At 44.9% G+C, this 117,886-nt stretch overlaps 2 protein-coding genes across 4 annotated transcripts; one reads left to right on the top strand and one right to left on the bottom strand.

Annotated features, from left to right (window-relative positions):
- Nucleotides 1-59,754: 59,754 nt before the first annotated feature.
- Nucleotides 59,755-93,629, bottom strand: RNF2 (ring finger protein 2). 3 transcript variants are annotated; one of them, XM_056523661.1, is made up of 8 exons: nt 84,936-85,342; nt 84,794-84,826; nt 83,244-83,335; nt 82,997-83,157; nt 78,719-78,934; nt 71,457-71,729; nt 63,114-63,285; nt 59,755-61,290 (listed from the first exon to the last, which is right to left on the bottom strand). In XM_056523661.1, exons 3-8 carry the CDS (start codon nt 83,328-83,330, stop codon nt 61,189-61,191), a joined length of 1,011 nt encoding a protein of 336 aa, XP_056379636.1. In that variant the 5' UTR covers nt 83,331-83,335; nt 84,794-84,826; nt 84,936-85,342; the 3' UTR covers nt 59,755-61,188. The 3 variants fall into 3 exon arrangements, with proteins under 3 accessions (XP_056379636.1, XP_056379637.1, XP_056379635.1); XM_056523662.1 differs by lacking the exons at nt 84,794-84,826; nt 84,936-85,342 and adding an exon at nt 93,448-93,629; XM_056523660.1 differs by lacking the exons at nt 84,794-84,826; nt 84,936-85,342 and adding an exon at nt 93,155-93,386.
- Nucleotides 93,260-107,838, top strand: LOC130277430 (uncharacterized). The gene is made up of 3 exons (XM_056528099.1): nt 93,260-93,683; nt 105,996-106,122; nt 106,785-107,838. The coding sequence occupies exons 1-3, from the start codon at nt 93,260-93,262 to the stop codon at nt 107,677-107,679; spliced, it is 1,446 nt and encodes a 481-aa protein (XP_056384074.1). The 3' UTR covers nt 107,680-107,838.
- The last annotated feature ends 10,048 nt before the right edge of the window (nt 107,839-117,886 follow it).

Here is a 117,886-nt window from a genome sequence, read left to right as displayed (position 1 = left end):
AGGGCCACTGCGCCGCTGATTGGCGCAGTGGTTCTAATTAGTGTGTTCACCTGTGCACTCCCTATTTATCCTCACTTCCCCTTCACTCCCTCACCGGATCTTGTTGCCATTGTGCCAGTGAAAGCGTTTCCTTGTGTGTTCCTAGCCTGTGTTCCAGACCTCCTGCCGTTGCCCCTGACTACGATCCTTGCTGCCTGCCCCGACCTTCTGCTACGTCCGACCTTGCTTCTGTCTACTCCCTTGTACCGCACCTATCTTCAGCAGTCAGAGAGGTTGAGCCGTTGCTAGTGGATACGACCTGGTCACTACCGCCGCAGCAAGACCATCCCGCTTTGCGGCGGGCTCTGGTGAAAACCAGTAGTGACTTAGAACCGATCCACTAGCACGGTCCACGCCAATCCCTCTCTGGCACAGAGGATCCACCTCCTGCCAGCCGGCATCGTGACAGTAGATCCGGCCATGGATCCCGCTGAAGTTCCTCTGCCAGTTGTCGCCGACCTCACCACGGTGGTCGCCCAGCAGTCACAACAGATAGCGCAACAAGGCCAACAGCTGTCTCAACTGACCGTGATGCTACAGCAGCTACTACCACAGCTTCAGCAATCATCTCCTCCGCCAGCTCCTGCACCTCCTCCGCAGCGAGTGGCCGCTTCTGGCCTACGACTATCCTTGCCGGATAAATTTGATGGGGACTCTAAATTTTGCCGTGGTTTTCTTTCCCAATGTTCCCTGCACTTGGAGATGATGTCGGACCAGTTTCCTACTGAAAGGTCTAAGGTGGCTTTCGTAGTCAGCCTTCTGTCTGGAAAAGCTCTGTCATGGGCCACACCGCTCTGGGACCGCAATGACCCCGTCACTGCCTCTATACACTCCTTCTTCTCGGAAATTCGAAGTGTCTTTGAGGAACCTGCCCGAGCCTCTTCTGCTGAGACTGCCCTGTTGAACCTGGTCCAGGGTAATTCTTCCGTTGGCGAGTACGCCGTACAATTCCGTACTCTTGCTTCAGAACTATCCTGGAATAATGAGGCACTCTGCGCGACCTTTAAAAAAGGCCTATCCAGCAACATTAAAGATGTTCTGGCCGCACAAGAAATCCCTGCTAACCTACATGAACTCATTCATCTAGCCACTCGCATTGACATGCGTTTTTCCGAAAGGCGTCAGGAGCTCCGCCAGGATATGGACTTTGTTCGCACGAGGCGTTTTTTCTCCCCGGCTCCTCTCTCCTCTGGTCCCCTGCAATCCGTTCCTGTGCCTCCCGCCGTGGAGGCTATGCAGGTCGACCGGTCTCGCCTGACACCTCAAGAGAGGACAAGACGCCGTATGGAGAATCTCTGCCTGTACTGTGCCGGTACCGAACACTTCCTGAAGGATTGTCCTATCCGTCCTCCCCGCCTGGAAAGACGTACGCTGACTCCGCACAAAGGTGAGACAGTCCTTGATGTCAACTCTGCTTCTCCACGTCTTACTGTGCCTGTGCGGATATCTGCCTCTACCTTCTCCTTCTCTACTATGGCCTTCTTGGATTCCGGATCTGCAGGAAATTTTATTTTGGCCTCTCTCGTCAACAGGTTCAACATCCCGGTGACCAGTCTCGCCAGACCCCTCTACATCAATTGTGTTAACAATGAAAGATTGGACTGTACCATACGTGTCCGCACGGAGCCCCTTCTAATGTGCATCGGACCTCATCACGAGAAAATTGAATTTTTGGTCCTCCCCAATTGCACTTCCGAAATTCTCCTTGGACTACCCTGGCTTCAACACCATTCCCCAACCCTGGATTGGTCCACTGGGGAGATCAAGAGTTGGGGCTCCTCTTGTTTCAAGGACTGCCTTAAACCGGTTCCCAGTACCCCTTGCCGTGACTCTGTGGTTCCCCCTGTAACCGGTCTCCCTAAGGCCTATATGGACTTTGCGGATGTTTTTTGCAAAAAACAAGCTGAGACTCTACCTCCTCACAGGCCTTATGATTGTCCTATTGACCTCCTCCCGGGTACTACTCCACCCCGGGGCAGAATTTATCCCCTCTCTGCCCCAGAGACTCTTGCTATGTCGGAGTACATCCAGGAAAATTTAAAAAAGGGCTTTATCCGCAAATCCTCCTCTCCTGCCGGAGCCGGATTTTTCTTTGTGTCCAAAAAAGATGGCTCCCTACGTCCTTGCATTGACTACCGCGGTCTTAATAAAATCACGGTAAAGAACCGCTACCCCCTACCTCTCATCTCTGAACTCTTTGATCGCCTCCAAGGTGCCCACATCTTTACCAAACTGGACTTAAGAGGTGCTTATAATCTCATCCGCATCAGAGAGGGGGATGAATGGAAAACGGCATTTAACACTAGAGATGGACAGTTTGAGTATCTGGTCATGCCCTTTGGCCTGTGCAACGCCCCTGCCGTCTTCCAAGACTTTGTTAATGAAATTTTTCGTGACCTCTTATACTCCTGTGTTGTTGTATATTTGGACGATATCCTGATTTTTTCTGCCAATCTAGAAGAACACCGCCAGCATGTCCGTATGGTTCTTCAGAGACTTCGTGACAATCAACTTTATGCCAAGTTGGAGAAATGTCTGTTTGAATGCCAATCTCTTCCTTTCCTAGGATACTTGGTCTCTGGCCAGGGACTACAAATGGATCCAGACAAACTCTCTGCCGTCTTAGATTGGCCACGCCCCTACGGACTCCGTGCTATCCAACGTTTTTTGGGGTTCGCCAATTATTACAGACAATTTATTCCACATTTTTCTACCATTGTGGCTCCTATCGTGGCTTTAACCAAAAAAAATGCCAATCCTAAGTCATGGCCTCCTCAAGCGGAAGACGCCTTTAAACGGCTCAAGTCTGCCTTTTCTTCGGCTCCCGTGCTCTCCAGACCTGACCCATCTAAACCCTTCCTATTGGAGGTTGATGCCTCCTCAGTAGGAGCTGGAGCGGTCCTTCTACAAAAAAATTCTTCTGGGCATGCTGTTACTTGTGGTTTTTTTTCTAGGACCTTCTCTCCGGCGGAGAGGAACTACTCCATCGGGGATCGAGAGCTTCTAGCCATTAAATTAGCACTTGAGGAATGGAGGCATCTGCTGGAGGGATCAAGATTTCCAGTTATTATTTACACCGATCACAAGAACCTCTCCTATCTCCAGTCTGCCCAACGGCTGAATCCTCGCCAGGCCAGGTGGTCTCTGTTCTTTGCCCGATTTAATTTTGAAATTCATTTTCGGCCTGCCGATAAGAACATTAGGGCCGATGCTCTCTCTCGTTCCTCGGATGCCTCGGAAGTAGAACTCTCTCCGCAACACATCATTCCTCCTGACTGCCTGATCTCCTCTTCTCCAGCCTCCATCAGGCAAACTCCTCCAGGGAAGACCTTCGTCTCTCCACGCCAACGCCTCGGAATCCTCAAATGGGGTCACTCCTCCCATCTCGCAGGTCATGCGGGCATCAAGAAATCCGTGCAACTCATCTCTCGCTTCTATTGGTGGCCGACTCTGGAGACGGATGTCGTGGACTTTGTGCGAGCCTGCACTGTCTGTGCCCGGGATAAGACTCCTCGCCAGAAGCCCGCTGGTCTTCTTCATCCTCTGCCTGTCCCCGAACAGCCTTGGTCTCTGATTGGTATGGACTTTATTACAGACCTACCCCCATCCCGTGGCAACACTGTTGTTTGGGTAGTCGTTGATCGATTCTCCAAAATGGCACATTTCATCCCTCTTCCTGGTCTCCCTTCAGCGCCTCAGTTGGCAAAACAATTTTTTGTACACATTTTTCGTCTTCACGGGTTGCCCACGCAGATCGTCTCGGATCGAGGCGTCCAATTTGTGTCAAAATTTTGGAGGGCTCTCTGTAAACAACTCAAGATTAAATTAAACTTTTCTTCTGCATATCATCCTCAATCCAATGGGCAAGTAGAAAGAATTAACCAGGTCTTAGGTGATTATTTACGACATTTTGTTTCCTCCCGCCAGGATGACTGGGCAGATCTTCTACCATGGGCCGAATTCTCGTATAACTTCAGAGTCTCTGAATCTTCCTCCAAATCCCCATTTTTCGTGGTGTACGGCCGTCACCCTCTTCCCCCCCTCCCTACCCCCTTGCCCTCTGGTTTGCCCGCTGTGGATGAAATATCTCGTGATCTTTCCACCATATGGAAAGAGACCCAAAATTCTCTCTTACAGGCTTCATCACGCATGAAGAAGTTTGCTGATAAGAAAAGAAGAGCTCCCCCCATTTTTTCTCCTGGAGACAAGGTATGGCTCTCCGCTAAATATGTCCGCTTCCGTGTCCCTAGCTACAAGTTGGGACCACGCTATCTTGGTCCTTTCAAAATTTTGTGCCAGATTAATCCTGTCTCTTACAAACTTCTTCTTCCTCCTTCTCTTCGTATTCCTAATGTCTTTCACGTTTCTCTTCTTAAACCACTCATTATCAACCGTTTCTCTCCCAAACTTGTTTCCCCCACTCCTGTTTCCGGCTCCTCGGACATCTTCTCCGTTAAAGAGATACTGGCATCCAAAAAGGTCAGGGGTAAAACTTTTTTTTTAGTTGATTGGGAGGGTTGTGGTCCAGAAGAGAAATCCTGGGAACCTGAGGAGAATATCCTAGACAAAAGTCTGCTCCTCAGGTTCTCAGGCTCTAAGAAGAGGGGGAGACCCAAGGGGGGGGGGGGTACTGTTACGCCGAGCGCTCCGGGTCCCCGCTCCTCCCCGGAGCGCTCGCTACACTCTCGCTACTGCAGCGCTCCGGTCAGATCCACTGACCCGGGGCGCTGCGATACCACCTCCAGCCGGGATGCGATTCGCGATGCGGGTGGCGCCCGCTCGCGATGCGCACCCCGGCTCCCGTACCTGACTCGCTCTCCGTCGGTCCTGTCCCGGCGCGCGCGGCCCCGCTCCCTAGGGCGCGCGCGCGCCGGGTCTCTGCGATTTAAAGGGCCACTGCGCCGCTGATTGGCGCAGTGGTTCTAATTAGTGTGTTCACCTGTGCACTCCCTATTTATCCTCACTTCCCCTTCACTCCCTCGCCGGATCTTGTTGCCATTGTGCCAGTGAAAGCGTTTCCTTGTGTGTTCCTAGCCTGTGTTCCAGACCTCCTGCCGTTGCCCCTCACTACGATCCTTGCTGCCTGCCCCGACCTTCTGCTACGTCCGACCTTGCTTCTGTCTACTCCCTTGTACCGCGCCTATCTTCAGCAGTCAGAGAGGTTGAGCCGTTGCTAGTGGATACGACCTGGTCACTACCGCCGCAGCAAGACCATCCCGCTTTGCGGCGGGCTCTGGTGAAAACCAGTAGTGACTTAGAACCGATCCACTAGCACGGTCCACGCCAATCCCTCTCTGGCACAGAGGATCCACCTCCTGCCAGCCGGCATCGTGACAGTAACCTGAATATCTCAAGTGTTGTGCTGCTGATATGTAACCTTTGTGCGGCCAAGCAATTAAGATTTATGGTTACATAAAATGTCTATGAAACCACAGAATTAATTCATAGGCGATATATATAAGAATAAAAGATACAAATATAAAATATAGGGTGGATACTGGGGTGAGAGAGCCTGTATACCAATGAGAGTAGAAAAAAGTCACAATGCTGTTAGTGGGCTGCAATTCATACAAATAAATTAATAAATAAAGAAGGGGGGTTGCATGCACAAAAGCAGGGGGGGGGAATGATGGGGGGAGGGGAACAGAATAAGTGTTGGGTGTCTATGCACAAACAAAGTGTGCAATACGTGTAGGAATTACACACCACACAGTGGCTAGTGATAACAAAAAAATAAATACACAAGTAATAAAATAAGGACAAGTAAAGCACAGCAATAAAGTGAATAATATAAAAAATAGTGCAAAAAAATACCGTGCAACTGTGACAAACAAGGATGTGAACATGCAACCAAAGAAACGGATGGATACTGCCTGGGTAAACCAGTATAGAGCTAGCAGCAAGTAATAACAAGCAGCAGGCAGGTAGCAGCAATGATGTAGATAGCAGCAAGTAAGTAGCAACAGAATTAAAGTAGTGACTAGCAGCAAACAATAGTATAGAGCTTGGTATAAGTTGGACAGGACTCACCCCAGTCCACCTCCACAACTCCGACGGGTTTCGCCGGAAGCGGCTTTGTCCACAACTCCGGCGAAATGCGTCGGAGTTGTGGAGGTGGACTGGGGTGATTCCTGTGCCAACTTATACCAAGCTCTATACTATTGTTTGCTGCCAGTGACTACTTTAATTCTGCTGCTACTTACTTGCTGCTATCTACATCATTGCTGCTACCTGCCTGCTGCTTGTTATTACTTGCTGCTAGCTCTATACTGGTTTACCCAGGCAGTATCCATCCTTTTCTTTGGTTACATGTTCACATCCTTGTTTGTCACAATTGCACATTATTTTTTTTGCACTATTTTTTATATTATTCACTTTAGTGCTGTGCTTTACTTGTCCTTATTTTATTACTTGTGTATTCATTTTTTTGTTATCACTTGCCACTGTGTGGTGTGTAATTCCTACACGTATTGCACACTTTGTTTGTGCATAGACACCCAACACTTATTCTGTTCCCCTCCCCCCATCTCTCCCCCCCTGCTTTCGTGCATGCAACCCCCTTCTTTATTTACTGTATATACTCGAGTATAAGCCGACCTGAGTATAAGTCGAGACCCCTAATTTCAACCCAAAATCCCAGGAAAAGTTATTGACTCGAGTATAAGCCTAGGGTGGGAAATACATCATCCCCCCCTGTCATCATCCAGACCCCCGTCATTAACATCCTCATCATCATCACCGCCTGTCATCATCCAGACCCTCATCATTATCACCTGTCATCATCCCCTTGTCATCATCCCACACATCCCCCTTCATCATCCCCTTGTCATCATCCCCACCCCCCTTCATCATCCCCTTGTCATCATCCCCACCCCCCTTCATCATCCCCTTGTAATCATCCCACACCCCCCCTTCATCATCCCCTTGTCATCATCCCCACCCCCCTTCATCATCCCACACCCCCCCCCTTCATCATCCTCTTGTCATCATCCCACACCCCCCCTTCATCATCCTCTTCTCATCATCCGCCCTCAGTGGTCTTCAACCTGCGGACCTCCAGAGGTTTCAAAACTACAACTCCCAGCAAGACCACTGCGGCCTTCGACATCATCCAGCCCCCTCTCACCCCCCTTTAGTTCTGTACAGTACTCACCTCCGCTCGGCGCTGGTCCGGTGCTGCAGGGCTGTCCGGAGAGGAGGTCGTCCGGTGGGATAGTGGTTCCGGGCTGCTATCTTCACTGGGGGCGCCTCTTCTCCGCGCTTCCGGCCCGGAATAAAGGCGTTGCCTTGACAATGACGCAGAAGTACGTTGGCAATGAACGTACCTCTGCGTCGTTGTCAAGGCAACGTGACTATTCTGGGGCCGGGCCTGAAGCGCTTAGAAGAGGCCTCCCCGGTGAAGATAGCAGCCCGGAACCACTATCCCACCGGACCACCTCCTCTCCGGACAGTCCTGCAGCACCGGACCAGCGCCGAGCGGAGGTGAGTACTGTACAGAACTAAAGGGGGGTGAGAGGGGGCTGGATGATGTCGAAGGCCGCAGTGGTCTTCAACCTGCGGACCTCCGGAGGTTTCAAAACTACAACTCCCAGCAAGCCCGGACAGCCGATGGCTGCCCGGGCTTGCTGGGAGTTGTAGTTTTGAAACCTCTGGAGGTCCGCAGGTTGAAGACCACTGCGGGTCGAGAGTTCACTCGAGTATAAGCCGAGGGGGGTGTTTTCAGCACGAAAAATCGCGCTGAAAAACTCGGCTTATACTCGAGTATATACGGTATTCATTTATTTGTATGAATTGCAGCCCAATAACAGCATTGTGACTTTTTTCTACTCTCATTGGTATACAGGCTCTCTCACCCCAGAATCCACTCTTTATTTTATATTTTATATTTGTATCTTTTATTCTTATATATATCTCCTATAAATTGATTCTGTGGTTATATATATATATATATATATATATATATATATATATATATATATGCATTTTTTACTATATATTCCAATAAAATAATTTTTATATGTGATTACGCTTGTCACAAGTTATTTTTAATTGGGGTACCTTCACAATTTGTCGTGTGGTTTCACACACCTGTACAGGGGCGGACACCGACAACAGAGGTCCCCTGTGCAAAGAATGTGCCTGAAAGCACTGTGCCCCCTCATGTACCTAGACCCCACCGGAGTGCCTCCACTTACCCCGCGTGTGTAGTGTCGCCACTTGCCTTGTCCACCACAGGTGGATGGAACGGCTCCTAAGGTGGGCTCTGGGTGACCCCTGTCCCTCTCAGTGTGCGGTGAAGGCCCAGTGAGTACTCCCCCGGGTCAGCCTGACCCGTATCTAGCTGGGAGGCAGAGGGCAGTGCTCCCCTTTACACTCGCACCCCTGGACTTAGCACGACACCCCTTGGCACCCCCTGGTTCCTTGGCTCCTAAGTCATAGAAGTGACTTACAGGCAGGGCCAGACTGGGACCAAAAATAGGCCCAGGCATTTTAAAATAAACAGCCCATTTTTATGGTGGGGGTCTGACTCATGGGACCCCCACCAATCACCTTGGTTCAAGTGGCTCCCCAGATATTGGAAAGCTGCAACTCCCATCATGTCTGAAGTGACTACAGCTGATGGGACAGTCAGGAGACTACACAATGATATCAGTGACTACAGCTCTGATGGGACAGTTAGGAAAATACACAATGATATCAATGACCTGAGTGACATCTTCTCTGTTGTCTTTACTTTTCTTCATCTGATCCAGACACCAGGATTTCTTCCATCTTCTCTGCAGAGTTTGACACCTGGACATCATTGGTTCCTTAATTTGTCAGTAGATCCTCATCCTCTGTATGATGACAATAATCATTATAACCTTGCCAAATACTGTACCCCCTGAATATAATACTGTCAACCACTGTACCCCCTGAATACTGCCAACCACTGTACCCCTGAATATAATACTGCCAACCACTGTACCCCTGAATATAATACTGCCAAATACTGTACCCCTGAACATAATACTGTCAACCACTGCACCCTGAATATAATACTGCCAACCACTGTACCCTGAATATAATACTGCCAACCACTGTACTCCATGAATTTAATACTGCCAAATACTGTGCCAATGAATATAATACTGCCAACCAATGTACCCCTGAATATAATACTTCCAAATACTGTACCCCTGAATATAATACTGCCAACCGCTGTACTCCATGAATATAATACTGCCACACACTGTACCCCTGAATATAATACTGCCAACCACTGTACTCCATGAATATAATACTGCCAACCACTGTACCCCTGAATATAATACTGCCAATCACTGTACCCCTGAATATAATACTGCCAAATACTGTACCCCTGAATATAATACTGCCAACCACTGTACTCCATGAATATAATACTGCCAAATACTGTACCCCTGAATATAATACTGCCAACCACTGTACTCCATGAATATAATACTGCCAACCACTGTACTCCATGAATATAATACTGCCAAATACTATACCCATGATTATAATACTGCCAAATACTGTACCCCTAAATATAATACTGCCAAATACTGTACCCCTGAATATAATACTGCCAAATACTGTACCCCTGAATATAATACTGCCAACCACTGTACTCCATGAATGTAATACTGCCAACCACTGTACTCCATGAATGTAATACTGCCAAATACTGTACCAACCACTGAATCACCCCATACACCCCACGCACTCCATCCTCAGTCTCCTCATCACCTTATACACCCCATGCAACCCATCCTCAGTCTCCTCATCATCCCATACACCCCACGCACCCCATCCTCAGTCTCCTCATCACCCCATACACCCAATGCACTCCATCCTCAGTCTCCTCATCACCCCATGCACTCCATCCTCAGTCTCCTCATCACCCCCATACACCCCATGCACTCCATCCTCAGTCTCCTCATCACCCCATGCACTCCATCCTCAGTCTCCTCATCACCCCATACACCCCATGTACTCCATCCTCAGTCTCCTCATCACCCCATGCACTCCATCCTCAGTCTCCTCATCACCCCATACACCCCATGCACTCCATCCTCAGTCTCCTCATCACCCCATGCACTCCATCCTCAGTCTCCTTATCACCCCATACACCCCATGCACTCCATCCTCACTCTCCTCATCACCCCATGCACTCCATCCTCAGTCTCCTTATCACCCCATGCACTCCATCCTCAGTCTCCTCATCACCCCATACACCCCATGCACTCCATCCTCAGTCTCCACATCACCCCATACACCCCATCCTCAGTCTCCTCATTACCCCATACACCCCATGCACTCCATCCTCAGTCTCCTCATCACTCCATACACCCCATGCACTCCATCCTCAGTCTCCCCATCACCCCATGCACTCCATCCTCAGTCTCCTTATCACCCCATACACCCCATGCACTCCATCCTCAGTCTCCTCATCAGCCCACACACCCCATGCACTCCATCCTCAGTCTCCTCATCACCCCATACACCCCATGCACTCCATCCTCAGTCTCCTCATCACCCCATGCACCCCATGCACTCCATCCTCAGTCTCCTCATCACCCCATGCACTCCATCCTCAGTCTCCTCATCACCCCATGTACTCCTTCCTCAGTCTCCTCATCACCCCATGCACTCCACCCTCAGTCTCCTCATCACCCCATGCACTCCATCCTCAGTCTCCTCATCACCCCATATACCTTAAGCACCTCATCATTATTACACAGCTGACACCCCCCCCCCCCGTCCTTCTCATCAGCATTAAACCCCCTAATCACTACACCCCTGACCCCCTTTCTGGTCCTCCTATGCTCTCCCAGACCCCCAATCCTCCTTATCATTACACCAACAAAATCTTCAACACCCCTCCTGTCCTCTTCATCATCATTACAATTCAAGCTATGTCTGAGTACATACAAGAAAACCTCAAAAGAGGTTTTATCCGGAAATCTTCTTCTCCGGCTGGAGCTGGATTTTTCTTTGACGCTAAAAAAGATGGATCTCTCCACCCTTGTATTGATTACCGCGGTCCCAATAAAATTACCGTAAAAAATCGCTATCCTCTGCCTCTCATCTCCGAACTCTTCGACCGACTGCGAGGTGCTAAGATTTTCACCAAACTAGATCTAAGGGGCTCATATAACCTCATCCGTATTCGAGCAGGTGATGAATGGAAGAACGCCTTCAATATCAGAGATGGTCACTTTGAATACCTTGTTATGCCATTTGGTCTATGCAATGCCCCAGCAGTCTTTCAGGACTTTGTTAATGAAATTTTTTGGGATATGCTGTACTCTTGTGTGGTAGTCTATCTTGACGACATCCTCATTTTTTCCTCCAACTTAGAGGAACATCGCCTTCATGTTTGTCAAGTGCTCCAGCGACTACACCAAAATCAACTTTACGCCAAAATTGAGAAGTGTCTTTTCGAACGCAGCAGTCTTCCCTTCTTGGGTTACATTGTGTCCGGACAAGGTCTTCAAATGGACCCTGTTAAACTTTCTGCGGTAATGGATTGGCCTCGTCCCACTGGCCTGCGAGCAATCCAAAGATTTCTCGGATTTGCAAATTACTACCGCCAATTAATTCCCCTCTTCTCCACCATCATTGCTCCTATTGTAGCACTGACTAAGAAAAATGCTCATCCGAAATCCTGGCCGCCACATGTGGAGGAAGCCTTTAACCACCTCAAAGCCGCCTTCTCCTCTGCTCCAGTCTTGTCCAGACCTGATCCTCAGAAGCCCTTCTTCCTCGAGGTTGACGCCTCCTCTGTTGGAGCCGGAGCTGTTCTCCTACAAAAATCTGCTAAAGGAAAAAATGTCACTTGCGGATTTTTCTCCAAAACCTTTTCACCTCCAGAAAAAAATTATTCCATCGGAGACCGTGAACTGTTGGCGATTAAGTTGGCCCTTGAGGAATGGAGACATCTTTTGGAAGGATCCCTTCACCCCATCACCATTTTTACAGATCACAAAAATTTGTCTTATCTCCAATCCGCCCAGCGGCTAAATCCTCGCCAGGCTAGGTGGTCGTTGTTTTTTGCCCATTTCAACTTTCAGATCCATTTTCGTCCCGCTGACAAGAATGTCAGAGCTGATGCTCTATCTCGTACCACCGATGCCTCTGAAGCCGAGACCCTTCCTCAGCACATCATTCCCCCTGAGTGCCTGATCTCTTCTGCTCCTGCTTCTCTGGTACCTGTCCCTCCAGGAAAGACTTATGTTCCTCCTCGTCTTCGCCTCCGGATTCTCAAATGGGGCCATTCCTCCCTTCTGGCTGGTCACGCTGGAATCAAAAAGACTTTACAGTTGATTGCCAGACACTATTGGTGGTCCTCCTTGGAAAAGAATGTGACCGATTTCGTACGAGCCTGTACAATATGTGCACGTGACAAGACCCCTCGTCAGAAACCTTCAGGTCTTCTCCATCCGCTGCCGGTGCCTGAACAGCCTTGGTCCCACATTGCCATGGACTTAATCACTGATCTTCCTGTATCCCATGGCAACACTGTCATCTGAGTGGTGGTTGATCGTTTTTTCAAAATGGCTCACTTTATTCCGCTTCCAGGCCTTCCTTCTAAGCCACAGTTGGCGAAGCTATTTTTTCTGCAGATTTTTCGTCTTCACGGGCTTCCCACACATATCGTCTCGGATAGAGGCGTTCAATTTGTGTCTAAATTTTGGAGAGCTCTCTGTAATCAATTAAAGATCAAATAAAATTTTTCTTCCTCCTACCACCCACAGTCCAATGGACAAGTGGAGAGAGTGAACCAGATCCTTGGTCACTACCTGCGACATTTTGTCTCCTCCCGCCAAGATGATTGGATCGACCTGTTACCCTGGGCTGAATTCTCGTACAATTTCAAAAACTCTGAGTCATCCGCCAAGTCTCCGTTCTTTGTGGTGTACGGCCGTCACCCACTTAACCCCCTCCCCATCCCCACTTCTTCTGGAGTTCCTTCTGTAGTTGAATTGACCCGGGACTTCTCCTCTATCTGAAAGGAGACTCAAAAGTCGCTCTCACTGGCCTCTTCTCGCATGAAGAAACATGCGGATAAGAAGAGAAGAACTCCTCCTGTCCTTGCCCCTGGTGACAAAGTGTGGCTCTCTGCCAAATATATTCGGTCCCGCTGCTTCCCCGGAGTGCTCGTGGCGTGCTTCTGGATGCAGCGCTCCGGTCAGCACCGCTGACCGCGAGCGCTGCTTCCATGTTCCCTGAGGGGACGCGATCCGAGGTGCGGGACGTGCCCGCTCTCAGATCGCGTCCCGTGTCTCTCACCCACCACATCCTCCTTCACTGCCCTCCCGGCGCGCGGGCCCGCTCTCCAGGGCGCGCGCGCGTCAGCTCTTTGAAATATAAAGGGCCAGTGCACCACTAATTGGTTCCTGGCCCAATCAGTTCAATACATATAAAAACCCACTTCCCCTTCCTGTCCTTGCCGGATCTTGTTGCCCTAGTGCCCTGAGAAAGCGTTTTGTGTATCCCAAGCCTGTGTATCCAGACCCTTGCCGTTGCCCCTGACTACGAACCATTGCTGCCTGCCCAGACCTTCTGCTACGTCCGACCTTGCTCTTGCCTTGTACTTGTGTACTGCGCCTGACTCAGCTGTCAGTGAGGTTGAGTCGCTATCGGGTGGAACGACCTGGGGGTAACCTGCCGCTGCAAGTCCATCCCGCTTTGCGGCGGGCTCTGGTGAAAACCAGTAACCCCTTAGATTCCGTTCCCCTGGTACTGCCCACGCCATCACCTCACTGACACAGAGGATCCACCTCCAGTGTCCTCTCTGCATACCAGTCCGGATCCTGACAACTGACTTCACATATATTCACAAAATACAGTGTACACATAATTCAGTACATAAACGTCAGTCCAAATAGTGTACATTCACAAAGTCTAGAACACATAACTCACTAAAATTCCAAATACCTATCTTACAGAGAAAAAAAACTTAGTCTTAGGGACTGTAACCTGTTTTTTACCAGTCCATTCCACTGTTATGCACAAATGTTATGTTTTAATATGTTCTTTCTTATCACTACGTGTTCAGGATGCTTTTGTGGCCAGAAGGTATTTCTGTAGCTAACTAAAAAAATACACGTATACAAAAAGGTAACAGTAAGTGAAATTGTTATCTAGATTCAGAGTTCTAGGGGTAAGTGTGTAGTACCGATAGACCCTAGTAGCTAAGTCATTGGGCAGAAAGCCTCAGGCAACCCAATTCGCAACCAGTGTATAACAAGGGAAATAATATGTGGTATTATATCAAATATATGTCAATAAAAAAGGTAACAGTGAGATTCATTTCAGTATGTAGAAGTATGACAGTCATTATACATACTTCATGTCAAGTGTCAGTCAGAGATTTCATAGTCAAATATCTACATGTCAGTCAAATGTCAGACATAAATCAAATATCCAATGTCATATGTCAATAAAGTTTCAGCTATAGACGGATGTTATAGCTAGGATATAACTAATTGTATTTCATGTATAGTCATTAGAGATGCATAATCTAATAAACTAAAGTATTATGGAGATACCAAAGGTATGAAGATGTAATATTACACGATTGTCATGTTATTTGTGTTATTGCTAGTATTATTTAGAAAGTTCTAAAAAGAAAAAAAAATTTTATCTATCCCATCCTGTTCATGAATAAGTTCCAGAGCATGTATGGACATTATTTAAATGCACAGCGACTCTATATGTTTTTTCATCATTTTGGTTATCATCAGCCTGAACTGGGACATTTGGATTAATGCTTCAGGACTGCAACCGGCCCTCTGGCCATTCCGTTCCTCTCCCTAAGGGGACATACGTCGGGGACTTGTATCCCGGTACAGGAAGAGTCGGGTACATGTGTCCCGGTACAGTCCATAAGGCTCTCCTGCAGGGCTTCCCCCCTTGCTCATCAGTTACTGCTTCATATAAATGCATTGTAAATGTATTGTGCAGACTGTTCAGTGTATATAAAGTTGTACAAATGTATAAGACCTTCCTGGGTCATGTGATCTACTGTTATGTGATGTACCCAGTGTTCCCTGGGTACAGGACCCACAGGCTTTGCAACCAATGGGCTTTAGTCCAGTCCCCTAGTATATAAGGGGCTGTAGTCTCTAAATTCACTCTCTTGATTCCAGGATTTCAGCCAAGCACAATACCTGTACTGTCTAATTTCATCTCATCCAGGCCAAAGCCTAAAGAACCTGCAGCCACTTCAAAACGTGAGTTATCAAGCTCTATCTACAATTCTAGTGACTACTACTCAACTCAAGTATACAATTAGTAGCACAGTGGCCTGCATAAATCGCAATACTACAAGTCCCAGCAAGCCTGTGAGGTATCCTGCATCCCGGTTGCCTCTAGAGAAACTTCATAATTGTAAAGACTGTTTCATAAGAAGTTTAAGTAAAAGTTCCAGTTATCTCACAATTCCTGCTGTGGACATTCCTTTATTGCCTGCCGTTTCTGGGTATGTTGTCGCCAGGGTCTTATACAGAAAACAACCCCATCCTGGCGTCATGACAAATCAGGGGTTAATAACACCTTACCCCACAGGGTTAATACCACCAGACCCTGCTACACCGTTGCAACACCCCAGACACCACACAGCAATTTGATTCCTCACGAACCTCGCAGCTCGGCGGTTGCTGACTTTATCCTGCATAAATTAATTCAGCTTTCTGGTGCTCCGGTGGGTTGGAAAAGGTGGATACAGTCCTAGGAGAGTCTTCTAGGACTGTATCCACATTTTCCAGCCCACCGAAGCACCTGAAAGCTGAACTCATTTATGCAGGCTAAAGTCAGCAACTGCCGAGCCGCGAGGTTCTTGACGAATTGAATTACTGTAACTTCGCTCATCTCTACCCGTAACGTAGCCTGGATCCAACGACACGCCCACTTTTCAAAAAGTGGATTTCATCATGTAAACTTTTTTTTTTTATGTGAACACTGTTATAAAAAGATTTGCCGTAAAAGTTTTAAATATGTCCCCCAATATTTTTGTCAGGATTGAACTTGGGACTTTAAACCAAAACCAAGAGTGGAACCAACACAGAAAAAAGTGCAAATCTTTCCATTAGAGTTGGTCTCAACATCTTTACATCCATTAGGCTAAGTTTCCACTTGATTTTTTTCTGGCAGTTTTGCCAAAAAGTGCGTGAAAAAAAATCAAGTGAAAACTTAGGCTAATACTACTATACTGTGTTTATACTACACATTTTTTTTTTTACTGCTGTGAATACAAGGTTTATATGGTTAAACAAATATTACTTGTTCCCTTTTTCATATCTATATTTGGTTAATATGATTTACTTTTTACTACATAACTGAGCCAAAAGAATGTCCTAAAAGTCTACATTGGAACGTGCAATACAACAGTCCAGATAAAGGTCAGAGGTGTGCCGAGGATTTCTTTGACCTGAAGCAGGTTCTATTTTCTGCCTTAAGGCGTAAAGGTAAATAAGAAGTAATATACTTGTTACTTCCTTAGCAACAGTACAAAGACACAATAGTCCCCTAATCCCCCCTCCCCTCTAGTTAAGCGTGTAATGCAAACTTTTGGTACAGAGAATAGTTCTTAGTACAATAAAAAGTTGTAGTTCAGGTTCAAAATGCATTAGTTACCCCAGTGGATAAAGTCAGGGCGAAAAAAATAACATAGACAGAGCATGCTGTATTTTATTCACTGACCCACAAACGCCAAGGAAGGGAGAAAAAGCAGCACAAAGCTATGCCTAGGCAGACTCTATCAGTAGATCGCCGATAGCAATAGCATAGCATTATTCAGTGTTAGCAGTTTACTGACTGCATATAAAAGTCCTCTATGGGATTGCATATAATGGCCCTGATTTATCAAAAATGTAGGGTTGGGTTTGTTTTTTTGGTTTCAACCCGACCATCTTTTTCTCTATCAATTTATTATTGTGTCGCACGTTTTATCGCAATCGGGTTTTTTTTTTGTCGCAGGCAGTTTTTTTTTGTCTCAGCTTTCTAATTCTCGCGTTTTTAGCAAATTTCCTGTCAGAAGAAATAACTAATATTTTTGTTTAGTTTCGAAAACAATGCATAATGACTATTGACATAAGAGCATGTATCGGGGAGTTTAGAAGCCCAAAAAGGGGCGTTTCCCTAACAAAACCAAGGTTTCCAACTGATTTATTAAGAAACCGACCAGACTTTTAGGGTTTCAGTGTACTTTTTTTCCCACTGCTGGAAGCAGTGGGAAAAAAAGGACACTGAAACCCTAAAAGTCTGGTTGGGTTTCTTAATAAATCAGTTGGAAACCTTGGTTTTGGTCGGGAAACGCCCCTTTTCCGGCTTGAAAAATTCCCGAGTCGGGTTCGTAGGAGAGGCTTGTCGCAGTTTGTTGCTCGATATCTGCGCCTTGTCGCAGACATCTTGCGCCAAAAAAATAAATTAAAAAACCCGACAAAAACTGTAGGGTTTCCAATGATAAATGAGGGCCAATGTTGGCAATGTTGAACTGAGAGTTTGACGCCTTAGATTTGTTTCTGGCCCATGCCCTTTGTTAGGTCTGGGCCCAAAAGGCCCTATTAATATGGGGAAATTTATATTTCTATGAATAGAACATCACTCATTCTATTCACATCACTGGCCGGAGTATAGTGCAGAGATGTGAGCGCTGTATAGAGCCGCTCCACATCTCTGCTATATTATGGACGATCGCTTCGCGCGATATGTCTATTAGTACATGTACTACTACTCCCATCATGGAACAGTCTGCTCCATGCTGGGAGTAGTAGTACTACTACCTAAAAAAAATTTAAGATAGAGAAAAAAAAAGTGAAACACACACATTTTATAAAAAATTTATTTTAAATACATTTTCTCCAATCCCTACTGCATCCTTTCTATTTCCTCTTTTTTTTTTTTGGTACCCAACAAAAACCCCAGAAAAAATGGCAGCAAAAAACTTCAGACTCAGGAAATTGCACTTGCGTTTTTTTCAGGCATTTCTTTCTGTCAAAAAAACGCAGGGAAAAAAAAAACTATTGGAATCCTAGCCTGAGGCAAATAAAATCCCAGCAATTTTGAAAAAATTTTTTTTTGTATGCTTGACTACGTAGCCTCTCCTTGTAGTCCTGTAGGAAAAAAGAAGTGTGGGAACTCTACCACTCAAGGACTGGCCCTCAGAACTCCTGTTAATGGGAATGGTGTTCCGGCTGTGAAAAAAGTCCAGGAACTCAGTTCCCGCGTGTTCCTGCAGGACTTGAGCCCTGCCGCTAGTAATTTTGGCCCTCATTTACAATTGCAAACCTGACATGTTTTGTTGGGTTGTGCGCCCGACTCTGTCGCATTGCGCCAGAAATTCTGTCTGCCCCAGAATTGAAAAAACCCCGACTAACTCTCCATTTTGCTAAGAAAACCCGAAAAAGGCCATGGGCCACCGGGAAAAGGGGGCGTAGTCTCCAAAAGGGGCGTGTTCCCGACATTTTCACAAAAACCCAACATATTTACTAAGGTTTCCACATAAAATGTGGTGGATTTGAGCTGAGGAAAACCCGGAAATCGGAGCAGGTGTAAAAAAAAAAAAGCAAAATGTAGGGAAAGTGGAAAATGTAGGGAAACCTTAGTAAATACCGTGGAAAATAAAATGTAGGGAATAAAAACCTTAGTAAACTCTTAGTAAATAATGGTCCTTGTGCGTTATAAGTATTGGATGCATTACTCTCATGCATTAGTTAGTTATTAGATGCATTCACTCCTTGTGCGTTATGTTAGTTGCCGTTAGTAACCTGATGCCTTATATCTCCAGCAGCTGCTCACAATGATTAACACCAGTCTTATTGTACATAGAATCTTAACCCCTTAAGGACTAAGGGTTTTTCCATTTTTGCACTTTCGTTTTTTCCTCCTCACCTTTTAAAAATCATAACCTTTCAATTTTGCACCTACAGACTCATATGATGGCTTTTTTTTATTGCGCCATCAATTCTACTTTGTAATGACATCAGTCATTTTACCCACAAATATACGGCAAAACAAAAACAAATCATTGTGCGACAAAATTGGAAAAAAAAAACGCCATTTTGTAACTTCTGGGGGCTTCCGTTTCTACGCAGTGCATTTTTTTGGGGGTAAAAATGACACCTTATCTTTATTCTGTAGGTTCATACAATTAGAATGGTACCCTACCTATATAGGTTTGATTTTGTCGCACTTCTGGAAAAAATCATAACTACATGCACGAAAATTAATACGTTAAAAATGTCCTCTTCTGACCCCTATAACTTTTATATTTTTCTGCATATGGGGATGTATGCAAGCTCATTTTTTGCGCCATGATCTGAAGGTTTTATCGGTACCATTTTGTTTTGATCGGACTTTTTGAACGCTTTTTATAAAAAAAAATTATGATATAAAAAGTGACCAAAAAATACACAATTTTTGATTTTTGAATTTTTTTACATGTACGCTATTGACCGTGGGGTTTAATTAACAATATATTTTTATAACTTGGACATTTACATACGCGGCGATACCACACATGTTTATATTTTTATTTACACAGCGTTTTTTTTTATGGGAAAAGGGGGGTGATTCAAACTTTTATTAGGGAAGGGGTTAAATCATCTATATATAAAAAAAAAAAAGGACTTTTTTTTTAAATGTTATAGCTCCCATAGAGGACTATAACATACACTACACTGATTGCCCACACTGATCAATGCTATGCCATGACATAGCATTGATCAGTGTTTTCGGCGCTCGACTGCTTGTGCCTGGATCTCAGGCACGGAGCAGTCAATTACCAACCGGACAACAAGGATGCAGGTAGGGACCCTACTCATGTATGTACAGCTAACACGAGTTTCATCTTAGTGGTCCCGATCAGCCCGACTGGGCTGCCGGGAATGCTTTTTTTTTTTACTTTAGACGCGGCGATCACCTTTGATCGTCGCGTCTAAAGGGTTAATACCGGACATCACTGCGATCGGTGATGTCCGGTATTAGCCACGGGTCCCAGCTACCGTGACATTGTGTGACCCCGCGTTATATCGCGGGAGCGGGCGCAGGGCATACAGGTGCGCCCTGCGTCCTTAAGAGGTTAATACTTAATATTAAATACATGTGATCTCATATAACAATGGCAACAAGATTTTCCTTAATTCATTTCTTGCACATATCCCAGATAGTGTACTATTGCAACAGTCCCAGTCACTGTATATTTTATAGTTCATTATAATACTTGGCTTCAGCTTATATAGACATCACTTACAGTATATTGCACTTAGCTGTATCCAGAGCTTGGTTAGTGATTTTTATTAGAGATGAGCGAATCGAATCCGAATTCATTATGAGTTTCAGGAAAAATTCGATTCGCAACTAATGCGAATATCACCGCGATTTTATTGCATTAAACGCTTCATTAAACTCCATTTAGTGCGGTCCAGGCTCCAGGGCATCTAAAATGGCGGATCCACATGTGAGGACATGGGGCAAGGAATCCTGGGAAGGTGGGAACAAGGTTAGGCGGGATGACCCTGAATCACATGCAGCATGCAGCCTATCATCAGCCAGCCACCCCTGTGATGTCCAGGCAAAAGTACTCACCGGCTAGTGTTGTACTCAAATACTTTTTTAAGTGTACTTTAGCGCATTTTTCTACCCTCATAAGTACATACCACATACCTACATCTAAGTAGTGTACTATTTTGTACCTGTTAAACTCTCAAGGGCCTAGATACTGTGAAAGTCCAGGCAAAAGTAATCACTGGCTGGTGTTTTACTGAAATACTTTTTTAAGCGTACTCTATTGCATTTTTCTGCCCTCATAAGTGCATACTACATACCTACATTTAAGTGGTGTACTATTTTGTACCCGTTAAACTCTCAAGGGCCTAGATACTGTGAAAATACAGCCAAAAGTACACACCTGCTGCTGTTCTAGACAACTATTGTAAGCGTAGTGGAGAGCATTCTACTGCCTGCATAAGTGCATACCACATACGTACATCTAAGTATTGTACCATTTTGTTCTTGATAAAGTCTTAAGGGCCTAGTTACTGTAAAAGGACAGCCAAAAGTACACACCTGCTGCTGTTCTAGACAAAAACATTTTTAAGCGTAGTGAAGCGTATAGTACTCCCCATATATATATGCAAGTGTGTCAGGCAGAGAAGTGCCAGGACGTGCACAGAGGAGTGGCAGAAGCCTAAATTCATCAGGCCCAGGCAGAGGTCGCAGAAGAGTAGCGGCGCGTGGCAGCAGGAGTCGCAGCGAGAGGTCTGAGCTCCTTGTGTCAGCTAGCAGTCGTGTCTCAGCAACCCAGTAGATGTCATCCACTTCATCCCAAGTGACATCTGACACCCCCAGTCAACAGTCGGTGGGTTCCTCAGACTCAACCCTTAGTTGGCATGGCCCTCATGCTGCTGCTGCCACCTCCAGGCTCTGTCATTGTGCAGCCACATGGTCTTCTCATGCTGATGCTGCCACCTCCAGGCTCTCTCATTGTGCTACTATATGGTCTCCTCATTCTGAGGCTGCCACCTCCAGTATCTGTCACTGTGCTGCCATATGGTCTCCTCATGCTGATGCTCCCACCTCCAGGCTCTGTCATTGTGCTGCCATATGGTCTCCTTATGCTGATGCTACCAACTGCAGGCTCTGTCATTGTGCCACCATATGGTCTCCTCATGCTGATGCTACCATCTCCAGGCTCTGTCATATGGTCTCTTCATGCTGATACTACCACCTCCAGGCTCTCTCATTGTGCTGCCATGGAAAAAACATAATTAAGGAGCTAGTCCCCAGTAAAAGAAATTCCTCCGCATCAGATCACAAGTCAGTATTGAGGATATGCATTAGTTAAAACTTAACTGTTGCGTCAAGGAAACCCGATCCATGCGCCCTGCATGGCACTCATTTTCAATCTGGTTGCCAAGCGGTTCCTGAAGTATTCCCCCCATCTGCAAGACATCCTAAAAATAGCCAGAAACTTTTCATGCACTTCAGCCACTCGTCCACCGCAAAGCACACCCTCCTTGAGCTGCAGCGTCAGAATGGTATCCCTCAACGTAGTCTGATTTGTGACGTTGCCACACTTTGGAGTTCCACCCTCGATATGTTGGACCGACTATACGAACAAAGAAAAGCCCTCACCGATTTCTTGATGATCCAAGCGGATAGGGGGAGTCCCCTGTGTAACTTCAATGTCAACCAGTGGCAGCTCATATGCTGAGCAGTTTTCCTCAACCCCTATACTATACAAGATGTATACATTGATTCTCTATTACAATCCTAGGGGTATATGTACCATTTCCTGGGGGCGATAACCCATGTATGGGAATCATTGTAGGTATCCCTGTCTAAATAGACACAGGTGTGGATTATTCTTCCTGTTTTTTTGTGTGTCCTCCAGGCTGTGCACTCCATTCCAGGCTTTACATGTAACTATTTTTACTGTGATGATGTCACTTAACACGTGACCATGCATTTTCTTATTTAACTCCTTGGGGACGGAGGGCGTATGCATACGCCCTCGCGTCCCGTCACTTAAGGACAGAGGGCGTATCCGTACGCCCTCGGCATTTCCGATCACTGCCGCTCGCTGGGCGGTGATCTGACCGGGATGACTGCTGATATCTATCAGCAGGCATCCCGTGGCAATGCCTAGGGGGGTCCTGAGACCCCCCCATGTTGGCGATCGCAGCAAATCGCAGGTCAATTCAGACCTGCGATTTGCCGCGATCCGGGCAAATCGGGTCACTGGTGGCCCGATCTCCCGGAAAATAAGCTGTCTCTGACCAGCCTAAAGGATAGGAGCGAGGTGGCAGTGTTGCCACCCCCTCCTATCCCCTGCCATTGGTCGGTCAGGCTGACCACCAATGGCAGGAGGGGGGCGGGGGGTTCGAGCTCATTTCCCCTCGCTCTGCCCACCGATCGAAGTCGGTACAGAGCGGGGGGAACACGGGCGGCAAGGGGGGGGGGGCATGGCCGGGCTTACCCGGACCTGCGGCGGTGGAGGCGGCGGCATCCCGGAGCAGCGGCATCATCATCTGACCGGTGGCCGGAAAGTGCATCGGAGAAGGCTGCAGTGAAGATCGCGATAAGTGATCTTCACTGTGGCCTTCTAAAAGCTGCAAAACTACAACTCCCAGCATGCCCACACAGCCAAAGGCTGGGCATGCTGGGAGTTGTAGTCTTGCAACATTTGGAGGGTCACAGTTTGGAGACCACTGTGTAGTGGTCTCTAAACTGTGATCCTCCAGATGTTGCAAAACTACAACTTTCAGCATGCACTGACTGTCTGGGCATGCTGGGAGTTGTAGTTTTGCAACATCTTAAGTGGCACAGTTTGGAGACCACTATATGGTGGTCTCCAAACTGTAGCCCTCCAGATGTTGCAAAACTACAACTTCCAGCATGGCCAGACAGTCAGGGATGCTGGGCATGTAGTTCTGCAATATCTGGCCCTTCAGATGTTGCAGAACTACAACTCCCAGCATGCCTGGACAGTCTAGGCATGCTTGGAGTTGTAGTTTTGCAACATCTGGAGGGTTACAGTTTGGAGGCCACTACTTAGCGGTCTCCAAACTGTTCTTCCCCAGTTGTTGCATAACTACAACTCCTAGCATGCCCAGACTGTCCAGGCATGCTGGGAATTGTAGTTCTGCAACATCTGAAGGGCCAGATATTGCAGAACTACATGCCCAGCATCCCTGACTGTCTGGCCGTGCTGGGAATTGTAGTTTTGCAACAGCTCTAGGCACACTGGTTGGGAAACACTGAGCTAGAGTCTGTTTCCTAACTCAGTGATTCCAACCCGTGTGCCTCCAGCTGTTGCAAAAGTACAACTCCCAGAGTGATCTGACTGACCGTACATGCTGGGAGTTGTAGTCTTGCAACAGCTGGAGGCACATGGGTTGTAATCACTGAGCTAGAGTCTGTTTTACTAACTCAGTGGTTATCCACCAATGTGCCTACACTGTTGTAAAACTACAACTCCCAGCATGTACGGTCTGTCAGTGCATTCTGGGAGTTGTCATTTTGCCACAGCTAAAGGTTTGGGTTGTCCCCCCTCCCCCTTGGGGCGCCCCCCCCCCCCCCCCCATGTGAATGTACAGGGTACATTCACACGGGCGGGTTTACAGTGGGTTTCCTTCAAGGAAACTTACTGTGAACCCCTGCCTGTGTGAATGTACCCTAAAAACACTACACTACACTAACAAATAATAAAAAGTTAAACACTACACATACACCCCCTTACACGTCGCCCCCCCCCCCCCCCCCCCCAATAAAAATGAAAAACATCTCATACGGCAGTGTTTCCTAAACGGCACCTCCAGCTGTTGCAAAACCACAACTCCCAGTGTTGCCGGACAGCCATAGACTGTCCTGGGAGGCTGGGAGGCTTGCAACAGCTGGTGGCACCCTGTTTGAGAAACACTGCTGTAGGGTTTTGGAGGAGACAAGCCCCATCCTTGTAACCGGGTCCACCCCTACTGCAAATTCCTAATTTAGGCCTCAAATGCGCATGGCACTCTCTCACTTCAGAGCCCTGTCGTATTTCAAGGCAACAGTTTAGGGCCACATATGGGGTATCTCCGTACTTGGGAGAAATTGCGTTACAAATTTTGGGGGGATTTTTCTCCCATTACCCTTTGTAGAAATGGTAAATTTTGGAAAAAAACTGCACTTTAGTGAAAAATTTTTCTTTTCATTTACACATCCGAATTTAACGAAAATTCGTCAAACACCTGTGGGGTGTTAAGGCTCACCGGACCCCTTGTTAAGTGCCTTGAGGGGTGTAGTTTCTAAAATAGTATGCCATGGCGTTTTTTTTTTTGCTGTTCTGGCACCATAGGGGCTTCCTAAATGTGACATGCCCCCAAAAACCATTTCAGCAAAATTCACTCTCCAAAATCCCGTTGTCGCTCCTTCCCTTCCCTTCAGTCACACACACAGAGTCACACACAGTCACACACACAGAGTCACACACAGACACACAGAGTCACACACACACACACACAGAGAGTCACACAGTCACACACACACAGACAGAGACACACAAACAGAGAGAGTGAGACAGACACACACTCACTCACCCATCCAGCGCAGCGCTCCTTTTCTCCGGGCTCTCTGCGAGTGACGTCACATCCTCCTGCGCGGCCCTGCAGAGGGACGTCGGGCCAGCGCAACAGAAGACGTGGGGGCGCAGGCCGATTCACTGTGGAGGTGATGGTGGGTGGGGGGGATGGTGCCACTAGTACGGAGACAGCGCAAGTGAGGGGGGGGCTGCTAGTACAGAGACAGCGCAAGTGAGGACCGGGGGCGTACCTGGTGTCACCCCATCAGAATGGTGTCACCTGGTGCGGGCCGCACCCCGGTCGCAACGCCACTGCTCCCCACCTTCCTCACAGCCCCCTCCCCCCATGCTTTTCCCTATTACCTCCTCCTCTTTGTACACTGTATGGTAAAGGACCTGCGATGACATAGATATTAATCGAAAAGATAAAGCCAGGTTGGTGTTTCAAAATGTTTCTACTGCTAATACCCCAGTACCTTCACCGGAATTAACTGCACTTATGAGACGTCTGGAGAACGCTCAGATCAAAGAGCTCCGTAATTTGCGGGACTTCCCCATGCTATCCAACTATCTTACCAGTGAAATGATCCCTAGAGGACTACATTTAAAAAAACGACCGGTTAAAGTTTTCTCCCCTCGTTCTGAGGAAAAATGGGACAAAGCTTTGTCAGAATGCTCCAACAAGCTCTTATCGAAGAGGAGGAAATGGAGCTATCCTCTTTGAATAAGGAAATCAAGGAAATTGAAATGGAGCTAAAAATGTTTGAACAGCAATCGGACTATGCGGTTCTTAGAACAAAAATTACAGAACACATCAATGCTCTGGGAAAACACCATAATGGAAAATAAAAAAGGAAAATTCCAAAGAGACTCTATGGACTATAAAAGTGATATGGTGTACACATGGGCAACACAAAACCGCACACCATCTGGAGCTACCCCCCGTTCTATTCTTAAAACAGACAAAAAAATCTTATAATAAGAACTTTAACAAGAAACGCAAACCAGTGAACAGTAGAGTGTAATTTTCAGATGGTGAGAACATGACCCAAGAACAATGACGGGGCTCACTGCAATCAGAGAATTCAGCTGTTCCAAGAGCCAACCCAGACAACCCACGCTACCCAAACGACTGAGGAGAAGAGCAGGGAGAAAGCATAGAAGAAAAACGCTACAATCTGAGATCACAGCTTCTAACCAAGTAAGTTCATCAGTTGAAAATCTTTCCAGCTACATCATCTCTCCTGCTCAAACATCTTTACTTAGCCGTGGCATCGGGTTTGTGACCACCTGTGACTTTAACCTTTTCTCTACAATTTTGGATATCAACAAGTGGGCCCGTGATTTGACAGTCAAAAGACATTTGTCTCTTTGCGAGGACTCAGAATGGGATACTGTTAATGGGGATACTCCATGTAATACTGGGGATTTAAAATGTACGGATTTTCTAGATCAATACAATTCATTATTGTTGCATTCATTACGTGTGGATTCAGGTAATTGTGTTAGTTCCATTCCTTCCTTCCGAACATCTAACAGCAGGTTTTATCCACTTACATCTCGTACACCAGCTTTAGATAGATACCAGGAATTTGTTGAGAGGGATTTGGTTCAACTACACTCCTCACTTAAACAACAACACTCTCACAGTAACCTGAGCTCAGCAGAACAAACTGCCTTAAAGGAGTAGTCCAGTGGTGATTCAGTGGTGAGCAACTTATCCCCTATCCTAAGGATAGGGGATAAGTTGCAGATCGCGGGGGGTCCGACCGCTGGGGCCCCCTGCGATCTCCTGTACGGAGCCCCGACAGCCCGCGGGAAGGGGGCGTGTCGACCTCCGCACGAGGCGGCGGCCGACACGCCCCCTCAATACAACTCTATGGCAGAGCCGAAGCGCTGCCTTCGGCAATCTCCGGCTCTGCCATAGAGATGTATTGAGGGGGCGTGTCGGCCGCCGCCTCGTGCGGGGGTCGACACCCGCTATCTCGGCGGAGAGCCGGGGCCCCGTACAGAGAGATCGCAGGGGGCCCCAGCGGTCGGACCCCCCGCGATCTCAAACTTATCCCCTATCCTCAGGATAGGGGATAAGTTTTTCACCACTGGACTACCCCTTTAAAAGAAATTATGAATAACAAGGATTTAGTAGTTAAAAATGCTGATAAAGGAGGTGCGGTTGTTCTGCTGAACTCAGGGTTATATCTGAAATTAAACATGGATCTCCTCAGGGACACGTCAACGTACAGAAAACTATCAGGTAATCCCACCAAGTCATGTCAGATTGCTCTGAAAAAATTATTAGAGGAAGGTCTGACCATGGGGGTGATTAATACACATGTTAGGAATATTTGTACATAGAGACCCCAGTCACGCCAGTCTTCCACTGCCTCCCCAAGCTGCATAAGGGGTCTTTTCCAACGCCCCTCCGCCCCACCGTGGCTGGAATAGGATCACTTGGGGAGAGACTGGGAGACTGGCTTGACTCATATCTACAACCCCTAACACGAGTCACCCCTACATTCTTAAGAGATACTAAGCATATTTTAGAAGTAGTGGACCAAATCGCATGGTCTGAACATAACTCATGGGCTACCTGTGATGTCACTGCGTTATATCCCTCCATCCCAAGACAACGTCATCCCATCATCTTAACACACATAGCAGTTACTCCCCTGATCTGAAGGAGTTTATTATTTTAGCCACAGATTTTCTATTATCTAATAATTTTTTCATTTTTATTGGCGAATATTACCTTCAGATCAGGGGAGCCTCGATGGGGGCGAAATTTTCGCCCTCGTTTGCCAATATATATATGACATATTGGGAGGAACATTATATCTTTAACTCAAGCAATCCGTTTTTTTCATCTATTAAGTATTTGGGACGCTATATAGACGACCTTGTCTTGGTGTGGAGGGACAGTGAAACCAGATTTCACGAATTTGTGCAATATATAAATGCCAACGATTTAACCCCTTAAGGATGCAGGACGTAAATGTACGTCCTGGTGAGGTGGTACTTAGCGCACCAGGACGTACATTTACGTCCTAAGCATAACCGCGGGCATCGGAGCGATGCCCGTGTCATGCGCGGCTGATCCCGGCTGCTGATCGCAGCCAGGGACCCGCCAGCAATGGCCGACGCCCGCGATTTCGCGGGCGTCTGCCATTAACCCCTCAGGTGCCGGGATCAATACAGATCCCGGCATCTGCGGCTGTTCGTTATTTGAATGAATGATCGGATCGCCCGCAGCGCTGCTGCAGGGATCCGATCATTCATTACGCCGCACGGAGGTCCCCTCTCCTTCCTCTGTGCGGCTCCCGGCGTCTCCTGCTCTGGTCTGTGATCGAGCAGACCAGAACAGAAGATAGCCGATAACACTGATCTGTTCTATGTCCTATACATAGAACAGATCAGTATTAGCAATCATGGTATTGCTATGAATAGTCCCCTATGCATTTCCTATTTTACCCCCAAAAAGCGTAAAAAATTTTTTTATAGACATATTTGGTATCGCCGCGTGCGTAAATGTCCGAACTATTAAAATAAAATGTTAATGATCCCGTACGGTGAACGGCGTAAACGGAAAAAAAAAAGTCCAAAATTCCTACTTTTTTAATACATTTTATTTTAAAAAAATTATAAAAAATGTATTAAAAGTTTTTTATATGCAAATGTGGTATCAAAAAAAAGTACAGATCATGGCGCAAAAAATGAGCCCCCATACCGCTGCTTATACGGAAAAATAAAAAAGTTAGAGCTCATCAAAATAAAGGGATTATAAACGTACTAATTTGGTTAAAAAGTTTGTGATTTTTTTTAAGCGCAACAATAATATAAAAGTATGTAATAATGGGTATCATTTTAATCGTATTGACCCTCAGAATAAAGAACACACGTCATTTTTACCATAAATTGTACGGCGTGAAAACGAAACCTTCCACAATTAGCAAAATTGCGTTTTTCGTTTTAATTTCCCCACAAAAATAGTGTTTTTTGGTTGCGCCATACATTTTATGATATAATGAGTTATGTCATTACAAAGGACAACTAGTTGCGCAAAAAACAAGCCCTCATACTAGTCTGTGGATGAAAATATAAAAGAGTTATGATTTTTAGAAGGCGAGGAGGAAAAAATGAAAACGTAAAAATTAAATTGTCTGAGTCCTTAAGGCCAAAATGGGCTGAGTCCTTAAGGGGTTAAACCTTCGGTTCACATCACAATTTTCTACAGTTTGCATCCCATTCTTCGACATTATACTTTGTGCTCCTCAGGACCAGCCAGAAAATAAAATTATTGTAAAACCTTATAGAAAGGAGACTGCGGGCAACACCATCCTGCGGGCAACTTCATGCCATCCTCGGCACGTAACCCGTAATATACCCTATGGGGAATGGGTACGTTTAAGAAGAAATTGCCTGCAGGATGAAGTCTGTTGCTCCATAACAGACTTAAAGCTAGAGGTTACGATGATACCACTCTCAAAAATGCATACGAAAAAGCTAAAAAAAAATGGACCGCGGGGATCTCATATCCTCTAGTTTTAAAAATACCAACAAAAAGAATGTACAAACTAAGAATAAATTGCCTATGTGTGTTACCAGCTACAGTAAACAATTTAGAATTATTAGTAATATTTTACAAAAATACTTACCAATTCTGGAAAATGACAATGCCTTACAAAATTAGGACAAATCCAGGATCAGGGTGGTATCAAGACGGGGTCCCTCCCTAGGTTCCAAGTTGTCTCCCAGTCTTTTTCTCACTCCAGACAAAAGTCCAAGTACCTCTACCTGGCTTACATATCCAGGTACGTGGAAATGCGGCCACACCCAGTGTATCACATGTTCACACATAGCGATTTCTGATTCTTTTATTTCTTTTTCTACTGGACAACAATTCTCCAACAAAACGTATGCGAACTGTAACACTACATCTATAGTATATTTTGCGTCCTGCTGTAGCTGCCAATGTCAGTATGTGGGCTGTACGTCCAATGCCCTTAAGGTTAGAATACGGCGGCATATAGCTGATGCTAAAAATAATCAGTTTAACATATCATCTCTGTCCAAGCATTTCAGAGACAAACATGATGGGGATGCGTCTTCATTGAAAATAAATGTGATTGAAAAGGTGAAAAATAATATCAGAGGTGGTGATCTGAGGAGAAGACTGCTCAACAGGGAATCTTATTGGATTTTCTTGCTCAATACTAGAGAACCATCTGGGATGAATCTCAGACACGATCTGATTCTTACTTATTGGATATTTAGATTCCCTGCTGAGCAGTTTTCCTCAACCCCTATACTATACAAGATGTATACATTGATTCTTTATTACAATCCTAGGGGTATATGTACCATTTCCTGGGGGCGATAACCCATGTATGGGAATCATTGTAGGTATCCCTGTCTAAATAGACACAGGTGTGGATTATTCTTCCTGTTTTTTTGTGTGTCCTCCAGGCGTATCTCTATAGTGCACTCCATTCCAGGTTTTACATGTAACTATTTTTATTGTGATGATGTTACTTAACACGTGGCCATGCATTTTCTTATTTAAACTTGCTGTTTTGTAATATTAGTATGCCATGACTAAGGGTCCTGCTTGACCCGAAACGCGTTGGTTTTATGTTCTGACCATGTGTCCTAAATAAAGAATCCTGTTTTGCATCCTACCTCGCTGGACATTTCTTGCTTTCAGTGGCAGCTCATATGTGACACTTGACCTTTGCTCAGGCCCTTTGAGGAAGCCACATTATTAGTCAGTTGCCAGGATTACGGAATGAATTATGTCATTCCACTGCTTAATTTCCTAAAATACGTGGCGCCCACATCTCACGGCCACATGAGCCCTGTGGGGGGCTGAACTGGAGGAGGATGGTGAGGGGGACAGTGGAGCATAGGCAAGGTTTTGTGAAATGGGTGGTTTTTATAGTCATCTGACAGGAGAGGTGGAGCAGGAGCAGTGGCCATGTGGTCTCCTCATGCTGCTGGCACATTAAATGAAACTTTAAAATGTTAATCTATATAAAATCTTCATTTTAAATTTTACAAATTATCTTTAATCTTTTCAATTGTGAGGCCCTATGGTCTCTTCAGGCGGTTGCCACCTCCAGGCTGGGTCATTCTGCCAAATTATGGTCTTCTCATGCTGCTGCCACCTCCAGGCTGTAAAATAAAACAAAAGACAGACAGCGCTCCATCGTGTGATACCGTTGTTGCACACAGAATTTAGTAAAGGTGGATATTGCTCATACCCCAAAGGGTTACACTCCACCAAGTGCAACAATGGATCAAGGCGTAGAATATGAATAAGGTGTCAGGCAGCCAGTCCTCGTCTCGTCAAATGTAACGATAAATAGATAAAAACTCCAGTATGTGGACAGGATACACGGGCGCTTGACAACCAGGTAGCAGGATAAAAAGTATTTATTTTCCCATAATGCAACGCGTTTCACAGCACAGCTGCTTCATCAGGCATGGTTAGACGGGTTCACAGCACACTTTATATACACTTAATACCATTAACCCTTTCAGGGTCGTTGAACACCTGAAGGGGTGTACAATTGTGTCTGATACTATTATGATGATTACAAACAATAAAATATACATCATGAAATATGCAATATAAAATCTAGCAACCTAGACAAAGAAGAAATGTGAAAAAATAAAAATCAGTATGAAAATGAAAATAATAATAGAAATAAAAAATAAAATTAAAAATGAGAGTAAAAACATTTTTGAGTTTGAATATACATATATATATATATATATATATATATATATATATATATATGTATCACGAAAGGGAATATATAACCCAATATGTGAATGAACCTTGCATGAGGGATTCTATTTGTTTATAAGGTGTCGAAGAGTACATCAATTATAATCGATGCGCGCATCGGCACAAATTGCACCATGTGATGTTCACATGGTGCGATTTGTGCCAATGCGCACATCGATTATAATTGATGTACTCTTTGACACTTTATAAACAAATAGAATCCCTCATGCAAGGTTCATTCACATATTGGGTTATATATTCCCTTTCGTGATACATATATAATTTTATTTTTTATTTCTATTATTATTTTCATTTTCATACTCATTTTTATTTTTTCACATTTCTTCTTTGTCCAGGTTGCTAGATTTTATATTGCATATTTCATGATGTATATTTTATTGTTTGTAATCATCATAATAGTATCAGATACAATTGTACAACCCTTCAGGTGTTCAACGACCCTGAAAGGGTTAATGGTATTAAGTGTATATATAGTGTGCTGTGAACCCATCTAACCATGCCTGATGAAGCAGCTGTGCTGTGAAACGCGTTGCATTATGGGAAAATAAATACTTTTTATCCTGTTACCTGGTTGTCGAGCGCCCGTGTATCCTGTTCACATCCTGGAGTTTTTACCTCCAGGCTGTGTCATTGTTCCACCATATGGTCTCCTCATGCTGTTGGCACATTAAATGCAATTTTAAAATTTTAAATCTATATAAAATCTTTAATTTAATATATATAGGGTTTTGTGATCATACACTATTAGTTCAAAGTAATTGCCTTGGGCACCCAGGACCAAAATTACTTCGGGCACCCGGGAATCAAAATCTTCAATTGAAATTTAAAAAAATCTCTTCAATCTTTTCAATTGTGAGGCCCTATGGTCGTCATCATATATTACCTGTGGAATTACCACAAAAATCCAATGAAACAGGCTGGAGCGATGACAATGGACCATAACTGATTAAATAAAACATTCTCACTTTCACAGTCGGGGGGGGGCGCTGAGAAGCAGGGGCTGGAACAGGTGGCAGCTCGCCTCGCGGCGGACCTCCAACTCGATGCTCCCCAGAATGGGTCCTCAAAAAAGGATTTAAAAATGTTTAAATAAATTAAATTAAATTAAAATTACATTAAAAAAATCTCTTTAACCTCTTAAGGACCCGGGGGTTTTCCGTTTTTATACTTTTGTTTTTTCCTCCTTACCTTTAATAAATCATAACTCTTTAAATTTTGCACCTAAAAATCCATATGATGGCTTATTTTTTGCGCCACCAATTCTACTTTGTAATGAGATCAGTCATTTTACCCAAAAATCTACAGCGAAATGGAAAAAAATCAGTGTGCGACAAAATTGAAGAAAAAACACAATTTTGTAAATTTTGGGGGCTTCCGTTTCTACGCAGTACATTTTTCGGTAAAAATGACATGTTCTTTTTATTCTGTAGGTCCAAAAGATTAAAATGATCCCCTACTTATATAGGTTTGATTTTGTCGAACTTCTGTAAAAAACCTAACTACATGCAGGAAAATTTATATGTTTAAAATTGTCATCTTCTGACCCCTATATAATAATTTTCCTATATGAGGGCTCATTTTTTGCATCGTGATCTGAAGTTTTTATCGGTACCATTTTTGTATTGATTGAACTTTTTGATAGCTTTTTATTCATTTATTCATGATATAAAAAGTGACTAAAAATACACTGTTTTGGAATTTTTTTGCACTTATGCCATTGACCGTGCGGTTTAATTAACAATATATTTTTTGTAATTTGGACATTACCGCATGCGGTGATACCACATATGTTTATTTTTATTTCTATTTACAGTTTTTTTTTATGGGGAAAGGGGGTGATTCATACTTTCATTAGGGGAGGGGTTAAAATATCCTTATTAACTTTTTTTTTTCCACTTTTTTTTTGCAATGTTATAGCTCCCATAGGGGGCTATAACACTGCACACACTGATCTTTTACATTGATTATTGTTATCCCATAGGATAACATTGATCAATGATTCTGCTGCTTGACTGCTCATGCCTGGATCTCAGGCACGGAGCAGTTATTCGGCGATCGGACAGCCAGGAGGAAGGTAGGGACCCTCCTTGTGTCCTGCAGCTGTTCGCGATGCCGTGATTTCGACGCGGCGGTCCCGAACAGCCCACTGAGCTAGACGGGGGTAGTTTACTCTCACTTTCGACGCGGTGATCAACTTTGAACGCCACGTCTAAAGGGTTAATACCGCGCAGCACCGAGATCAGTGCCACGCGCTATTAGCCAGGGGTCCTGGCCCGCTATGACAGGTATGCCCTGGGTCCTTAAGAGGTTAATCTCTTCAATTGTGACGCCATATGGTCTCCCGACCCTGCTGCCACATCCAGACACTCTGCAGCAGTGATTCTAATAGCGAAACCTGTAATCTGCATGTCATACTGAATAACAGTATTATTTCACTAACACAGCACACTCCCTATGCATGTGCACACTCCCTATGCATGTGCAACAAGTTCTACACCCCCTATTGAGACTCTATGCAGCCCAGAAATAGCCATTTTTAACCACTTAAGGACCTAGAGCGTATGGATACACCTTGACGTCCTGGTACTTAAGGACCCAGGGCGTATCCATACGCCCGTGGGAATTTCGATCCCCGCCACGCGCCGGACGGGGACCGGGCCGGGGTGACTGCTGATATCAATCAGCAGGCACCCCGCGCAAATGCCCAGGGGGGGTCATCAGACTCCGACCCCCCCCCCCCCCCCGTCGGCGATCGGCGCAAATCGCAAGTGAATTCATGCGGGTCATACCCGGAATAGAAGGGGGATCGCGGTTGTCTAAGACACCCACAATCCCCCTGTAGGCATAGGAGTGAGGTGGCAGGGTTGCCACCCCTCCTATCCCTGCTATTGGTCTGCTATTGATCGTCAGAGGCGACGACCAATAGCAGACCGGGGGCGGGGGGGTTAACTTTCGTTTTCCCCCTCCTGCCCACCCACAATAGGCGGGGCAGAACGGGGAACCGAAGGGGACCGGACGCCGACGTCCACTTACCGATCCGGAGGCTGCGGCGACGGTGATCGGCGGGCAGCGTGACGTGCGTCTGAAGAGGACGGCTCCCGGGATCCTACGGAAGCCGGTAAGTTGATCTGGAGGGCTACAGTCTGAGACTGTGGTCTCTAACTGTAGCCCTCCAGATGTTGCAAAACTACAACTCCCAGCATGCCCAGACAGCTGTTTGGGCATGCTGGAATATGTAGTTTTGCAACAGCTGGAAGGCTGCAGTTTGAGACCACTATACAGTGGTCTCTAAACTATATACCTCCAGATCTTGCAAAACTGCAACTCCTTGCATGCCACATAGCTGTTTGTTGTCTGGGCATGCTGGGAGTTGTAGTTTTGCAACATCTGGAGGTCCACAGTTTGGAGATCACTGTGCACTGGTCTAAAAACTGTAGCTCTCCAGATGTTGCAAAACTGCAAATTCCAGCATGCCCAGAAAGCAAACAGCTGTCTCGGCATGCTGGGAGTTGTAGTTGGGTATCTCCAGCTGTTGCATAACTACATCTCCCAGCATGCCCTTCGGTGATTAGTACATGCTGGGAGTTGTAGTTTTGCAACAGCTGGAGGCACACTGGTTGGAAAATACTGAGTTAGGTAACAGAACCTAACTGAAGGTTCTCCACCTTCAAACGGAGCCTCCAGCTGTTGCAAAGCAACAACTCCCAGCATTTCTGGACAGCCACTGACTGTCCAGGCATGCAGGGAGTTTAGCAACAGCTGGAGGCACCCTGTTTGGGAATCACTGGTGTAGAATACCCCTATGTCCACCCCTATGCAATCCCTAATTTAGTCCTCAAATGCGCATGGCGCTCTCTCACTTCGGAGCCCTGTCGTATTTCAAGGAAACAGTTTAGGGCCATATATGGGGTATCACCGTACTTGGGAGAAATTGCACTACAAATTTTGGGGGTCTTTTTTTCCTTTTACCGCTTGTGAAAAGGAAAAGTTGGGGGCTACACCAGCCTGTTAGTGTAAAAAAATTAAAAATTTTACACTAACATGCCGGTGTTGCCCCATACTTTTTATTTCCACAAGCGGTGAAAGGAAAAAAAGACCCCCAAAATTTGTAACGCAATTTCTCCTGAGTACGGAAATACCCCAGATGTGGGCGTAAATTGTTCTGCGGATGCACAACAAGGCTCAGGAGTGAGAGCGCACCATGTACATTTGAGGCCTAAATTGGTGATTTGCACAGGGGTGGCTGATTTTACAGCGGTTCTGACAAATGCAAATAAAATAAATACCCACATGTGACCCCATTTTGGAAACTTCACCCCCTCACCGAACGTGACAAGGGGTATAGTGAGCCTGAACACCCCACAGGTGTTTGACGAATTTTCATTAAAGTTGGATGGGAAAATGAAAAAAATTATATTTTTTCACTAAAATGCTGGTGTTACCCTAAATTTTTCATTTTCACAAGGGAAAATAGGAAAAAAGCCCCCCAAATTTGTAACCCCATCTCTTCTGAGTAAGAACATACCCCATATGTGAATTTAAAGTGCTCTGCGGGCGAACTACAATGCTCAGAAGTGAAGGAGCGCCATTGGGATTTTGTAGAGAAAATTTGTCCGGAATTGAAGGCCACATGTGTTTACAAAGCCCCCATAGTGCCAGAACATTGGACCCCCGACACATGTGACCCCATTTTGGAAAATATACCCCTCACGTAATGTAATAAGGGGTACATTGAGAATTTACGCCCCACAGGTGTCTGACAGATTTTTGGAATAGTGGTCCGTAAAAATTAAATTTTTCATTTGCACAGCCCACTGTTCCAAAGATCTGTGGGGTGTAAATACTCACTGCACCCCTTATTAAATTCTGTGAGGGGTGCAGTTTCCAAAATGGGGTCACATGTGGGGGGGTCCACTGTTCTGGCACCATGGGGGGCTTTGTAAACGCACATGGCCGCTGACTACCATTCCAAACGAATTCTCTTTCCAAAAGCTTAATGGCGCTCCTCCTCTTCTGAGCATTGTGGTTCGCCAGCAGAGCATTTTACGTCCTAACATGGGGTATTTCCATACTCAGAAGAGATGGGATTACAAATTTGGGGGGGCATTTTCTCCCATTACCCTTTGTAAAAATGGTAAATTTGGGGAAAAACTGCACTTTAGTGTGAATTTTTTTTTTCCATTTACACATCCGATTTTAACAAAAAGTTGGCAAACACCTGTGCGGTGTTATGGCTAACTGGACCCCTTGTTACGTGCCTTGAGGGGTGTAGTTTCCAAAATGGTATGCCATGTGGTGTTTTCTGCTGTTCTGGCACCATAGGGGCTTTCTAAATGTGACATGCCCCCCAAAAACCATTTCAGAAAAATTCACTCTCCAAAATCCCATTGTCGCTCCTTCCCTTCTGTGCCCTCTACTGCGCCCGCCGAACACTTGACATACACATATGAGGTATTTCCTTACTCGAGAGAAATTGAGTTACAAATTTTGGGGGCTTTTTCTCCTATTACCACTTGTAAAAATTCAAAAACTGGGTCTACAAGAACATGCGAGTATAAAAAATGAAGATTTTGAATTTTCTCCTTCACTTTGCTGCTATTCCTGTGAAACACCTAAAGGGTTAACACACTTACTGAATGTCATTTTGAATACTTTGAGGGGTGCAGTTTTTATAATGGGGTAATTTGTGGGGTATTTCTAATATGAAGGCCCTTCAAATCCACTTCAAAACTGAACTGGTCCCTGAAAAATTCCGATTTTGAAAATTTTGTGAAAAATTTGAAAATTGCTGCTGAACTTTGAAGCCATCTGATGTCTTCCAAAAGTAAAAACATGTAAACTTTATGATGCAAACATAAAGTAGACATATTGTATATGTGAATCAATGTATAATTTATTTGGAATATCCATTTTCCTTATAAGCAGAGAGCTTCAAAGTAAAAAAAAAAATGCAAAATTTTCAATTTTTTTATCAAATTTTGGAACTTTTCACCAAGAAATGATGCAAGTATCCACAAAATTTTACTACTAACATAAAGTAGAATATGTCACGAAAAAAACAATATTGGAATCAGAATGAAAGGTAAAAGCATCCCAGAGTTTTAATGCTTGAAGTGACAGTGGTCAGATGTTCAAAAAATGGCCGGGTCCTTAAGGTATATTTGGGCTGGGTCCTTAAGGGGTTAATAGCAATTTGTTGCGAATAAATTCGGACAAAACCAAAAAAAAAATCGGAAATTTCAGTGAATTGGCCAAATCAAATTTTTCAAAAATGTGATCATCTCTATTGTGCCCAGATGTAGGTTGGAGGAAGCCAATTTTCTGCATGTCATTTGGGATTGTCCGGTGAATGCTGGGTATTGGAATAGTTTCTTTCAGAAGATTAGAAGGAAGCTGGGGGTTCCAACTGAATTTACAGCAAGGCAAGTAGTTTTGGGCAAATTGGTCTCAAATTCAGAGTGTGATATTCTTATTTTAAAAAAAAAATTTCGGGGGCATGGCTTGCCTATGGAGGAGTGAGGACGTGCTTCACCTCGCTCCGCTCTCCCGCCTGCTTCTACCCCGCTCCTACGGCTGTTAAATCCCACGGACTCACCCCATGCCCCGCACCAGGAAACCCAAGGACCGCCTGAACCCCTCCCCGCTGGACTCCGGTGGTATCACCAAGTATTTCAGCAGTCAGAAGGCCTCAAACGTCGGCGCGAGCTCCCCCAAGATGGCGGCCTCCACGCGTTCTCGTTCACTGGCGTGCGACTCCGGCCTGCCTCCCCGCCGATCTCCCAGGTATCGGGGATGGGAGACTCTGATGAGGAGAACTCTGGTGGAGATTGGGACATAAGGTCTTACCTTAAAGCGCTTCCCACGAAACTTTGAGCGGTGCATCTCCAGGCTGGAGAACACTTACAAATCTGAGATGGAATCTGTGAAGGGGGAGCTGCGTCACTTAGGCCAGCACCTTACTGACTTAGATCAGCGACAGGAGAACCTGCAAGATTGTATGGACTCCTATGCTATGATCTCACAAGAGCACTCTATCCAGATCATGGAACTATTTTCCCACCAGGAAGATTTAGAAAATCGCCATCGTCGTAATAATATACGCTTCAGGGGCATCCCCGAGTCTGTGGCGCCGGCTGCCCTGGACGCCGTTGCGCAAAAGATTTTCGCTGCGCTGTTACCTCCAGATAAAGTTGCTCTGGTTGAACTTGACCGCATACACCGCTACCCGAGAGCTAAACCCCCTGAAAGTGTCCCACCTAGAGATGTTATATGCAGGGTGCATTTCTTCAAGATGAAAGATAAAATCATGCTTGCTGCAAGGGACCATGGTCCTGTGGACTTGGATGGGGCTCCGGTCTCCTTATTCCCTGACCTGGCTAGGCGCACTCTTCAGCTACAGAGAGCGCTCAAACCCCTGCTGGACTTGCTCCGTGCCAAGGCTATCCCGTACCGCTGGGGCTATCCGTTCCAGCTTATTCTAGCACCTAGGTGATCTCCCCAAGTTTCTGGAGGCCCTGGAGCTCCCGATGGTCTCGCTCCTTGAGTGGCCGGTCCCTCCCTGCCCTGTGAGACCCCCAAGTCAAGAGAAATGGCAGCCTGTGCGACGTAAATCTGCTTCTCCGGCATCGGGGTCTTCCCCACGATTGTCTACCTAAGACTCTGCCTACCCGCTAGCTGCTGAGATCTCGTCTTTCATGGTTACCGGGCACTAGCCCATGGTACTTACACTACGTTGTTTCCTGGTTCAAGTATTAGTCTGTTTATTAGTGATTGTACGTCAGTGGACTGTTCTCTCAGATGGACTTTCCTGATTCTAACTCACTCTACCCTTGAGTCTGTGGGGTATTCATGCAAAATGTGATATTATGTTATGGGGGGGGGTTGGGGTATGTTGTTGTTGCACACAGCTCCTGATAGGCTTTTACTTCCCACAGTAGGGATGATGTGTAGCGGGCTACCAATCACCAGGTTTTCCCCTGGTCTAGAACCGTTGGTTGCTTTTCTTTCCTTTTTTCTCTGTTTGTTCTTTTCCTTCCTTGTTCTTGTTTTCGTTCTTGTACTTTCCCTCTTGGTTCCCATCCTATCACCATCAGCGCATAGCCACATGCTGTCAAACAGGAACAGACACACAATGCTCAGCTGAGAGCGACAACCCATTCGTTTTAGGGATTGTGGAAGTATAATCACTGGGACCCCCCCCCCCCCCCTGATCATAGCTTTGCTAGGACATGACAGAAGTTTCTTAAAAAGGCAGGTAACCCTTTGTGTAAGGGATAGCCCCCTTACAGGCTGTGGGTGATGATGAAAGGGAACTGGTGGTGACCGACCTGCTGAGGAGATGGCACAGTGATTAACTTGACACAGTACTTGCTTGCAAATTTAGAAACCCTTTACTTAATGGAGACACTTCAAACTTGATGGTTACAGGAAAAAGAAATACAAGTTTATAGTGCTTGGCGGTTCTCACTTAGAGGCCTGCACTTGAATAATTGTTGCTTAACCCCTTAAGGACTCAGCCCATTTTGGCCTTAAGGACTCAGACAATTTAATTTTTATGTTTTCATTTTTTCCTCCTCGCCTTCTAAAAATCATAACTCTTTTATATTTTCATCCACAGACTAGTATGAGGGCTTGTTTTTTGCGCGACCAGTTGTCCTTTGTAATGACATAACTCATTATGCCATAAAATGTATGGCGCAACCAAAAAACACTATTTTTGTGGGGAAATTAAAACGAAAAACGCAATTTTGCTAATTTTGGAAGGTTTCGTTTTCACGTCGTACAATTTACGGTAAAAATTACACGTGTTCTTTATTCTGAGGGTCAATACGATTAAAATTATACCCATTATTACATACTTTTAGATTATTGTTGCGCTTAAAAAAAATCACAAACTTTTTAACCAAATTAGTACGTTTATAATCCCTTTATTTTGATGACCTATAACTTTTTTATTTTTCCGTATAAGCGGCGGTATGGGGGCTCATTTTTTGCGCCATGATCTGTACTTTTTTTTTGATACCACATTTGCATGTAAAAAACTTTTAATACATTTTTTATAATTTTTTTTAAATAAAATGTATTAAAAAAGTAGGAATTTTGGCCTTTTTTTTTTCGTTCACGCCGTTAACCGTACGGGATCATTAACATTTTATTTTAATAGTTCGGACATTTACGCACGCGGCGATACCAAATATGTCTATGAAAAAAATTTTTTACGCTTTTTGGGGGTAAAATAGGAAAAAACGGACGTTTTACTTTTTTATTGGGGGAGGGGATTTTTCACTTTTTTTTTACTTTTACTTTTACATTTTTTTTACATTTTTTTTTACACTTGAATAGTCCCCATAGGGGACTATTCATAGCAATACCATGATTGCTAATACTGATCTGTTCTATGTATAGGACATAGAACAGATCAGTATTATCGGTCATCTTCTGCTCTGGTCTGCTCGATCACAGACCAGAGCAGGAGACGCCGGGAGCCGCACGGAGGAAGGAGAGGGGACCTCCGTGCGGCGTTATGAATGATCGGATCATTCATTCAAATCGCGCACTGCCACAGATGCCAGGAACTGTATTGATCCCGGCACCTGAGGGGTTAATGGCGGACGCCCGCGAGATCGCGGGCGTCGGCCATTGCCGGCAGGTCCCTGGCTGCGATCAGCAGCTGGGATCAGCCGCGCATGACACGGGCATCGCTCCGATGCCCGCGGTTATGCTTAGGACGTAAATGTACGTCCTGGTGCGTTAAGTACCACCGCACCAGGACGTACATTTACGTCCTGCGTCCTTAAGGGGTTAAATAACAATGGTGGGTTGTGATCCTGTGCAGCAAAGTCTCTACACAAGGTTTCAGTCCCCTGAGCCAGGGACATGGCCGTACTTAGAGGGAGATTTATCAAAACCTGTCTAGAGGATAAGTTGCCCAGTTGCCCATAGCAACCAATCAGCGCGCTTCTTTAATTTTTAACAAGACCTCTGCAAAATGAAAGAAGTGATCTGATTGGTTGCTTTGGGCAACTGGGCCACTTTTCCTATGGACAGGTTTTGATAAATCTCCCCCTTTGTCTCCACTCTGCCGTGGAGGACTCAGTGTCTCAGTCTCAGCACTAGGCCCATTATGACACGGCAGTGTGATGGGCGTCAGGGATGCCGGGGAGAATAACGGGAGAAAAATTACTGTGAGAGCCTTCTTTTTCTCCCGTTAATCCCGTCCAAAAACTACCGGTCCCGGCAGCCCCCTTAATAGTAAATGGGAGCTGCTGGGTCCCGTTGTTGCTTGTTGCTCCCCGTCACGAGAACGTCCGTTAAAGTCACAAAAAAAAGAGACTTTACCGTCCGTTTTCGACGGGGAGCAACTGCAGTGTGGAAGGGGCCTTATACCGTCTCTCAATCTCTTCCAGATGACCCTGCTTCAGTTTCATGTCTAACACTGCTCAGTCTCTACACTGCTTCAGCAGCACTTACTACTATGAAGGATGGTACCTGCCTGTCTCACGCGGGAAGAGCCCTCTGGCCTCCGTTGCCCCTTGACTGCCCTCTCACATACAACAATCCACGTCACACAGTGGAATCCCCATGCTTTTATGCTTGTCCCTACTAACCAACTATAGCCACATGGTGTCCAGGTGTGGACTTCCCTGTCACCAAATCCTGCAGCAATGACAATAAGGATCCTTTCACACTAGTGATTTCTCCGTTATTTAAGTTCTGTTGCATGTTCCGTCACGATTTTTGGCAAAAACCTGCCGTTACAAAACCCCTGATGGCCGAGACTAAATCGCATTGCAGCCTATGGGATTTTGTAACTGCCCGTTTGCACCCATATATGCCCGTAATTCATTAAGGACATTATACAGTGACGGGACATCGTGGCGGAAAAATTACTGCATGCAGTAATTTTTCCGCCACGATGTCCCGTCACTGTATAACGTCCTTAAAGGGGTACTCCGGTGAAAACCTTTTACTTTTAAATCAACTGGTGGCAGAAAGTTAAACATATTTGTAAATTACTTCTATAAAAAAATCTTAATCCTTCGTGTACTTATTAGCTGCTGAATACTACAGAGGAAATTCTTTTCTTTTTGGAATGCTCTCTAATGACATCACGAGCACAGTTCTCTCTGCTGACATTATTATTATAATAATAATGCTTTATTTATTGTTGTCCTTAGTTGGATTTGAACCCAAGGCCCCAGCATTACAAGGCAGCAGTGCTAACTACTGAGCCACCATGCTGCCCTTAGCATACATCTGCTATGCATGGTTGCTAAAATGGACAGAGATGTCAGCAGAGAGCACTGTGCTCGTAATGTCATCAGGGTTCCAAAAAGAAAGGAATTTCCTCTGTAGCTAATAAGTACTGGAAGGATTAAGATTTTTTAATAGAAGTAATTTACAAATATGTTTAACTTTCTGCCACCAGTTGATTTAAAAGAAAAAAGGTTTTCACCGGAGTACCCCTTTCATGAATTACGGGCATATACGGGTGCAAACGGGCAGTTACAAAATCCCATAGGCTGCAATGCGATTTAGTCTCGGCCGTCAGATGTTTTGTAATGGCAGGTTTTTGCCGAAAATCGTGACGGAACATGCGATGGAACTTCAATAACGGAGAAATCACTAGTGTGAAAGGAGCCTAACATGTACACAAAGCATAAAGATTACATTGCACAATATAACCTTCACTTTAGAATGCAAATAAAGAACAAGTCCCAGGATTAGAGTTCAGAAAGAAGGAATGAAACAGCATATTATTCGTTTACTATGCTTCACATACACTTTAGTTAGTGATTGATATTGAACACATAAGTTGACACGGAAGTTGACATTATTATACATAAGTTGACACATAAGTTGATATTATTATAATTGAAACAACAATATACCGTATTTTTCGCCGTATAAGACGCACTTTTCTTCCCCAAAACTGGGTGGAAAAAGTCGGTGCGTCTTATACGGCGAATACACCCCTATCGCGGCGGTCCCTGCGGCCATCAACGGCCGGGACCCGCGGCTAATACAGGACATCACCGATCACGGTGATGCCCTGTATTAACCCTTCAGACGCGGCGATCAAAGCTGACCGCCGCGTCTGAAGCCAAAGTGACACTAACCCGGCTGTTCAGTCGGGCTGTTCGGGACCGCCGCGATTTCACCGCACGACTGAATAGCCAGGTTAGTGCTTACAGGACACCGGGAGGGACCTTACCTGCCTCCTCGGTGTCTTCTCCGTTCAGGGATCCCCTGTATGGCCGGCGCTCTCCTTCCTCGTCATCACGTCGTCGCGTACGTGCGTCGGCGTGCGTATCGACGTGATGGCGGCGACGGAGAGCGAGGATACCCGGCCGGCAGCAGAGACGTTCCAGAGCGACGGGGACGCGGCGACAGAGATGGAACGACATCCAGGGCAGCGGTGACGGGTCCGGAGCGGCGGGGACACGTGAGTATTACCTCCTATACCAGTGGTCTTCAATCTGCGGACCTCCATGTGTTGTAAAACTACAACTCCCAGCATGCCCGGACAGCCAACGGCTGTCCGGGCATGCTGGGAGTTGTAGTTTTGCAACATCTGGAGGTCCGCAGCTTGAAGACCACTATTGGGTTCAAAATCTTTATTTTTTTATTTTGCACCTATAAATTGGGTGCGTCTTATACGCCGGTGCGTCCTATAGGGCGTAAAATACGGTAGGTTGCTTCAATGGACATGAATGGAGGCGGCGGGGCATGACGTCACATCTCCGTCATGGTAACCCAGCGTCTCCAAGATTGGAGCAGCACAGAATGCCGGACGCTGCAAAATATAAGACTGGTCTTATATATTTTTGCAGAATGCCAAAAGCAGAATTTCTGCGGCAGGAAATGAATGAATGAAACTGCAGAATCCCATTCAAATTAATAGGCAGTAAATTACGGTGGAATTTCCGGCAAAATTCTTCCACGGAATTCTGCATGGAAATTTTGCTGTGTAAACATACCCTTAACTGTCCTATAGGTCTGCCTAATTCCTACTTATAACTTAATCTTATGATTATAATAGTATGCTACTGCAATGATGTTCTATGTATACACAGTCTACTGTACTTTCTCTATACCCTGAAACTGGTTATTTTTACACTGTTTTCTCTATTTTTTTTTCTTGTAAAAACTTCCAATAACAAATTCTGAAAGAGAAAACTGCTAGATTTCAGAATTATTTGAAATATAGATAATAAAATAGAAAATTATTTAAAAAAAAATAACCAACTTTTTTTATTTATTTATCATAAAAACTTGATTTTAAAGAGGTACTCTGGGGAACTAACCCCATCCTTTCCCTCTCATCAACCTATTTAATTGTCTAAATATCATTTAGTAGCTTTGTAGAACAGTTTACCCTCTTTGGTTGTCACTAACATGCATGAAGTAAGGGAATTACATCATCCAGCCATCCACTGTGTATTTGTCCAAATCTGTCTCTGAAAGCAGCCCCCCATCCTCCTGTGAGACATAGAGCACATGTTTTCTGCCCTGCACTGATGAGTCATGCTCTCTGTAGTGCTGAGAACTGGGACAGGTGTGCAGCCTCAGCCAATCAGACACTGAACCTCTCTCTGCTGCTCAGAGCAGGGGGATTGGGGCTGCTCTCAGAGAGTGAGCTGGCTGGCAGAACGGAGCTGCAATGATTGCTGGGAGAAGAAGGCAAGGGGAGGAAAGGATGGCAAAGAATATAAAGCAGTACCTCTTTAACAAAAGGCCATTTTCTGGTGTCAAAGGACACAATATCCACAGGATAGGGGATCATTGAGAGATAAGTGAGAGATTGTACAAGCGGTAAGTAACAAAAGCAATCAATCTCCTAACAGATGATGGGGGAACAATTGCCATGGTTACACAGTACGGGAAGACAAATGTTCATCAGGGAGATTCATCAAGACCTGTGCTTAGGAAAAGTTGACCAGTTGCCCATACCAACCAATCAGATTGCTTCTTTCATTTTTTAAAAGGCCTCTGAAAACTAAAAGAAGCCATCTGATCGGTTGCTATGGGCAACTGGTCAACTTTTACTCAGTACAGGTCTTGATGAATCTCCCCCATGTGAGTTTAACCAGTGAGGTAAGTCGTGTGGCTCCTGGAGCAAAAATGAAAGTGTGGAGCAGTGGTTACAGGGTTAATACAACAATTCATGTAATGACCCAGGTAACAATGGAAAAAATAGCATAGTATTTAACCTGTTCAGGACACAGGGCGTAATTTTACGCCCCGGCACCCTGGTACTTAAGGACCCAGGGCGTAAACTTATGCCCTGGCGTTTTCCGGTCCCTGCCGCACGCCGAGCAGAGATCGGAACTGGATGCCTGCTGAAATCCTTCAGCAGGCATCCAGGGCAAACGCCGGGGGGGGGGCATGTAGGCCCCCCATGTCGGCGATCGCCGCAAATCGCTAGGGAAATCGCCCCTGCGATCTGCGGCAATACCGGGCTGATCGGGACTCTGGGACCCGACCGCCCGGTAATTTTGTATGATCCCGGTTGTCACAGACAGCCAGGACCATGCTGGAGGCTAGGAGCGAGGTGGCAAGCCTGCCACCTCCTCCGATCCCCTGCGATCCGTCGGTTAGTTAACCGACCAATCGCAGGGGGGGTGGTTACTTCCTCCCACCCTGCCCGGCCCCTGGAAGTCCGAAGAGAACGGGAGGAAGACCGGAGGACGCGGCGGGGGACAGGGGAGTGCTGGGGCCCGGCCCCGGTACTTACCTCGTCCCTGAAGACCCGGATCCCGGCGATGAAGACGGCGGTGGCGGCGACAGGTGAGTTCCTCTTCAGCCGCCGTAAAGCGACATGCATGGCTGTAATGGGACCCTGTATACTACAACTCCCAGCATGCCCAGACAGCCCTTGGCGTCTGGGCATGCTGGGAGTTGCAGTTTTGCAACATCTGGAGGTCCACAGTTTGGAGACCACTGTGCCCTTCCAGATGTTGCAAAACTACACATCCTCAGCATGCCCTTACTGTCCAGGCATACTGGGAGTTGTAGTTCTGTAACATCTGGCCATTCAGATGTTGCAGAACTACAACTCCCAGCATGCCTGGACAGTTTTGGCATACTGAGAGTTGTAGTTTTGCAACATCTGGAAGGGCACAGATTGGGAACCACTGTATTAGTGGTCTGCAAACTGTAGTCCTCCAGATGTTGCAAAACTACAACTCCAAGCATGCTGGGAGTTGTAGTTCGGCAACATCTGGCTCTAAAGATGCTGCCGAACTACTACTTCCAGCATGCCTGAGAATGTTTGGGAGTAGTGGTTTTGCAACAACTGGAGGCACATTGGTTAAGAAACATTGTATGTTTCCTAACTCAGTGTTTCCCAACCCGTGTGCCTCCAGCTGTTGCAAAACTACAACTACCAGCATGCACCGATAGACTGTGCATGCTGGGAGTTGTAGTTTTGCAACAGCTGGAGGTTACCAGCCCCCCCGTGAATGTACAGGGTACATTCACATGGGCAGGGGTTTACAGTGAGAATCAGGCTGCAGGTTTGCGATGCAGCAAATTTTGCGCGGCAGCTCAAACTCACAGCGGGAAACTCACTGTAATCCCCCGCCCGTGGGACTGTACCCTAAAAACACTACACTACACTACACTAACACAAAATAAAAAGTAAAAAACACTACATATACACATACCCCTACACAGCCCCCCCTCCCCTCCCAAATAAAAATGAAAAACGTCTGGTACGCCACTGTTTCCAAAACAGAGCCTCCAGCTGTTGCAAAACAACAACTCCCAGTATTGCCGGACAGCCGTTGACTGTCCAAGCATGCTGGGAGTTTTGCAACAGCTGGAGGCACCCTGTTTGGGAATCACTGGTGTAGAATACCCCTATGTCCACCCCTATGCAAATCCCTAATTCAGGCCTCAAATGCGCATGGTGCTCTCACTTCAGAGCCCTGTCGTATTTCAAGGCAACAGTTTAGGGCCACATATGGGGTATCGCCGTACTCGGGAGAAATTGCCTAACAAATTTTGGGGGGCTTTTTCTCCTTTCACCCCTTATGAAAAGGTGAAGTTGGGGTCTACACCAGCATGTTAGTGTAATTTTTTTACACTAACATGCTGGTGTTGCCCTATACTTTTCATTTTGACAAGAGGTAAAAGCGAAAAAAGCCCCCCAAAATTTGTAATGCAATTTCTCCCGACTACGGAGATACCCCATATGTGGGCGCAAAGTGCTCTGGGGGCGCACAACAAGGCCCAGAAGGGAGAGTGCACCATGTACATTTGAGGTGATTTGCACAGGGGTGGCTGATTGTTTCAGCGGTTTTGACAAACGCCCAAAAAAAAAAAACCACATGTGACCCCATTTCGGAAACTACACCCCTCATGGAATGTAATGAGGGGTGCAGTGAGAATTTACACCCATCTGGTGTCTGACAGAGCTTTGGAACAGTGGGCTGTGCAAATAAAAAAATTTGTACAGCCCACTGTTCCAAAGATCTGACAGACACCAGTGGGGGGTAAATGCTCACTGTACCCCTTGTTACGTTCCTCAGAGGGTCTAGTTTCCAAAATAGTATGCCATGTGGGGGTTATTTTGCTGTCCTGGCACCATAGGGGCTTCCTAAATGCGACATGCCCCCGAGCAAAATTTGCTCTCAAAAAGCAAAATATGACTCCTTCCCTTCTGAGCATTGTAGTTCGCCCGTAGTGCACTTCAGGTCAACTTATGGGGTACCTCCATAATCAGAAGAGATGGGGTTACAAATTTTGGGGGGTATTTTCTGCTATTAACCCTTGCAAAAATGTGAAATTTTGGGGGGAAACACATTTTAGTGAAATTTTTATTTTATTTTTTTACATATGCAAAAGTCGTGAAACACCTGTGGGGTATTAAGGCTCACTTTATTCCTTGTTACGTTCCTCAAGGGGTCTAGTTTCCAAAATGGTATGCCATGTGTTTTTTTTTTTTTGTTTTTTTTTGCTGTACTGGCGCCATAGGGGCTTCCTAAATGCAACATGCCCCCCAAAAACCATTTCAGAAAAACGTACTCTCCAAAATCCCCTTGTCGCTCCTTCACTTCTGAGCCCTCTACTGCGCCCGCCGAACACTTTACATAGACATGAGGTATGTGCTTACTCGAGAGAAATTGGGCTACAAATATAAGTATACATTTTCTCCTTTTACCCCTTGTAAAAATTCAAAAATTTGGTCTACAAGAACATGCGAGTGTAAAAAAATGAAGATTGTGAATTTTCTCCTTCATTTTGCTGCTATTCCTGTGAAACACCTAAAGGGTTAAAACGCTGACTGAATGTCATTTTGAATACTCTGGGGGGGTGCAGTTTTTATAATGGGGTCATTTGTGGGGTATTTCTAAGATGAAGACCCTTCAAATCCACTTCAAACCTGAACTGGTCCCTGAAAAATTGTGATTTTGGAAATTTTGCGAAAAATTGGAAAATTGCTGCTGAACTTTGAAGCCCTCTGGTGTCTTCCAAAAGTAAAAACATGTCAACTTTATGATGCAAACATAAAGTGGACATATTGTATATATGAATATAAAAAAAAAAAAAGCAGAGAGCTTCAAATTTAGAAAAATGCTAAATTTTCAAATTTTTCATAAAATTTTGGGATTTTTCACCAAGAAAGGATGCAAGTTACCACAAAATTTTACCACTATGTTAAAGTAGAATATGTCACGAAAAAACAATATCGGAATCAGAATGATAACTAAAAGCATTCCAGAGTTATTAATGTTTAAAGTGACAGTGGTCAGATGTGCAAAAAATGGCCGGGTCCTAAGTTGTAAAATGGCTGGGTCCTTAAGGGGTTAAGGGTGTTATTTTTAGAGCTTTCATTTTGCAGCATACATGCAGGGCCGTATTTAGGCTTAGAGTGTCCCAAGACAAAATCAAAAGTGGGGCCATAAAAGTCGTAATACTGCACTAACCAGATTTGCTAATTTTTGGTCCCTTCAAATACCATAAAAATATCTAAAAAGCAATTGAAAAGTCCCATCAAAACAAAAATGGTACCGATAAAAACTACAAATCAAAGCGCAAAAAATGACCCTTATACATCCCCATATACAGAAAAATAAAAGAGTTTGTTTGTTGCACATTGTTGCATATTGTTTGTTGCACTGGCATTCAATCAGATAGATTGCATATTTTGTTTGACATGTCAGATGCTGTTTAATGGTAAAAGAATCACCTGTATGGGTACTGAAAAAATCCTTCCTCCCATACTTGATTGATTGGCAGCACAAGCATCTAGATTTCTTACATTGGTAAACCCCCAAGTTTTCTTTTTTTGTAGTTCTGGAATCCTTTGGAAGTTGTTGATGACATTTTAGATTGCTTGTACCAATCATACCTTTTACAGTGGGGGCTCTTCTGAAAGTCAGACCCAGATTTTTGGGCAGAATTTTTCCCAAATGGGGGTCAGACAGAAGTATCTCACAATGTTTACTCAGTACTTTTTTAATTTCTTTTTGGCCGGCTGAGTACATAGTAATAACGTTTAAGTTGTGTTTCCCTCTTTTTTCAGGTTTTTCCTTCCCTTTGCCTCCAGGCAAGGTTCAGAATCCAGTTTATCCAGACATTCTCCCTGGGTGAGTGCATGTCTTTTCTCATAGGCATTATTTATCAATTCCTTTGGATATCCTTTAGCTGAAAAGCGAGATTTTAAAATATTGGATTGTTCGGCAAAGATAGAGTCACTGGTACAGTTTTTTCTGACTCTTTTAAACTGACCAAAAGGAATGTTCTGTTTCCATTTTTTGTGGTGTCCGCTTGAGAATGGAATATAGCTATTGGAGTCAACCTTCTTAAAGAAGGTGCACGTGCTGAATTTATTGTTTTTGTGAGTGACCCTTAGGTCTAGGAACTCTATTGCCTCCACAGAGGAAGAAAGGGTGAAGGTTAAACCCCAATTATTTTCATTTATTGCTGCAACCAGCATCACTATTTTTACGGGGGGACTACGCCAGATGAGGAACAGGTCATCTATGTACCTTTTGTACACCACCACATGATCTTGAAATAGGGGATTGGACAGGATGACCTGTTCCTCAAAGCACCCCATAAACAAATTGGCGTATGATGACGCCACACGTGTTCCCATTGCTGTTCCACTCGTTCGATGGAACATGGTGGCATTGTAAGAGAAAAAATTATTTTCAAGGATGAGTTTTAAACAATGGGTTAAGAACAACACCTGTTACTTAGGGATTTTGGAATCTACAGCCCCTGTAGCATAGTCAAATAAAATAAATTCCTGGAATACCCCTTTAATTGGTTCCAGGACGACCATTGTATGTTGAAACCATTGTATGTTGAGATTATAACTCTATGGAAACCTGGTAATTGATTCTGAAGCCACCAAAATGTCATCCGAAAATAGGAAAAAATGAGGATTAAAGAAAAATAAGTAGATAACTAATATAGATAAAGCAAATCCTTATATATAAAAGTAATAGAGATCTGCTGGGAGCTGTAATCACTGTCTATGTAAAGGACAGGAGCTTCTTCAGGGTCCTGTACAGTACACAGTGTCCTAAAAAAGTAACATGGAGCAGCTCTCACATGGTGTGCAAAGGAGCAGCTAACCCTGGTACAGGTAAAGAGTACAGAACATGTAATACCTCCCTGTACTGTAGGGGGCGCTACCAGACAGCCAGTCAGTGCATGCACTTCAGTAATACTTTTACCAGTGAATGCACATTCTGATTGGTCGGTTCTTGTAGCCTTTGACACTTTTCACAGATCTGGACTGTCGGTAGCATTGTATGTTGAGTCTGGTTTCAAGTTACAATGGTCCAGGAAAGATCATTGTATGTTGAAACTATTGTATGTTGAGGCCATTGAAAGTTAAGGGATCACTGTATATTACAATGTTTAGTATCCATGCATGCACTACACAGGTGTATTGTAGGACTTCATGTACTATACCGCCATCTACTGCTCTCCTTACTTAAACACAGCCGGTGGAAAATATTGTGAATTCAGACCAGTTGCCCAGCAGTGCAATATATATATAAATATTGTATCATGGTTGTTTATCAAAGGAGGAGAGTGAGGGATGGCAGGACACGTGCTCTGAGCAATAGATGGGGGGGGGGGGGATACAAAGGTGCAACAATAAAGAATTGAGGCAACAACACTTATAAAGTGTAGACCTGAAGACTGGATCAGTCTTCTGTCTATGCTGCCTTTAACAACCAGTGCAGGTGTATGCTCCTCCATCCAGCAACCACTGAACAGGATCTGTACATAAACAGTCTAGATTGGTGTCTCATTGGGAGCCTCCAGCTGTTGCCAAATGACAACTATCAGCATGCCCAGACAGCCATGCTGGAAGTTGTAGTTTTGCAACAGCTGAAGGCACCATGGTGGGAAAAAAAATAAATGGTCTAGACCACCAGTGAATACCACCCAACCAACAACAAGAAGCTTTCCAATCCTAACATATTGACATTATAAAAACATTTGCATATTCCATCTATTTCTGCTGCATCCAATATCTGACTGGTAGTAGGGGTCAGGGTGAAATATCCAAAATAAAAGGAAACCCTAAAATGCTCTGTGTGTCATGTCATTCTGTATGGGACATTTCTAAATATGTCAGAATTGGGGGAAAAACTATGTAGTTGCATTTTTTGTCAACACCTGCTGCGCTACAGAAAATGCTGGATTAAAACGGAAAATCTGCAAACACAAACAAGACATATATTTCAGCTTTTCTTTCATTTCGGTGAAACACCGAAAGGTTTAGTAATCTTAAATGGGCACTATCAGATACAAAAACTTTTTATCTGTTGTACATCTTGGCAAAAGTTACACCAAATCAGACATACGGTGTGGAATCTCACCTCACCAACCAACACCCGTAGGAGTAGTGTTCCCTAATAAATATACCCCAAAATTAAGCACTACTACCAAAATAATGTACAAAAAATATTTTATTGAACAAACATAATAATAAAAGCAAATGACATAAAATATTAGTGCACATACGAACGGTCACAATTGGTAGTGCATGGAAGGTAAGTATATAAGTATATACCGTATATACTCGAGTATAAGCCGAGACCCCTAATTTCAACCCAAAATCCCAGGAAAAGTTATTGACTCGAGTATAAGCCTAGGGTGGGAAATACATCATCCCCCCCTGTCATCATCCAGACCCGTCATTAACATCCTCATCATCATCACCGCCTGTCATCATCCAGACCCTCGTCATCATCCAGACCCTCGTCATCATCACCTGTCATCATCCCCTTGTCATCATCCCACACATCCCCCCTTCATCATCCCCTTGTAATCATCCCACACCCCCCCCCCTTCATCATCCCCTTGTCATCATCCCCACCCCCCTTCATCATCCCACACACCCCCCTTCATCATCCTCTTGTCATCATCCCACACCCCCCCTTCATCATCCTCTTGTCATCATCCGCCCTCAGTGGTCTTCAACCTGCGGACCTCCAGAGGTTTCAAAACTACAACTCCCAGCAAGCCCGGGCAGCCATCGGCTGTCCGGGCTTGCTGGGAGTTGTAGTTTTGAAACCTCCGGAGGTCCGCAGGTTGAAGACCACTGCGGCCTTCGACATCATCCAGCCCCCTCTCACCCCCCTTTAGTTCTGTACAGTACTCACCTCCGCTCGGCGCTGCTCCGGTGCTGCAGGACTGTGGGGAGGTCGTCCGGTGGGATAGTGGTTCCGGGCTGCTATCTTCACTGGGGAGGCCTCTTCTCTGCGCTTCCGGCCCGGAATAGAGGCGTTGCCTTGACGATGACGCAGAAGTACGTTGGCAATGAACGTACCTCTGCGTCGTTGTCAAGGCAACGTGACTATTCTGGGGCCGGGCCCGAAGCGCTTAGAAAAGGCCTCCCCGGTGAATATAGCAGCCCGGAACCACTATCCCACCGGACCACCTCCTCTCCGGACAGTCCTACAGCACCGGTCCAGCGCCGAGCGGAGGCGAGTACTGTACAGAACTAAAGGGGGGTGAGAGGGGGCTGGATGATGTCGAAGGCCGCAGTGGTCTTCAACCTGCGTACCTCCGGAGGTTTCAAAACTACAACTCCCAGCAAGCCCGGACAGCCGATGGCTGCCCGGGCTTGCTGGGAGTTGTAGTTTTGAAACCTCCGGAGGTCCGCAGGTTGAAGACCACTGTGGGTGGAGAGTTCACTCGAGTATAAGCCGAGGGGGCTGTTTTCAGCACGAAAAATCGTGCTGAAAAACTCGGCTTATACTCGAGTATACCCCAAAAGTAAACACTACTACCAAAATAATGTACAAAAATATATTTTATTGAACAAACATAATAATAAAAGCAAATGACATAAAATATTAGTGCACATACGAACGGTCACAATTGGTAGTGCATGGAAGGTAAGTATATATCACAAATGGAGACTCATAACAGGAAATGTAATCAATAAAATAGCAGCTAGTAAGTTCAGAAGATGTATAGTTATAGCACATATAAAGTGCAGAAACCTAGCTAGCATAATACATGTAGTAGCAAAATATCCCGGAGTCTATAGAGAGTAAGCACCATGGTGCATGGATTGGTAAGACTTGCTTACTCTCTGTAGACCCCGGGAATATTTTGCTACTACATGTATTATGCTAGCTAGGTTTCTGCACTAGGCACTTTATATGTGCTATAACTATACATCTTCTGAACTTACTAGCTGCTATTTTATTGATTACATTTCCTGTTATGAGTCTCCATTTGTGATATATACTTACCTTCCATGCACTACCAATTGTGACCGTTCGTATGTGCACTAATATTTTATGTCATTTGCTTTTATTATTATGTTTGTTCAATAAAATATATTTTTGTACTTTATTTTGGTAGTGGTGTTTACTTTTGGGGTATACATCTTGGCAAAACATTAACCTTTCTAATATACTTCATAAGAAAATGTTATTTTTATGGAAATCATGGCCTATAAAATCATGGCTTTGTCCAAGCTGAAACACAGGCATAAACAAAGTCCAGTAAGTGAGGGTGGGCTAGCACTTCTCTGTGTTCTCTCCTGTCTGATAGCAATCCTCTGTGCTGTCTCCTGTCTGATAGTACTCCTCTGTGCTCTCTCCTGTCTGATAGTACTCCTCTGTGCTCTCTCCTGTCTGATAGTACTCCTCTGTGTTCTCTCCTGTCTGATAGCACTCCTCTGTGCTCTCTCCTGTCTGATAGCACTCCTCTGTGCTCTCTCCTGTCTGATAGTACTCCTCTGTGTTCTCTCCTGTCTGATAGTACTCCTCTGTGCTCTCTCCTGTCTGATAGTACTCCTCTGTGCTCTCTCCTGTCTGATAGTACTCCTCTGTGTTCTCTCCTGTCTGATAGCACTCCTCTGTGCTCTCTCCTGTCTGATAGCACTCCTCTGTGCTCTCTCCTGTCTGATAGTACTCCTCTGTGTTCTCTCCTGTCTGATAGTACTCCTCTGTGTTCTCTCCTGTCTGATAGTACTCCTCTGTGCTCTCTCCTGTCTGATAGGACTCCTCTGTGCTCTCTGCTGTCTTATAGTACTCCACTGTGTTCTCTCCTGTCTGATAGCGCTCCCCTGTGCTCTCTCTCCTGTCTGATAGCACTCCTGTGTGTTCTCTCCTGTCTGATAGTACTCCTCTGTGCTCTCTCCAGTCTGATAGTACTCCTCTGTACTCTCTCCTGTCTGATAGTGCTCTTCTGTGCTCTCTCCTGTCTGATAGCACTCCTCGGTGTTCTCTCCCATCTGATAGCACTCCTCTTGCTCTCTCCCATCTGATAGTACTCCTCTGTGCTTTCTCCTGTCTGATAGTACTCCTCTGTACTCTCTCCTGTCTGATAGTACTCTTCTGTGCTCTCTCCTGTCTGATAGAACTCCTCTATGCTCCCTCCTGTCTGATAGGACTCCTCTGTGCTCTCACCTGTCTGATAGTACTCCTCTGTGATAGTACTCCTCTGTCCTTTGTCCTGTCTGATAGTGTGGTGTCCCAGTACCGCATCCTATAAGGTACCTATGTATGTGTGGGTCCCATAGCCAGAGTCCCACATGCGTGGTCCAGACATCCCGGAAGAGTAAGAGACGACCTACCACCTGAGAAAAATCTGCACGTGGGGGCGTCCCTCAGGCCGAGGTAGGTTTGTGGGTGCCTGATTTGGCCGCAAAATGGCCGGAACGGTTATCAAATTTCCAGGAGGGACGGGTCTGGAAGGCAGGAGCCTTCTTGTCCCGCGAAAGTGCCTGCCTGGACCCTTTATTGGCAGCAAAAGTCCAAAAGAACCGGAAAGAGGAGGACTTCCGAAGGTAAGTAGTGCTGCGAGCCTTATTCTGAGGTAATAAGGAACTCTTTCTGGACAACGCCTTTGAGATAATCTCATCTAGGCGCTTGCCAAAAAGTCGAGAACCAGTAAAGAGAAGTTCAGTCAGAGACTTCTTGGAGGCGGTGTCCGCATCCCAGGCTTTGAGCCACATGGAGCGACGGAGGGCTACCAGGTTGCCTGTGGCAAAGGCAACACAGCAGGCAGACTGCATGGAAGCAAAACACAGAAAATCTCCAGCTTTGGAGCATTGAAGAGCTAAGTCAGCCAACTCCTCCGGAGGGGGGGGGGGATCCTGAAAGAATACCCTGGCGGAGTTGGGAAGACCAGACTGAAAGGGCTTTTGACACCCAGGCAGAAGCAAAAGCAGGAAGGAGGGACGAACCTGCTGGCTCAAAGGCAAATTTTGTCAAAGTCTCCACCTTCTTGTCCGCCGGATCTTTGAAAGAAGTCTCATCAGCCAATGGCAGAGTAGTCACCTTAGAAAGGCGGGAGACCAGTGGATCCACAGTTGAAGAGGAGGTCCACCGAGTAATAATAAAAGGGTATTGTGCTTGAATCTTCTTCGGTTCCTGAAACTTCTTCAAATTCCGCATGAGAGCTGAAAATCTTGGGTGCTGGTCGGGTACGGTGAAAGGAAACTTCTGCAGCTACGTCCGAAGTTCCTGGGTCCTCTAGGTGGAAGGTGTCCCTTATGGCCGAAACCAATGTGTCCACCATGTCAGACATTTGTGCGGTCCTCTGAGTCAGAAGCCTCATCTACAAGTTTTCCAGGTGAGCGGGAAAGAGTGGAGGCAGCCCTGGAAGAGGGAGATACTGACCTGGTACACGGTTCTGGGGAGACAGAGTGGCGACCAGGGGAGCGTCCTCTAGGGGAGTGACTTGCGGCAAACTGGAGCAGAGGGGCGAAACCTGTGATGAGAGCTCCTGTGTCTGCCAGAAGACTCAGGATATGAGTCGGATGATACACCCCTATTACGCTTGCGAGAGCGGTTAGTATAGGGAGAGCGGGTCTCTCTGGAGGGTCGGCTTAGGGAGGACCTCTCTAAGGCAGTCACCACAGAACGGGAGACCTGAGCCAAGTTGGAAATACACTGGGAGAGGGAGGATACCCAGACTGGAGGGATAGCAGAGTCCCCAGGGTCTGGAGGACTTCCTGGGCAGAAATAACATGGGGTCAGTGGTGCAGGCAGAACAAGTGGGTTCAGTAGAACTAGTCATTTTTGTATTACAGCCCTTGCAGGTATAATAGGTGACCAGGGTCCCAGTTAACTGCTTAGAGGGAGGAACAGTTCTGGGCTCAGACATAGTAAAATGAAACTGTCTCACCCAGTGTCTGTGTCGCCAACAGGGCAGCTGCTGTCAGGAGAACTTCGAGAGAGAGACAGGAGAATACAGGACCAATGAAAAGAGGGGGCCAGATAAAACTATGGGCGTCTCTGATTGGTTCTGGGAGCCCCCATGTTCGCACACTGCGTTAATTGTAGTTAATTTGCGCGCTAGTGAGTTAATCCCAGCTGCCGAGGGTGGGCGGGGCTAAGGTTCGGCAGAGGCCGCGGCAGAAATAACATTTAGCCGGGATAATGGCGCCCACTCTCAGCCTTGATCGCATATGCGAGCGCAAGGGGAGGGAGCGGGTAAACACACCGCTGGCAGCTTCTTCGCGCTGCCGACGGGGGAGAACTGTGTCCCGGGTGCAGGATGCGGCCGAGGCTGAAGCCGGCACTCGCATGTGGAGCGAGAGGGGGGAAGCCGGCAGCCGCTGAGGGAAGGGAGCTGTGTAAAAAAAAAAAAAAAAAAAACACGCCGGCGCTGCACAAAACGGCGAATATAGTACTACACCACTGATAATGTCCCCCAAATCCCTGAGGTTGGAGAGACCCAGAGAATAATTGAGGGAGGACTAAGTCCCCACTGAACAGGCCCCCATTTCTCTATGGAAGGAGTTGCCCAGCTGTAATAAAGATTGGGCCAAAACTGGGGGTCTACAGAGGTTGAAAGTCCCCTAGCCTGTAAGAAAAAGGGGGGAAAAAAAAAATACTCACCTCAGTCTGAAGAACTTACCTAATGAAGTCTTCAGTCAGCTATTAGTCACCTGCATCATGCTGGGCTGTAACAGCGAGACGAGCAGGGAGGTAGGGGGACCCGGACCCATGGAGGTACAACCCCAGGTGCTGATGGTTGGCGAGAGGGGGTTGACAGTACATCCACAATGTCTGTGCCCCCTCAATCGCAAATGGGGAAACCGTGAACTGAGTCCCCACTTGAAAACAGAAAAGGAAGATAAAAATCTAAACGTCCCCTAAAACTTAAAAAACTAAAAATGTGGGACCTGGTCTGGGAGAACCCAGACCAGCGTCTGCCCCTTAAGACGCCAAGCTAAAACTGATTAGCTCGGGTGCCTGTGGGCGGGTATACCCTGCTGGGAGGGGCAAACTTTTCTCGTTGCCATAGTGTCGAGCCTCCTAGTGACAGCAGCATATACCCATGGTCTGTGTCCCCCAATGGAGCCGATCGAGAAATCAGCTGTACAAAATATGCAGCAGATCCTGTACGTAAACATAACCTTAGAGTAAGTTGTGTAGTTCTTTCCAGTCTGACTACAGTGCTCTGTTGCCCCCTCTGTCCATGTCAGGAACTGTGCAGAGGAGGAGCAAATCCCCATAGCAAATCTGTCCTGGTGCCAACAGCAAAACAAAAAAACTATTTGTAGGGTGAAATTTAACCCCAAATCGCCCCTCTAATTTAGCTGCTTTTGGGGGTCTTCAATTTTACACAGTGCACTTTACTGTTAAAGTGATATATTATCTTTAATCTGTAGGTCAATAGGATTAAGATATCCAATTTACATTAACCTTTTGTAGATGTAGTTTTTATCGGTACAGTACCAGGTTTGTTTAGATGGGGCTTTCTGATTGCTTTTTATTCTATTTTTTCTGGGAGGTGAAGTGACAGAATAAAAAATAAATAAATAAATAAAATAAAAAAAGACAGAATTATGCCATTATTTAACATGCAGGATCAATAATGTTTTATTAGTAGCAAATTTTGCACGCAGCGATACTTAATAGGTTTATGGGGATTTAAACTCAGTATAGAAGGTGTTAATTTATGGGTTTTGTCTGTTTTACACTTCTGCGCTCTATAAGTAGAGCCTGCCACAGACAGGCTCTATCAATAGGAGAAGATCAGCAACCACTGAAGGCAAGGTAAGTCCTCTGGCTACCAGCCTTAGAATGTACCCTTACGTCCTGGGTGGAAAAGGTTAAAGGGGTTATCCAGAAATAGAAAAAACGGTGCTAATTTCTTTAAAAGACAGCACCACACCTGTCATCAGGTTAAGTGTGGTATTGCAGATCGATTTTCTATAAGTGAATGCAGCCTAGTTGTAATACCACACACAACCTGGAGGACACCTGGGGCACTGTTGGAAAAAGTTTGTTCAATAATCTTAAAAGCCTAGATACGTTTTTGCAGTTCATAACCAACCTAAAAAGAGTAAAGTGGTACTATCGATTGTCGGTATCAATGACACATGCCAACTCAAAGTAGCTTTATTTACAATGGATATATACAGAATACTAACTTTTTCAGGCTAGATACAATCGATTTCTCAAAACCTTCTTAATAGTATAATGTCGAATATTCACATGCCCACAGGAACTTCAAAAACACTTGGCACAGAAAGGAGATGTAACAGCGGTTCCCTGTGTTAACCATTAAAGGGGTCGTCCCACGAAATTGGTAAAATCAGACACATATGTGGAGGAGGATAAATAAATGTGCAGTTTATAGGTTAAAAGGGGTATTCTGGGTTTATACATCTTATCCCCTATTCAAAGGATAGGGGATAACATATGATCGCAGGGGTCCTGCCGCTGGGGACCCCCACGATCTCTGTGAAGCCCCCGGCATTCTGCGCTGGGTGCTGCATTCAAGAGGGGGGAATGATGTCACGGTCTTGCCCCCTCCATTCATGTCTATGGGCGGGGGCGTGGCAGCACGTCCCATCTCGGGAGGCAGCGCCCAACACAGAATTCCAGGGGCTCCACAAAGATCGTGGGGGTGCTCAGCGGCAGGACCCCTTCGATCATACATCTTATCCCCTATCCTTTGGCTAGGGGATACGATGTATAAATCCGGAATACCCCTTTAAATGATTCCCTTACTGTGTGCTCTACTAATGGCCACAGCATGGTCACTATTCAGTTTCCCACAATCCCCCTTGCTTATATGCAAAGTGGAGACCAATTGCAGTCTCCTAAAAGCATTGGCAGTTGAACTGAGTATGTGCGACAACCTTAGTGGGTCATAACCAAGGACAAGTTATCAATACAATGCAGGCACATGGGGGGGGGGGGGGAATCAGAAACCTTCTTTCTCTCATACAGGAAATTTTTCAAAATGATTGTACATTTGAAATAAGTTTAATTTCACATAACGTATTAATTTAGAATAATTTTTTGTTATATGGGGCAATCCCTTCAAGATGTAACACAAGCCTTGTCTGACACCATCATTGTGATGAATGTAAAACTGTACATGTGTTCTATAGAAACAGAATGTAAAATCCACCATGATGGGTAGGTAATGTAGTGTATGTGCCCACGTGATACATTTGTTCCGCTCCACTAAGATAAAATTGCTACTTTACACCAGGCGCATCTTCCTTTTGCCAATGCTACGTTTGTGTCCGTACAGCTCGTACACAGTTACCAACATTTTACTAAATAAATAAATACAAATAATGAGAGGAATCCTTAGATAAACGTGGTCCTTTCGCCAAAGAAGTCCCTTTACTCCTCTGAGAGTCGTGAACACTGTCACAGAATTGTCCTTGTAAATAAGGTGACAAATGTCTTTTTTCAGGTTGGTGGGGGTGGGGGGGGCGGTCTGTTGCTTCGCGAGTGCAAAGTCCATATAGTAGAAACCTTCAAGGTAAAGAAGAGCACCGGTCTGAGGGAGTCCACCACTATTTGTGCTCCTTAGTTGGTGCGTAGTACAGTTCCATCGGTTTATTCACCTTCCAGTACTTTTCACTGACAAGTTCCAAGGAAAATGAACCATTTAGCACCTGGAGGAAAAACAGACATAAATGTTAGTTTCATGGAAATACGAATGGCCTAAACGTTGATGACCCAGGTATATACATGTCTACGAGCTGAGTATATAATATTATCTACTTCCCTCATATGCAATCTCATACACAAAAACATTTTTAAACAAATTCCTAGCACAAAAAAAAAAAAAACATCAATATCTATTTGCGTGTGTCCCATTTGGTGTTACTAATAATCTGTGCTGCAGGGGATAGACTCTAGAAAGAATTGGTCTCCTTCCCACTCTGGCAGCTGAGAACAGGGTAACTGCTAAAAGGGAACCAATCAAAATTTACCCCCTGTAACCATAAGCAACGCTTCCTTGAGCATTCAATTAGTGTTCTTACCATATTTCTATTGTCCTTCCTGATGCCCGCAATCTTCATAAAATAACTATGAATCGTCCCGCGCTGTATGCTAATTTCTCATAGGTAGTCTCCTGGGCAATAAGGCTGTCTAAGTAGTCACCGTGCCCAGGGCTCTAATCACACCTCTCCTGTCCTAATCACGCCTACATAGGCAGAGAGTCTCGCGCAGGCCCAGAAGGATAGGACACTCTGGGCATGCGCACTGTTGTTTTTTCTACGCTGTCGTGCGTGTGCGTCTACACACTGACTCTTAGTCGCTTAGACGCTGCTGTGAGCATCCTCCGTGTGCATGCCCAGAGTGTCCAATCCTTCAGGGCCTGTGCGAGACTCGCAGGAGAGCCGGGGAGGATTCCACCGCGCCCGGGCTGTTAACCATGCCTATGTAGGTATGATTAGGACGGGAGAGGTGCGATTACAGCACTGAGTGCAGTGACTACTTAGACGGACGGACTACTTATGAGAATTTATAATACAGCGCGGGATGATTTATAAAGTTATTTTTGAATATTGTGGGCATCACAAAGGACAATAGAAATATGGTAAGAATACTTATTGAATATTCAAGGAAGCATTGCTTATGGGGAGAAATTTTGATGAACTGTTCCCTTTAAGGAATTTTCTTATGTTTACAGTGATCCCTCAACTTACAATGGCCTCAATATACAATGATCTTTCCTGGACCATTGTAACTTGAAACCAGACTCAACATACAATACTACAGACCGTCCAGATCTGTGAAATGTGTCAATGGCTGCAAGAACCGACCAATCAGAATGGATATTTCCCTGGTAAAACCCCTGTATTACTGAAGTGCATGCACTGACTGGTGTCTGGTAGCACCCCCTACAGTACAGGGAGGTATTACATGTTCTGTACTACTATTTACCTGTGCCAGGGTTAGCTGCTCCAGGTGAGGCCGGCTCCATGTTTCTTTTTTAGGACACTGTGTAGTGTACAGGACCCTGAAGAAGCTCCTGTCCTCTACATAGACAGTGATTACAGCTCCCAGCAGATCTTTCTTACTTTTAAATAAAGCAAATCCTTATATCTATATTAGTTATCTACTTATTTTTCTTTAATCTTCACTTTTTCCTATTTTTGGATGACATTTTGGGGGCTTCAGAACCAATTACCAGGTTTCCATAGAATTATGGTCTCAACATACAATGGTTTCAATCTACAATGGTCATCCAGGAACCGATTAATATTGTAACTTGGAGGGTCCACTGTACTATCATACGTTCCTTCCCTGCCAAGCACCCCACTACTGTGTGCATGCTAGAAGTGATATTTTCTATTTAGCCCAAACCTGCACCAGATGCTGAATTATAATGGCGTCCAACATTACTGTGTTCAGTGCTAAGAGTTTTCTTGCCAACTTTGTTTTTACATATCAGCTGTAGAGGCCTCCATGCTGATGTAATACTCACCGTAAATTGCCCATTGGCTGTCGCGATATATATGGTGTACTGTTTTTCACTGGCGGCGTTCAGACTCATTTGGTTTGTCTCTCCTTTGCTTCGAAATTCTTCAAGGGCCAACCTGACTGCCAGGTACTTTGACAAATGATCGACTGTGGCATTTCCAGAGGTCTTTATGAACCTTTTAACACAAAACCACAATTCTGTAAATAAATCTTTAAGCATTGAGAAGTTCAGCAGAAGACGCAGTAAATGCTGGCCAATATCTCTGCAGAAGATCTGTCGCACTGTATGCGAGCAACTTGTTATATAATAGGAAGGGAACGATATTAGGAGATCACCCCCAGGCTTCATAAGCAAAATAGTCACCCAAGAAACAATATTACAGTGAATCTGCTCACCCAGTCCTTGATCTGCTGGATCCTGTGGGAATAGTTATACTAAAGCCCATAAAAGGGTTTAAGCCTGAACCACAAAACAGGGACAGGCTCCATAATTATAACAATGCAGGGTTCACGCTGCAGCATTTCAGAGGAATCAGTTATAACATTGGCCAGAACAATACAATTACAACGATACCCACATTCTATAGGTTTTATTTAAAACAATATATTTTTAATAAAATAAAAATAATAATTATATATACACACACACACACACACACACACACACACGTAAATATGCATAAAATCGACCTTTTTGTCCCAGTCTACGGAAATGTATGAGGGATCATTGTTTGTGCCATGATCTGCATTTTACATTTTTTTTTTAATCAATATCATTTTTGTTTTGATGGAACCTATTGATCACTTTTGATGCATTTTTTTCCCTGATAAAAAAATCTTCAATTCAGACGTTTGGTATTCCCCCCCCCATTTACACTGTTCACAGTGCAGGATCATAAACATTATATTTTATTAGTTCAGAAAATGCAGCACACTGCTATAGCAAACATTTTTTTCATTTTTTTTTTAAAATGGTATAAAGTGGGGTGATTTAACCCCTAGAGGACGCAGGGCGTAGTGTATGCCATGCACAAGCTTCTGGTCTATAAAGAGAGCTCATGAGCTGAAATCGCTTCATGGGCAGTTGGTTCGGGCTGCTATCAGAAGCTGGGTCCCATGGCTAATGCCGGACATCACAGATCTGGGTGATGTTTGGCATTAACACTTTAGATGCCGCCAAAGTTGAATGCGGCATCTCAAGTGCAGAAAGTCACTTGTTGGTAGCTCAGGGAAGCTGATCGGCACAGCATTGTTCAGTGTATGCAATCAAAAGATTGCATGTTATAGCCTTTATGGGGACTAAAAAGTAGTGAATAAAATGGCAATACATGTGAATAAGGCCTTTAACTAATAAAGTTAGAATCACCCCCATTTCCCAAATAAAAGCAAAAAAAAAAAAAGGAGATTTAACACTTACCGTAAAATCTCTTTCTCGAAGGATCCATTGGGGGACACAGACCGTGGGTGTATGCTGCTGTCTCTAGGAGGTGTGACACTATGGCAACAAAAAAAACAAAAAAGTCAGCTCCTCCCAGCAGGATATACCCGCCTTCAGGCTCTGAGCTAATCAGTTTAAGTTCAAGAGCAATAGGAGGAGACTAAACAGGTCAAGAAAAACCCAAAACTGTCCGAGAACCAGAAGAAAAAACATAACTGAACACACCCTCGGACAGAGAACCAAGGAAAATCCCAAAAGGGTGGGAGCTGTGTCCTCCAATGGATCCTTCGAGAAAGAGATTTTACGGTAAGTGTTAAAAAAATCTCCTTTTCTCTATGGGCTCCATTGGGGGACACAGACCGTGGGACGTACCAAAGCCGTCCCTTGGGTGGGCAGATAAGCAGTCAGGCATACGGCCGTTCTACTGCCGCCTGCAACACTTTACCGCCGAGACTAGCATCAGCCGATGCGAAGGTATAAACGCGGTAGAACCTCGAGAAAGTGTGCAAAGACGACCAGGTAACTGCCTTGCAAATCTGCGAGGCCGAGGCTCTATTCTGGAGAGCCCAGGATGCCCCAACAGAACGGGTAGAATGAGCCACAACCCTGAAAGGAGGAATCTTCCACTTACAGCAATAGGCCTCCGAAATGGCAGACCAAATCCACCAAGAAATGGTGGCCTTGGAAGCAGGTTGTCCCTTGCGACGACCTTCCGTAAGGACGAAAAAGGAATCACACTGACGAAATGAAGAAGTGATGGAGAGATAAGACCGAACAGCCCGAACTACATCCAGCTTGTGTAGTAAGCGCTCCTTAGGATGAGAAGGAGCAGGACAAAAAGACGGGAGGACAATGTCCTCATTGAGATGAAAGGCCGAAACCACCTTAGGCAAAAAGGAGGGATCTGGCCGGAAAACAATCTTGTCTTGGTGGATCACCAGAAACTGAGAACGGCAGGAGAGAGCTGCCAATTCAGACACCCTCCGGATGGAGGTGATAGCAACAAGAAATCCCACTTTTCAAGAAAGACAAAAAGAAAGGGGCTCAAAGGGTGCACCCTGGAGAACCAAATTCAAGTCTCAAGGGGGAGAGGGTGACCGATAAGGAGGAACAGCATGCGTCAACTCCTTGAAGGAAAGTCCGGACATGAGAATTAGAAGCCAGGGGCCGCTGGAAAAGAACAGTAAGGGCCGAAACCTGACCTTTAAGGGAACGGAGAGACAACCCTAGCTCCAACCCCGACTGCAAAAAGGAGAGAAGACGAGGAATCGAGAAGGTTACAGGGGAGAAGTCTTGAGCTTCACACTAACGAAAATAAGACCGCAAAGTACGGTGGTAAATTCTTGCAGCGGAGGGCTTACGAGCCTTGAGCATGGTGTGAATGACTTGGGAAGAGAACCCGCGGGCCCTCAAAACCGCGGTCTCAACCGTCACGCCGTCAAATGCAGCAACTGTAAATTGGGGTGGCAAAGAGGACCCTGAGAGAGCAGGTCCAGACGGAGCGGAAGGCGCAGTGGAGTGTCGTCCAGGAGCCCGACTAAGTCGGCGCACCACGACCTTCGGGTCCAATCTGGAGCTACCAGAATGGCGGGGACATCCTCTGCCTTGAGCTTCCTCAGCACCCTGGGAAGGAGCGGAAGAGGAGGGTACAGATAGGGTAGGGCAAACCTCGCCCAAGGAATCACTAGGGCATCCACGGCCAGAGCCTAAGGGTCCCGGGACTTGGACACAAAAGGAAGGATCTTCCGATTGTGCCGGGACGCGAAGAGGTCCACGTCCGGAATGCCCCAGAGGTCGCAGAGTTGTGCGAAGAATTCTGGATGTAGAGACCACTCACCGGGGTGGGGTGAGGTCCGACTGAAGAAGTCCGCTTCCCAGTTGAGCACCCCAAGAATGTGAATCGCCGAAATGGGCGGAAACTTGCTCTCCGTCCAGGTGAGAATCTTGGTCACCTCGGCCATGGCTGCCGAGCTGTGGGTGTCGCCCTGTTGATTTATGTACACCACGGCCGTGGCGTTGTCCGACTGAACGCGGACAGGACGGGACTGAAGACGGGACTCCCAATGAAGAAGACAAAGAAGAATCGCCCGTAATTCTAATATGTTTATCGGAAGAAGGGTCTCCTGGGGAGACCAGAGTCCCTGAACCGTCCAATCCCTGAACACGCCGCCCCAGCCCGACAGGCTGGCATCCGTTGTAACAACCTGCCAGTGAAGGGGAAGAAACGACCGCCCTTGGAGAAGAAGGGGGGAGCAGAGCCACCAGAGCAGAGACTGACTGACCCTGCGAGGGAGAACAATCTAACTATCGAGGGACAGAGAAGACCTGTTCCATCGGGAAAGAATCGCCAGTTGAAGGGGGCGGTAATGAAACTGGGCAAAGAGTACGGCCTCCATAGTTGCCACCATCCGACCCAGGACTTCCATACAAATGCGGATGGAGACTGATACCCGGGACCGAACGGAGCGGACCCCTGACCGGAGCGCCAGACGTTTGTCCGGCGGAAGACAAATCCGGGCAGAGGCCGTGTCGAATTGAAGTCCCAGGAAGGTTAGAGACTGGGTAGGGCGGAGGACTGACTTGTCCCGGTTGACCATCCACCCGAAGAGAATCAGAGCGTGGAGAGTGACGTCCAGATTCTCCAGAGTCTGGGCTCTGGTTGGATCCTTGATGAGAAGGTCGTCCATATAGGGTATCACCGAGATTCCCCTCGACCGCAACAGGCCCATCACTGGCGCAAGGATCTTTGTAAAGACCCGAGGAGCCGTGGCTAGACCGAAGGGGAGAGCTACAAATTGAAAGTGCCCCTCCGGAACCGCAAAGCGGAGGTACCGATGATGGCCTGGGAATATTGGCACATGGAGGTAGGCATCCTTGATGTCCACTGATGAAAGGAACTCCCCTTGTTCCAGGCACGCCACCACCGAATGGAGAGATTCCATTCGGAAGTGGAGGATGAGAAGGTAATGGTTGAAACGCTTGAGGTCCAAAATTGGACGCACAGAACAGTCCTTCTTGGGAACCACAAAAAGATTTGAATAGAAACCCTGAAACAGTTACCCTGGAGGAACGGGAACAATAACCCCCTGAAGAAGCAGAGACTGGAGAGCCACTCGAAATTGCTTCGCCAGAGGAGGGGGGCCTGGGAAGCGATCCCTCGGAAGGGAGGCGAATTCGTAACCGTTGGACACCACATCCCTGACACAAGAGTCCTGAATGTGAGAGGTCCAAATGTCTCAAAAAAACAAGAGACGACCTCCCACCCGAGAAGAAACCGCGGGTGGGGGCCTCACTTCATGCAGAAGTGGGCTTGCGGTTGCCTGATTTGGGTGCAAAGCGGCCCGACCGGTTGGAGTCCGACTTCCAAGACAGGCGTGGCCGGAATGACGGAGCCTTCCTGTCCCGCGAGGGCGCCTGCCCGAACCCTTTGCTGGAGCCAGAGGTCCGAAAGGACCGAAAGGAAAAGGGCTTCCCTTTGGGAAGTAGGGCGAGCCTTATTTTGAGGTAACAAGGAACTCTTACCTCCCGTTGCCTCAGAGATAATTTCATCAAGGCGTTTGCCAAAAAGACGGCCGCCCGTAAAGGGAAGCTCAGTGAGAGACCTTTTGGAAGCGGCATCCGCATTCCAAGCTTTAAGCCACATAGAGCGGCGGAGAGCCACTAGGTGACCCACAGCAAAAGCAGAATAACGGGCTGCCTGCAATGAAGCTGTGCACAGGAAGTCCCCAGCTTTAGAGCATTGGAGAGCCAGAGCAGATAGATCCTCCGGGGGGATCCCACCAAGATATCCTGATGGAGCTTTTGGCACCACTCCGCCAGGCCCTTGGACACCCATGTCGAGGCGAAGATGAGAAGAGGAGAAGAGTCAGCTGCTTCAGTGGCAAACTTCGTTAAGGATTCTACCTTCTTACCCGTGGGATCCTTGAAGGCAGCGGCATCTGCCAGAGGCAGTGTAGTCGCCTTAGAGATCCGGGAAACTGGTGGATCCACTGAGGGAGGGGAAACCACCTTAGTGACAAGGTCCTTGTCAAATGGATAATGTTCTTGAATTGTCTTAATTGCAACGGTGAACTCTAAATCGAGTCCGGGCGGTCCTCTGAGTCAGATGCCGGCTCGGAAGCCTCGTCCACCAGTTCACCAGGGGAATGAGAATGAGTAGAGGCAGTCCTGGAGGGGGGCGACCCTGACCGAGTACGCAGCTCTGGCATGGCAGAGTGGCGACTCCGAGAACGTCCTCTAGAGGAACGACATTTGTGCCCAGATGATCGGGGGGGGGGGGGGCTGGGACCCACGAGGGGAACGCTCACATCTATCTGAAGACTCAATGGAAGAGTCAGATGAGGCACCCCTAGGACGCTTGTGAGAGCGTGAAGTATGTGGAGATGAGGAACGGGCCCTTCCAGAGGTCCTGCGCAGGGAAGACCCCTTCAAGGCAGACAACACTTCCCGGGAGGCCTCAGCCACCGAACGGGAGACTTTGGTCAAGTCAGCCATATACTGGGACAGGGAAGAAACCCAGGTTGGTGGAGCGGCTGAACCCACTGGGACCGAAGGGACATCAGGGGGTACCAGGGGGTCTGGGGGAGCAGTGGAGCAGGCAGGGCAAGTGGGCTCAGCAGAGCAAGACATCTTGGTATTACAGTGCTTACAGAGATAGTAAGTCACGGAAGTTCCAGGTTTCTGTTTAGCGGGAGGAACAGCTCTGGATACGGACATAATGTAGAAAGAAAAAAGGAGATAAGAACTTTCTCACCCTAGTCTGTGTCCCCTGTCAGCTGCAGTGAGGAGAACGCTCTCTGAGCAGCTAGAAAGAGAGTGAAGAAGCCAGCCAATAGGAAGAGAGGGGCGTGCCTGAAGCAAGGCACTCACTGCTTCGCGCCTCAGAGCTCCTAGCCCTGTGGGCGGAGCTATAGACGGCCTTAAAGAACGGTCATGGTGCCCGCTCCTTGTCCCGAGCGCACCTGACGGCCATTTATGCGCCCGGGGGAAGAGAGCGGGCGGACAAAGCGTCGGCAGAGACTGCCGGTGAAAGAGAAAGTAAGCCGGAGCTGAATCGCCTGGCTCACGGCAGCGCCACGGCTATCAGCCGCATATAAGCGCTGCCGACAAAACGAAAGTAAACTGGCACTGAGGGCGTCCGGCCCGCTACAGGGCAGTGGCTGACAGCCGCATATAAGGTGCTGACATGGTAGCACAAGCACACACACACATATAAGTGAAGTGCACCAAGCACACACACACACACACAGTAGTGTAGTGCCCCATAAAAAAATGCCCCCTCAGGTGCCACTGCTCCCCCCATAATAAAGTACAGCCCTTGCATAGGCTAGCCCATAAAGTGTAGGTGGGCCAAAACAGGGGGTCTCCAGAGGTTGCGAGTTTGTACCTATGGAGAAAAAAGGGGGGAAAGTACTTACCTCAGTCAGAAGAACTTCCCTAAAGGAGTCTTCAGTGAAGTCTTCAGTCAGCTTTAGTTACCTGCATCACGCCTGGCTGCTATGCGCGAGCGAGGCGAGCAGGTAAATAGGGGGACCCGGACCCATGAGGTACCACCCAAGCGCTGACCGTTGGCGAGGGGGGGGGTTAACAGCGCATATACGCAATGTCTGTGCCCCCTCACTCGCAATGGGGAAACGGGGAACCGCAGTCCCTGAGTCCCCACCTGAAAACAGAAAAGAAAAGGAATAAAAAACTAACACGTCCCTAACTAGGAAAACAAAAAATAGAAGACCTGGTCTGGAGCAGTCCAGACCATGTCCACCTCCTTCAGACACTAAGCTTAAACTGATTAGCTCAGAGCCTGAAGGCGGGTATATCCTGCTGGGAGGAGCCAACTGTTTTTGTTGCCATAGTGTCACACCTCCTAGAGGCAGCAGCATACACCCACTGTCTGTGTCCCCCAATGGAGCCGATAGAGAAAAATAATAATAATAGACAAAAAAGGTGGTATTGCCGAGTGCAGAAATGTCCGAACTATTTACACAAACACTAATAAAACCGCATGTTCAATGGAAAGAACAGAAAAAAATACCTCTCTCAAGAATTGCTGATTTTTGGTCACGTCCAATACCACAAAAAAATAAATAAAAAGCAATCCAAAAAAGTAAAGATCATGGCGCAAAAAAAGAGCAATCATACATCCCAGTATATGGAAAAATAAAAGTGTTATAGGGGTCAGAATAGGACAATTTTAAGCGCAAACTAATTTTTGCACAAAAAGTTGTGTTTTTAAAAGCAGTAAGTAAAATGATACAAAACCTATATAAAATTGGGCATCGATGTAACCATATGGACCAACATAATAAAGATAATGGAGGAGATTTATCAAGACCTGCACAGAGAAAAAAAGTTGACCAGTTGCCCATAGCAGCCAATAGGATTGCTTCCTGAATTTTTGAAAAGGCCTTTGAAAAATTAAAGCAGCGATCTGATTGGTTGTTATGGGCAACTGCACAGGTTTTGCTAAATCTCCCCCATTGTGTCATAACTGCACTACATATCCCTGTGTCCTTAAGGGGTAAATTTTTTATAGGGAAGAGGCTTTAAATATTAATAAAAACTTTTTTCATTTTAATTTACACTTTAAGACCTCATAGGAGACACATATCAGCAATTGTTGGGTTGCTTATACAGATCAATGCTATGTTATTGCATAGCATTAATCAGTTGAATTGGTGCTCTGCGCTGAAGGCCTGCGCTGGCCATATTTACTGATTGGAACTCAGCGGGGGTGCCGATCAGAGCCCCCAAACCAACGGCAGCAGTAATATTTCCATTTAAATGTCCCAATTGCTATGGATTGTGGCATTTAAAAGGTTCAATCAGTGGGACTGCTGATGTCCATCACGAACGTTTAGTGTTGACTGCTGATAGTTTCAATGAAAATATTAAAAAATATTTTGTTATTACCGAGTCTGAGCATTGTCATCCTTCTCCATCAGGGTAGGGTGGGGCCGGAACACCAACTCGATCTCGCTGGATCCATCCAGTGCAGGATCCATAGTGACCGCCTCGGCGTTCGTGTCCAGCTCCAGTCCCGAGTCGTCGGAGGTCTTGGTCCTCTTGTTGCTGGGCCCCGCTTCCTGGTTGCTGTGTACAGAAGCGTTACTGCAGTGGGAACTGTCGGCGTTGTCTTCTGCCCCGCTCCCATTTTCCACCTGCTGCTTTTTACCTCTCTGTAACCTGAAATGTAAAAGTCATATTTTTAGTAATGTCCAGAAAGCAACAAACTACGTGCAAGAGTTTAAAATACCAACTATGTGAAAAGAAGAATTTATTTCCCTTCAGGATTAAGATAATTTATAAGGTAGGATAAGAGAGTCTGGTTTTATCCATTTGCATATTTTTCCCCCATGAAGCATTGCCTGTCAGACTTCATATTTCAGCTGGGTGCATAACGTCACATTTAATCGACATTGACATCCATCAGCTAAGAGACATCATTTGTTTTATCTTCCTTTCCGCTATTCGATAATGTCTGCAGCTCTGAGCAGGATATAGAGCTGACAGATTCCCTTTAAAAGGAGTACTCCACTGCCCCCGCGTTCAGAACATTTTGTTCCCAACACTGGTGCGGGCTGTGGGGGTCGTGACATCACAGTCACTTGATGTCTGCACCTCTGAGCAGGATATAGAGCTGACAGATTCCCTTTAAAGGGGTACTCCACTGCTCCAGCGTTCGGAACATTTTGTTCCAAACACCGTGTGTGGGCTGCAGGGGTCATGATGTCACACCACGTCCCCTCAATGCAAGTCTATGGGAGGAGGCGTGGCAGCTGCCACACCCCTCCCATAGACTTGCATTGAGGGGACGTGGTATCACGTCATGACCCCTGCAGCCCGCACACAGCGTTCGGAACAAAATGTTCGGAACGCTGAGGAAGAGGAGTACCCCCTTAAAGAGGCTTCCCCTTGACAGATTATCAGTAGGACAGCAGATGAGTGCCTGACTTGTGGGGATTAAACTCCTGTGAACCCCACCGATCATGATAACGGCCTAACCTGTTGTCCTTCTGGTTGAATGGAGAAGCAGGTGGGCACGCGCTGTACTCATTTTTGTCCAGGCTACAGAATTGAATGGAGCAGCAATGCACTTGTCTGATTGGGGGCCACGGGACCCACATTGCCATGATCAGTGGAGGTCCCAGCTATTACACCTCCACTGATCGGAAGCTTATCCTATATTCTGTGGATAGGAGAGGACTCAGTGGGTGAACCCCTTTAAAATGAAAACTTGTGTGGCCACGACATAGGACCGTGACTTGATGACCATCATTGTTTGTGTGGATCAAAAAACTCTAAAACCATAATAAATTGAGGAATATTCTCATGGTGAATAACATGCACGGTGTACATTAGATCCCAGCTTCTTGGTTGTACCTTGCACAGACACTCTAAAATACCCCAAATACTAAAGCATTTCGGATACATTTGAGAAGCATGGGCTCTATTCACATCTGCGCTGTGGATTCCATTATACGATAGGAGCAGAAAGACAGAATTCAAGGGGTTTGCCGGTGCTTAGACCTCTTATCTCCTATCGAAAGGATAAGGGATAAGATGCCTGACCGCGGGGGTCCCGCCGATGGGGACCACCGTGATCTTGCACCCGGCACCCCGTTTGTAATCAGTCCCTGGAGAGTGTTCGCTTCGGGTCTGATTACTGTCGATCGTGGGGCCAGCGGCGTGTGACGTCACGCCTCTGCCCCCGTGTAACCTCTTGCTCCGCCCCTCAATGCAAGTCTATAGGAGGGGGCATGACAGCTATCACGCCCCCTCCCGTAGGCTTGCATTGAGGGGCGGAGCGTGATGTCACACGGGGGCGGAGGCGTGACGTCACACGCTGTCTGCCCTGTGGTCGCCGGTAATCCGGTAATCAGACCCGGAGCGAACACGCTCTGGGGACTGATTACAAACGGGGTGCCGCGTGCAAGATCACGGGGGTCCCCAGCAGCAGGACCCCCGCGATCAGGCATCTTACCCCCTATCCTTTGGACCGGAGTACCCCTTTAAGACCGATCTGTCACCAACGCTTCCTGATGGACTTTACTGGGGTCTATTGTGTCCTTTCTGTTGGGAAAAATACTGCACTATTTTTTCATGTCAATGGAATCCCCGCATGGAGCCTCCAACGCAGATGTGAACGGAGCTTAAAGTAAATGTTTTGCTGCACCTAAATAAATATTTTGATGCTAAAAAAAGAGAAAATTCTAAATTGGCTTACCATAATGTTCTTCTCCTGCGGTTTGTTTATTTTCCAGAAGAAGAAACTGGTAAGCAGCTTAGAATGTTCTCCTTTCCCTGTAGTACACAGCACAAAACAGAAGATACCTCAGAAGATACCTGTGCATTCATCTCAATGGAGATATACTGTATACCAATAGTTCAGCTTGTCTGAGAAACATTGGCCTGTGGTTTTATGGCCAGATCACTGATCCATAACAGGACGCCTGCAGCATACTTTAGGCCTAAACTCTTCCCAATATTAGTGAATCTCATATAGGGAGCTATTTTCTCAAAGATGCATTGATTCTGAGAGAATATACGTTTCCTTATTGAGGCATCCATATACCAGCACCTGGAATACATAAATGTCACAAAGACTCGCATACAGAGACTGTCATACAGAGTCTGTGTGCTGCCGTAGATTAACCCCTTGGGGACGGATGGTTTTCCAGTTTTTGCACTCTCATTTTTTCCTCCTTACCTTTTAAAAATCATAACTCTTTCAATTTTGCAGCTAAAAATAATCCATATAATGGCTTATTTTTCACGCCACCAATTCTACTTTGTAATGACGTCATTTTACCCAAAAAATCTACGGGGAACCGGGAAAAAAAAAAGAAAAAAAATGCCATTTTGTAAATTTTGGGGGCTTCCGTTTCTACGCAGTGCATTTTTCGGTAAAAATGACACCTTATTATTATGTAGGTTCATACGATTAAAATGATACCCTACTTATAAAGGTTTGATTTTGTCGTACTTCTGGAAAAAAAAATCATAACTACATGCAGGAAAATTTATACGTTCAAAATGGTCATCTTCTGACCCCTATAACTTTATTTTTCTGCATATGGGGTGATATGAGAGCTAATTTTTTTTTGCGCCGTGATGTGAAGTTTTTAGCGGTACCATTTATATATTGATCAGACTTTTTAATCACTTTTTATTCATTTTTCATGATATAAAAAGTGACCAAAAATACGCTATTTTTGGACTTTGAATTTTTTTTGCGCGTACGCCATTGACCGTGCGGTTTAATTAACGATATATTTTTATAATTCGGACATTTCCGCACGCGGCGATACCACGTTTATTTTTATTTACAGTTTTTTTTTTATTTAATTGGGGAAAAGGGGGGTGATTCAAACTTTTATTAGGGAAGGGGTTAAATGATCTTTATTCACTTTCCCTCCCGCCCTTTTTTTTTTTTTTTTTGCAATGTTATAGCTCCCATAGGGGGCTATAACACTGCACACACTGTTTCTCATAGGAAACCATTGATCAATGATTCTGCTGCTTGACTGCTCATGCCTGGATCTCAGGCACTGAGCAGTCATTCGGCGATCAGACAGCATGGAGGCAGGCAGGGACCCTCCAGCTGTCCTGTAAGCTGTTCGGGATGCAGCGATTTCATCGCGGCGATCCTGAACAGCCCCGAGCTAACCGGCAGTGCTTTACTTTCACTTTAGACGCGGCGTTCAACTTAAGGTTTTATCTTTTAAAAAAAATAATCATTTTTGAAAAAAGGGAAAAGGGGGGGGGGGGGGGGGGTGATTTAAACTTTTATTTGGGAAAGGGTTAATGCATGTTTATTTGCTTCAGCCTGGCGAAGCTGAATGCAAGCCTGGAGCACCAATCGGACGGCAGGGAGGAAGGTAAGAGCCCTACCCTCTCAGCTGATTGGGATGCCGCGGTGTCCCTATCAGTCCACTCAGCTAGCCGGGAACAGAATTAACAGCTTTTAGAAAGTTTGATTGCAGCGTCTAAAGGGTTAATGTCGGACATCGGCCCGATACAACAAAGTGCCACCCCAGGTATGATGTGCGCTCACTTGCTGAGAGTATGTCATACAGCGGGAGCCTGCAGTGGACATGCAGGGGTTAAACTCAACATAAGCAAAATACAATATATATATGTAACAAATGTTTATGCTTAAGTATAATGGGGGAGATTTATCAAAACCTGTGTAAAGGAAGAGCGGTGCAGTTGCCCATGGAAACCAATCAGATCGCTTCTTTCATTTCTAAAGAGGCCTGTGAAAAATGAAAAGCGATCTGATTGGTTGCTATGGGCAACTGCAACACTCTACACAGGTTTAGATAGATTTCCCGATGACTATACAAAAAAATAAAAAAAAGCATTTTGAATCCACTTTTGGTTTTGTCTCAAAAACTGCAGGGTAATTTATTTTTGTATTTTTTCACTGGCAGATCTGCCATGACAGGCTCGGAGGCCTTCAGAAGGCCTCAGGCTGCTATAGTAACAAATCAGCGCCCCGAGATGGCATTGCAGCACCTGACAGACAGCCGCCTAAATGCTGAGATCCATAGTGATTAAGAAATAGAGGGGGTTAACTGATCGGGATCAGCGTGATGACTGATGGCAGTGACGACAGACCGTAGCCAACACCCATTGGCCCTCATTTACTAAGAGTGTTGTGTAGGTTTCTTTGTGGGTTTTAATTCCCTACAATTTATTTTCCACGGTATTTACTAAGGTTTCCCTACATTTTCCACTTTCCCTATATTTTGCTTTTTTTTAATTTATTTATTTTTTTAACACTTTCTCTGATCTGTGGGGTTTTCCTCAGCTCAAATCCACCACATTTTATGTGGAAACCTTGGTAAATATGTTGGGTTTCTGTGAAAATGTCGGAAACCCGCCCCTTTTCGGAGACCATGCCCCTTTTCCCTGTAGCCACAGCCCTTTTTGGGTTCTCTTCGCAAAATAGAGAGTTAGTCAGGGTTTTTTCAATTCTGGCGCAGACAGAATTTCTGGCGCAATGCCACAGAATCTGGTGCACAACCCGACAAAACATGTCGGGTTTGCAATAGTAAATGAGGGCCAGTGTGTACGAAGTGCGATAAGCTCCAGATGTCGCTTCATACACTGAGTAGCTGCCATACATTTACGGATTTTGCCAAAATAAAAATGGTCTGTGTCCTAAAGGCCAAAATGGGCTGTGTTCTTAAGGGGTTAATGTATTTCTGTCATTAAATTGATTGGTTCTTGTCTGAGTCCTGAGACCTGACAGATCATTAGAACGAGAGGGGATAAGTGCACAGCTAACCAAGTCTTTCTTCACAGGAAAGCCCCATTACTAGTCTATTGGGCTGTCCAGGAACGCAGGACACAGATTGCTTGTTATGCTGATTGGTCTTGGAACCTGGCTCCAAAAAGGTGTACCACTACAATCTACACTTAAAAAAACATTTTTTTTTGCTTTTTACTTTATGCAGTTAGTAACAGAATTTTTTGGACTGTTTGCCTATATAGAATTATTGTCAAGCTGACTTTGCATCTGGTTTTTCTATACTGAAAGAAAACTTTGCTATTTAAAGGGGTTATCCAGGGAAAAAAAAAATGTTTTTTATATATATATGTATATATATATAGCAAACCTCTTCTAAACTGGGCATTTCCCGAGACACGTGTCATCAGAGAGCACTTAGACAGAAAAGAACAACCTTAACTTCAGAAGCTCGTAAGTACTGAAAGGATTAAGATTTTTTAATAGAAGTAATTTACAAATCTGTTTAACTTTCTGGAGCCAGTTGATATATAAAGAAAAAGTTTTTTCCTGGAATACCCCTTTAACCCCTTAAAAGGGGTACTCTGCTGCTCAGCGTTTGGAAAAAAAACTCTTCCGAATGCTGGAGCTTGTGACGTCATAGCCCCGCCCTCTCGTGATGTCCCACCCCGCCCACTCAATGCAAGTCTATGGGAGGGGGAGTGACGGCTGTTTAGGTTTTATTTTATTTTACTACTGAAAAAAAATTTATAACTACATGAACCAAAATTAGTATGTGTAAAATTGTCCTCTTCTGACCTCTATAACTTTTTTATTTTTCCATATACATGGATGTATGAGGGGTCATTTTTTGTGCTGTGATCTGAAAATCGGTACCATTTTGTTTTGATGGGACTTGATCGCTTTTTATAAAAAATGTTAGGGTATACAAAGTGACCAAAAATATGCAGTTTTGGACTCAAATTTTTTATTTTTTTTACGTGTACCGTGCGGTTTAAATTAACATATTTTTATAGTCTGGACGTTTACGCACGCAGCGATTTTGTTTCCATATTTAATTTTTTTTTAAATGGGAAAAGGGGGGGATTCAAACTTTTATTAGGGAAGGGGTTAAATCACATTTATTAACTTTTTTACACTTTTATTTAGTCCCAATAGGGGACTATTACATGCAATCCTATGCCATAGCATAACATTGATCAGTGTTATCAGTGCTCTGCTGCTCCAGCCTGGATCTCAGGCATGGAGCAGCAGAGCTATGATCGGACAGCGGGAAGCATGGTAAGCACCCTCCCGTTGTACTCTCTGTTCGGGACGCCGCACCACTCATCATTGTTCTGCTCCCCAAGCAGACTGAGCAGAGCGTGATGCAGCTGTCAATCCCACTGAGGGGGCATGATTACTGCTAGAGCCAACCGGACTAGGCAAGTATAGCTTCCTACCAGGGCACTACTTACGGGGCCACTTTTAAACTAATATCCTCACCATTCCTGTGGGCAGGAACGTCTCCTGAGGATGGTGAGGAAGAAGAAGATTTTACCATGTATGACGGGTTGCCACATGTTATATATGGTAAAATCACAAGACCGGTTTCCTTTAAAGTGTGTCTGTATTGTTTTAGTGCTGTGGGGTATATTTCATATTCCATGTGCCAGGCATCTACTTTTAGTAGCTATATGAGTATAGGGGGTTGACCGATTTATTTTAATTGATTTTATTTGTACCAATTAAAAGTATAAATTGTCCTGCAAAAAGTAGCGAATGTCCCAAAACCCCAGACGGTATGGAACAAAATATAGCCCTAATATAGTAAATTCTTACTAATGACAAAGAGGCCATTGTCCTCAGAGCTGCTGAGTAATAGAACCTCGTTCACACTGTATGTCTGTGCGCAGGAGAGCATTCTCACCCCCATTACCTGTTCATCGCTTGTATTTTTAGCCCCTCCTCAATACTATGGCTCAGCGCCTGCTGATTGTTGTGTTTGCTGATCCTCGCCAAGACTCTCTCCTGATGAGCTTCATATTCATCCCGGCTTGGGTAGATTTTACTGATCAGGGCATCAAAGTTTGGGTCTGGCCGTAGAGATCTCTTGGACACCAGTTTTTTACGACATGTCGGACATTCTTTATTTCTGTTGGAAAAAGATTAAGTCAGTCTAAAACCTAAATACTAGTAAGAAAACACTAAACGGCAAGTAAGATTTCTCCTAATGTTTGCTGTGCAGGAAGGGGCTAAGTGTACATTACAGGGGTACTCCAGTGGAAAACCGATTCTCTTCCTCCCCCAAATCAACTTGTGCCAGAAAGTTAAAACAGATTTTTAAATTACTTCTATTAAAAATTCTTAATCCTTCCAGTACTTAGTTGCTGTATGCCCTACAGGAAGTTGAGTTATTTTCTGTCTGACCACACTGACACCTCTGTCCATGTCAGGAACGGTCCAGAGCAGGATAGGTTTGCTATGGGGATTTGCTCCTGCTCTGGACAGTTCCTGACAGACAGAGGTGTCAGCAGAGAGCACTGTGGTCAGACTGGAAAGAACTACACAATTTCCTCTGGAGCATACAGCAGCTGATAAGTACTGAAAGGATTAAGATTTTTTATTATATAGAAGTAATTTACAAAACTGTAAAACTTTCTGGAGCCAGTGGATATGAAAAAAAAAATAAAATAGCTTTCCACCGGAGTACCCCTTTAAGGTGTGGACAATCTTCACACTACTTGATGCATCCTTAGGGTCTATTTACATGCCAATTTCCGCTTTCGGAATTCCACCTTAAATTAAATGGGCACTGCCAGATATAAAAACTTTAGATATGTTGTAAAGCATGCAATACCAATAGGTTTTACAATTGCTTTCATAAAATAAAATAAAAATAAAAAATTCAGTATTTCATACTGAAAAAGTCAGTAAAAAAAATAAAAAAGCCTCCCTGCCTCCTGGGATACATACCAGCCTGGCTGTGTCTACTCGTCATCACCTACGTCATGGACCCACTTCATGATTGACAGGTCTGCAGATCTAAAGCTGCTGTGATCGCTCCCTCACTGTCTGTGTTTACTTCACAGTCTCCTCGTGTGAGGAGAAGGGGGGAGGGGCGGGAGTACACTGCTGCCTGTGAGCAGATGATGAAAGAAGCTGGTGACTGAAGATGGGGACTGAATGGAGGATTTTTCGTTTAAAAAGTAAGTGTCCCTGCATGTATATACAGTGATCCCTCAATATACAATAGTTTCAACATACAATGGTGTTTTCTGGACCATTGTAACTTGAAACCAGACTCACAATACAATACTACAGACAGTCCAGATCTGTACAACGTGTCAATGGCTAGAAGAACCAACCAATCAGAATGGGCATTCACTGGTAAAACCCTGTATTACTGAAGTGCATGCACTGACTGGTGTCTGGTAGCGCCCCCTACAGTACAGGGAGGTACTACATGTTCTGTACTACTTTTAACTTATGCCATGGTTAGCGGCTCCATTTTACTTTTTTAGGACAGGACTCTGAAGAAGCTTCTGTCCTCTACATAGGCCGGTGTTTCCCAACGAGGGTGCCTCCAGCTGTTGCAAAACTACAACTCCCAGCATGCCCGGACAGCCTTTGGCTGTCCGGGCATGCTGGGAGTTGTAGTTTTGCAACAGCTGGAGGCACCCTCGTTGGGAAACCCTGAAATAGACAGTGATTTACAGCTCCCAGCAGATCTTTCTTACTTTTCTATGTACGGATTTGCTTTATCTATATTAGTTATCTGATTATTTTTCTTTAATCCTGACTTTCTCCTATTTTTGGATGAAATTTTGGGGCTTCAGAACCAATTACCAGGTTTCCATAGAGTTCTGGTCTCAACATACAATGGTTTCAACCTACAATGGTCGTCCCGGAACCAATTAATATTGTAACTTGAGGGACCACTGTATGTGTGTGTGGATATATATGTGCATGTGTATGAATAAATTAAGTCAGTGTGTGTGTGTGTGTCTAAGACAGGGGGACTACAATCACATGCCTCCAGCTGTTGCAAAACTACAACTCCCAGCATGCCTGCACAGCCAAATTATGTGTGGGCATGCTGGGAGTTGTAGTTTTGTAACAGTAGGAGGAACACAGCCTGCAGCAACACTGCTGTAAATCTGAGTTTTACCAATCATGTGCCTCCAGCTGTAGCAAAACTACAACTCAAAGGATGTGTGGGCATGCTGGGAGCTGTAGTTTTGCAAAAGCTGTAAGCACACAGTGTGTGTGTGTGTGTGTGTGTGTGTGTGTGTGTGTGTGTGTGTGTGTGTGTATAGCATAAAACCAGAAAGGAAAGGGTTACAGAGTGACTGAGGAGAGTGAGGGAGGGGGAGTGGTTATCACCTGAGGAGAAGAAAGGGACCCGCCCCCCTGCTTCTGGTCCACAACATTAAGGCAATTTAGAAATAAAGCAAAAATTCTGAGAGGAATATAGGTCATAGACACATAAAAAATGATATGGATGAGATACTGAGCAACATATAACAGTTTAGTTTTTTCTGGGTGATCTGACAGGTACGCTTTAAAGCCCATAGACTTCTACAAGATTCCACACTCCCAATTCCACAAGCGGTAATTCAGAAGTGTGAATGAGAGTGAGGAATCCCATAGAAGTCTATGAGCTTTAAAGGGGTATTCCAGGCCAAAACTTTTTTTTATATATCAACTGGCTCCGGAAAGTTAAACAGATTTGTAAATTACTTCGATTAAAAAAATCTTAATCCTTCCAATAGTTATTAGCTTCTGAAGTGGAGTTGTTGTTTTCTGTCTAACTGCTCTCTGATGCCTCACATCCCGGGAGCTGTGCAGTTCCTATGGGGATATTTTCCCATCATGCACAGCTCCCGGGACGTGACATCATCAATGAGCAGTTAGACAGAAAATTCAGAAGCTAATAACTATTGGCAGGATTAAGATTTTTTAATAGAAGATATTTACAAATCTGTTTAACTTTCCGGAGCCAGTTGATATATATAAAAAAAAAAAAAGTTTTTGCATGAAATACCCCTTTAAAAGGAAAACTGTCACATGTTTGCTCCCGCACTAACCACACGTACTGATGGATAGTGCGGGAGACACTGATTCCCATGATCCCCACCTTGGCCGGATCCGTCCAGCCGTTCGCCCGCAATCTTAGTTTTATTATATCTGGAAATGTGGCTGTAACTGGCACGGGCGGGGTTTCTGTAGCTTAACTGGCACTGTCCACAGCGCCGCCCGCTTATAAATATTCATCCCCCCTCACCCCAGGTCTCCCTCTCTTCGCCGCACCTAACTGGTCTTCACTGCGCATGCGCCACTTCCTGACATGCGCAGTGAAGTCCCGTTCGGAGCAGCGGAGAGAGGGAGAGCTGGGGTGAGGGGGGATGAATATTCATAAGCGGGCATCGCTGCGGACGGGCGGCACTGACGTCGGTGCCAGTTAAGCTACAGAAACCCCGCCCATGCCAGTTACAGCCACATTTCCAGATATAATAAAACTAAGATTGCAGGTGAGCGGCTGGACGGATCCGGCCAAGGTAGGGATCATAGGAATCAGTACCTGTGGTTAGTGCGGGAGCAAACATGTGACAGTTTTCCTTTAATTTGAGGCGGAATTCCGCAAGTGGAAATTCTGCTGTGTGAATAGACCCTTATGGCACAGGCTCAGGTACCACCCCTACATCTTCTTGCAGAATTTTTGAGGGGATATTCACGGTCCTGCCTAAATTGTACGGTATGTGGCTGTCCTACTACTAACTATAAGATCATTAAAATGGGCACTGTCATTAAAATAATTTTTTTTGCCTATTATACAGCAGGTAAAATAAGATTTGTAATTTATGCTGGACTGGCAGGAGACCAAACTCAGGAAGTGCAGTCCGGCCATAGGCAGTGAATAGCACTTGCTCTCTGCTTTTGTATGTAACATGGAGAGACAGTGTTGTCTGGACCAGAAGGGAGACCCCTAGAGGCCAGATTTATACTTACATATACAATACAAAATACATTTTAGTTTTTTGGTTTTTATTTTTACAGGGAGTAAATTACAAGTCTTCTTTATTTCACCTGCTGTATCATATGCAAATAATTTAAAATGACCGTGCCCATTTAACTGAATTATCTAGATTAGTAACCAGCTAAAAAAGTGGAGTATCCAGAAACGGTAAGGTAACCGCGCCCGTGCCCTACTCACCCACTCCTGAGAGCGGTTATGATGCAGTCGGCACAGAAGCGGTGCAGACATTCCTTAGTCGTCATAGTGTTCTTCAGCATGTCCAGGCAGATGGGACACATGAGTTCGCTGTGGAGGCTTCTTGGGGACACCACAATCTCCAGGCCGTCTGTAATTGCTTCCTGTTAGAAGACATGAGACATGAGGTTAAAAAGGGAGCGTACGAAACCTAAAGGGGGTGCGGAGTCTAGAGGAGCGGAGTCATTACCTGTGGTGTCCTCTGCAGCTCATACAGGCTGAGCTCCCAGGTCTTGCTCAGTGGTTGAGCACCGTTGGTTTGAACAGCCTGAGACATGGTTACTGGGAATAAACAGACAGGAAAATCATGTTAGCGCAATTCATTTTTTTTAAATTAAATGTATGAATTTTTTATTTTATTTAAAAAAAAAATTATCTTTTTAAATTTTTTTTTTTTATTTTTTTTATACAGTAGAACCCTTTTGGCAGTAGATGGCACTGTATGTGTCTATGACGTCTAAATCAAGGCCACATACGTGATGTGAAGAGAGCCTGAGGCTATGGTCGTATGGCTTTTATTTATTTTTAATAATATAATAATTTTTTATTTTTTATTTTTTTTTAAGGCTGAAATTACAATGTAACTACATTGAAACCTCTCCAAAAGACCAACTAGACCAGATTTTCAGGTCCACATTATGCATTTTGTTTCTGGAATCAATATAGATCAGTGTTTCACCAACAAGGGTACCTCCAGTGGTTGCCAAACTACAACTCCCAGCATGCCCGGACAGCCTTTGGCTGTCCGGGCATGCTGGGAGTTGTAGTTTGGCAACCGCCGGAGGCACCCTGGTTGGGAAAAACCGATATAGACAATGGGGGGTGTTTTTAATTTTATGGTGAAATAAAATTTATAACATCAAAGTGAATAAAAATATAGTACGAAAACATGGATGGACCAATAGGTTCTGCATAATTTAGGAAGGCAAAATCCACCGTATTGCTAAAAGGAGATACCTTGTACAATCAGAGTCTATCAGGTGGTGTGTTGTTGGTAGAGATTAGAGATGAGCGAACTTAACGTAAATTCGATTCGTCACGAACTTCTCAGCTCGGCAGTTGATGACTTTTCCTGCATAAATTAGTTCAGCTTTCCGGTGGGCTGGAAAAGGTGGATACAGTCCTAGGAAAGAGTCTCCTAGGACTGTATCCACCTTTTCCAGCCCACCGGAGCACCGGAAAGCTGAACTAATTTATGCAGGAAAAGTCATCAACTGCCGAGCTGAGAAGTTCGTGACGAATCGAATTTACTGTAAGTTCGCTCATCTCTAGTAGAGATGTAAAAAAAAAAAAAAAGGACACATCGGTATCCCTGAAAGGAAAGTAAACATATACACTACACATCCCAACTACTCTAACCGATCTCCCAACGTGTTTCTATCACTGAGAAAACACGACTTCATCAGGGGAGATAAATAATGTGGAGTAGATATAATATTTCTAGTATAATATAGTATAGTATAATATTTGTGATATGATTAAGGAATTATTAAACAATAGCACCCGTCGACAAGTATACCAGGGGTCTGGTTGCATCCCCCCCCATACCCTCTATCAGTCTAGACGTCACCAGGTACAATTTGGGATCACTAGAAAATGTCAGATGCATGGGTTACATAAAGCAGATATCCATTGTGTTCCTAGAGATAAAAGAGAAAAATACCCTCAATTTACAATATAGTACGTGCACAGACCGGTATATTGATTGATTGATTCCTTTGCCGCCATGCGGCTACTCACTATCCTAGATGTCCTGTAGAGGCTCCTGTTATACTGCATTGGCAAAGAAAAGAAACAGAGACAATGCCCCCAGTTACCATTAGGACACACAGTTGTTAGGGGGGGATAAGTACCATATGTAGGCCGCAATCCAGATACTTACTGTCCCAGTCGTCCGGTTAATTCCCCGTGCTCCCCAGTGGCAGGGGGCCGATCAGTGTGCCGTCTGCCGCACACTTGTCAGGGAGTATTGGCCTCATATATATGAGCTCAGGGCCGGGTGGGCGTACCGCAGCCTACGTGACGTCACATTGCGGCCGGTGACTGGCTGAGCGGGCCGTCACTGAGAAACTAGTACGTTTCTAAAAGGTGGTGGCCAGAGCACTCAGCGGGCAGAGAAGGGCGCCTTTCCGGAGAACCCCGGAGTCCCAGTGGTCAGACGTCCCACGATCAGACACTTATTAAAACATATCCCCTATCAAGTGGACAGTGTCTGACAACTGGATAATACGTACGCACATTGGGGGAGATTTATCCAAACCTGTCCAGAGGAAAAGTTGCTGAGTTGCCCATAGCAACCAATCAGATCACTTTCATTTTTAACAAGGCCTCTGCAAAATGAAAGAAGCAATCAGATTGGTTGCTATGGGCAACTCAGCAACTTTTCCTCTGGACAGGTTTTGATAAATGTCCCCCATTTTGTACTAGACAGGTTAGTATTTGTAATTGTTTATTACATTTTTAGCTAATGTTTGGGCTGTAGCAAAAGCCAAAACCCCTCTGCGCAAAAATGTATTTAATCTGGAATTTACTTTGGGCTGTTAATGGCACACAATACATGCAAAAATATGGCTTTAAATAGAGCCATATTTCAGGCCATAAGTGGCAAAAAAAAAAAATGCTTAATTTTTACTGCCATAAAATGAACGTATCTGAATAAACATTCTCCCGATGGATTCCACGGAAGTCAATAGTAAAAATAAATAAATAATATGGCTGCAATTGAACAGCTCAAAAGACAGCCCAAATAGCTGTGTGGGAACATGGCCTAAAAGGTAACCTGTCGAGTGTGCTTATTCCCCAAAGGCTAGGTTCACACTACGGAATTTCCGCCTGCAATTCCGCTTTGAAATTCCGCTTGCTAAAATGTATAGTGTAGTGAATGGGTTTTCCGTTCACAAATTCACACTTTGGAATTTGTGAAGCGGAATTTGTGAACGGAAAATCCGCTTGAAATTTTCCACCTGAAGAACAGCGTTGCTCATTCTTCAGGCGGAAATACTCGTGGGACACATTGCAGTCTATTGGAGACTACAGTGTCCGCGCGGTCCTAGCGCCGACTGATTCAGTCAGCGCTGGCCGCACTCTGAATCTCCGGGCGGAAATTTTATGCCCGGAGATTCCGTAGTGTGAACCTAGCCTCAGGGTCTATTCACACGGCAGAATTTTCGTTTGCGGAATTCTGCCAAAAATGAAAGCCCATAGACTTCTATGGGAATCCGTACTCCCATTCAACACTGGGAATAGCAGTGCAGAATCCTATAGAAGTCTATGGGCTTTCATTTGAGGCGGAATTCCGCAAGCGAAAATTCTGCCGTGTGAATAGACCCTAAGCTTCTGGCTGATACTACGCAATCCAGAAATCCACCATCTTTGTCAGCGCACGCTGTAAACTACTACCTGTAGCCACGATGTCGAGTAGTCAGCAGTCCATCCTGTAAACATACCCTTCCCGGCTTGAGTAAAGGAGTATTCTGGTATAGAGCTATTTTTACCCATATACTCTATAGGTCGGTATTTCCCAACCAGCAAAACTACAACTATGTAACTCTATAAGACACTCAGACTTAGGAATCATTTTTCAAGTGCGATTCCCGTATAAGTTTTCATTATTGAAAACGTATGGAACCGTATTGAAAACCGTATACATAGACAAATAATTGGAAACCGTATGCACCCGGTTGCATACCGTTTGCTTGCAATACGGTTTTCTCCCGTACTCAAAACGGTAATTGACCACGGTTTTGTCTCCGGTTTAAAAACCGTACTGCAACCGCATACGTTTTTTTTTAATTTTAACATGGACGTCAATGGGAAACACACATGTGTACAGTTCCATACGGAAAACCGTATAAGTTTTTTACTTTGCACATGCACATTTGCATCCTAAAGTCCCCACCCAAGACCCCTTCCATTAAAAATTTACAACATTTTCAAAAATGTATGGTTTTTACTTTTTAAATAAAAAACGTACGGAACTGTATGCACTTTTAAAAACAGTACACTGCTTAAAAACGCATATGGTTTACTTTTTCCCCATACTGTTCCATCAGTTTTTTTGCTATACGGTTTTCTTTAGAAAAAACTGATTGAAAACAGTATGGCAAAAACGTGATGTGAACCCAGCCTTAGGCTAGGTTCACACCACGTTTTTCAAATATGGTTACCATATATGGTTTTCCGCTAAAAAACGTATGGCAAAAACAGTATGCAACCGTATGACTCCAAATTAAAACGTATACGGTTTTTCCCGTACGGTTCTATCAGTTTGCATCAGTTTTTGCCAACGGTTTTGCTATTTTGTTGGAATTAGTTTTCCAGCAAATTAATAAAGTTACTATTGTTCTATTGAAATTCCAATCTGCGCATGTGTCAACTCCAAAAACGGATTAGAAAAACCGCGTGCAACCGTATTCTGAAATTCTGTGTACGGTTCTCATAGACAACAATGTTAGAAGAACCGCATACGGTTCGCATACGGTTTTCCAACCGGAAACAAAAACAAGGTCGACAGCGTTTTTGCCTACGGTTGAAAAATCGGCAAAACCGTATCTGAGGCAAAACGGATGCAACCGTACACAACATTTGGAATACGGTTTACAATGCATTCTCTATGCATACGGTTTCGGACATGGTCGTATACGTTTTTTTTGCGGAAAACCGTATACGGTTACCGTATTTGAAAAACGTGATGTGAACCCAGCCTTACCTAGAGAGAGACTTCCGCTTCACACACACAACCTCATGTGTTCACAGGGCAGTGCACAGAGACCAGAACAGAGCCGCACAGTAAGGGGGAAACAGGGTGGCTGTTTGGCTTCACCCTGCTAAAGCCCCTTATGGAATAAAAATGGTGGCTGGAGTGTCTCTTTTAGGGAAATCTGTCATCCGTGTCACCTGCACTAACCTGTCAGGCACAGACAGGAAAGTGCAGGTGACACTGATGACAATACTTACCTGGTCCCATTCCGTGCACTTGTTCTCCCGCCGTATCTTCCGTTTCGGGGCAGACTTGGCGCATGGGCAGAGCCCATGCTCCAAGTCGACCCCAGAATGGAGGATACGGTGGAAGATTGCGGGAGAACCAAAGCACGGAACAAGACCAGGTAAGTATTGTTGTCATCAGTGTCACCTGCACTTTCCTGTCTGTACCAACAGGTTAGTGCAGGTGACACTGATGACGGATTTCCTTTAAATGTAAACACAAATATGGTGTTAACTTTTTAGCCCCGGAGGAAAAAAAATATATTTTATTTTTTTAAACAACAACTGCCAGAAAGTTAAACAGATTTGTTAATTACTTCTATTCAAAAAAATCTTAATCCTTTCAGCACTTATTAGCAGCTGTATGCTACAGGGAAAATTCTTTTCTTTTTTGTCTTGTCCACCGTGCTTTCTGTTGACACCTGATGCCCATATCAGGAACTGTCCAGAGCAGGAGAAAATCCCTATTGCAAACCTATGCTGCTCTGGACAGTTCCTGATACGGACAGAGGTGTCAGCAGAGAGCACGGTGGACAAGACAAAAAAAGAAATTCAAGAAGAATTGAATTTCCTCTGTAGTATTCAGCAGCTAATAAGTACTAAAAGGATTAAGATTTTTTAATAGAAGTAATTTACAAATCTGTTTAACTTTCCGGAGCCAGTTGATTTAAAAAAAAAAAATAAAAAAAAAACGTGGTCGACCACGTTTTTGCCTGCGGTCGGGAAACCGCATGCGGCCGAAAAAGCAGCCGGAGGCTGCGGTTCACTCCGGTCGGCTCATAGACATACATTAACTACGGTTCCCGAATACGGCTGAGTGCGGGCGCCGCGATTAAGCCCCGCCCACCCCTCCTCCCAGCTGTATACGGGAACCGTAATTACAAACTGTAGTGTGAACCCAGCCTTAGGCCCGGAGGTTCCGAGTGCAGCCAGGCCCAACTGAACCATGTGGACATTGCAGTCTCCAATAGACTGCAATGTGTTCCGCCAGTATTTCCGCCTGAAGAATGAGCAACGCCATTCTTCAGGCGGAAATTTTCAAGCGGATTTTCCGTTCACAAATTCCAGAGTGTGAATTTGTGAACTTAAACCCATTCACTATACTGTAAGTTACATTTTAGTAAGTGGAATTGCAGGCGGAAATTCCGTAGTGTGAACCCAGTCTTATTCAGGCAGAACAGAATTCAGCGTCAGAATTCAGCTAGGGAAAATCCTCAGTGTGAACAGGGCAGCAGGAAGTCCAGTCAAGTCAATGGGACTTTCTTTTAAAGGTGCGTTCCCACCTGGCGTATACGCAGCGTATTTGACGCTGCGCAAAATTTACGGCAGCAGCGGGAAATATGCTGCGTATTCCTTGCTCACTATACACACAGGACTTTTCGGCGGCAGTCCTATGCGTGCAGTGAGTTTTGGAGGCGGAGCCACGTTTCACAGTCACGCCGGCACACGGCCCCGCCTCTAAAAACTCACTACACGCATAGGGCTGCTGCCGGAAAGTCCTGTGTGTATAGTGAGCAAGGAATACGCAGCGTATTTCCCGCTGCTGCCATAAATTTTGCGCAGCATCAAATACGCTGCGTATACGCCCTGTGGGAACGCACCCTAAGGATGAATTGGAGCAGATTAAGCGAGCAGAATTACTTGAGTAAAATCCTCAGTGTGAACATACTCTAAGGCTCGATTTACATTCAGATTTTTACATCCGACTAGTTAACACGATTTTTTACCTAAAAATCGTCTACAATCGTATTTCTAGTCACATCCATTGACTTCTATATAATAAGGCTTCTTTCACACTCCTGTCATGCACTGTCCAAAAACGGCCATGAGGCTTTTCTTTTTTTGCCTTTAACGCCCATTATCAGGACGGTGCACAACAGGCAACAACGGGTGATGGATCCCATTCACTATAACGGGGACGGTCGGGCGCCGTTTTTTTAGCGAGAGAAAAAAAACGGAATATGCAGTAATTTTTCTTCTGCTATTCTCCCCTCATTTTTTAAAGGGGTATTCCAGGCAAAATAAAACTTTTTTTTTTATATATCAACTGGCTCCGGAAAGTTAAACAGATTTGTAAATTACTTCTTTTAAAAAAAAAAATCTTAATCCTTCCAATAGTTATTAGCTTCTGAAGTTGAGTTGTTGTTTTCTGTCTAACTGCTCAATGATGACTCACGTCCCGGGAGCTGTGCAGTTCCTATGGGGATATTCTCCCATCATGCACAGCTCCCGGGACGTGACATCATCATAGAGCAGTTAGACAGAAAACTTCAGAAGCTAATAACTATTGGAAGGATTAAGATTTTTTTAATAGAAGTAATTTACAAATCTGTTTAACTTTCTGGAGCCAGTTGATATATATATATATATATATATATATATATATATATATATATATATATATATATATAAAAAGTTTTTGCCTGGAATACCCCTTTAACATTGGGTCACAACATCAGTGTGAAAGAAGCCTAAGTGTTAACTACATGCATCAGTTTTCAGCCAATCGGGTTTCCATCAAATTTTTAGTTTGGCAAAAAATAAAAATAAAATTGTGGTTGACCACAATTTTGTGACATGATTCAAAGTTGAATTTAAAGAGGTATCCCTCCAAAGGATTGCAGGGGGCCCGGCCGCTGGGACCCCTCCCGGTCTCTGGTGCGTGCTGTGCCGTCTGTACATGATGACGGGCGACCACAGCCGTCACACCCCCTCCCATAGACATGAATGAAAGGGGCGTAACGTGACGATCACAGAAGCGCCATAAATGTTCACAACGCTGGGGTGCTGGCCTGGAGATTGTGTGGGGTGCCAGCGGCCCAACCCCTGCCAAACATCTTATCCCCTATACTTTGGTTAGAAGATAAGATGCCTAGGGGCAGAGTACCCCTTTAAGTCGTATGTGATTTTCCTAATATTAATGTCTATGTAAACTGTCCTTAAACATTACTGAACTATTTCTTGGTTTATACGCACACTTTTTTGTTTACACTTGCGGTAGCTTCGAAATAGTCTAAAAGGTTCACGAAACATCCACTGTTTTTATACGATTGTTACGTCCTCCTATTTTACTTTCTGCATCCAATTTGATCAGATTTTTCCCAATCTGATTTTACAATCCGATTGTTCGATGTAAAAAACATGATGTGAACCCAGCCTTAAAAAAAATAATCGTTAACCCCGATTTTCCAACCGACTAAAAAATTGGAAGAAAATTTTACCAAATTGGGTGCGCGAGTTTGACGCGACGATTTATAGGTCTATAATGGTGCAGTCAAGTTTTGATGTAAAAATCATGATGTCAACGCACCCTTAGCCTGCAATCACATCCAAAAAAAAAAATAATATGTTTTAATTTAAAAAACTATATCCATTTTAATGTTTCTCAAATGTTCTAGACTAGTGTTTTCCAACCAGGGTGCTTCCTGCTGTTTCAAAACTACAACTCCCAGCATGCTCAGACAGCCATGGGCATTGTAGTTTTGCAACAGCTGGAGGCACCCTGGTTGGGAAACACTGTTCTAGACTGTTTTGAAGCTACAGCACATGTGGTATTTAAAAAAAATAAAAGAAAGTGTACAATTACAGTGATCCCTCAACTTACAATGGCCTCAACATACAATAGTTTCAACATACAATGGTCTTTTCTGGACCATTGTAAATTGAAACCAGAGACTCAACATACAATGTACAGACAGTCCAGATCTGTGAAACGTGTCAATGGCCGGAAGAACTGACCAATCAGAATGGACATTCACTGGTAAATCCCCTGTATTACTGAAGTATATGCATTGACTGGTGTCTGGTAGCGCCCCCTACAGTACAGGGAGGTATTACATGTTCTGTACTACTATTTACCTGTATTACTGAAGTGCATGCACTGACTGGTGTCTGGTAGTGCCCCCTACAGTACAGGGAGGTATTACATGTTCTGTACTACTATTTACCTGTATTACTGAAGTGCGTGCACTGACTGGTGTCTGGTAGCGCCCCATACAGTACAGGGAGGTATTACGTGTTCTGTACACATTACCTGTACCAGGGTTAGCTGCTACTTTGGACACCAGGTGAGGGCGACTCCATGTTACTTTTTTTTTAGGACATTGCATGTACTGTACAGGACCCCGAAGAAGCTCCTGTCCTCTACTTAGACCAGTTTTTTTCCCCCAAGCAGGGAGCCCATACCTGTTGCAAAACTACAACTCCCAGCATGCCCGGACAGCCTTTGGCTGTCCAGGCATGCTGGGAGTTGTAGTTTTGCGACAGCTGGAGGCTCCCTGCTTGGGAGACACTGACATAGACAGTGATTTATATCTCCCAGCAGATCTTTATTACTTTTATATGTAAGAATTTGCTTTATCTGTTTAGTTATCTACTTATTTTTCTTTAATTCTCACTTTTTCCTATTTTTGGATGACATTTTGGTGCCTTTAGAACCAATTACCAGGTTTCCATAGAGTTCTGGTCTCAACATACAATGGTTTCAATATACAATGGTCGTCCCGGAACCAATTCATATTGTAACTTGAGGGACCACTGTATATGGCTCGAAACATTCCGTGATACAACACAACACAGTTAAACTATAACGTATTTAAAGAAAAAAAAAAAAAATCATACAATTTAAATTCATATTTAAAATTGGGATTAACCACCATTTTCCACCTGACAAAAAAATAAATTGGGTGAAAAAAAATAAATAAATAAAAAAGACCAAAACGTGTTGGATACAGTTTGTCAATAGACATCAGTGGACACGTCTAGATACGTAAAGATATAGGACAGATTTACTAAAATCGATCTTTGTTGCCCCTAGCAACCAGAGCTTTTAAGAATGGAATGTGAACGCAAGTCTGAGCGCTAATTGGTTGCTATGGGCAACAGAGACCATTTATCTAATTGAATGTCTCATTCAGCTGCTCAGTATAGCAACAATTGTATCAGAAACTGATTAAAAAGACCAACGGTCTGTTGCCCATAGCAACCAATCACAGCGCAGCTTTCATTTCCCAATCTGCTCTTCACAACCGAAATCTGCTCCGTGATTGGTTGCTACGGGCAACAGCGAGCGTTTGGCCCTTTAAACCGTTGTCAACGGCATTTCGCAAGGTAAAATACCTGCACGACAGGTCGCGACATCCTCCTGTAAGCCCCGCCCCCTGGTGACAAGATGATATATAGGTCGCAGCTGTCAGTGATGCTGCAGTAGATGTCAATTACGTGATGACACACTGTACCGAATCCCGAGCTGTAGATGCAGCCATTATCTACGTGTCCGTACAGGAGATCCATGGCCGATATCATTGTCCTGTAGTCACACCGCTCAGACAATGGCTTCCCCCTCCCCCCTCCGATCCCTACACTATGGCCGCAGCCCCGCGTCCTGTCATCTGGGGGCGCCACATACTCACCGGGGTGCGGGGTGTCCGGCCTGCGGTGCGGGGTGCGGGCTCCTGGGGCTCGGCTCCTCCAATATGGCGCGGGCCCAGCAGCATCCGCAACAGAGCTTGGGAAGATGCCGCACCGTGTGAGGGGAGGAGAGATGACGGAGGAGGGGAGGCCAAAACCCGGGGCGGAAAGGGACGGACGGGATGTGAGAGGAGGGACGGCACAAAGAGGAGGGGAGAGACCGAGGTGTCCCCGGGAGGTGAGTGATGGACCGGGGGGAGGAGATATAGACAGGTGGTATATATATATATATCGGGGTACAGGGAGAATATATATATATATATATATATATATATATATACAAGTGGTAATGGAAATATATATATATATATATCGGGGTACAGGGAGAATATATATATATATATCGGGGTACAGGGAGATATATAGATATATACAAGTGGATATGGAAATATATATATATCGGGGTACAGGGAGATATATAGATATATACAGGTGGATATGGAAATATATATATATCGGGGTACAGGGAGATATATAGATATATACAGGTGGATATGGAAATATATATATCGGGGTACAGGGAGAATATATATATATATATATCGGGGTACAGGGAGAATATATAGATATATACAGGTGGATATGGAAATATATATATATCGGGGTACAGGGAGATATATAGATATATACAGGTGGATATGGAAATATATATATATATCGGGGTACAGGGAGATATATAGATATATACAGGTGGATATGGAAATATATATATCGGGGTACAGGGAGAATATATATATATATATCGGGGTACAGGGAGATATATAGATATATACAGGTGGATATTGAAATATATATATATCGGGGTACAGGGAGAATATATATATATATCGGGGTACAGGGAGATATATAGATATATACAGGTGGATAAGGAAATATATATATATCAGGGTACAGGGAGATATATAGATATATACAGGTGGATATGGAAATATATATATATCGGGGTACAGGGAGAATATATATATATATATATCGGGGTACAGGGAGATATATAGATATATACAGGTGGATATTGAAATATATATATATCGGGGTACAGGGAGATATATAGATATATACAGGTGGATATGGAAATATATATATATATATATCTCGGGGGACAGGGAGATATATAGATATATACAGGTGGTAATGGAAATATATATATATCGGGGTACAGGGAGATATATAGATATATACAGGTGGATATGGAAATATATATATATTGGGGTACAGGGAGATATATAGATATATACAGGTGGATGTGGAAATATATATATCGGGGTACAGGGAGAATATATATATATATATCGGGGTACAGGGAGAATATATATATATCGGGGTACAGGGAGAATATATATATATCGGGGTACAGGGAGATATATAGATATATACAGGTGGATGTGGAAATATATATATATTGGGGTACAGGAGATATATATACACCAGGGAGACAGGAGAAAAATAATACAGTGGTCCCTGAACATACAATCGTAATCCGTTCCAAATGGACCATCGTTTGTTGAAACCATCGTATGTTGAAGGATCCGTGCAATGTAAAGTATAGGACAGTGGTCTACAACCTTGTAGATCACAGACTACAGAATAGCATGCAATGTCAGGCTGCTGCTTCCAAAGCCGGCAGGATATTGTCATGTATAAAAAGAGGCATGGACTCAAGGGACAGGGACATAATACTCCCCCTTTATAAAGCATTGGTACGGCCTCACCTGGAATATGCTGTTCAGTTTTGGGCACCAGTCCATAAAAGGGACACTGCGGAGTTGGAAAGGGTGCAGAGACGTGCGACTAAACTAATATGGGGCATGGAACATCTTAGCTATGAGGAGCGATTAAAGGAGTTACAATTGTTTAGTCTTGAGAAGAGACGTTTAAGGGGGGATATGATAAACGTATATAAGTATATTAATGGCCCATACAAAAAATATGGAGAAAAACTGTTCCAGGTTAAACCCCCCCAAAGGACGAGGGGGCACTCCCACCGTCTGGAGAAGAAAAAGTTTAAAGGTCTAAAGGGGCGACACGCCTTCTTTACCGTGAGGACTGTGAATTTATGGAACGGTCTACCTCAGGAACTGGTCACAGCAGGAACAATTAACAGCTTTAAAACAGGATTAGATACATTCATGGAACAAAATAACATTAATGCTTATGAAGAAATATAAAATCTCATCCCTTCCCCAATATCGCGCCACACCCCTACCCTTCAATTCCCTGGTTGAACTTGATGGACGTATGTCTTTTTTCGACCGTACTAACTATGTAACTATATAACCTGCGGACCTCCAGATGTTGCAAACCTACAACACCCAGAATGCCCGGACAGCCAACGGCTGTCCGGGCATGTTGGGAGTTGTAGTTTTGCAACATCTGGAGGTCCGCAGGTTGTAGACCACTGTTAGAGGAAGTTATACTCACGTGTCCCCGCCGCTCCGGACCGTCACCACTCGTCACCGCTGCCCTGGATGTCGCCTTCCATCGCTGTCGCCACGTCCCCGAGGTGTCCCCGACCCTCCGGCAAGGCCTCTGCTTCCCCGGCATCCTCGCTCTCCAAGGCCGCCATCACGTCGCTACGCACGCCGCTCCTATTGGATGACGTAACGACGTGCGCAGCAACGTGATGACGACGATGGAGAGTGCCGACGATGCAGGGGATCCCGAAGAGGACGCGCCGGAGCCCCGAGGACAGGTAAGTGATCATCAGCGGACCACACGGGGCACCGTAAACGGCTATCCAGTGGCAGCTGAAGCAGTCTGCGCTGATAGCCGTTTATGTGATGGCCCCCGACATACAAAAGTATCGTATGTTGATGCTGTCTTCAACATGCGATGGCCCTGAGAGGCCATCATATGTTGAAATGATCGTATGTCGGGGCCATCGTAGGTCGGATGGTCACTGTATATATATACAGTCATGGCCGTAGTTGTTGGCACCCCAGAAAGCATCTTCTAAAGATGAAGTACAAGAAAACAGTTTGCAGATGACAAAAATACTAAGTACATGGATTACTGGAACCATGTCCTGCTGTCCTATTAGACCTGCAGTCCGATGTTTTCAGCAGATGATGCCAAGTTCTGTAAAGGGGTTAACACAATAGAGGACAATGCACTGTATATAATAGATAACACAATAGAGGACAGTTCACTCTATGTAGTAGATAACAAAACAGAGGACAGTGCACTGTATATAGTAGATAACACTATAGAGGACAATGCACTGTATATAATAGAATAGATAACACAATAGAGGACAGTGCACTCTATATAGTAGATAACAAAACTGAGGACAGTGCACTGTATATAATAGATAACACAATAGAGGACAGTTCACTCTATGTAGTAGATAACAAAACAGAGGACAGTGCACTGTATATAGTAGATAACACTATAGAGGACAATGCACTGTATATAATAGAATAGATAACACAATAGAGGACAGTGCACTCTATATAGTAGATAACAAAACTGAGGACAGTGCACTGTATATAGTAGATAACACAATAGAGAACAATGCACTGTATATAGTAGATAACACAATAGAGGACAGTGCACTGTATATAGTAGATAACACAATAGAGGGCAGTGCATTGTATATAGTAGATAACACAATAGAGGGCAGTGCATTGTATATAGTAGATAACACAATAGAGGGCAGTGCATTGTATATAGTAGATAACACAATAGAGGACAGTGCACTATTACAAATGGATCTGGATAGGTTGGAGGTTTGGGCTGAGAAGTGGCAGATGAGGTTCAACACTGATAAATGTAAGGTAATGCACATGGGGAGGAAAAATCCAGTCAGGGAGTATGTATTAAATGGTAAAACACTGGGGACGACTGACATGGAAAAGGACTTAGGAGTTTTAGTTAACAGTAAATTTTTGAACCCTCTCCAGCTCCACTATACAGTTGCCAAAGCTTCCCACTCCTCTTCACATATTTCCCACATTCAGGCACCGACCAATCGGGATCGTCCCTCACGGTCTAAGCCGGTAGGTACACCTTAACTTCCTCACACATGGAGAAGAGAAATGTGAATAGGAACAAATGCTGGAGTGTTGAGAGCAGAGCACGGAGGTACAAGAACTAGACGAGAATGGAGGGAAAACATCAGAGGGCTTGGGTCAGTACTGCACAGCACCTCAGCAGTGAATCCACTGCCACTATCTTGGTCCTCCTGATATCGTTGTCACCATGTGTGTTATTCAACTTTCCCAAACTTCTGTGTGACAGAGAAGCTAATCTGCCATTTAGGAGTCTGGGAAAGCTAAATTGTACATTGTGACAGCTTTTCTAGAAACAGAACCCAAAAAAGGGGGACACTAATGACTCATTACAGTGATCCCTCAACTTACAATGGCCTCAACATACAATAGTTTCAACATGCAATGTTTTTTTCTGGACCATTGTAACTTGAAACCAGACTCAACATACAATGTACAGACAGTCCAGATCTGTGAAACCTGTCACAACTGGAGGAACTGACCAATCAGAATGGGCATTCACTGGTAAATCACCTCTATTACTGGAGTGCATGCACTGACTGGTGTCTGGTAGCGCCCCCTACAGTTCAGGGAGGAACTACAAGTTCTGTACTACTCCTTACCTGTGCCAGGGTTATCTGCTCCTTTGGACACCAAGTAAGGGCGGCTCCATTTAGGACACTGTGTGTACTGTATAGGACCCTGAAGAAGCTCCTGTTCTCTACATAAACCATTGTTTTCCAACCAGGGTGCCTCCAGCTGTTGCAAAACTACAACTCCCAGCATGCCCAGACAGCCAACGGCTGTCCGGGCATGCTGGGAGTTGTAGTTTTGCAACAGCTGGAGGCACCCTGGTTGAGAAACACTGACATAGACAGTGATTTACAGCTCCTAGCTCCTTTCTTACTTTTATATGTAAGGATTTGTTTTATCTATATTAGTTTTCTACTTATTTTTCTCTAATCCTCACTTTTTTCCTATTTTAGATGACATTTTGGGAGCTTCGGAACCAATTACCAGGTTTCCATAGAGTTATGGTCTCAACATACAATGGTTTCAACATACAATGGTCGTCCTGGAACCAATTAATATTGTAACTTGCGGGACCACTGTATATATATATATATATATATATATATATATATATATATTTATATATATATATATATATATATATATAGACAGGGTGGGCCATTTATATGGATATACCTTAATAAAATGGGAATGGTTGGTGATATTAACTTCCGGTTTGTGGCACATTAGTATATGTGAGGGGGGAAACTTTTCAAGATTGGTGGTGACCATGGCGGCCATTTTGAAGTCGGCCATTTTGAATCCAACTTTAGTTTTTTTCACTAGGAAGAGGGTCCCAAACTTATTGGGAATTTCACAAGAAAAACAATGATGTGTTTGGTTTTAACGTAACTTTATTCTTTCATGAGTTATTTACAAGTTTCTGACCACTTATAAAATGTGTTCAATGTGCTGCCCATTGTGTTGGATTGTCAATGCAACCCTCTTCTCTATATACTGCTATATACTACTATATACACCGCAGGAGAAATGCTAGCACAGGCTTCCAGTATCCGTATACACTGCTATATACTACTATATACACCGCAGGAGAAATGCTAGCACAGGCTTCCAGTATCCGTATACACTGCTATATACTACTATATACACCGCAGGAGAAATGCTAGCACAGGCTTCCAGTATCCGTATACACTGCTATATACTACTATATACACCGCAGGAGAAATGCTAGCACAGGCTTCCAGTATCCGTATACACTGCTATATACTACTATATACACCGCAGGAGAAATGCTAGCACAGGCTTCCAGTATCCGTATACACTGCTATATACTACTATATACACCGCAGGAGAAATGCTAGCACAGGCTTCCAGTATCCGTATACACTGCTATTTACTACTATATACACCGCAGGAGAAATGCTAGCACAGGCTTCCAGTATCCGTATACACTGCTATATATGACTATATACACCGCAGGAGAAATGCTAGCACAGGCTTCCAGTATCCGTATACACTGCTATATACTACTATATACACCGCAGGAGAAATGCTAGCACAGGCTTCCAGTATCCGTATACACTGCTATATACTACTATATACACCGCAGGAGAAATGCTAGCACAGGCTTCCAGTATCCGTATACACTGCTATATACTATTATATACACCGCAGGATAAATGCTGGCACAGGCTTCCAGTATCCGTATACACTGCTATATACTATTATATACACCGCAGGAGAAATGCTAGCACAGGCTTCCAGTATCCGTATACATTGCTATATACTACTATATACACTGCAGGAGAAATGCTAGCACAGGCTTCCAGTATCCGTATACACTGCTATATACTACTATATACACCGCAGGAGAAATGCTAGCACAGGCTTCCAGTATCCGTATACATTGCTATATACTACTATATACACTGCAGGAGAAATGCTAGCACAGGCTTCCAGTATCCGTATACACTGCTATATACTACTATATACACCGCAGGAGAAATGCTAGCACAGGCTTCCAGTATCCGTATACACTGCTATATACTACTATATACACCGCAGGAGAAATGCTAGCACAGGCTTCCAGTATCCGTATACACTGCTATATACTACTATATACACCGCAGGAGAAATGCTAGCACAGGCTTCCAGTATCCGTATACACTGCTATATTCTACTATATACACCGCAGGAGAAATGCTAGCACAGGCTTCCAGTATCCGTAGTTTCAGGTGCTGCACATCTCGTATCTTCACAGCATAGACAATTGCCTTCAGATGACCCCAAAGATAAAAGTCTAAGGGGGTCAGATCGGGAGACCTTGGCCCACGACGACCAATCCACTTTCCAGGAAACTGTTCATCTAGGAATGCTCGGACCTGACACCCATAATGTGGTGGTCACCATCTTGCAGGAAAAACTCAGGGAACGTGCAGCTTCAGTGCAAAAAGAGGGAAACACATCATCATGTAGCAATTTCACATATCCAGTGGCCTTGAGGTTTCCATTAATGAAGAATGGCTCCACTATCTTTGTACCCATATACCACACCATACCATCAATTTTTGTGTTCCAACAGTCTTGGAGGGATCTATCCAATGTGGGTTAGTGTCAGACCAATAGCGGTGGTTTTGTTTGTTAACTTCACCATTCATATAAAAGTTTCCTCATCACTGAACAAAATCTTCTGCGTAAACTGAGAATCCTGTTCCAATTTTGGTTTTGCCCATTCTGCAGCACCTGAAACTACGGATACTGGAAGCCTGTGCTAGCATTTCTCCTGCGGTGTATATAGTAGTATATAGCAGTGTATACGGATACTGGAAGCCTGTGCTAGCATTTCTCCTGTGGTGTATATAGTAGGATATAGCAGTATATAGAGAAGAGGGTTGCATTGACAATCCAACACAATGGGCAGCACATTGAACACATTTTATAAGTGGTCAGAAACTTGTAAATAACTCATAAAAGAATAAAGTTACGTTAAAACCAAGCACATCATTGTTTTTCTTGTGAAATTCCCAATAAGTTTGATGTGTCACATGACCCTCTTCCTATTGAAAAAACAAAAGTTGGATTCAAAATGGCGACTTCAAAATGGCCGCCATGATCACCACCCATCTTGAAAAGTTTCCCCCCTCACATATACTAATGTGCCACAAAGAGGAAGTTAATATCACCAACCATTCCCATTTTATTAAGGTGTATCCATAGAAATGGCCCACCCTGTTAAAAAAAAAATATATATATATTTAGCTTTCTGGCTACTAACTTTTTTGCTAACTCCTTGATTCATTACTAATTTGCAAGCCCTAATGTACACAGTGACTTCACCAGCAGAATAGTGAGTACAGCTCTGGAGTATAATACAGGATATAACTCCGGATCAGTACAGGATAAGTAATGTATGTACACAGTGACCCCACCAGCAGAATAGTGAGCGTAGCTCTAGAGTATACCAGATGTTGCTCCTGAGTTACATCATATATTTAATATAGGATGTAGCTCAGGAGAAGATCTGGCATACTCCAGAGCTGTGCTCACTCTTCTGCTGGTGGGGTCACTATGTACAATTTCATTATTTATCCTGTACAGTGGATTAGATTGTGATATTTGTACACGGTGACTCCACACCAGCAGAGTAGTGACTGCAGCCCTGGACGTTTAATACAGGATAATCTCTCTGCGGGCTCCTTCCCAGGCTCTTTTCTTTGTATGACAACTATTTAAAGTCCACTTCGGACAAAGTTTGAAACAGGGGCAGCGTGAGTTTATTCAATACTAGTGTCAAGATCCAGACTGGGAATGGAGGGCGAACTACTGGCCTTTAATTCTTAAGGGCCTTAAAGGGGAAATAAATGTTCCAAACACTGTTTTCGCGCTGCGGGGGGCGGCCACGACCCTCATGACATCACAGCCATTGCATTGAGGGGACATTGCCGTGTCGTCACAAGGGGCGTGGCCGACATTTAGTGCCGAACACTGGACAGTGGAGTACCCCTTTAAAGAACCTAGTAATTAAAGGGTTAGCAGAATACTTTTTTATATGTCAGAACATTTATTGCCATGATAAAATTGTTTGCATTTAGTCATTTTTTGGTAACCTGAAGAAACTGCAGGATGGAAATGACTGATATCTACAGTTTAGATTGTTGTAGCCTGGAGGAATTTGTTTTCCATAACCCTGTGTAGACACAATTATCAGATTCTTTTTTTTTTTTGGAGATAGAAGGGTAGAAACAACCCCAGCTGGTTTAGTCTCTCCTCTCAGATCCTAAGCTGTCAGATGTAGTTTGTTGATCTGAGGATGGAATGTACCTGGAGTAGAAGATCTGGCTACAGTAGCAATTTCCAGAACGTGCCACGTGGGAGATGATAAATTGCTGGAAACCAGGCCCTGCTCGTCCAATATGGGGCTACCACGATTGATCTCAGGGCTTCTGCCAGAACTTTGAAGTGAGCTCTCAGAATGGAACAGGTAGAAAAACATACAATGAACTTCTTCCAGGTGAACGCACTCAGAACTTTGAGTTTGTCTGACCTTTTTAGAGAGCAGAACTTCTAAAAATTTCTGTTTTCTCTCATCGACATGAGGTCCCAAGATGGGCAACCCCACTTATCTATGAGAAGCTGAAAATACCCAAGATTAAGAGAACACTCCCCTGGTAGAACCCTCTTCCAGCTTAAAAGATCGGCTTTAACAAGGGCTCGAACGGGTACAGGGCTAAAAGGATGGCCTTCAACTCTTGGAAGATTGAAGATCTGCTGGATATGGCTGTAGGACATTGTCCTTTAACCAATGAATGCCTAGATGAGCACCCCAACTTGTTAGAGATGCATTCGTGGTCATCACAATTTGTTCTTTGAAATGAAATTCTTTCCCCTTCATAAGGTTTGTGTTGATCCTCCACCAGTGTAGGCTCTTGTGGGTTACAAGAGATATCTTTATTGTTGAAGCAATAGAACAGGGATTCTTGTACCAGCAGCATAGAATCTCTCCCTGTTACTCTCTCATAGGGCTTTTCTCCATCCCTGTGGTGCGCACTTTACTTCAGTCAAATTCAACTCATTCACTGCATGAGTCTATGGAGTAAATGAGTTAGACAGGGTGACCAGCCGGGGAGTGCAGAGTGCTGCCAGATACTTCACTGGGTTATAACTTGTGATGTCAACTTTTGATATGTCTTGACATGTCAAAAGTTTCTTCAAATGACAGTAACAGTTAGAGGGGTACTCCACTGCCCCATTGTTCCGAACATTTTGTTCCAAACACTTGGAGCGGGCGGCGGGAGTCGTGACGTCATGACTACGCCCCTCGTCATCACACCACGCCCCCTCTAATGCAAGTCTTTGGGAGGGGGCGTGGTCGTGGTGGGATGTCAAGAGGGGCGTGGTCATGACGTCACAACCCCCACCATCGGCACCCAGCGTTGTAAACAAATGCTGGGTGCTGCACAGAGATTGCAGGGGGATTGGATAGGGGATAAGATGTCTATGGGCAGAGTACCCCTTTAAAGACTATAGCTTTTACTTTTTTTTTATCATCTAAGTCTTTATTTAAAGCTTTTGTAGTTTTTACAGCAAAAATAAACATCCTCAACACCGTCCCTCCCTCCCAAAAACATGTGTATAGCTAAAAAAACAAAATCAAGTGTAAAATAAAGACATATTGACAAAAAAGTGGTTTGTTGTGTTAATTTTCACCATCGGACCACACTGTATACTAGTAACAGTTACAGATGTATACACTGCCAATGTATAGCATTGGGGTATGTGGGGAACCTTTACATTGAGGTTCTAGAATGGATTAGACTTTGATCCAACCCAGAACTGAAAAACTAGAGCCCCTATTACACTACGGAGAATCCCACCTGCACCTGATGGCCATTGATTTTAATCGGTTTCTGGTGCTCTGTTTACACATAGGAATTTCCACGATGGAACTCCTGACAAGTATTTGGATTCAGGCAGAAGATTTAACATGTTTAAGGAGTAGTTTAGAAAAATGTATCCCCCCTGCAAAGGATATCATGGGGGTCGCACGCTGGGCCCCCCCCCCCCCCCACGATCTCCTGCCCAATTCTCCCCATACACGGACCTGTGTCGACCACTGCACGAAGAAGTTGACTCACCTTCTCCATGACACACCTTCTCCATGACGCACCTTCTCCATGACGCACCTTCTCCATGACGCACCTTCTCCATGACACACCTTCTCCATGACGCACCTTCTCCATGACGCACCTTCTCCATGACGCACCTTCTCCATGACGCACCTTCTCCATGACGCACCTTCTCCATGACGCACCTTCTCCATGACGCACCTTCTCCATGACGCACCTTCTCCATGACGCACCTTCTCCATGACGCACCTTCTCCATGACGCACCTTCTCCATGACGCACCTTCTCCATGACGCACCTTCTCCATGACGCACCTTCTCCATGACGCACCTTCTCCATGACGCACCTTCTCCATGACGCACCTTCTCCATGACGCACCTTCTCCATGACGCACCTTCTCCATGACGCACCTTCTCCATGACGCACCTTCTCCATGACGCACCTTCTCCATGACGCACCTTCTCCATGACGCACCTTCTCCATGACGCACCTTCTCCATGACACACCTTCTCCATGACGCACCTTCTCCATGACACACCTTCTCCATGACACACCTTCTCCATGACACACCTTCTCCATGCATCTATGGAAGAGCTGGAAAGCTGAATTGCTGTGCAGGAGATTACAGGGAGGCCCAGTGGTCGGACACCACACGATTATACACTTATCTCCTACGCTTTGCATAGGGGATAATTCTTTCTAAACCGGAGTACCCTTTAAAATATTCCACCGAAATCCATCAGAAAAGTATGTATGTCAATGAAACAGCGTTTAAAATGAAATGACCGCAGACATAAGCACCAATACCAGATGAGGTCTGCTCCATGCAAAAGATCTGAACAGAGAAACTCTGCTCATAAATTCTGGTCAAGCATCTTCCCGCACATTACGGTACTCGGAAATGTGTTGTCGTCAATGGAGACAGTATATGTCCAAGCAGTCCTAGTGGTTCCTGAATGTACAGAACGTTGATCAGTTTATAGAGATTTGCTGTTAAGTCTTTTTTCTTTTGGTGAATTTAAAGTTCCCTTTTAAATCCAACTTGACTGAATACTTCAAAACGTGAAAAGGAGCTCAAACGTACTGAAAAGTCAAAGATTGGAAACAACTCAGATCTTGCTTGTTTTTAGTGAGAGAACTGCAGTCAGTACAACCCATAATTATCAAGATGGGGGGCTTTGTTGTTACTAAGGAAACAGTGACATGATCTCCATGGTTTCCATAGGAATGTGACAGCCATATTTCTTAGAGAGTTGCATATAGGCTTCCTAATAAAAAATAGCCAGCAGGGCATTGTTACCTGCACCCAAAGGTGAGATTCACATTTTAAGCAGGATTCCTACTAGGCAAGCTGGGTGCCTGGGGTGTAGTGTGCTACAGAAATGTTTTCATACCCCAATAGTCTACAATTACAATATTCCAAATGTACTTCCTAATAAAGGGGTTATCCAGTGGGAAGGGGGGTTGTGAACTATGCCCATTCTGCAGTAAGCATAGTTCACAACCCCCTTCCTGGCGAATTACCCCTGTAATTTGGAATTCTTTCTGTCGTTTCATAAGCATTGACATTATGCTGCTTGTTAATGGCATCAATTTAGTAGAAATTGGCATGCAGGGGATTTAAAGGCTATAGACACCTTTGCACTTTTTATTGTTTTATTGTTATTGTGCAAAATAAAACATTTCTACATATACTTCCTTAAAGGGAATCTGTCATCTTTATATGCTGGTAAGAGCTGTAGACACTATTGGATAGCTGTTAGGGTATACAGACAAATTGTACTTTTCCTGGAGCTGATGGTGGTTGCCAAACTTATCAAATGTTTTTTTAATTTTTATTTCTCAGCTAAGTGTCGAGGAGGTGGTGCTAAGCTGCTCAAGTGCCTGGTATGCCTACTCATTCTCCCTCACCTCTCAGACCCTCCTTCAGTTACATACAGGGCTCTCTACATCAGACAAGGAAGGGATCGGAGGTATGTGCAAACCAGGGGGTGTGTAAGGCTGTGACACTTGAGCAGCTCAGCTCCACCTCATTGAAACTTAGCTGAGAAATAAAAAGGTAATTTTATAAATTTAGTGACCGCCATCAGCTCCAGGAAAGGGACACTTTCTTATCATACCCCAGCAGCTATTCAACCGTGTCTAAATCTCAGACTGCAGCCGGGACACAGACAAGCTCAGCACTGCTCCCTGCCGGTAAATCAGACCGGCAGGAGCCAGCACTGTGCTCATAGCACAACAGGGCATACTCCTGACTGCATGCCCTCATTGATTTTACTATCTGAGCTCCAATCTTTCTTCTCTCTGCACATTTGTAAACAGAGAGGAGAAGATTCAGAGCTGCCTGCTACTGTGTTCACAGCCTCTATGCTGGGCCACGCCCCTTTCCTCTCTCACACTATGATGGCTGAATGAGCAGCCAAGAAGGCAATAAATCAGGTAGAATGAGGGGGTTTTGAATGAAAAGAAACACAGGGAGTGTCAGTGAGAGTCAGGGACAGATTGGGGGGGGGGGGGGGGAATAAAGAGAGTTTAGATCCTGATAGGTACTCTTTAAACCTCATAGGCTAATATTGCTGTCCATATGCAAGAAACCTTGCGAATGTAATTAAGCTGTTATATCCTTTATTTACAGCATGCCGTCGTGCATTGTGAATGGATGTAACAGTTCCTGGAAGATTAAAGATCCGGATTTAGTTCTTCATTCTTTTCCAAGGGATATAAATATAATAAAAAGATGGCTGCTGGAGACACCTCAGGACTTTGGGGACTTCGAAGCTATGTGTCAAAAGATTTTCCTTAGTGCAAAGGGAGCTTTTCGTATCTGCTCCAAACACTTCAGTTTTGACTGTTACGAAGTCAGAGGAACAACTCGATGCCTAAAAAAAGATGCCCTGCCGACCATATTTCCATCAGCATCCTCTATCAAAACCTCCAAATCCAAAAGTGTCAAGAAAGACGAGAAACCGATATGCAGCTTTGCAGGCATCGAACGCTTTGATCATTTGTATGCTCGCTCGCCGCTACTTTCGTGTCCTACAATATCTGTGTCCATCGCTTCTTCCGATGTGATCGATGTTGATTCTGAACAAAGCTTATCGGAAGAAACTGCTGTGACGGTTATAGAATTACCGATACATCAACCTAACAGAGATCACCGCAGAGGATTCATGAGAAGGGGTGTCCGCACCAGCCATACGCGGTCCATTGGTACTATGACTGATTATTTTCCAGGCCAGGTTCATAAATCCACACAAACTGATCCTGTGTTCGGCACTAAAAACAAGAAAGTAATGGCCAATATTTCCAAGTCGAATAAAACACTCGGCATACAGTGCCATGTTGTAGAAGAAGCCATAGGCGGTACACTCATAAGCAGTAGGACTTCTGAAAATAACCTTAACCAAGAGTCACCAAATGTTTACCCATCAAAGTCCCCTCAGGTCTGGATTGCACCCATTCCTTCAAAATCCAGGAGGGTTATTTGCAGGCAACTGGAAAGACAACACCCAATATTTTATATGATTTAGGTCAGTGTGAACAGTTCAAGGACCAAAACTATTTTGATCCTGCATTTGGAAATCTGATTACAGAAAGCTGTATCTTAAAGGGGAACTCCAGTGAAAAAGTTTTTTTCATATCAACTGGCTCCAGAAAGTGAAACAGATTTGTAAATTACTTATATTAAATTTTTTTAATCCTACCAGTAACTAATTAGCTGCTGAAGTTGAGTTGTTCTTTTCTAGCCGACAAAAGTGCTCTCTGCTAACACCTCTGTCTGTCTCAGGAACTGTCAGAGCAGGAGAGGTTTGCTATGGGGTTTTGCTCCTGCTTTGGACAGTTCCTGAGACAGACAGAGGTGTCAGCAGAGAGCACTGTGGTCAGACAGAAAAGAACAACTCAACTTCCGCAGCTGATAAGTACTGGTAGGATTAAGATTTTTAAATAGAAGTAATTTACAAATCTGTCTAACTTTTTGGAGCCAGTTGATATGAAAAAAAAATTCACAGGAATACCTCTTTAAAGATGGCAAAAATTAGAAAATTCTTATTAGTATCCTTGTTTAAAAAAATGTGAGCTGCAAATATAAAGTAAAATCTGCTATGTTATCCTTCTGCGAAGCTTCAAGAATTCTGTGGAAATCTTGATTTTGTTAAAAACCTCTATAGTTGGCATGATCGTCCAACCATCTTATGTTTATGAAAATTCCTGACGCTCCCAAACACATGATTTTGGGGGAAAGTGATCGGGGCTGTTAAAGGGGTACTCCCACCCTAGACATCTTATCCCCTATCCAAAGGATAGGGGATAAGATGTCTGATCGCGGGGGTCCCGCCGCTGGGGACCCCCGCATTATTGCATGCGGCACCCACCTGTGTTCTCACCGGAACCGCTGGAGGGTCTGAGTCGCGACTCCGGGAACGGAAGTCCGTGACATCAGGACTCCGCCCCCCGTGTGACGTCACGCCCGTCCCCTCAATGGAAGTCTATGGGAGGGGGCGTCACGCCCCCTCCCATAGACTTGCATTGAGGGGACGGGCGTGACCCCCGCGATCAGACATCTTATCCCCTATCCTTTGGATAGGGGATAAGATGTCTAGGGTGGGAGTACCCCTTTAAATTTCAAACCCAATCATTTTGCTTTCCCTGCAGATAAGCTGCCATCTGAGGCATAACATGGATGTGTATGGGGGGGGTCTGGAGGAACGCTCTAAGCCGATAGCTATTGAAGATGAATGGGTACCTTTTGTAGCCCAGGATTGGACTAATCTGCACACTAGCTGACATTTGTGTCCTCCTTTTGTGCCTTGTGGTCTTTACATTTTATGTACCGTGTACATGTGTTGGACGGTGTTATTAGTTTTTGGCTTGTGCTATGGCTGACTTTGGAGTGAAGTATTGGCCTGTAACTAGGTAGAAGTTCCAAATCAACCTTAATTTTCCATTTTAGCATCTAATCACAGTACTCAGCCTAGAGCTGTATATAGTACCATGGCTTAAAGGGGTTATCCAGGAATTGGAAAACATAGCTCATTTCTTTTAAAAACAGTTCCCTGTCTGTCCCCAGGTTGGGTGTGGTATTACAACTTGGCTCCATTCACTACAATAAAACTGAGCTGCAGAACCACACCCAACCTGGAGACAAATGGGGAGTGTTTTTGTGAAAGAAATTAGCTCTGTTTTTCTATTTCTGGATAACTCCTTTAACACAATCATTTTTAAAGACAAAATATACAGGTGTTAGTCGCCATTGACATTATGCTATACTTGATGTACTTGATACTAACTTGATGCAATTATTGTTGCAGGTCATTCCTCTTGAAAGGGTTCACGCACCTTTGCAATAGTTTTGTTCTTTGCATGAAAAAACAACTTTACTCACCCCTAAACTTCCTCAGTGTCCATTGCCGTAGTGCTGTGTTTACATTGTGTACATAGTGCAGTTTTTCCCAACCAAGGTGCCTCCGGCTGTTACGAAACTACAACTCCCAGCAGGCCCAGACAGGTTGTCCGGGCATCCTGGGAGTTGTAGTTTTGCAACAGCTGGAGGCACCCTGGTTGGGTAACACTGACATAGTGCATGTGATGTGCTGTACAAGTAGGATGAGACAGCTGAAAACAGTAAATGGCTGCAGCATCTCATGCTTAAAGGGCCATTACGCCCTCTCCCATAGACCTGCGTTCAGGGGGTGTGGCTGTGACATCACGAGCCTCCGCCCGGCATCGCCAGTCATCCGGCATAGAGCGAAAGTCACTCTGTGCACCGGATGTCTGGGGTGCCGCAGCCGAGATAGGAGGGGGTCCCCTTTGGATAGGGTATAAGATGTCTAGGGGCGGAGTACCCCATTAATGTACAGGGTGGGCCATTTATATGGATACACCTTAATAAAATGGGAATGGTTGGTGATATTAACTTCCTGTTTGTGGCACATTAGTATATGTGAGGGGGGAAACTTTTCAAGATGGATGGTGACCATGGCGGCCATTTTGAAGTCGGCCATTTTGAATCCAACTTTTGTTTTTTCAATAGGATAGCAACACCGCAGGAGAAATGCTAGCACAGGCTTCCAGTATCCGTAGTTTCAGTGTGTGAAGAGTGGGAGAAGAGGGTTGCATTGACAATCCAACACAATGGGCAGCACATTGAACACATTTTATAAGTGGTCAGAAACTTGTAAATAACGAATGAAAGAATAAAGTTACGTTAAAACCAAGCACATCATTGTCTTTATTGTGAAATTCCCAATAAGTTTGATGTGTCACATGACCCTCTTCCTATTGAAAAAACAAAAGTTGGATTCAAAATGTCCGACTTCAAAATGGCCGCCATGGTCACCACCCATGTTGAAAAGTTTCCCCCCTCACATATACTAATGTGCCACAAACAGGAAGTTAATATCACCAACCATTCCCATTTTATTAAGGTGTATCCATATAAATGGCCCACCCTGTATACATGGTCACAGCAGCACTTCCAGTTGAAAACTCTGGGATGGCAGCGAAATTAGTGGAGGGTAAAGGGGTGTTTATGCTGGTTCCAGCCATGTAAGGAATTTATTTTAACTACTATAAAAAAAAATGTTTACAAAAAAAACCTTATAAAGTAATGGCATGGAGCTAGGACATGCAACGACTTCATAAATTTTGGGGTCCCACTTTTGGGAACCCCATTCATCATGGGGCCCTGCTGCAGTTCCCTACACAGCCAATGACTAGGACATGACTGTTCAGGGGGAAACAGTGAAGGTGAAGCAGTGACATGCTATCACTTTATAAGATGGGAGAAACCTATTGGAGACAGGAAACACAGGGGGCATTTTTGTTTTGGCAAGCATGCCTCACCACATGGCATTTTTTTGGCTTTTTAAGGCTCATTGGCAAAACCGTCAGGCTCTGGGTATGGCCTTTTTTCAAGACATTATGCCGTTTTTACTTCTATAGATTTCTAACTGAAATCATTAAGTCCCATGATGAAAGAATAACATGTCTTGTAAAAAGAAAAAACAGGGTCTAAGACGGCAAGAAAAAAACGCCTATACAATTTTTTTGTGGTGTTTTCTTTCTGGCCAAAAGGGGCCTGTTGGTAGCCTTAAAGGGGTTCTTCGGTGGGAAAAAAACATTGTCAAATCAACTGGTGCCAGAAAGTTAAACAGATTTGTAAATTACTTCTATATAAAAATCTTAATCCTTCCAGTACTTATCAGCTGCTGTATGCTCCACAGGAAGTTGTGTAGTTATTTCCAATCTGACCACAGTGCTCTCTGCTGACACCTCTGTCCGTGTCAGGAACTGTCCAGAGCAGGAGAGGTTTGCTATGGGGATTTGCTCCTACTCTGGACAGTTCCTGACACGGACAGAGGTGTCAGCAGAGAGCACTGTGGGCAGACAGGAAAGAACTACACAACTTCCTGTGGAGCATACAGCAGCTGATAAGTACTGGAAGGATTAAGATTTTTATACAGAAGTAAATTACAAACCTGTATAACGTTCTGGCACCAGTTCAGTGAAAAAAAAAATTATTTCCACTGGAGTGCCACTTTTTTAGGAGAAAAAAAATCTGGCAACTTTGTTTAGCCCAGCACAGGAACTGCATACACCTTATTATTTATCTCAGTTGTATTGGCGCAGATAAAAACATTTGCGGCTATGTTATTCTCCTCCATTCTCATAGCTTCTACCCCTTCTGGCCACACCAGCTGCCAATTGAGAGAGAGGGTCACACAGCTAAGGCCCAGACACTGTTCATGTATAACCATTGGAATGGTGGCTGTGTAGTTCCATTTGGCCAGTAGGATAAGAGGAATGTACTGCTTAGAGAACAACACACAATATTTTAAAGGGGTACTCTGCCCCTAGACATCTTATCCCCTATCCAAAGGATAGGGGATAAAATGTCTGATCGCGGGAGTCCCGCAGCTGGGACCCCCGCGATGGTTGTGCAGCACCCGGCGTTCATTTACAATACTGGGTGCAGGTGGCGGGGGTCGTAATGTCACGGTCACACCCCTTGTGACGTCACACCATGCCCCCTGAATGCAAGTCTATGGGAGGGGGCGTGACTCCCATAGACTTGCATTGAGGGGGAGTGGTGTGATGAAACAAGGGGCTTGGCCGAGACGTCACAACCCCTGCCGCCCCCTCCAAGTGTTTGCAACAAAATGTTCTGAATGCTGGGTCAGCGGAGTACCCCCTTAAGGCCTTCCAAACTTTAGCCTTGTAGACTGTTAAGCAGGTAGCACCCATTACACCATTGTAAATAGGGCATCTCATTGATGCCCAGTCACAGACCCTCTTTAATAGGCATTATGTATTGTTGGAAAACCAACTCATTGTACTGTAAATTTGGAAAAACTTTGTTTCAAACTGTGAAAAATCATTGTACTGTACAGTCCAAAAAATGATGTAGTGACTCTTAAATTTACTATTGTAAATAATGCAATTATTGTAATACTGATAGTGGGGAAGCATTTTTAGGATTTTGTTACAGTAGCTTAATCTAACGTAATAAAATATTATTTTATTTGTGCTTCACAACTAAATCCATTGTTGTTAGCGCTGTTATTCTTTACAACCAAAAATGTGGAAACTGTAACAAAGTAACAAGGTGGAAAAAAGAATATTACATTTTTGTCTGTTTCCAGTAATCCAGAACTTTGCCAAAGAAGCGGAAAGGCCTACATTTTAGATGCAAATCAGAATATTGAGAAAAAGCCAGAGGTTATTATGTTCCTCCAGATTAGCCATGGTCCATCTGGCCAGTTTAATAAGAGGGGAGCCCTAACCTTTCCTGTTTTCGTCGCTGCTCTACAATCTTACAAATGATTCGTATCTAGTTTCGGGGTGACCGACATCCATGAGCCTTGTACTTATGTGCTTTAATTGAATCCATTGGGATTAGAATAAAACTACATGCAAGACAACCCCTTAACACGTAAATTGACCACTTCTTTTGCTTGGGTGCCACATGCTTGTCAGATATGGTCAGGCCAGAAGCTGTTGGCCTAGTCCACGGCTGTGAGGTCCCTACATACCACTCATCGGGTGAACTCATTCCTCTCCCACCTTCACTCAACTCTCAGCTGACTACACACTGGCTGGCTAGCATTAAAGGGGTACTCCGGTGTTTTACAACTTATTCCCGACTCACAGGATAGGGGATAAGTGTCTGATTGCTGGGTGTCCAACCACTGTGATCTTGAGACTGCATGGAGCGCCCCTTCCATTCATCTCTATAAGAGCACCAAAAATACACGAGCACTTAAAGCATCCCTCTGAACAACAAAAAAAATCCCATGGATGTTACAATGCAATTAGCATCCTGTTCATGTCATTTTTTATCAGTTTTCAGTCAAGTTGAGGCCAAATATCTGCTCCAAAGCCTGTTCATTTCCCCTACATTCCTCTCCCTAGCAGGGGGCGTGTCCCAAGCAAACGTACTTTGTTAATCGGTCACGTGGCACAGAGCTAGAAGCAAAACTTTTGGCATCTCTCTACAAAATTCAAATTTTTTTAAAAATGATAGTGCCCATTTAAAGGGGTTATCCAGCTAAAAAAAAAAACATATCCCCTATGTTCAGAACAGAGGTCGACTCTCCCTGCTAAACATTCTGGTCCCCACCTTCCGAGATGTACTCATCTCAGCCAGTCACCCGACTGCAATGGTGTCCCACCTCAATTGGTGTGATTGGCTGAGCCAGCCGTCACTGCTAATATAAGTACATCTCAGGAGATGGGGGCTGAAGGGGGGTGGAGAGTCAGGCCCTTTCCTGTGGATAGAGGTTATGTTTTACTAGTTGGATAACCCCTTTCAGCATTAAAAGGGGTTATCCAAGAATAGAAATACATACTACTTACTTCCTGAAACACTGCCACTCTTGTCCACATGTTGTGGGCGGTATTGCAGCCCAGTTACATTGATGCCAATTAAGCCATGTTGTTATATTACACACACCACCGGAGGAGAAATGTTGCTGTTTTGGAAGAAAGCAGTTAGGATTTTACAATCTTGGATAACCCCTTTATGTTCCTTCCTTCAAGGTTTCTTCAGTTTGAGAGTTAGGTAAGTCTTTCACAGACATAACTTTTGCCTGGATGGCAGTAAATAAAAAAAAATTCTGCAAAGAAAAAAAACGTATAAAACAATTTCACACAGGTTTTTTTCTGGCATTTTTTTGAAAATGTGAAGTGCATTATAAAGTATTGGGAAATATAAGGAAAGGACTTATACTTCTTCCTCCTGGATTCACTTATGGCTTTGACTCAAAAACTGCAGTGTGGAAACCTAGCCTAAATACATTAAGGGTACGTTCACATGAGCGGATTTACAGCGTATTTTACGCTGTGGATCCGCTTGGTGAAGGCCCGCTCTATGCTGTCTTTACATGTGCCTGCTGGTAGCGGCAATACGCCGCGACGAGCAGACACACTGCAGTATACTCGCACATCGCAGCCGCTCTCCCTGCTCTGAGCTAGGCAGAGAGCTCCCGCAATGTGCGAGTATCTGCTCATAGCGGCGTATTGCCGCTACGAGCAGGCACATGTAAAGACAGCATAGAGCGGGCCTTCACCAGCGGATCCGCAGCTAAATCCGCTGCGAAAATCCATTCGCGTGAACGTACCCTTAAGAGGTATTCCAGTTTTTTTTTATTTGACTATGCTACAGGGGCTGTAAAGTTAGTGCAGTTCATAATATAGTGTCTGTACCTGGGTGTGACGGTGGTCTCGCAATTCTGTGATTTTTGCCCCAATACTTCTTTTTAACAGCATACAAAATTACTCATGTCTCGGGTTTTCCCAGGTTGAAGTGCATCGAGACGTGACATCACAAGTCTGATGATGACAGGGAGTCTGTCCTGCTTCAATGGGTGGAGCGACCACTGGGTGGGAGAGAGATCATTTTGCAACAGCTGGAGGCACCCTGGTTAGAAAACACTGGTCTTTTGAATGCAATGCATCTCAGTTGGGTTTCAATAGGTGGGGTGGCTGATGTGTGGGAGGGAGGAAAGTGACCTCAAACTTACAAGCATTGAACTATGGGATGTGTAGTTTGAGAACGAAATCTAACAGGAAATACCAGTTCACAAAAAGTTAGCCACAGTGTTATGGTAATCTCACATTAATCTATGGTAATCCTTCCTAAGCATGTCCATTACTGTCTGGCAGGTACGTACAAAAATCACCTTATGGTGGAGAACCCCTTAAGGCAGCTTGCAATGTATTGGAACAGATAAAAACTGCAGAAGAAAAATGCTTACATGTTAAAAAACAGCCGCTCTTCTATGGTCCCCTGCACTGAAGTATATATACACCTATTCATATTTGCCGCAGAGAGTTGTGATTGGCCAGATGGTTCCAGCCAATCACAACTCTCTGTGGGAAATATGAATATGTGTATATATACGGCAGTGCAGGGGACCATAGAAGAGCGGCCGGCCACATCTATACATTATACAGGAGGATCACAGCGGGTGTCAGGAGTGACACGGGGGATCTGTCTATTAATGCAGGTACTACAGCTCCCAGCATGGAACAGAGTGTGCTCCATGTTGGGAGCGGTAGTACCTGCAGTTAAGAACAGATCACTCCTGACACCCGCTGCGATCATCCTTCATCCCTGATATGTGGTTCGGCTTTCTCCTGCGCTCACATCTCTGCTCTGTACTCCGGCCGGCCATTCACTCATTCATATTTCCCGCTGAGAGCTGTGATTGGCTGCCACCATCCGGGCCAATCCCTACTCTGGGCGGAAAATATGAATGAGTGATGAGTATTTCTATTCACATCACCGGCCGGAATATAGTGCAGAGATGCGAGCGCTGTATAGAGCCGCTCCACATCTCCGCAATAGAAAGGACGATCGCAGCGGGTTTCAGGAGTGACACCCAGGGAGATCTGTCTAATAGTACAGGTACTACTACTCCCATCATGGAAGTCTGTTCCATGCTGGGAGTAGTAGTACTACCTAAAAACTTTAACAAATAAAGAATAAAAAAGGGAAAAACACACACACACACACTACATTTTTGTTATTATCCGCTACATTTTTAGTGCCCTGCTCGCCCACATAAATTGATCCCTGTTTAAAAATGTACATTTGTTAAATACATTTTTTTTTTTTGGTACTCAACAAATTTTGAAAAAAACGCCAAAGGGGCCAAAAATGCAATTTCCACTCAAATGCAAAAATGCCAGAATAAATGCCAGAAATGACATCAGACGCATGAAATTGCACTGGCGTTTTTTTCAAACAAAAAAAACACAGGAAAAAAAACAAGTGGAAACTTAGCCTTAAAGGGGTTCTCCGGTGCTTACACATCTTATACCCTATCCAAAGGATAAGATGCCTGAACGCGGGAGTCCCGCAGCTGGGGACGCCCGTGATCATGCACGCGGCACCCCATTTGTAATCAGTTTGCGGAGCTATCACGCATCAGGCTTGCATTTAGGGGCGAAGTCGGCCCTGTAGTCGCCCGTAATCAGACCCGGAGCGAACACACTCCTGGTACTGATTACAAACCGGGTGCCGCGTGCATGATACCAGGCGTCCCCAGCTGCGGGACTCCCTCGATCAGGCATCTTATCCCCTATCCTTTGGATAGGGGATAAAATGTCTAAGCACCGGAGAACCCCTTTAAAGGGGTATTCCGCCCCCAGACATCTTATTCCCCATCCAAAGGATAGAGGATAAGATGTCTGATCACAGGGATCCCGAAGCTGGGGACCCCTCCAATCTCCCTGCTGCACCCAGCATTCGTTTAGAGCGTTGGGTGCAGCGCCGGAGACTCTTGACATTGCGGTCACGCCCTGCTTGCAACGTCATGGCCACACACCCTCAATGCAAGTCTATGGGAGGGGGTGTCATGGCCGTCATGCCTCCTCCAAATAGACGTGCATTGAGGGGGCATGGCCGTGACGTCGCAAGCGGGCGTGACCGTGATGTCACGAGCCTCCGCCCAGCATTTCCAGTCATCCGGAATGGAGCGAAGTTCGCTCCGTGCACCGAATGTCTGGGGTGCCGCAGCCGAGATCGCGGGGGTCCCCAGCGGTAGGACCCCCCAAGATCAGACATCTTATCCCCTATCCTTTGGATAGGGGATAAGATGTCTAGGGGCAGACCATGGTGCTGTTAAGGATGTATGGTGCAGGCTCCTGGCTCGAGCTTGCGCTATGCTTGACAGCACCCATCTGATCTTTGTAGCTGGGGGGGCTACAATTAATAGCCGACAGTGGCAACTAAATGACGCTGTCATTGGTGGTGCAAGGCCTTCTCTTGCTGCGGATCCTCTTCTATTGATAAGGCCTGTCTGAAGCAGCCTCTACCAATAGAGCACAGTTAGCAGAGATCAGCACGTTACAGACGTACTGCACTGATCTCTATGACCAATCAAACAATTGCTCATAAAACACTCCCTCTAGGGGGACTAATAAAGTGTAAAAAAATATATAATTTATAAGTTTTTACATACATAAATTATCCCTTTCCATACTAAAAGTTTAAATTAAATTTCCCAGAATAAATAAACATATCTGTGGTCCTTGCTGAATGTCTAGGCTCATAACTTCATCTAGTTTCATGTATTACACATTGACCAATCCGTTAAAGGGTACTTTACAACTTATCCCCTATCCACTGGATAGGGGATAAATGTCTGATTGCGGTGGGTCTGACCGCTAGGACCTCCCACAATCTCCTGTCGACATGCCCCCTCCATGCATCTCTATGGGAGTGCTGGAGAT

This window comes from Hyla sarda, chromosome 6 (genome assembly GCF_029499605.1).
Source record: "Hyla sarda isolate aHylSar1 chromosome 6, aHylSar1.hap1, whole genome shotgun sequence".
In the NCBI taxonomy this organism is placed as follows: domain Eukaryota; kingdom Metazoa; phylum Chordata; class Amphibia; order Anura; family Hylidae; genus Hyla; species Hyla sarda.
The sequence above is the reverse complement of the archived record's forward strand: the minus strand, read 5'-3'. Positions and strand labels throughout refer to the sequence as shown.

Excerpts from the sequence above, each read along its gene's own strand:
- LOC130277430 (XM_056528099.1), top strand. The coding sequence starts at position 93,260 with ATGACACACTGTACCGAATCCCGAGCTGTAGATGCAGCCATTATCTAC. Across the intron at positions 93,684-105,995 it reads GACCGAGGTGTCCCCGGGAG|CTAAGTGTCGAGGAGGTGGT; the intron begins GTGAGTGATGGA and ends TTTATTTCTCAG. Across the intron at positions 106,123-106,784 it reads AGACAAGGAAGGGATCGGAG|CATGCCGTCGTGCATTGTGA; the intron begins GTATGTGCAAAC and ends CTTTATTTACAG.
- RNF2 (XM_056523662.1), bottom strand. The coding sequence starts at position 83,330 with ATGTCTCAGGCTGTTCAAACCAACGGTGCTCAACCACTGAGCAAGACC. Across the intron at positions 71,730-78,718 it reads AAAATACAAGCGATGAACAG|GTTACAGAGAGGTAAAAAGC; the intron begins GTAATGGGGGTG and ends TTTACATTTCAG. Across the intron at positions 63,286-71,456 it reads GATGACAATGCTCAGACTCG|GTTCATAAAGACCTCTGGAA; the intron begins GTAATAACAAAA and ends TTGTGTTAAAAG.